A 144179-nucleotide genomic window follows, 5' to 3' on the forward strand; every position below is an offset into this window, starting at 1 on the left:
ATGTCACTAATAAGGTTGTTTCTGCTGAGGTGGTTGACGACTTCTTTATTTAATATGGATTCTAACAACTTACTCACAACACACAGGAGACATATTGGTCTGTATGAGAGGAAGATGACTTTTCACCTGAATTCATAAATACAGGGTATACTGATGAGGTTTACCACGGTGTTGGAAAGCACCTCCTTAAGGCAACGCTTAAATAGTTTTGTAAGTATGGGGGCAAATTCTGGTTGGAGCTTTTTCAGCACTATAACTTAAATGCGTCAGGACCAGTTGCTTTACTGGAATCAAGATGCTTGATTAGTTTGGCGACCTCACGCACAGATATTTGTATGTTGCATAGCGTGTTGTCTGTTATAGGAGGACATACTGGGATTTGGTGGCCTTCGTCTCATAGGGTATAATTAGCTGCAAAGTTCTTGGCAAATAGTTTGGTCTTGCCTGATGCTGACGAGCTGACCTCAGATCCATTGATGATGGTTGGCATAGAACGCACGCTTTTGTTCAGGATCCTGTTTGCTATTTGCTAAAACTGGTGGGAACCAAGCCGCTGCTCAGGTACTCTGAATTTAACGGACGGAGCATTTTTTATTACACATTTACTGTAGTTGCTGGCAGTCCTGAAAGCAGCTTTAGTCTCAGTACATCTATTACCTTGGTAGCTATGGAAGAAGTGATTTCTGTGCGCGATGGCAGCAGCACATTCTGGGGAGAACCATGGCTGGCTATTAGTTTTTTGTTGGGACATTTTGGATAATATGCATCGGACTATACACAATTAACCATTCGGTAAGGCCTGATACTATAGAGGGCACATCCTTTTTAAACATGGAATCCAGATGTAGATAAGATATGAATTTACGGAAGCTATCCCAGTCAGCCGTAGAGTAATATGTAAAAATATATGTATGTAAAATATATATTTTCTTATAATGTATATCAATTCTTATTTAAGAAGCCCAATGTAATTACAGAGGAATATAGAGAATAAATGGAAAAAAATTATATTCCAAAATTCTTGATGTTGACCATCAACCAACTGAATTAAAAGAATAAATTATAAGATGGTCAACATCATGAATTTTGTGAATATAATATTTGTCATTTATTCTCTCTCTCTCTTTCTCGCTCTGTGTATATATATATATATATATATATATATATATATATATATATATATATATATATATATATATATATATTTCTTTATTTCTATAGTAAAATAACGCCCTAGCTTACACGATCTATGAACGTCAAAATCGAATGTCCGTTCGGGTTTATAATATGAACACATCCGAACTTTTTTATGTGAGGCGAATGCACCGACACGTGATATATCACGCTACCAAAACACACAGGAAAGTATATGAGCTAACGCAGATCAAATAAACCGCAGCCTAATCCGACCATGAAATGTACTTATTTCATGTAAAATAAGGTTTGTAATAACTCAACAATCGAGAACTCCAGCCGATATCCAACAAGTTGTTTTTTTTTCACTTTCGCAAGAAAATGCCATGGAACAAACTAACCTAGAGAGCAAACTAATATTATAATTTTTAGCATGTGTATAATTATTTCCACTGTCAAATTCTATTTAAATACCAAGAAAATACTCTAGACATATATATTCATTTATAATAAAGTAACAGCGATGCCTCTCTGTTTAATTTGCTATTATAGTTTTAAAGCCAAAAGTATACATCTTGTCTTCCGCTAGTCACAACGCCAATTTCCGCATGCGTGTTTCCAGGAGATAGACATATTTTGTTTATAAAAAAAAACACTTTAACATTTATTTGACAAAGAGGACAAATTCCCATTTAATTTTTTTTACAGGGGATTCGAAACCATTTATAATATCTCCGTAATATCTACTCCCTCTACCTCAACATTGATTGTGAACTTTATTCAACATTATGGAAATCGTTTCATCGTTTACTTCGTATCAATGTTAATATTCAATACGATATTTTAATATTAAATTGAGACGTACGTATAAAGCTACTTTACGCATAATTGACATTGACGAGGATTTAAAGATGTGTTTTATATGGTCTAATTCAATACTCTCAAGTAATAAAAATTAGCAAATGCATTTTAAATGCATTGTGTTTAAAAATAATTGCAGGTTTATTATCGTAATATATATATATATATGTATATATATGTGTGTGTGCGTGTGTGTGTCTGTGTGTGTGTGGCATATGTTACTATTTGCTGTAGTAAAAGCAGTTCATTAAAGAAAGTAAAACTCACAAAAAACTGAGCTCCCCCTTTGATTATAGACACTTATAAAAGGATTGTTACTGCCAACAGTTCAAAGTTAATGAAGAAGGTAGACCTTCGGGCTTAGTAAATTATATAACGTGTCTGTGTGTATGTCTGTGCATATTTTCCTATGTAATTACTCTGTCAATTTCAGTTATCAGACCCGAAACTTGATATACAGGGTACTGAGATTTGGGAAATTTTTTTTGATCTGTTTTGGGCCAGAAATTTGGCTGTAAAGGGATCAAAGTTAAACGATTTGACATTTGAGAACTCTACCAACTCCTCCTTCAATTTTGAATCTAAACACTTAAAATTTTAGATATAGGTTCCTTTGACATGGATCTAACTTAATAACTTAATATGAGCCTAAAAACATAAATATTAAGGGGTCATAATAGGAGTTTAACTTAAAAAAATTGACAGTTTTTTTGGGGGAGGGGGTCAACATAGACCTCCAAACACCCGGGCAACGAAATGTTAGTATATATATATATATATATATATATATATATATATATATATATATGTGTGTGTGTGTGGGTGTGTGTGTGTGTGTTTGTGTGTGTGTGTGTGTGTGTGTGTGTGTGTGTCGTGCAGCATTTATTATACATCTATAAGTCCCATACTCGGATAATTATAGAACAACGTATATTCTATGTCTGTATATGTAATGTTTATTTTTTAGTTTCCAGCAATGGAAACTTAAAAATATATGCTTCAGTATGAAGGAAACACATTTTAAAAAGCAAACTAATATAAAACAAGAAAATATAACATTGCAAATCTTCTGAATATACAAAAAATCTGTACAACTCGTTATCAGAATTCACATTGAAGATTTCTCGCCAATTTATGTTTTTCGTTTGGTTTAGCTGGTGCATTTGAATTTTTTGCATTATCTTTCTCTCTCTCTCTCTCTCTCTCTCTCTCTCTATATATATATATATATATATATATATATATATATATATATATATATATATATGTGCGTGTGTGTGGGGGTATACATATACATATAGATACACTTATATATATATATATATATATATATATTTATATATACATATATATATATACATTTGTAAATATAATTACCAATCTTGAGAGAAGTTTTCCATATCTGTAGTTATGTGTCGTTCGACTGTGCGCGTATGATACTTTTTAATCCAGCTGTATCTCTACATCAAAGTACACAATTGTTACATTAAACTTTCATTTTGTAAAGATGATCGCGTGGTAATAATGTGAATCTCGGAATGTCATGTTATGTCATTTTTAACTTTGTAGATTATACCACAAATATTACAATGTAGCGTTGCCGAACGTGCTGTAAAAGACTCCCTATAAGACTATCGTTCCGATCTTTTTTTGTGTGATGACAGATTATTTAATAAACTAGCTTTTGAAAAATATATCTGCCCTATAAAGTGCACTTCTGTTCCTGTTGTAATTTTTCTAGCATTATATTTTCGCTCTACTTTCTTAAAACAGATTTTAAGACTACAAGATCTACACTCTGTCCTTCAGAAATATTACAACTTTCTTCGGTGGTTTTTCTCCACAGTGATCGATCTTTCGCTTAGGCTGTCAAGTTATGTACATCTATCCTAAGTATTTTCAGTTTCTATTTAAAGTAATTCTTAAACCTTTTCATGGGTTGTATAATGGTATTTAAACCCCATCTATCTGACTATAAAACAGATTTTATCAAAGTCTTTTGTCTTCCATTCTAACTAAGTGCTTAGCCCGTCGCAACTAATATTGAATGATTTTCATTTCTCTACTTGTACTATTTGATTGTTCAAGAACTACAGTGTCAGACGTTAAACACCTCCAGTAAATATTAAGTACTCTCTGAAGTCAAATTAAATCTTTTCAATAATTGAGATGCTTTCTATTTGTTGTCTAATTCTCTGATCCATATTTCAGTGCAGTTATAATGTATATTTCGTAATCACTTTGCTTTGTTTTTGATGTGAATCCCCAGACCTGATCACACACGTGTCTCTAGTTTCCAAAACGCAAGACTGGCTTTGCCTTTTCTGTGTTTTATCTTAGCATCAGGGGTACAGTCTCAGTGTACTTCCCGGATATACAAAATTCTCTGTGGCATTTAACTTCTTACTATAAATCAAGAGGTTCGCTTCAGACAATGAATAACTATATCATTTACTTCAGACGGATTATGAAAAAGATCTTGTGAATGTTTTCTCCATCGTTCACTGATCCCTCAACATTGTCGAAAAGGGCAGAACCATCGTGTAATTTACCAGGTACTAATGTTCGAGACTTGCTTGAATGATTTTGTAATACATATCTTTTAACTTTTTGCGGTTATAATCTGTCTGTATATTTGCTTAACATTTGGCGCATCACGTGTTCTTCATTCGAGAGTCTCACGTTTTACATAGTTCATATATATATATATATATATATATATGCGTGTGTGTGTTGTGTCAACCAGAGGTCAAATAGGTCTTTGTCCGATAAATGCATGTTCATTGGCTGATAGGAAGGGCGAGGTGGATATTAGAAAGCTGATTGGCTAACAAAAATCTCAATAGTAGATGCGCATATAAAAACGACAAACAACCACAGAATTCGCGCATAAGCCTGAAGAATCCTTGAGTGGGTGAAACGCGGAATATTCAGTGTAGCTTAATCGTCATATAATTTTTTTTTAATTTACTATATATATATATATATATATATATATATATATATATATATATATATATATATATAATCTATTCATGATAGTGTACAATTGTATTTCAGATGAATATGTCGATGTCTTTATATATTTTTCAAAAATAAATTGGACATTAGTTTGTTCAATAGAGGCCACTTTGGTATCAGTCAATAATCCTCGCAACCTACAACAGTGTTACTAGGTTCGTAATTATAGGGGTTGGTGTGGGTCGTCTCTCTTAGTTACGCAATGCCTTTATGTTTTCAATCATTTTATGTGAGTCACATTGTACAAATTTTGTGTTATCAACTAAAAATGGTCTTAATTGTGCAGAAGGGCAGTTATTTATATGTAAATGTACCTATTTACTATGCCTCCCCACGGGACAGAGTTAGACACCAGGGTCGTTTTTTAACGTGGAGAAAAGGTACAAAAATAAAAATTGTCTCAGTCGTGAAGGATTTCTCCTCCACCGAAAGAGAACAAGAAATGGAAGTGCAGCATCTGAAGAACAGATGGTGTTTATTTGCTCCCCCACCGAGCAAATTAGGCACAAGGCCGATTTTTAATGTGAGGAGTGAAGGGAGGGGGAAGGGAAAAAGGGGACCAGCTCCCGAGAGGTGGGAAATGGGAGCTGGTTAAAGGTCAGGCATGTGGGGTTGCCCCCACATCTGGTCTTTGCTAGTCATAGCTAGTCATAGCTAGTCATAGCTTGCAGCATCTGAAGAACAGATACTACACTTTGATCTTGACCAAAAGGCCAAGTAGAGTCCAAAAGATACAATGTAATTCGTCGGTAACATTTGATAGTTGTGCCACCAATGTAACAGCTACGTTTTTTTCTTGTTCCTATTTAGTTGCCTCCGCTGACGAGAAAGTTCCATACAAGGTGAGTGTTTTATGTGATGAACATCTCGCTCTGCAAAACCGCGCAGTCTACACTTTACGTTTAATAAAAGTAATTCTTCTAGAAGTGCCTTATCTTAATTTACTGAAACAGACTAAGTGTAGTTTCGGAACAGATAAGATCTCCCATGCATTTAACGGAAAGGATATGGAAGCATTTTTGAAATACATGCTACTGGTATTGTGTAGAAGCAAATAATAAAAATGTATAAATGATTTATAATTACTTACTAAATATTATGAGAAACCTCAGTCCGCATCCATCAACCCTGACTAATCCAGATATATAGCTGAAAGATTATGATTAAATGAGTAAAGAAAACAGAAAGAAAAATGCTGAACAAGTGAACCATGCATGGTTCCCCGAGAGTGCACAGTAAACGAGACAAAATGACTAAATTCAGCAACCCCTCCGTTAAACTCCAAAAGTACACAGGGGGCGTCAAATCCTAGTGAAAATGAACAAACAGTGCAGTTTTAGGCCTTAACGTATGTAAATTTGAGTTCTTTGCCATGCAAAAGAACAAATGACTGTCCATCATTTGACCCCCTTTTAGCCCCAAACTCCCCAAGGCCTTAACATATTTTAATTTGAGTTCAGCACCATGCAAAACTGCTAAATAGACATACACAGGTGATTTTGGGCAAATATGGTAAAATAATTCCAAGAATGGTGTGGTTTTTAAGTCCTAAAAATCCCTGGGAAACACTCAAGAGTTATCGCGAAGTATAGAAAAACAAAATTTATATAGAAATCACTTAGTTACAACTTTTCAGAAAGTTTTATAATAATTCAAGACATGATTTTTAAATAAGCACAAAAGTGTCAATTTTAGCCATTTTAACACGAAAAGCACCCCTAGAGGGGCAACCAGAGTTTTCCTGAAAAATCAGTTCCGTTACTTATTACTCATATCATGTGTATTGTTTTTGACAATTTTCAACAAATTCCAAGGTGCTGTTATTGAGAGAATTACAGGCAGAATAGACATGAGTGGATTTACAGGTTCACCCTCCTTTTTCTGGGGACCAAAACCCACATTGAAAAGATTAAGTAGATAAAATCCAAGATAATGATTTTACTCATGTTATCTACTTACAAATGAAAGCTGTAGATCTTTATCATAATGAACACACATCTATTTTACATGTGAGAGATAGGTTTATATCGAAATTTTTCGATCATATATTTCCAATAATCGAAAAAACTACTATTAAATTCTGACAGTCCGATTTTTGCCAATATTAGCACAATTAAAATGTCTGGCATTATAAGTGCCTTAGAGAAGTTCCATCATCGCACGCGGAATTCCTGAGTCAGAGACGCCTGTGAAATTAATCTTTCTGTATAGAAAACAATTAAACCATTATACTACTTATTTGTATTTTTTAAAAATTTAGTCAAGTTATCCCGTTAAAAAATTTTGTTACACAAACAGTATGTCTGTTAGAGTAAAATTCAGACTGCAATATCTTTGTCTGTAGGCAGGTGAATCTTTCTATTTGTGCACAGCAGAAGATCCCAACTAGAGCAGGCAATCGATAGTTTTCGTTAAAAATTAGTAATTCCACGAGTTTCGATGACAATACAAGTATTGGAATTATAGAACTTTCGATGATTCTCATTAAATCCTGGGTAAGGTCGGGACTTTTGTAGCTCTGAATAAAAGATATTACTTGATTTTGAGTGTAGAAATATTTACATTTAAGGTTTCAACATCAGAGTCATGAAGATTAAAATTCTCCCTTGCCTGGACATAGTATTCAGGTTGACACTAGACTCAAGCAGAGCTTAATAAGGACCAAGGAAGCCTGTTTAAAAATTCAGCGCTTGTCATCTATCATTCTTCAGGGTTACTCTAGTATGCTCGGATTTTGTTGTAGTATTGTGTCGTGTTGACGGAATTATTTACAACGAGCCGGTGATCTTGACGGATTTGTTCGAAACGACGCAAGTGTTTACTGCCGTGTCGGGTCACATCGACAGTATTGTTTGTGTTAAGTCATATAGACAGAAGTGTTATGTTTACGTTGTTTTTTCAGTTGACTTTACGTTGGTCGCAGTCGTAATGCTGCGTGTGATAATATATATATATATATATATATATGTATACTAGCATTGACCCCTATTATGACGCCTTACAATTTATTGTTTTGGGCTCAAATCAAGTTATTACGTTAGATAAATGTACAAGGAAACAATATCTAAAATTTCAAGTGTTTAGACACCAAATTGTCGGAGGAGTTTGGTAGAGTTCTCAAAGGTTAAATCGTTGAATTTGTACCCCTTAATCGCTAAATTTCTGGCTGAAAACCAATCACATCGATTTTTCCAAATCTCAGTACCCTACATGTCAAATTTCGAGTTTGTAGACTTAAAATTGACAGAGTTATTGCGAAGAGAAATGAACACACACACACACACGGTCAAGTTTATAGATATACTAGCATTTCAGCCCGGCTTGCCCGGTTATTTCGTGGTGTATGTTTAGCAAAAAAAAAGCGGTCAATTTTTTAAACTTTGACCTCTATTATGACCCTTTAACATTTATTGCTTTGCGCTCTAATAAAGTTATTAAGTTAGATCCATGTCTAAAGAACCTATATATCAAATTTCAAGTGTTTAGACCAAACATTGTCGGAGGAGTTTGGTAGAGTTATCTAAAGTCAAATCGTTGAACCTTGCCCCCTTAATCGCCAAATTTCTGGTCTAAATCCGGACACATCGATTTTTCTAAATCTCAGTAAGCTGTACATCAAATTTTGAGTCTGTAGCGTTAAAATGACAGAGTTATTACGTATGGAAATTTACACACACACACAGACAGACAACACTTTCACTTATATATATATATATATATATATATAGAGAGAGAGAGAGAGAGAGAGAGTGAGAGAAGGAGAGAGAGAATTGGGTATATTCCTCTCATCTCGTGAATCACATAATATTTTGGCACTATTATCTATCTGAAATCATTTCCATCAACACTGGTATAAGTTTTAGATCGATGAACAATGTGGGCGCTATATATATATATATATATATATATATATATATATATATATATATATGTGTGTGTGTGTGTGTGTATATATATATGCATATATGTATGTATGTATATATATGTATATATGTATGTATATATATGTATATATGTATGTATATATATGTATATATGTATGCATATATATATATATATAACATATAGGTTAAATTTTGAAACAGTAATTAAAAAAGTGTAAACGTAATGTAGTAGTGGTCTTCCCTATTTGGTTTCCTCCATACACTATATGTAGAATACATGAAGAAATTTACACACCAACTCAGTTTCTTTTTTAATAGCAGAAAATCGTGGAAGATCCGCTCTCGACAATCAATCAAGCAGAAAAAAAAGATAATTTCGGTGACCTTATAGCTGTCGTGAATTTTTCCGGGTTAGTGCTTGGACATCAGCCTTCCTATATCTGGTTTCCCATCTTTACAGAACATGAAGCCTTTTAACTAACTACCTGGTGCGCCTAATCAGGAAATATACAAGGAGCTGCGCGGGCACATTTTTAATAAGCCACAATGCATCTAGTTTAGAAACACTACCCTTATTCTACCAACATTCTGATATTTTACCACAAGTTTATGTGGAAAGTAAACAAAAACGAGTGTCTGTGATATACGATTCTGTACTAGAGACATCAAGAGGAATGAGAAAGTATTTTCTGTTGTCGTAGCTAAATGAGTAGTCATTACTATAAATGATAAGGATGAATAAAAGCGCGAAGTTCAGTCGTGTGCATTTTATTGAAATAATTTTAATGTAGCGAAAATTAGCAATCTAGAGAAAAAAGCGTCTCAATCTGTAAACTATTCTTGTAGAACTTCAAAACTTTTTCGTTTATTGCAGTTTTTAAACTTCCTGAGAGTTTCAGCACTTTATACCAAATTAGAAGTGCTGTTGTTCTTCGTGAGCAGATTCTATGACAAAGAATCCTGGCGATTTTCCAAATGTTTTTTTCTATAAATTAGACAAAGCCAGGTAAACCATTTTTCCTAATGAACTTCATTATTCAAACAAATATACAGTAAAACAGTTGCTGTCGCCACTTATTGTTACGACGAAAATATCCTTGTATACAAAAGTACAACACGCAGGCATTTATTTACTCACAGAATAAAAGATCTTGTGTTTTTGATAGTTTTGATACATTTTATGTTTGGTGATATTGTTAATGCTCACATTGGTAAAACTACAGATTTGAAGTTTCCTGTTGTCTTGAGAAGTTTTTCATTCGTCCTCTGTAATATTGCGTTAAAATTAGATCGATTACCAAGAAAAGAAATTCGTGATGCCTTCACACATAAGACGAACATTGCATACACACGTTCTCACAATCATACATATAAACATATAAACAAATACAAACGCACGGACACATACACATGTATATACATATACTCATAGATGTGTGCATATTGTCTACATAGTTATATAGATAGATTTATGTGTACTGTTTCGTTAGTTGCTTACATAAGCAGTGAAAAACCATATTTATTGTTGCTATGTCATGATTAACCGCTTGTTTACTTACTTATTTTGAATGGATTTTGTAATCAGGTTACATAATGTTATATAATGTACTATACGAAGGCATATATTATCCATTCTTCTTTTATTTTGTCGTCTATTTTGCTTTTGTTTAAAATTTGAATTTCTTCTTGGTTAGTAAGCAGATATACCTTTATCAAAAACTTATATAAAAAAAAACGAATGTAATACCTTGTTAAAATAGGAACTATAGCTCTACATCTGCATATTTACATCTATTTAAAGGAACCCATACATCAAAAATAATGACAATATGCTAAAATAAATATCCTATGATTTAGCGGTTGGGATATCCAGGCAAATTCAAAAAATTATTAAAATATACATATCTATTTATTAAAATTAATTTAATTATTTTTTTTAATTTCCGAAAAATGATTCTGTCAAGAAATACGGACAGCTTCCATTCATTTTTCTGTCAGGACATTTTTTTTTTTTTTTTTTTACACAGAGATCACCCGGAAGGCCACTCAGGGATAAGGGTTATTGCACGTACATTACGTTAGTGAGGAGATTTGATGAAGTGTTTAATTAGGGGTGGCGGTTCATTAGGAATTTGTTAACATTAGACTTGAAGACATCCAAGTTGTAGTCCGGGGGGAAGCAGGCAGACGGAACAGAGTTCCACAGCTGTGCAGTTCTAGGAAAGAAGCTTTGTTCATGGAATCCACGTTTTGATTTAGGCACAGATATAGAGTGGGGGAAATTTTTCACAGTGGATTCAGCTAGACGGGTGTTTTTCGTGAAAGATTGGCGAGGGGGGACCAGGGATTGGAGTTCAGACGAGCACCTGCCATGAAAATAACGATAAAACAAGGATAGGCTCGCAACGTCTCTTCTGTTGGAGAGGGGTTGCAGGGTAGAGAAAAGGGCATCCCCCACTAAACCACGAAGTCTATTTTGTACTCTGTCAAGGCATGATAGGCTGTTTTTGGCAGCTCCTGCCCAGATATGGCAACAGTATTCCATCCTTGGCCGTACTTGGCTTTTATATAGATAGAGAATTGCATCAGTAGTGAGATATCTTCTGGAGTGGTAGAAGGATCCCACCATCTTTCCAGCGACCTTGGCAACAGACTTGATGTACGTGTTCCATTTCAGATCAGGAGTAAAGGTAAAACCCAGAAGCTTGTCAAAACACGGGGCCTCACCCAGACGAGAGCCATCCATCACAATTGATGCCAGCTGGGGATCAGAGCGTTGATGATGTAAGGATAGGAGTTTGGTTTTGGATGCATTAAAGGTAACTAGCCACATCTTCCCCCACTGAACCACGCGCTCGAGATCAGAGAAGAGAGAATCCGAGAGAACTTTGTCATTTACAGCCTTTGATGTGTTGCCGTAGATGGTCGTGTCATCAGCATAGACATGATAGACGTACGCCTGCCATGCCAACAGAGGTTTGGAACTGAATTTGAATAATGTTTAAAATGTCTGATAACAGTCGTCCGAATGGGTTAAATACTAATAAGAGATCTACTATCAAAGAAAATCTTGACGATTGACTCCTAATGTTAACAGTCAAAAACACTAGGCAAATCCAAGGTGTGGTGTGTGTGTCTGTGTGAGTGTGTGTCCGTGTGTGTGTGTGTGTTTGGTCACAAATAGACTCCTATATGGTTGAGTATTTAAAAAAAAAAAACTGATTACATTATAATGATAGAAGATGTATCGAGGATCAGGAATGGGTATGTTTGATCTGGCAGAACGGCCTGGCCCCCAAACTATGGAAATAAAAAATGAAAACAAAAAAAAACGTTTACAAGGGTTTTGGATATAGATATACATGAGAATACTTTGATAACTATGTTTTAACTTAACTAGGTATGGTACATTAAAAGTGTGGGGTCTGCGTTCGCGCCTGTACTCCATGGAAATATGGCACAAACTTTAACCAAGACTTTTCATATCTAGTTGCGTAAGTATATTTTGATAATTATGTTTCAGTTTGAAGAAATATGGTATAATAAAATTATTGGGTGTTCGTTCGAACTCCATAGAATATAAATATGTCACAAAGTTTAACAATTTTTTAAAAGGGGGTAGGATCCACAATAATACCTTAACTTTAATCTTAATTCACGTTAGCTTTTATTTATTTTTGGAGTTGAATCATATTGTTTCGAATAAATTCACCTCATAAATTCACGTTCTTATTAAAGTGAAAGCCAAAAAAAAGTCAGAACTTTAGACAATTTTCGACACAAATTTTATATAACTCTGTTTATTTCCTTTTCCACTTGCACGTGACCCTCTTTCGAAAATAGATGAATAGATAAATGATGAAAAAATAAGGACGTTACTTGTTATCATGTCAAACGAAGGAAAAATCCTGCTCACGTGATTACGTGTCTTTTTAAAAACATTTACATAACCATTTTATTTTTATTTATATATCTGTTTAAGCTGTTTTTGTCAGTGTACTAGAAGGAATTCAGTTGATTACCACCCTTTCTATGTGTTCTTTACATAGTTCAACCCTGAATCCGACGGTGCAACACTACAATGTCCAATACTGTAAAACTGAAACGAAGCTGTTCTGCTTGAAAAGGGCGCCATTTTTTCTTCTTCATATTTATATCGATTCTTTGCTTTAAAAAGCTAAATTAATTACGTGTTTACTTTTTAATATCCTTTGTTGCTGTTTCGGATTATTTCACTAACGTAAGTAAAGCTTCATTATTTTTCAAAACTGTTTTTATTTCTTTGTTTTGTGATATTTCGTCGATATTATTTAGTAATAGTGTTTAGCAGAAAAGCCAATAAACGACTACCCGAAAAAATAAATATACAAGAAATAAATGTTACAATAGTCAATAAAAGTTCAGTTCATGTTTTTTTTGTTTTTAAATAGTTTGTAATGCTCTTTACTTGAAATAATTTCAGCCAACCGAAATTAAAACGAAATTTGAGGCGATAACTAATAAAATGAATGTTTAATAAACTACACATGCCATAATCGAGTATTCCTCAAGCACAGAATAACGGACAACATTAAATATTCCTTACGTTGACGGAACTCTCTTAAATTATTCCCACAGAATGCTCAGGTGCCCCTCCTTCAAATTGAAAACGGGGCTCTGCATTTCAAAGTCACTGAGATTTTTTTTAAACCGGTTCGTGCATAAAAAAATACAAACTTGAAAATACAAACCAATGAACTTTTCTACCATAAAAGTAACTTTCATTGACTATGGAAGTATTTATTTCTGGTATATATATATATATATATATATATATATATATATATATATATATATATATATATACGATTGGAAACAAATTGATATAAAAAATATATTTTCGTAAAAATTATCTTTACTTTACTCATATTTTGCTTAGGGTAAAACTTTTGAATATCAATACCTTTCTCTTTACAACCCCCTCCTTTTCATAACCTATCATATTTCATCAAACAATGTCCATTTTCTTTAGGCTGACTTTGAACCCAGTCCACGACGGGTAATTCTAGTATTTTAATGAAAATATATATCTATTTTAAAAAAATCTATATTTTTTCGAATACTACAAGATTCTATCTCACGAAATATAAAAGGTTTATGCTTTCTTTCGTTGCATGATGGCAGTTAACTCCTGGCATACCTACAGAAGTATGAAATTGAATATATATATATATATATATATATATATATATATATGTGTGTGTGTGTGTGTGTGTGTGTGGGGGTGTGTGTGTGTGTGTGCGCGTGTGTGTGCACATATATATACATATATACATCATGCATATATATAAATACATATATATATACTGCGTACAAACGCATACATATATATACACGTACACATATATACATATATATATGCATACATATATACATACACATATATATACACACGTATATACACATACATGTATATGAATTAATATATATATACATATATATATATATATATATATATATATATATATATATATATATATATATATATATATATATATATATATATATATATGGTTTCCTTCAGTCTTGACAGAGTATGGATAACCACTGAGAGGGTGCCTGCGCGTAGAATTTTTGTGTCAAGTATTACGCAATATTCCACCACACCGCTCCTAAGTCGACATTGTTAAATACCAGAAACAATACCGATATAAGCGGAAAGTACATACAGCGCATACAATTCTCAAATAGTAACCCATCTGGTACTAACCAGGTTCGACGTTGGTTTACTTCGATGATCTGACGGGAACCAGTGTGCTAACATCATTATGCCGTATATATACATCATCTCTATACATACATATATTTACATACATATATATACATATGTATGCACATATATATACATACATATTTATATACATACATATATATAATGATTTATATGCATACATATATATATAATTATAATATATGCTGATTTTACATATACCAGTCAATAGTTAAAAATAATCCGCCCCTTAACCTCCTGCACCCATCTTAACCAATACAAAAAAAACTATTAATACACTTAGCCTCAAAAGAAAGGGAAAAAAGAAAACAACAAGAAAACAACCGCTTTTGATAAACATCGGTTGCACCGATAGAAGGCGCTTGAGTAGAATATGGGTGAAAAAAACTTTTGGGCGCCAATCCATACAACATGCCGGTTGAAAAAAAAACGATCGGATCTATCTATCTATATATCTATCTATCTCTCTCCCTCTCTCTCTCTCTCTCTCTCTATATATATATATATATATAGAGAGAGAGAGAGAGAGAAAGACAGAGAGAGATACATAGGTATATGTTGTGTATATACATATGTATAATGAGATATAATATATATATATATATATATTCAAAACTTGAGTAATAAATATTTATACATGACTTTATTGTATTATCAGATCAATAAGGAAAACAAAAGAGATTAAATAGTCATTGATAAGCCATGCCATTTCGAAGCCAAAGTTCTCTTAATAAGATAAAAGACAGACAGGAACTTTACAACATGCAAAATACAGATAAAAACTGGCTTAAAAACCGTTACATAAAAATGAAAGTAAAAGAAATATAGGTTAACATCATTTAAAAACAAAAATATTAAAATATATCCAGAAGTAAAGAGTGTAGTATAAGTGAATAAGAATGAAAAAAGGCGGCTTAAAACAAGAATTGATAAGTAACAGTAAAAAATGGCGACTTCTTTAAAAAAGCCTATCATTGAAAATAAGCAACTGATAAAAGAAGAAAAAGGGGAAAAGATGAATTAGAATGGAGAACAGTTCTTTTTTCTAGTTTTATAACTTTTCTTTGTTTGAGATATATACTTTTGATAATATAATTGTTCACACACACACACACACACACACACACACATAGTGGAGAGATAACGAAACTTAAGAAAACTCTATGTTTGCGCATATATGTTCTTTTTCTCCATAGATTCTTATCTTCAGCGTAAAACCCCGATGATTGATAATACATAAAAGTAGAACATACATAAGAAAGCAGCAAAAATATACAATATTAGGCTATATTCTGTGGCAAAAATTTTAATGATTATGTTATTGGTTTATTTCCCATGTAAATCCAGCATAGAGTTTTCAGTTCGATATGACATTTTTATTCTTAAAACAGAAAATGACGGCTCTACAAATCATGCAATGTCTCTTATTGAAAGTTTATATGCATTGAAATGTAAGATTGGAGTTTTATTGATGTGTTTGTTATTTTAATTGAAACTCTACTTCACATTGTTGTTAATTTGTATTTTTACTAGAAACTTGCATAACAATCTGCCATGTCATATGAGCGGTGTTTATCAACATTATGTTATTGTACAGTGGCGCAAAAAAAGTCCGCACTTTTCACTTTTTCAAATACCGTAATTGTAAGAAAAATGAATGTAAATGTTTCAACGGCCTTTAACTCATTTGATCTGCCTTTTATTTTACCATAATATTCCCATGTTCATGTTAGACTTTTAATTGAATTATCTTACTGTTCACCTCAATTTAAGAAAAATAACTCAAATCCCAGAGCCCAAAAAGAAACTCCGCACAATGGAAAATTGTTATTTAAATGTAACTTTAGAACAACAATACAACACAAATACAACAGAAACACAATGAACTAGTTAATGTTTAGTAGCATAGCCATTCTGCAATTTGACAAGTTGCAATCTTTTGGGTATTTTTGATTTAATCTGCGGCAATACTCCGGTGAAAGGGCATCCATATGGAGGGCAATTCAAATACGGAATATCATGCTCTTCAATGAACATCTTGACATTGCCAGTGACATGTAAATGGAAACATAATTCTGCATGAAAATGGTATTATCATCCAAATTCCGGCCAAAGTAGGGGAGAAAATACTCATTAAATATATTAATTTACTTGTTCGAATTTATGCGACCTCGCAAGCGAATGTTAAGCCCTAAATAATTGGTACAAATGACGACCGACACCAAAACTGAACCCTACTTACCTTGCAGCGTTGAAATCATGCACATATAATTAAATCCCTCACGCTTTCTTCGACGGACATAATGCCTACCATTACAGCCTGACATATTGACCTTGCTTTCGTCGCTCAAAATCACTTTCTACTAATATGAGGAGTCATTATTTTGATAGCATCTAACCAAGTCCCGACGGCACTTTCTGTTCTTTACAGAAATCACCGGCTTGCGTCTTGTAATACAGCCTCGGAAATGTAATCCTTTCAATCTGTTCTAAACTGTAGAAAGTAAGATCTTTTTTACAAGATTACACTGTTGATGGGTTTGAAGAGCCGTTTCAAGTTTATTTCTGAGGCTGCGGATCTTAATAGCATTTTTCCCTTGTAAGAAGTTACCTATGGACGATCAGATTTAAAGTATCGGTGTTTTGGTACTTTTACGGTCAATCGTACAGTTTTCTCATTACACTTCCATCTGCCACCGATTTCTCGATTAGATACACCAGAATTGTGAAGATCAATTAATTCCTGGCGATTACTAAGTATATGGACTAAATGTTGTGTTATATAATGTGAAACCACAATTACAATGAGAGGTGTTTAGTAGCCAAATAGGCGGATATTTTCAACTGATTTAAAGCTCATTTGTTGCTGCGAAGTTTCCTTTTTCCTTCTCGATTTCATTTTAATTTTTTTTAAATTAACGTGATCATTAGCATATATTAGTTGAAAATAAAATATGACTAAGTAAAATTATAGAAGAATAACAGGCAAATTAAATAGGATATAGGTTGTGCAAACAGTTACATTCAATTTAGCTAAAATATGACGTTTTGGAAGAATGACAAGTGCGGATTTTCTTTTTGACGCCACTGTATCTGACAAACTGAACACTGCCTTGTAACAGATATAACAATTATCCTATCCACGTGTATGATCTTTTTGGAACATGATTTTAAAATAATTACAATTGCCAACCAGAAAGTATATATATATATATATATATATATATATATATATATATATATATATATATATATATTAGCATGGGTACCCGGAGTTGCAGGGTCGACATATAGTTCCGTTTTGATCACACCTACTATACTAAGGATATTAATCATTTCCATCAAGGGTAACGTCGATACCCACACACACCCACACACACATACACAACAATTTAAAAATAATTAAAAAAAAAAAAACAGATAAAACATGTAAATGTAATCGCCCCCAAAAAGAAGTACGTGATACCCTCTTCACTAGGAGATATTCTTACAATAGTAAAAATAATTTATTTCTGGGCGTCCGGAATGGCTACCCTTAAAAATATGCGAAGGGAATACGGTATTATATCGGAGCACTCTTCCATGTTTCCTTTACCCTATCTCCTTCCTCTTTGCCGTCGATGGTCGTTCAAATGTCGACCGAAGTAAAACATTCATAAGGAAATATTCTTATCTCGAGAAACATCTTCCACCAGCAATGAGCAGACGTAAGAAAATAAAATAAAATAAACATATTAAGTTTTCTTGAAAAATAATGTTTTTTCTGTACCTTCATCTTACAATTTAAGCTTTTCGTAAACATATTTTTACGTATTTTCTTTAATATATATATATATATATATATATATATATATATATATATGTGTGTGTGTGTGTGTGTATATATATATGGGTGTGTGTGTGCGTGTGTGTAAAATTTCTGTGCCCCCTCCAAAAAAATAATGACTGAACAAAATGTCTTTAAAAAACATGTGTACTTACACTAAGAATTTATGATGAAAAAGTGTAAATCTTGTCTCTTTACTGAAGTAAAATAAAAAATTTTGTTGATAAATATTTTGCAAAAAAAAATATATATAAAATAAAATAATTAAAATATTTTCAGTCTTTTAATGGTAGGTTTTTTGTTATTTTTGATTATTTACATTTGTATTTTTTTCGGATTCTTTGTTTTGAAGTGTTTGTTACAACGCTCGGCTTAAAGCGATGATTGCCGGACTCGCCCTATCCATGCTTGATGGGAATTCCCGAGAATCCGGGTCAAATTATGCAAGAGTATCTATTATTTACAAATAAAGCAAAACATCTTTCTGTCTACAGGGAATTAGTTTTCCATGCTAGACAGGTCTGGCGATTACCAAATTGATTTATTTGGGAAGAGGTTTCCCCCCTTTTTAACTTCGGAACATATACAAAAACTAACCAGGGGAAATAACTCTACACGTTTCATAAAAAATCCATGTCGGGGGTAATAATTCCAAATAAATTTGATTAAATATATTATCAATATAAGTGTTATTTAGAGTTGATACTTGGCGTTTGTATGCATGTGCATTTGTGTGCGAATGTGCGTTATGTCATAGCAACATGGTGGTTGCATGGGCGTATATGTGCGTGAGGTTTGTTGCTATAGAAACCAGACGTAAGATTTGGATGTAAAAGGTAATTTTCATATATACAATGTCATTTGGGGGTACTTTCGTATAATTTTACTTTTGTAAATATTCACTTAGAAAACACTTAACAGCCCCCCAAGATTAACAATAAATTGTTGTCTTTCATTTGATGCTGAGATTAAGACGATTGGAATCATCGCTTATTAGGAGTTTTGATTATTAGATTAGGCAATCAAAACTGTTTCTAGTCTCCACACTCACTTTTGCTTTATATATATATATATATATATATACATATGTGTGTGTGTGTGTGTTTATGCGTGTATATGTGTAGGTATATGTGTGTATATATATGTGAGTGTTTGTTGGATGATATGCATTTTTAATTATATTTCACTTTTTGTTATCCAATTTTTAAATTTTTTTGAAATCTATGTAAATGAAGAGCATATTCGAATAAATGAAAAATGTTTCTATTCCATATTTCAAGATGCCCATTTAACCGTATTTCGATTCTTGACAGCATTTTTTCGTAGCAGGAAATCATTCATATAATTATGTCAATTTTTAAAAATGCATTTCACCCTGAACTAATGAGAAAAAGGAACTGAACTTGAAATTTATATATTTAATATTTATATAATAAAATATTTATTGATATCTTTTACTTTATATTTATATAGTTTACTTTATATATATATATATATATATATATATATATGTGTGTGTGTGTGTGTGTGTTGTGTGCTGTGTACACTCATGTACATTCGTTGAATACGTGTGTTTAAATAAAGTATTGTTATTCAATTTTACTATTCTCTAGATCTTGTTTGTATCAAACGTTATGCTATTTTATTTGTTTTCTTAAATGAAACTACAAATGATGGGTTCCATTTTATGATATCCTTTCCTGTTCGAAGCAATTGTGAATGGTTTAGAATCTAGCCTTTTTTACGAGATTAACTAGCGAGTTGTTTACAGTATGTGCTTCTTCAAAAAGGTGATTCAAAGAAATCAGTCTCAAATAGAACATTAACCTTTTAACTGGTACGTTTAAAGACCATTTGGGTTCGAGAGTGATATTTAACTTGTAGAATTTAAAGTGCATCGAACTGATTCGTATTTTACTATTGTATTAATTCTAACCAAGTTGGCTCCTTAAACTTTGGAAAACTGCATTACAAATGAATCACTCCTATCTCAATAAAATAACAAAGAAAGCAAGAGCTTCAATATAAAATAAGTCTTCCTTTAGCGTTTTTCTACAGTATATCTGTATGAAACTGATAGTATAAAATTTTACCTAAAAAACAAAGCTGAAAGGAATTATATACTAAACTAACAGTACGTGTATATCTTAATGAATGTAATGAATGCCAATCAATTTACTATACGTTTCTTTAGTAAAAAAAGGTTATTTTGTATGCAAGAGGTTTGGTCAGATAAAGCCTGTCTCTTCTAATTTGTGTTTATCAATTAAATTTTCAAAGACTGTTAAAATGATTACATGTTGTGTCACGTTGAGATATGGTTAGATTAGATTAAAGTTTGTTTATAAAGCTAGTTTTATATTGAAGACTAAAATAAACAAAATCATTTTTTTATTCTCATTTCTTTTCTTTGTGTATTTTATACACCATTTACATGTGCCGCAATGCTATTCTTTTTAAGATGAACTATTCTAATAAGTTTAGTCCGTTTTCTTCATTATCATCGTCGGCTAATAAACTAATCGAGGTAGAAGCATGAAAGGGAGAAAAATTAAAGCAATATACAGTAAGTTTCACTTTTAATACTAACATAATGGTTTTTGTCGATGTCCTCCAATCCGTATAGTATCAATGCTGGACTGACTGAACTTGCTTCAAATAGTTTTAAGCACTTCATTATAACTTTATTTATGACATGTTTCCTTTCTATAGACTTTTTCATCGGTTTCCTTGAATGTGTTTCTCTACGTTTTTTTTTCGTCTGAAACCAGACAGTAATGTGCTTTTTTTTCAGAATTGTATTTTCATTTAGGCATTTGACAAGCTGTTTCTCCTCGACAAAATGTAAATATTTCAAACTTTTTTTTATATTTGGAGAATAGAAGTTAGTATCATTTTTTTGTTTTGAGTTATCCGCCATCACGTTATATGATAAGTTTTCTTTTCGTATTTTTTTAGTTATATATCTATGTCTGGTTTTAGCCGTGCACCACACACATCCGTGCACCTACAATAATACACGCAAAAAATTATTTTCTGGTTTGTAAATTTTTACACTGCTTTTCATATATGTTTACACGCTAGAATATTCCGTGCTGGTCTGTGAACCGCACACGTCCATGCGCCTATAATAATACACGAAAATCTTATTTTCTGGTTTGTAAATCTTTACTCTGCCTTTCATATATATACGTTCCCTGTTGTTTGTGGAGGATAATATAAGATGTTTTCAACATCTGGCGTAAAAGTCACAAAAAATAGCTTTATTGTTTATAATTCAGGAGGCTTATATAAGATTTAACAAGCATCCATGTTCACAAATATCGGCTGTATTTTATATATATTTTATATGTAGATTTATTTTGAAAGTATCTATACTATTAATAAAATTCTAAATGTGTATTTATTTATTTATGTGTATGTCTATACCAATAAAACTTTCTAACGGACGCACGGAATTGAAAAAATATGTTTCCCTGAAAAGTGTGAGTCTATAAATGATCTTTATTTATATATGGTTCGTAACGAACATCGGCGAGTCACACAAAACTCCGAAATAAGGGTGTTGGGGACGTTTCGTGCAATTGTCGAAAAAGTTACCTGCGCATGTCAACGGAATTTAGCACTGTCTGCATAGGGTCGCTGTAACATCTTCCGGCATATACACAGGGCTTGTGGCGCATTGGATTACGGGTCTGACTACGGATCAGAAGATTCCAGGTTCGAATGCTGGGAAGTACGTAATAATTTTAGCCATTATTTTATCAGACCGTTATTCATTATCCTTACCCGCAGTTAGTTTTTTCCGGTGATTTTGTTTTGTGCATATAGAAATTTCGCATATTCCAAGTTCACAGGGTAAGCCTTGATGGTAAGAGGACGTTGAATGTACTCGATTTGTTGTTCGACTCGGCGTTGTATGTGCGGACGCGCCGCATTGCATGCATTAAATAAATGTATTAAAAATAAAAAGAGAGCTTCACTTTCAGCTACATCACTACTGTATATTCCTTTTTAGTATTAGCTGAAGACGTTAAGATTTAAGTTGAAAATATGATAAATGTAATTTTTTCAGGGTTTTAGAAAAATCAGGAAAAAGCTAAATGTCAAAAGCAGCCGGACTTATCTCTAATATATAGTGTTAATCGTTCTTACTAGCAACGTGTTGATAGTGGTATAAAATATATACACCATGTGTTAGTATTTTGTTGAGAAGTTAAACACATTTTTGTTCAAATTGCAAAAGAAAAAGAATGTTTTATTACTCCACTTATTACACGAAAAATAGATTAAAATATTAAGTCGATTACGTGTGATTACCTTGAAAAATTGCTGTAAAAAGAACACGTTATTATTTCAGACTTTAAAGTTTGGAATCAATTGGGTATAAAGATTTCATGTAAATTGGTCCTCCATTTCCGAGTCTGTCACGCGCTCTAAAGGAGTTAAAAGCAAAGTCCACTCCGTTTTATCTTTGGATTGATATACATTTTTGCTGCTTACGAAAGGTGTTGCGGCCTTGCAACGGTAAATTAGCGTTCGTGGCAAAAAATGTGGTTGACTGCACTAAAAAGAATTGTTTGAAAATCGTAAAGATTTCATTTTAAATATATACAAAGATTAATTGCTCAAAGGCTTAATGCAATAACAAATGTTTGACTTTTTTCAGTTTACACGCTTTTCATGAATAAAATCTTATTTGGATGGAGATAATTATTAATCTTCAAACTTGTCCACATTGTTTTATATTATTATTTTGTACATATACGCCTCTTTTCATTTTAACTTGACATAATTATTCTGTTCAGTATCCAGAGAGAAGCAGCTGCGAGATCACTGGTAGCCAAGTAGATCGCAGGTTTTTCATCACAGATTTCCTTTTGGCATTACATGCCTGGAGAACTGTTAAGGATACAAAAAAAATCTGGCATATACAGAAAGTTTTTAATCTCAAGTTTTTCAGGAAATGTTTAAGGATGTTCATTGGGAGCACTATTGGTCACACGACACACATTAAACCGAATGTCCAATTCTTGACAAACGCGTCCCAGCATCGTGTTGTCAATGGTTGCAACGGTTTCTGTTATTCGGGTCTTCAGCTCATCCCCGTCTGTTAGAATAGAAGGCACATAGATCAGTCGTTTCACAAATTTTGTTACAATTACAAAATAGCTTCCTTAAAATAACTAATGGCTTTTTAAAAACCAAAATAAAATAATGAACATTAGAATATAATTGTTATTAAAACAACTAGAGCATACTTGTCTTACTAAGGACAATTAAGAACATATACACAATTAAATCCTTTAGACTGATGTAATAAGCAATTTGAATAGATAAAGTCTGTTTTTGTTTGTTTTAAAGAATATTTAAAAAATATTCTTATCCGGCGAAACAAGAAAACGGTGGAAGCGATGAAAAATAATGAACATGTTTTGGTTTATAGTTAGGAAAAAAATTGAAAAACAGAAATGATACCCTGTGAAAAAAATCTTCAAGACTAAAACGATGTTTACGTTTTCTCTTTTAATTAATTAAGGTTTTATATAGTTAGACTTGTGTGCCGTGAACCACGTAAAAATATAGGTTGTTGAGGATTTGAGAAAGAGATAAATATTATAAAACGAAAAAATACTTAGTATAAAAGACGCAGTAGAAAAGAATTGGCGTACTAGACAATTCCTTTTTAAATGGAACTCTTAATCTCGGGATTAAAATTGAGGTAAAATGTACAATCAACGGAACAACAATTTCTTTTATTCCGTAAATGCAGTAAGGGCGACTATTAAAATGGATGCGTGTTGAAGGAGCGTTTATGATTTGTATTTTGAATGAAATAAAGAGAAAAATATTAGGTGCCTAAATCTTATGTAAATCATTAAGAAAAAAACACGATGATGACGAAGCACGTAGGAGGAATAAATGACAGTAGAGTTGCTGTTTGTCTAAAAAATTGTCAATTATGGACTTCTCGCCAAAGTTGCTTGGAAATCTATAATTGAAAAATGTACACTTTAAAACAAATACACTATATATTTATGATATGGAATATATGTATAGTTTTGCTAGTAGTAGTAATAGGTTTTTATATAAGTTTACAACTGGCAGAATTTGATCGAATTTGATAGAAACTCTACGCATCTTCTTGCTCATAACATAGCTATCAGCATTGGCATAGTAATAATGTCGAAAACAATTAAAGGAAATGTTATAATCATGCCTCGTAAAAATAGGTCGGTATTTTCATAATTTTATTTAGGGATACAATTAGTTTCAAGTACTGTATTCTATATAATTTGGCAAACGCATTTATTAAACGTAGATTTTCAAAAGAGCCTTAAGTGTGCACTTCAAATGCAAGAACTTGTCCGAAATGAACTCAATTTTCTGCAAAAGTTGATTATGTCAGATCAAGTCCAATTTCATTTAAATGGATTGGTTAACAAACAAAACTACAGATTTTAGTTCTCTGAAAATCCAAGTGTAATTCATCAAAAACAGTTTTATCACATAAATTGCACTGTATAGTGTGTAGTAACTAAGAATATTATTGGACCATATGTTTGTAGAATATCAAGAGTAAAGTGCTGTCATTAGTACTGGAGAAAGATACCGGACTATGATTACAGACTTCCTACGTCCACAAAATCAGAATAGGCCCGGATTATGATTCAAACAAAATTAGGCAATGATAGAAGCGGCGGGTGACACCATGGAGCTTCTCTTAAATGCTTTGGCGACAACATTATGTCTCGCTATGGCATTATCCCATGGCCACAAAGTTTCTCAGACTTGACTACCCCCGAGTTTTTCTTGTTGGTCTATCTTAGAAAAAGAGTCTATGTTAACAAACCAAAAACACTGCATGATTTAATCGAAAAGGTCAGGAACGAAATAAGAGAGATAAAGGAGTTAAATCGCAATCCAGAGATTTTGCAATCTGTTATGAATAATGTTTTCGAAAGAGCAAAATATGCGGAGTTGACAATAGGAAACATTTAAGACATTACTGTACATGAATAGTGTTTGATCTATGCATTTCTTTTTAAATTTCTCGAATTTCTTAATAAGATTGTGCAAAAATCACAGGAAGATATTATCAAAATAAAGATTTTATGTGGATTCAAAGCCATACAGTTAATTTTTGGAGGCCGTGTATATAAACACTGTGTATCGCTTCATTCCAGGTCAATATTTTTCAAAATGTGAAATTGATATGAAACGTACATAAATTTGATACACTGGAAGCGATGAGAAAGTGCTTTATTTCCCTGATTTTTGTGGAATTTGAGCAAATATTATGAAGCTAATTTTTCTATTTTCTAGTAATTTTAAGTATATATCATTTCATTGTAAATGTATAAAAATGTATGTTTTCGGTAATAAAACAATATTCTTACTTCATATGTCTTATGCTATGAAATAAAGAGTATATCAAGTAACAATATAAACTAAACAATGGGAACGAATTTCACATTATTTTGTTTAAGGAAATATTTAATTATTAACATAACTCCCATGCTTAAAAATCACTTTGAATAACCTCTTATTAACTGATGATGTAAGTCGGTGGAATTCAGATTATGTGATGCTATCAGCATCTTCCTCCAAATTTCATCGTTCGACGAAAAGTGAAAACCTTCTTCGTAACTCTCATTTTTATTATGTACCATAGCCGCTCAATTCGATTTATATCTGGAGAACAAGGTGGCCATGTCATCAAATGTTCTACACTAATGCCAAATGACTTACGGTAGGGTGTTGTAGCCTTGGCAGATTGGGATGGCGCATTGTCGTGCATAAAAAGCAATTTGCAGTGACGTGCCAATGGAAGATCATCAAGCCATCATGACAAATACTCATTTAAAAAATAAAATCTAAGACTGGCTTGTCACTTTGACAACTTCTGGCACTATAAATAGTCCAATTAGTTAATTGCAGATAATTCCAGCCCAAAACATGACACTTCCACCTCCCTGTTGATGACAGAATCGATGAGGGGTCGGTAATCTAAAAAGACTCCAAACTTTGGCCCATCAATCTGGTCCATTAACGATTGCTCTCGCCTCATAGGTGAAAACATTTTCAAAGCTGGTTTTCATGTATTTCTTTTTTTTTTTTTTTACACAAAGTGATCACCACTTATCAAGGCCCGGAAGCCACTCAGGGATAAGGGTTATTGCAAGTACATTACGTTAGTGTGGAGATTTGATGAATTGTTTACTTAAGGGGGCGGTTCATTGGGAATTTGTTAACGTTGGACTTGAACACATCCAAGTTGTAGTCAGCTGGGAAGCAGGCAGACGGAACAGGGTTCCACAGGCGTGCAGTGCTAAGAAAGAAGCTTTGTTCATGGAATCCACGTTCCTGAGACCAAATTAAACGTTCTTTCTGATGAGTTTTGTTTAAAACAAGTCTTGCTATGAGCGTAATGTGTCTTGCAATTTCCTTAAGGCATTGCAGCGTGTCTTTCTGGACAAGGAAGTTCTTCCAGCCTTGTCAAATATAACAGCACTGATGCTGCCCAGCTGCTTTATAAGTTGATGGTGAATGTTTCTAACATCACGAGGAGAAATTGACTTCCTTGTGTTTTTGTACTTCATTGGTTCAATGCTTGTATTTTCAACGACTGAAGACAATGTTCTTCGATCTCTTGCAAGCACCTTGGCTACATCTGCGAAAGATTAATTTTCTGCAAACCCTGCTATAACACGTCCCTTTTCACTAGCTTTCAATCGAGACTTTCTAGGCAGTTGGGTAGATACGCACTTGAAATTACCAGTAAATATAAGAATTAGCTTAAATTTCACAATATTACTTCAAATTCCACAAAAATCATGGAAATAAAGCACTTTATTATATTTATGTACTAAATTTCATTTCTCTGCGTTTAATAGCTATTTCAAAATTAAAAATAGTATTGACCTGTAATAAAGTCATACAGAGGGTTTATATATATATATATATATATATATATATATATATATATATATATATATATATATATATATACTAGCAAAAGTACCCGTCGCTGACTGGGGTCAAACACAGCCTACAGAAAATGACCTCTGATTTATGAAAGTATGATAGCTTATGAAAAGGAATGGTTATAAAGAGATAGCTTCGAATTCGGGGGTATCAAAACCGAAGCAAAATATGATGAAAGTAAAAATAAAATAGATAAACCCCGTAATTTATTATACCATACATGTTCACATTGAAACACTTATCACAATATTCTGTGGATCTATATTGAAAACCTTCTTAAACTTTGTGACATATTTCCAGTCTATGCAGGTCAGGCGCGAGCGAACACCCCATAATATTATTATACAATATTTCTTCAAACTGAAACATAATTATCAAAGTATACTTACGCAGATAGATATGAAAAATCTTTATTAAATTTTGTGCCTATTTCCATTCTATGGAGGCCAGTGCGAACGCAGACCCCACAATTGTATTATACCATCCCTATTTTAGTTAAAACATGCTTATCAAAGTATTATTATGTATATCTATATCAAAAACACTTGTACACGGTTTTTTTATTATTTTTTTTATTTCCATACTTTGTGGACCAGCCGCGAACGCAGACCCCCACGATTTTAATGAACCACTGTTCTGCCAGATCGAACATACCCATTCGTGTGTCTCGATAAATCTTCTAGCATTATATGTGATCAGTTTTTCAACCATATAGGAGCCACACATACACACACAGACATTCAGCTTTATATATATATATATATATATATATATATATATATATTACTTGTCTTAGTAAGTTTTTTTGTTGGAAATAATAACATTTATGTGGACAGGATAAGTAAGGGGCTACGACAGTATAATCTATATACTGATGTGGCTGTATATACTTTTCATAGATTCAAGAAAGATTCCTGTTAGTTGATGATTTGGTATGATAACTTAAACAGAATATATCTCTAACTTTACTTGGATCATAGTTTGTGGAAGACTGCAGGCGTTACCAAAGCCGACAAAGCTTATGATGGCTAAACTGATATAAAGCTCAAGCTTAATCTTCAATCTTTCGTTGAAATACGTCCTCACTTTATAGGGATAAATATATCGAAGTCCTTGAGGAAAGAAATCTTTAGATAAGATGCTCACACTATCATATACAAAAAAAACAATTAATATCATATTTTCTCTTTGTAGTTTGACTTACGTGTTATAGCAGGGTTTGCAGAAAATTAATCTTTCGCAGATGTAGCCAAGTGTAACAGGCAAATTGTTTATTTAATTCGATAATATGACCTTTCATGTGATTTTATTTCTCAGTTTGCGCATGTTTTATATATGTCTAGAAAAATGTGTTTTATTTGTTTGTATAGACCAGAAAAATGCATCGTATAACAAAACGTAACCGTATATGTATTGTCACTAATCAAAAGAAAACCATTTAACTTGATAACGCATTTCCGAATTACTTTGCAAACGATTCCATTTGCCTATGTCGAAATAATACAGAAACGTATTCTAATTCACTAAAATAGAACACATATACTTTAAATAACTACTTAGAATGTCACAGTAGAGGTAAGAGTACTACTTAAGCTGATCACTAGGGGTGTCCAAGTTCGAACCAAATCGACGAAACAACCTTAACTATAAACACTTGACAACCTCCATGCGATACCTTTTACAAGAAGTAGATTTCCAAAATATTAAATACACCAATACTAACATATTAGTAAAGCCCGTTGCAAGGAATATCACGTTGATGCATACCAATTATATTTTATCGGGGTATTTACACCGAACAAATTACATGTTGACAGAGACTTCTAGGATTTCATAATGTAATAAAGACGTATTTTCTTGAGATCTATTATAGAACACGGCCACTCACATTAGATTACGTGTAAAAGTTTGAGAAATAAAGATTTTCTATTGATGAAAACAACAACTATATTGAAAATGATTTATATACCATCCCCAACAGTGGCAGATTTCAATTCTTGCATTGTGAAAAGATCCCAACACAATACTTCAAGCTATTCTCTTTATTAAGTATCATTTATCGACTATTAAAGTCAATTTTATTGGTTTCTGGGAGTGTCTAAATGCAAGTGGACTTCGACGTCTGATCTTTGTAACAGACTCAGACGCTCAAGAATGTGTGTAGGGTTTCTTTGCAGTTCATAATCCGGAAACGTGGGTAATGCTAGTACCAAGTGTGTATAAAATGAAACAATGGGAGAAAATTACAAATATAGCATATGCAGATTATAAATTCATAATAAAGCTTTTAAAATACGTTTACAAATAAAACATTGGAAAAATCTGCATACCGTTTTCCTATTAAAATATATACATTATTTTCAAATACGTTGTTATATCATCGACTTTGATAAGCTAGAGCTGTATTTTGTATAAAAACAAATTAAAAAACACTTTTAATGTTATCCATTTGGATAAACATCATGTAATTCCATAAGGGAGATTCGAAAATTTGTATAATTAATAAAATAGAGTCGATATTTCTAGTATACGAAAACATTATAACAACAAATATACAGCCCCACATATTAATTTATTATAGTCACACTTTTTGCTAATAACTGATGCAGGTTTTTCTTATATTATTAGTCGATTTTGTTTAATATTGTACATTTCTATAATTCTTTGGAGAACAGAAACGCTCACGAAATTTTCTATTTAATGGAAGTAGATCATACTTCGTCATCATTTTGAACGTTCAATCCCCCAGACAAAACTGGTTACTTTAATATAGTTGGTCTATTTTCCACAAAGTTTTAACTTTTTATTAAGTAAATTTTAGATTCTTTCGCTATAGCTACTCTACATTAATACGAACCATTTTCTTTCAGAATAAATTATAAATTCAGATCAAATGGATTGGTTGTTCAAATAAGTTTATCGGATTTAGTGAATATCGGATTAAGAGAATTTCGAACGGTTACAAACAAGTATCAAAGAACTAAACAAGTTGGCAATATCAACAAAACAACAACAATTCGACTCTAAAAGAAAAAGACACACTATCTAATTTCCTACAATTACTTTTGCCTCAATGAAGGAATCGGAGAGCATAATTAACATTTGAAAAAAAACTGTTATCAATAGTGGCTGCCACTGGATGACATTTCTCGACATTTGTAGACTACGAATTCTATTATATAGCAGTGCAATTTAGGCACGCACTGGTAATGATCGACAGTGACCGACAATGATAAGTAGTTGCATAGAAAGCCAATGCCCTCCAGTAAACAGACGGATGATCCTTGTCAGTTAGTGCTGTTTTCAAGTGATTACTTGTGTAATCTACTAGAGTTACAATCAACAGATGGCAGTAGATGCCAGTATCTAACCATGCCTGACAGTCGAAGAGAGGCGCTTTGTTTGGAGAAATCATATGGCGGCCGAAATTGGTCAAGGCTGCCACTGACTTTAGATTTCAAAAGATGAACGGTTCTACTCATAAATGTCAGTACATGGAAGTGACCACTAGTAAATGCTAATACGTCAAGTCTACGTGAAATGCCGGAAAGTGCCTTATGAAATGTTACTTATTTTTCTTGTAAACACGCTGGTCTATTTTTTCAATAAAAAATATAACTTTTTTTCTTTTATTGCAACATAATTAAAAAAATAATTGAATTATAAAACAAATACAATATAGTGTTTGCTGTTACGAAACTAACATTACGAATTATTATTGGACGACGTTTACAAACTTAATTAAGTTTAAATTAAACAATGAAATATTTATTTTTACGTAAAAAGAATCACTCAGTATTTATTCGTTGAATTGAACGCTATTCATGGCAACCATTTTTTTAAATGTTTTTCACCTTTTATTGCTGTCTTGTTTAACTCCAATCAATGTATATATATATATATATATATATATATATATATATATATATATATATATATATATTTATATATATAATAAACTAATGGTAGCAAGAAAATGTTTTCCGCAATGACGTTGACCTATGCATTTATATTGGCCCAGCGTTATGTCACTTTTCTGCGTTTTATGTAAACTATCCTAAAAATGTTTACGATTAGAGAATCTATATACTGCATTACAGCCAGTTTAATTCAATCTATTTTCATGTAACTTTATCTACATACTTTTTCATCATACATACATCCTCAAAGCTCATTCTTAGTATTGACTATTTAAAGGTGCACTTAAATGAGTAAACCTGAAGCATAGTGTAATGTCAATCATAGGAAAACCTCCGTTTTCATTATTGTCCCAGACAATGATAGTTGATCAAACACGTTTGCTTCGAGTATAAACGAATTCATGATGCGGGACTTTACCCGCATGCGAAACATTTTTTTTCTCGACTCGCGACGAGAGAAACACTAGTTTGTAATGAAACGTAAAATGGTATTGGCCTTTACATCTTATTCATGTATATTGGCAGCAAAAAATATTGCTTAAAGATAAAACAAATAGTCAAGGAAATGGAAAGAATGTGTTTTTATCGAAAATCAAAATCAGCTGCAATATCCCTTAAATATAAATCACTCGCTAAAATGACTTCTAAAACCAAAATAGAAATAAAACTAGTAAATCGAAACTTCTGTAAACGAAGGCAGTTTCAATAAATAAAGAGAATTGCTTTCTTGAAGGCAAAGCTGTCAGACTCATCCTTTTTTTTAAATTTACATTCTATTATGTTTTGTGCCGTGCTTTAAGTTTGCATTACTGAAAGGAAATATTGAAAACAAAACGAAACAAAGTATTTCAATGAAGTGCATATATTTTTGCTAGTTTTCCTTTGTTTTAGATATATTTATTATTTTAATTTGCCATTGATAAAACTGTGTTTAATTCCTAGACAACGCTATTTCAATGATAAATGAGAATAAAACCCATTTTTATCTGTCAATGTAAAATCTTAAACACTAATATTCGCACTACTTACTATCATAAACATAAATTTCGATGATTTCATGTGTTGTGTTTATTTTGTTTTACTGCAAATCAATAACGTTGAAACGCTGAAACCTAAAATCTGTTAAAATTATCCATTGTACTTCTTTTTCTATACACAAGTTTCTGCGTCTTAATAACATTTATACAATACTGACTTCTATATAATAATATTCCAAGTTAATTTATTATACTATATTTTCACAGATTATTTTGCAAAATGTTTGGATCGCTCGATCTACAAGAATTTTTGATTGGGACTAATATAATGCCGCTACTTCTGACGTTTACTATTTTAAGGTTAATCGTTCCAAAATCAATGTAAATTTAGAATGTCTTAAGTGCCGATAAAAAGAACTGGATTATTTATATATATATATATATATATATATATATATATATATATATATATATATATATATATATATTGTTTATTCAATTAGTTTACAAAATATTAAGCGATCCAATCCCGACGGCTGCTCTTAGTTCTGCTACGTGTTTAATTTATATGTGAATGTTCCTTTTAAAGAATTGACGTGGTCTAATCATTGACTGATATTTGTACTTATTTTCAGCTTAGTCTTCCAAGTATTGCGTATTAGTTGCTTGATAGATTTTGATAAAGGTTAATTTATACTACCACATTTGATATAATGTGATTTTCAAATTTTTTTTCTTTTCTTTATTCTTTACGCTTTTTTTCGTAAGTGGTTCGGTGGGTTCTGATCTGTTTATTTCATAGTCATTTGAAACCATTGCATTAACAATGAAAAAGTCTTTTGGGTTTGTGTCAGGAAACGATATCGTGTTTAATTACCTTTCCCTTCTAACACACAGGATTCAGATGCTGTAGACTCAGTCTACGTCGCAAAGTAGTCAAAGGCTAAGAGTAACTCGATTCCATTGTTTGTGTTGTAACAGCACCATTTAGTTCCTCATTCTCGTTACAGCTATGACGTCTCCTAAAATATTGTTCTCTCTAAACCACACTTTCTTTTTTACGATATTTTCCTTTACAATGACGCCATTTCTGACCTCCTATGCATTTGTATTCGCGTACGAGGTTTCCTATATCTTTACTATGTATGCTTGTCCGTGTTTCTTTTTCGTATGGGTGGAGGGTCCTCTAATTTTTGGGAAAACAATGAATATAATGAAAACCGCTAAGAAGAAAAGACTAATCAAATCCAAATGAATTTTGTATGAATACGTGAACAGATTAACCTCCTAGTATTTTACTTTAAAGTTTACAAAATTGTAATACTCTGAAGTGCATCGCTTTAATAACTACCTTCTAGTTGTCTTCCAATTTTCTACACTGCTTGCTGAGAAAAAGATAACAGTTATGTCCTACTCCAGGGTCTATTTTGTCAAATGTTTGATTCAATTGTCACCCAATATAGGTTCCGAGTCTTCTTTTCTGGCAGGAAACGTCACACAGTTCTCCACTTCAAATTTTAATATTGCGCCTGCCAAGTAAAATCGGAAACATCTCCCACGTTTATTGCTCTCTAGATAAAATCAATGAATGAGTTGAGACATAAAAGCTGACGATTTGAAATTAGCCAATACGTAGGTTTAGAAATTAAAGACGGACACTACTGACAACTGACATATATGAAATTAAATTCAAACTTTCGGACGATAACAACGACACGTAGAGATTCGCAGAGAACTTTTCAGAGAAACAGATTAAAAATGATTGGAAAGAGCAATACATCGGGTAATATATGGCCATCTTCTAAACAGAATGTCAAACACGTTATAAGATTTCCAAATTTAAGCAATGAAGTTTAAAGGTACTTAATAATTACAAGACTGTACTTGACAATGTCTATGAGTGATTTTCGGACTCTGCCTATAGTGTAGCATTCGCTTAAAATGCCAGAATTATGTAGTTATATCGTTTTGATAGCTATGTAACATAGTGTGGATGCGCTTGTGTAAATAAATGCCATATGATGTCAGCGGTAAGGAGGAGAAGATAATAAAAAAGGGGAAGAAAGCGATCATGTGATAGGCGCTGATTACGTTTGCAATCACGCTCGAGGGGTGAATGCCGCCCGAGAGGATGATCCGGTAAGGGGTCGTCACAACTGTAATGAGAGAATTAGGAAATAATTGTCGTTGTACAATAGAAAAAGCGATTGAGTTTATTTCCTATTCTTGCTCTCTGTCGTGATTGAAGCTGCACAAAACGTGTGTTGATTCTCGAGCCACGTTACAGCTATGGAGTCTTATATATGGTTTTTGATTAATTTTCTTTGTATATTAATATTGTTATTTAATATTTTGTCATATTTTTTATTTAGATAATGACTTGTTATAGAAGTTATGAGAGCAGTAGATTATTTATTATTGGTTTATTTGTAATGATTCTTAAAATTTAAATTCATTATTTAATGAGAATTATTTTTAAAAAAGTCACCCACAACAATAACATGGAAAATATAAAGAACATGGATATATATATATATATATGTGTGTGTGTGTGTGTGTGTGTGTGTGTGTGTGTGTGTGTGTGTGTGTGTGTGTGTGTGTGCGTGCATGTGAAAAGGTGCTTTTTAGAGGCGGTTTGATTTAAATTACTATAAATATGAAAAGAACAATGTTTATTATTCAAACTATTTTAATTGTATAAATATGAGGTTTATTCGGAATATTGATATACAAGCTTTACAATTAATAGTTTCTAAATGTGGAATCATAGAAAATAGAGTTTTCAATTTAATGTTCGCTCTCTGTAAAAGAGAAAAACACTATTTTTGAGGAATTTATTTTTGGAACTTGGTTAAACATGGGTATCTGACTGTTTTCTTTTGCTAACAATCAGAAATATCTGATCAATTTTCAACATTTTTTTTTACCGCTGCAATTCGGATGTTTATAAGATATAGTGCATCTGTGATGATGCTGATAGGATAGATAAAAGATTGCTTCAATCGTTATTGTTTTCTGTTTTACGATAAAATGTTGCTGCTACTGCAGATTGTGTGACCGGAAACTGGATTCCACCATATTCACCCTTTCACGTTAACCTCAGCCAAGTGTATGATTTGATTTGACACGGTATTACACGTGGTTCTTATTCTAGCACCGTTATTATTTGTTTTTGTAACGAACCGAGTTAACAACGACAACCTTTTCTTACGCTAATGTGCAGGGAAGATTTATCTCAGTTCTATAAAAGTTGATGGATAGCATTTCCTTCATTTTCTTTTTCTTTGTTCTTATCAATATCATAGCTGAGATATTTACAGGTAACTGAATAAGATTATTTTTGTACGTGGAGCAATTATATCAAACATAATTCTGATTTGTGAAAACCCTTTTGCCATGTAGGCCTTCAATTCATAACAAGCGAATATTTTATAGGTAATCCTGATATAATATCGGATTAATGGGTCCTATGAAGTACATATCTGTTTCGAATCAAATTTTATTTTAAAGGCAATTTTCTCTGGAATATCCAATACTGGATACGCGATTATAATGATACGTGATTTGGAATATATTCGAAACTAGTTTTTTAATACAGACTGCTTGGTTTTCGCTCTTAATACTAAACTAAATATACCTCACTTGACTCTAATTTCGACGAAAACAATTTGAATAAACAATGGTTCGTTTTATTTTGTCTTCTTTATCGATTTACGATGATAAAAGAGAAATCAACAAAAATAGGAAAATAAAATAATATAATGGATTTTTGGGGCTTTCATAAGGTGACGAATAAGACTAAGTTCGCAGCTATTTGGCAAACAAACTGATTTAATATAATCGATAATTTCTGCATATGTAGTAAACTTTTTAAGCAAATGCAGAGAATGTTATGCTTTTTTTTACTCCGGATTTCATACTCTACTATTCGTGTTCTACAAAAAAAGAGTTGCCAACCAAAAAGCTCTAAAAAAGGTGTTGCCAACTAAATAGGTCCTGAACTATCAACTAACCCCAACCTCTGTCCCATCGACGACACGTGGCACCTTCTGCTTTTTTACAAGTATTTCATGGCACATGCTCTGAGGAACTCCGAGTGTTAGTATCCCCTCGACGATAATACTCTTGACAAATCCGACAAGCAGCAAAATCACACCCCTACACTGTAAAGATCCCAAAAATGATTACCGTATTCGAAATAGTATATAACCATATACCGTTTTCTCATGCAATAATACATCACATATTAAGAACAACATCTTTAGAACCATAAGAGTTTTCATTATAATTTAAACATTTTTCTTACGAGCCATATATAATAAATATTGACTTCTCACTGGAGAATAAGTAAAATTATTATCGTTTTCAGAAAAATAAATGAAACTACTTGACAAAAGAAATCTACATTTAAAGTAAAGTTCATAGTACATTATGTATAAAAGGTTATGTATTCATTATTAGTAATAATAATTGAGAATTAAAATGACCACAAAACACGTAAGCATCATTAGGATAAGAAGTTATACCTATCAAGTCACAGAGGTGATGCGATGATATGTAGCAATGAGATTGCTTTGGGGATGAGGAAGAAAACGATGACATAGGACATGACAGATTGAATGGCCAGGTTTAATTATTTTAAACAGGGGGATCAGTATTTGTTTCCATAGGACATAAAAAACAACCATGCTAAAACGTGCGAGGAAAATACTTTATTTTTAAAAGATTAAAAGTTATCGTACAATAACTTTGTTCATCGACGATCAATTTTGGGGTGAGTTTACGAATGTAAGACTAAAATTATTTTAAACAGTTGTTATTAAATGAATTCTGGTGACGCTTTTGCAGGAGGGAACTATAGATTGCCAATCAGCCGAGTACCTGCCAGAAAAATAGCAATAGCTTCGAGAAGGCCTAACAGCGTTACTTCTATTAGATATAAATTATAATGAATTTCATCCATCAGTCGTTTGCTGAGTCGATCTTTCTATGCCATAAAATTTCACCCCCTTAAAATGTAATCAACTAATTATTTACTAAATATTTGCTAAATTACAGAATTTATCAAATATCTTTTATTAATTACGATTAATACCGGCAAAATATCCGATTTTTTTATGATTGAAATTACCATATATTCTAATGTAAAATTTGCATTGTCAGACATTTTCAATAAACAAGTCAACTTTGGATTTCCTTTTCTTGCAATTTTTCTTGAAAGATTATTTTCCCATATTCTAAGTTGACGATTTTTTAAACGCGTGAATTATCTTATTTTTATGTTGATAACAATTTGATAACCGTTTATTATTTAATTGGAAACGAGAATATTTTCGACTGAAGGTATTTGATTTCAATAAAAATATAAATAACCCGATATTGAGCACGAAAATTGCAATAAACAAATGAAATATACTGGGTATATCACTTTTTTTCCGAACGGATTATTCTAGTTGAGCAGAATGACACAATACGGCTTTTTCTCTTCTGAAATGAATATTTTGTAGAATCTTTCTGCATGTATCTAGTCTTCTCTAAAAATAATAGGAAACACATTTTGTATCGATAAGTATATTAAAAACAGAAAATATTTCGTTCAATTTTAACGTCTAGGAACTTTATTTATTTAATTATTTAGCATTGTTCATTGATGTATGTGTCTTTTTCTGACATTTCAAAAATATCAGATATATCTCAGTATTCACAAAGGCTGTCACCTCCGCCGTTTTGCATCCTTTACGAAAAACTTAATTACATTAAATGAAGCGCAAATTAGCCACTAGTAAGTCAGCTACATTTGCTCGCAAATTTATGTAAGTAAAGTATACGGGTGAATAAAGCATATTTTCGTTGTAAGGAAAGAAATCATTTTTAACGCTTACGTTAAAAATATAAAGTATTCATTTTGTTAAATTATAATTCAAATGTGTTTATATGCTAGTTGTTTAAATTTGGCTAATTATTTCCAAAATAAAGTAGCGAAGACTGAATTGCTGTAGTTTTAATTAGCTGGGCAAGGTAAAAATGGAAATTATCTAGGCTGAAGTAAAAAGTTGATCTGTAAGCTTAAATACTACACTCGGACTCCACTTGTATTTTAAGATCTATCATCTTGCTTCATATTATATGCTTACACAAGACTCGAATACTATATATATATATATATATATATATATATATATATACAGAGATGGAGTGTGAAAGAGAGAGAGAGAGGCAGACAGAGAACAAATAATTAGAAAGAGAACAAGAAAGAAAGAAAACGGGAGATAGGTATGTGTGAAAATGCAAGACTTTGTACCGCATTGGATAGCATAGAGCTTTTCGTCATTGACCTTAACTAATTCAGGTAAGTCTTGAAGATGTGACATTTATAATCAGCATGGTTGTCTGTTTACAAGAGTGTATTTACAGAAGTACATTAAAGTATGTTACACAATGTCTTCATCCAGTGCTATCATCAATGTCTGCATCGATAATTGAGAATGCTTCCTCGTTACTCCGTTGATATTTTCCGCTAGGGGATTAATATTAGGAAACTCCTACCTTGATTAAAGTTTAAATAGGTTTTCCAATAGTTTTAATAATACAACGTTTAGAATTTAAATATGTTTTTGTTTTATGTTTATACTCTGCAGCATGTACATTTGAGACCCACAAAATACTTAAAGCACTTTTTCATTTTATATGGTCAATATTTGTACAAGGGAAATTGTCAGCAAATAAAATACGGTTAGGAGGTCGTTTATCTTTCTTTATTATAAAATTTTATGAGTAAATCCATTTTGTTTTGCTACGGATGTTCTTAATAAATTATGCAATTTGTCCAATGCTGTTTGACTGGTAGCGGACTACTAAAATATTAATAGTTTTCAGTGATATACTGAAACTTATCAACTCGAATTAGCCACATTTTACGGGGTCTTTGATTTTTTTTAACGATTCTTTGTATATTGATGAACTAAAACTATGATTGGTTCTAAAGATATGCCTAAAAACAACTTGCTGTAGGATATATGAAATTAAGATAATACAATGGTTCAATAAAAACTGAAGGATGCAGTTATATTCTTTCCGTGGGATTTATCATTTGAAAATTGTATACAATTACTGTAGGTCATTAATGAGTGCCCATGCATATAGGTCATGTCGCGCAACACGTGCATTAACTCGATAAGTAATGTTAGACGTTTCGTAAAATTCAGAGTCACAATAATTCATGAATGAAATGTCTGGTTTTACTTTTCCTGGGAAATCATTTTTGATGGTCTATAAGTAGTTACCTATTACTGTTTACAGCAGTCTCTGCCTCTACAACAACAACAAAAAACACATTATCGAGATGGCGATTAATTGTACGTCATTACACCTGAACCTAACTTGGTAAATACGCTAAAAATGTCTACCAAATTGTGTAGGACTTCGTAGTCTGATCAATTAACTTAAGGAATGCCCTACATCCAAATAGTTTTTGAATAATAGAAGAAAAATTGTGCTAATGTCCGGCATTTGGTTTTTACAATCGTACAAGCGGATCCTTGCTTCACCACTTGTGTGTGTACTGGCACAGCCAACCAGCAATACGTTAAGAGTACAATCCTATTGAAATCTTCTAGAACAACAGCAGACTCCACCATTAAAATGATGACAGTTTTACTAGTGTGGGTTATACATATGTAGATGAGGTGTACATTATTAGTGCTTACTGATCTGGGGAATATTAATAAGCGTGTTTTTTTCTCTAAATTAAAAAAATACGTTTGATTCTTTTTCCCTATTGATCTAACGTGTATTGCAAAACATAATCTCCAATTTTCTACACACATTGCAGTTCCGGGTTAGGTACATTTTTCTAGTGCGACAGGATAAGAAACATTTCCAGTTATTGCCAGCTAATTACCAATGTAAATACAATATTTATTTTACCTCCGGTAGTTTTTTAAATTTATTTTTCATTAGGGTAATTACGTTTACTCAAATTGAATGCATATTTATATTTTTTCTTTACACTAGCTGTATATACCCGGCGTTGCCAGGTAAGAAATATATTGTGAGGAGAAAGGTTTAGTCACATCCTATTTAAAATACGCCAACTATCTTAAGTTGTTAAGATTTTTGTGAAAAATTACCAGATTATTAATTTTTTATAGCATAAAACATGGTCCTCTTGATCTATGAAACTTAAACAAGGAAATAACCTCTCATAGCTTAAAATTAAATATGCCATAGGTTATATTAAACCTTATAGTGTGTTTTAAATGTAACTTATGTTGGTTATGCCAATAATTTAAAATAAATTAAATTAAATGTAAAGTAAATGAAAAATAAATTGAATTAACCAATTTTGAGTAATATTTCCACATAGAATCAGTAAAACAATTATATTGCTAATTTCCATTATAAAATTAAAACTCATTATTAAAACAGATTTTGTGTAATATAATATGCATATGAATACGTCTAAATGTTGACTCCTTTTGAATGATTAGAATATAGAGATTAATCAGGGACAACAGAATATTAGAATCTGTTTTCACCAAAAAAATATATTCAGGAAGGAGTGTACCTTTTGTATATATTAACTAAATTGAGAAAAAAAAACAAACAAACAGAACTACTACCTTACAAGCGGGACTATGAACATCCCACAGCGGACTCCTTCACATGTAACATATTCATGCTGGCACTCGGTGGATTTTTAGCGTAAATGGAGACGCACTGATATTATTGTAGCTCTTTTGTTAAAACTGCAACAGGATTTATATAAGCGAACAGAGCCGCTCCACGTAGCTCGGTCGTAAAATACGCTTAAATATGATATTTTAAGGCATGCGGATTTCGCATATATAGTCAAAATATAGATTAAATTTTCCGTCGATTATGGGGTACAATAAAGCAGTAGTTTCGATATATATATATATATATATATATATATATATATATATATATATATATGCATATGATTTGAATGCATGAGCTTGAATCGGAACCAATATGAAGAAAGTATAAATATACGCGTGTGTGTATGTATCTCTCTCTCTCTCTCTCTCTCTCTATATATATATATATATATATATATATACATACATATACATATGTGTGTATGTGTGTGTATATAACTTGAGCTCCTTCAGCTATAATCGGGAGCTAAACAAAAACTAATGAAGAATTCTTCATAAAATTATTTATAACCAAATGGATGGCTTGAGTCCTATCGGCTATAATCGAACACGAAACCAAAACTTATGAAGAATTCTTGGTAAAATCGTTTATTACAAGAAATATAAGCACATAGAAATCAACCGACTCGGATATGAGTTCGACACAGAAATAACACACACGCTTTCTGTATTAATATATGAATTAAAATACGGCATCAATTTATTGTATTTTATATACATTAGTCTTTCTGTCCCTCTCTTTATTTTTTCGCACTTTCATCCCAAGCAAGGCAGATCGCCACTTGGACGTAAGGGGCTACTATTCGACACTATACCTAGTTATAAATAGCGTGCAAGCGGATCTAATATTTCCTGCAAGGGTTTTAACTTATATATAGTATTTACATACTTACAATGTTGATTTCATAGCCATGTACTCATATAATCTGTTCTGTTATTGAATTATGTATCTAACAATTAATTGCCTTATTTAGAATAACATAAAATAATCAGAGCTATATCACACTCACGTACAGATTTTTAATGCCAAATCCTTCTAAACGAAATATTCATTTGTCAGTAAACTTTCAGAAACAGCGTTAAATGATACGCATTTCATAGCAAAAGAATCTTATCTGTTGGTTTTGTAATGGCTTTAAGATCGTAACCAGAAAAAAGTGGATAGAGGAAAATCAAATTGGAACTTTAAGTATTTTAGTCAAAGTAACCACAATTTTAAACTATTAATTAATTGATAAGTTTTATAGGAATCGAAATAATTATAAAAAATAAAATGAAAAAAAGATGAATTCACTATTTCGCTGATAGCCAATGTTATGTCGAGATAAGGATGTCAAAAATGCTGTACAAATATGGCAGGAAAAGATAAATTAGTGCTTAACAAATGAAGACTATTCATATGTAAGGATTCAATCGTAAACAAAGGGAAGTATAAGAAAACAAAGAAGGTACTATTCGGAGGAAATGTTGAGGAAAAGAAAACCGAAACTCGAAACTAAAGTCATATAAGAGGAGAATAGCAATAAAAGGAAAAGCTATGTGGAGGAAGAGGAGAAATGAGTAAGAAAAGAGGAAAGATAATGAAACAAAAAAAGATAAATAACAATATCAAGGGAAATGTGGGAAAGAGAATAGAAACAACAAAAACCTGGAGGCCAGATTATTACATAGAACTACGAACCGCTTTTGAATTCTATACTCTTATAGAATTTGCACTTTTGGAGGAAAGCGTTTCAACCCGAACAGGGTCAGTGCAACTCTACTGCAGTAGAGTAAAATATAAAAAGAAAAATTATAAACAATAAAGTCCAGAGGGGGAGGACGTGGTGGAAGAGAAGAAGAAGAAGAAGAAGAAGAAGAAGAAGAAGAAGAAGAAGAAGAAGAAAGAAAAGAAAGGAAGAAAGAAAAAACAATTACTTTAAAGAATTGGAGTAAAACCAGAGGAAGAAAAGTTAAGAGGGAAGTGGGAAAGTCGAGGAATGAGAGGAATAAGAGGATAACAGAGAAAAAGAAGATGAAGAGGAAAGAGGACAGCTAGGGTGATTTGACGTAAAATAAAGTATTAAGAATAAAACCGCTTATAAAGTACAAAAGAAGAACAAAATCAAAAAAGGGACTAAGGTGAGGAAAAACCCTAGTAAAACTGGTCGGAAAAGGGGAAGAAAATGTCTACAACCTTGAAGCAGTTGAAATAAGAGTAAAGGATGGCCAAGATATAGGCGCGGAAAATACTGAGAAAAAGAAAAAGTAAATAAGAAAAGGGAGAGGATTAGAATAGATGAAGAAGAAGAACAGCATCATAATTATAAGAAAAACGGATGAGATTGAAGAAGTTTACCAAATAATTTATATGGGGATAAGTAGAATAATGATAACATAAAAGAAAGTAAAGAAAGAATAGATTGACTGAAGTAGAAAAATAAGTTAGCAATATTAAATAGAAGAGACATTGTATGAGAATATTAATTCGAACTGTTAAGAACAAAAAAGTTGGTATTTGCCATTTTGACGAGGTACAAAATGTAGTATCTGATCTGATACTACGCTTCACCTTTGCTATCCTCAGTCAGTGGAGGAAATCCTTCGTGATTAAGACAAGTTTTAATGTTTGTTCCTATCTAGAGTACCAATTTTGGGAGAGCTGGGGTTTCTCTACATGAAAAACGGATCTTGTATCTAACTCTGCCCTTATAGGAAGGCAAGCAAATAGGGGCATAAAATGCAACAACAATAGCAAGACATGCCAGAATTGTTAGAGGATAAATCGAAATAGAAGAAACTATAATGCAAGACAAAAGAAAATACAAAACAAAACTCATACGGTTCATTGTTATTATACCATTAACGAGACTATGTTGGCATTAATTATGATAATACAGGCCATTTTGTATTGTTCGTTTTTGGCCAATCAAGCTTAGGTTGTTTGACTCTAAAAGCTTGATTATAACATATTAGATAAACTGTAATATGTTTTTTCCATCAATACACATTCTTGGAAGTGCGTTCACATCATGTGCATATTTGCAAATGTCTATGTGCTTTGTTATAGAGATGAGGGTAAATAACGATGTTTATAATAGTGCATTATACAAAGCATTATAATAATAGCTTCGATGACAGGCCTACCTCGGCAATTTTAAATCAAACAGAAGCTGGAATTAACTGTCTTTGTCTTGTACAATAAAAAAAGTCAAACATTACTGATTCGAAGCAACACAATATGAATAAATGTCCACATGAACTAGCACTGCTACCTGTGTTCTTGACTAGACAAATAAGTGTTAGGTGTCTATATATCTCTGTTTGGTCGGGTCTTACCTTCCTTTAATTCTGTAATATACTAGCAAAGATACCAGTGCTTCACGCAGAACTTTGCTGTACGCTCGGGTAACCGCCTCGCGCGCACCCTCACAGTGTGTGTTAAGAGCAACGGTTGCATTAGGTGTTTAAACAAATTAATTACCCTGTGAGGTGACTAAAATCCAACAATGAACTTAAAAGCAGATGGGTTATAACAAAGTTGACACTTATATTTTTACATAGAGAAGTTGGAATAAATACAAATAATCACAATGATTAACATCTTTCTTTTTCAGTTTCGTTAGTATTTTGTTTGAATGACATCTTAGTACGTAACTGACAGGGAAAGTATTATCCTCAATTTTGCCAAAGAATTACATGCATCTCCAGAAAAAAAAACAGCCGTAATGATCCGGCACATGGTTTTAGGCAGCGTTATACAGTGCAATAAATATTAGCCTATGTTAGAGAACACTTTCATGCAATTTTCATCTAGATTAGGTAGAAGATGGAGGTGAAGGAGAATGGTTCTATTCAACTTCACAAACAAGTTGTCCGGTACAATGGTGGTTTCCGCCACGATGGTTGATAACCCTACGTTGATGTGTATCGTCCTTAGGTGAGGCGGCTAATGACGAGCAGCACTAAATATGACCTTAACTTTAATATTGATTTTTAAAAAGGGTGTGCACTTTCCATAGATCAGAGACCATGATCATGTCAAGTTTTGCCATGATCGGTCTCGCGGAGTGGCCTGAAGAAGAGTATATATATATATATATATATATATATATATATATACATATATATATATATATATATAATTATTATAGTAAAAAAATAATTATGACAGCCCCTTTAAGAAATTCGTTTCTTATCGTTGAGCACTTTCCGTTGAATTAAAAGTCGGTCAATTTAGCTCTTATGCGTAGATCATCGTATAACGATTTGATCACTGTCTGTCTGACGTAATGAACATTTAAATTAAAATGTTTAAAATTCAACGCTACTTCACACGGTTAATAGTAGCCGAATGGATACGGCCTCCGCTAATCGAGCCAGAGATGTCTCGTGTCGCGGGGTTCGAATCGATCGACTGGTAGTAATCGTGACACCCTGCACTGAAGAATCCCGAAAGGATGAAACACTAATGTATGTAGGTAGTTAATTATTATAGTAAAAAAATAATTATATATATATATATATATATATATATATATATATATATATATATATAACACGGAAATTACATAATTGTTTTCCGTGTTATATTTTTATGTTATTGCTCTGTTTACCACATTGAGCTCTCATACCCGGATTTCCTCCTGGAATTATTCCATTATAACACTATATATATATATATATATATATATATATATATATATATATATATATATATAATATCAAATAGTTAATAAAACATGTTAAAAACACTTTGGAAAAGAGTTAAAAAAAACATATTTAATTTGAAAAGAAAACACTTAATAAGTGGATAGTCCTTAATCCGCGGAGTTTCGAAGAAATGCATTCCTTCTCATCAGAGGGTAGGAATTAGAAAATGCGTGATCGGATTTGGCATACAAAGAATATTACCTCTGCTTCACTTTTTGTTATCAAGTAAAATCTGTGACTTACTTGCAGTTAAATCAAATACTATTGTATGCAAAATACGATCCCGCATTTTACTAATTCCTTCCCTCTGATGAGAAGGAAAGTATTTCTTCGAAACTCCGCGGATTAAGGACTATCCACTTATTAAGTGTTTCTTTTTCAGATTAAATGTGTTTTTAACTCTTTTGCAAAGTGATTTTAAACATGTTTTCTTAACTATTTGCGCTTATTGTAAGCTCTATCTTTGGTTTTATCGAGCTTTTACATCTGTTCGAGATTACTTAATAAATATTAATTCTTTAATATTTATAATATACTTTATTTTGCAACCTTGGATCATTTTGGTAAATGTAATTGTAATTATTATTTTATTTTTATATATATATATATATATATATATATATATATATATATATATATATATATATATATACATATATATATACATATATATATATACATATATATACATATATATATACATATATATATATATACATATATATATACATATATATATGCATATATATATATATATATATATATATATATATATAGGCTATGACTTTGACCTTAATATTGGAAAATGATGTGCACCATCCCTAACTGAGGGGGTCACAATCATAACATGTTTGGTCATGATTGGTCCGGTGGTCTAGGATTTTGTACACACGGGCGCATTCACATGAACGCTACTACTTTGTATATATATATATATATATATATATATATATATATATATATATATAGATAGATTTCTTACAAAGTCCTAATATCCTAACAGCTACAAATTTCCATCTACGCAATCAGTTTCATACAAAACTCTAGAAGAAACTGGCGTTCAAAAACATAACAATATGAGACTTCTTCGTCTTCTTTGCTTACATATTCAGTCATTAATAAATCTAGCGATATCCAGGCATCTCAAGATGGTGCACCTCTATCTGACTATGAGTAAAGATGTATAAAATACCTATATTCTCCACATGTTTATACAATTCACTAGATAAGGCAGGTAAGGCATTTAATATGTCCTAAACATTTTCAATAATATTTCATGAAGATCTTCTCAATCAACATGTGGTATCACTACGAATATCTGCAATATATAACCAGGTCATCCCTAACTTAAAATAGAGCCAGATCGTGTCGATAGTTGTACGTGTAAACAAACAAAACATAACGAGTGCTGTTCCCCATGTATACTTCTCGAATATTATTTATACGTATTTTCATAGCCAACCTCGCCTTGCAATCGTGTCTTATATAGGTGTTTTATACAATTATTCTACATATTAGTCTAGCGATGGAATCTAATCAAATAAAACTCATGCATGTCAGTAACTATTCATAGAAAACAAACTTAAGTCCGTAGGAAAACAGACAAATATCACATGATCATATTTAATGTTCTCCTGATTAGTTCCTCTCCATAAACAGTCATAAAATATGGCTGTCATTGATTGTTATGGTCGATAGCGTCTTTTGTGAGCCTTCGTTCAAATTACTTAAGCCCTCATTTCACAAGCAACATGAGCTGTAAAAATAGTTTAATTCTACGTACAAGATAACTATATATATATTGGCCAGCACTCTATACGTCAATACAGCCTTTATTCCTGCGAACATAGAGTATTGTTTTAAATCTTGGTCGGCGAACCAAACACTAGCCCCTCCAATTTTAGACATGGTAAAAATAAATCTGAAAACCAAAATGTTAGCCGTAATTATGTGTCTATTTTACAAGTACTTTCATGAAACGTGACCCGATGAACTTTCTGCACTTGCATCAAACTATCGTAAATACTACCAACACACAGGACTCGCAAAAAACGCCTTTCAGCGTAGAGGTCACGAGGTGCTCTAATGTAAGGGATTATTACATAGGATTGCTTTCCTTTGGAAGTACCTCCTGCCTTTCGTCTCCCTGGCCATGAAACATGCAGAAATTTGAACGTAATACGTCTGCGTATATAGCTACCATGCTCGGTATTACGGCTTGTCCACTCAAAAGCTGAGATTAATCACAATAGCTCCTCATTATGCTTCAGTATCAATATTTATTTTATGGGTATACAGAATTAAATAAAACATTACAAATTCTATCATATAAATCTGACCTGTCTGTTTAAATGTATGTATTTATGTTTGCCTATAACTTTCGGTATAGTTGATGGATTTTCTACGAGATCCGTATCGTGTTAAAGCTCGACTCTTTGGACAACGAATATCGAAAAAATAGCCAAAAACATTAATGCGCTCATCCTCAACTAGCCACTTTTCTACAAGGAAAAGTCGATTTTCTCGCCGATATTTTGGAAAGTCATTCCCTTTCTTCGATTGACTACCCTTAATAAAAATCCTTGCCATTTCCGGTTTGGTGATGGACGCAATGGCAAATATGTCTTGTTTTTTTCACGTTCTTTTCCTCATTTGCGGTACGGGTTCGAGCTTGCCTGCCTACTACCACTTTTTTTTCTTCTGAACACACACCTCCAAATACCCGGGCAACGCCAGTCACTCAGGCTAGTATTACATATAGCCCTGGTAAACGGTGCGTTTCTAGCATTTACATTTTAGAATGGCTGGTTAATTTTATCTTATTTTATATCTATATGTCTTTATACTACGAAATACGTGGCTTACCTTGTTTCCGTGCATTAGTTTTACGTAAAATAACAATTTCTAAACCAGAAACTTTATTTAGTAAATGACGACAATGATAAATAAATAAGGTATTAATATATACAATAACACGTTGTAAGTCGTTTAAATTTAATAACTTATTTGTTTCTATTGCCTATTTACTTACTTCTTTTATTTCCGTGCGCGAAAAGGATAATGACAATGTTGGTTTACCATTTTTTTAAAACGTAACACCTGCCTTCTGTTTACATAGGTTGTGATTCATTTCTTCGAGACATGAAATATTCAAAGGTTAGCAAGAATATGAACCATCGCTTACGATCAAAGGATCTACATCTCTCTATTTTTATCAAATCAATAGATCAAAGGATCTAAATCTCTCTATTTTTATACTTACATGAAAAGCGGACAGCCCGTATCATGTAACATCCCTCCCTTCCATATTTCACACAAAAAAATGTATGCATTTTTAAATTTAGTACATTTTTCTACATCTACACAACCACACGGCTAGGAAAGATCAGGCTAAAAAAAAACAAATATCTTTCAGTCAGCCCTCCTTTGCCGACTTCACAATTATTATATTTTTATGACTTGTGTAAAAATGTGTCTCGATATTTATTATATACAAGCAGGGCTACCCGGCGTTACTCGGGACCGTATAAACAATGAAAATATTGAAGTTTATTTTGAATATAATTGTTATTCTTAAGAGAGAGGAATTTTAATGGATATGTATCATTTGCTATTTGGAGCAAAAGAATATGTTAACTACCCTAGGACGGGTCTTACACATTTATGAAATAATTGTACCTTCCATAGGGCAGGTAAGTTACAGAATGTATATGAACTAATTTTTTGGGACGGGTAATTTACAACACATATTTAAAATATGTTTACCTACAATAAGACGGTATATAAATATATGAAACAATGTAACATACTCTCGACAGGTATTGTGCAAAATATAAAAAATAATTTCTCTTCCCATCAAAGCTACCATAATTTGAAGAAATCGAAATCATTTTTAGAAGATGGATCATTAGGATTTCCAAGTTAATACATAAATACATTGTGTTGGTTAATGAGCTCGCAACCCTTGCTTCACCATAAAGTTCAACATTACTACGTTTCTTTCCTTACTCACTATAGGTACTAGTATTGTAAGATAAATTATGTCATATTTTGGAAGATGTCTCAGAGGATATTAAAATTAATGCATAAATTCATTGACACAGTTAAATAGCCTTTGCTTCATTATCAACTTCTACTTTATTTTGTTGCTATATAAAGTGGTTGTTCATTATTATTTTTCTTATTGTTATTATTCTTTTTGTTGTTATTGTTTATTGTTATTATTGTTATTAGGAAGTCTTATTAAGTGAGTCTTAGAGTGTTAGAGTCTTATTAAAGAGATGTTGTTGCGTTCTGTGTTCGTGTTATGAAGAGATTTATATATATACAATGTTCATACTTAGAAGTGTTAGTGAGGAGGTAGTGTTGAGACAGTTTTAGTATTCACATTGTAGATATAAGATGCCGAGACATTGTGTATGTAAAGAGATTTTAAAACACATGATATAGAAGACATATAATTACAATTTCAATTTACCTTTTTGGTAGATTTACAACACAAATACGTTTATAAAAACATATGATGGGTTTATTTCTTCTTCGACCGGTCGTGGTTTTCTTAGTCAAGAATTCAAAGTTTTACATTCTATGTTTCAAAGGCGACCGTCTCGCTTCCAGACGTTCGACTGTCCATGTCTGGACTCCAGACTGTCGTCTCTCTTCTTCAAGTTCTCTCTCATACTCTCTCTTACTCTCTCTCTCTAAAGTTTCTAACTATATCGACAACTTCCCATTTTCCATGACGTCATACACATGTAAAAACATGTGTCTTCTTTCACGTGTTCTAGGAATGCGTGTCCAAAACTTTTTCTTTTGTTTTCAAAAGAGATTTGCACCTATATTCCCAGTAACCTATATTTTCAACATGTTAAAAACATGTTTGTTGAATTATCCTATAGTTGCATTCCTTTTCTTAAAACTATTTTATCTCTAAGCTAAACAATGGTTTGTTTTCACATTCCATTTGTCTAATTCTCTCTCGTAATCTATTTCTAAACCAAAATTACGAGGTTCGAATTTCGTCTATTCTATTTCATTTTCATTTTAACTAAATCTCTCTATCTTTATATTTCATGAAAAGGGGACAGCCCTTATCATGTAACATCCCTCCCTTCCATATTTCACACAAAAAAATGTATGCATTTTAAAATTTAGTACATCTTTTCTACATCTACACAACCACACAGCTAGGAAAGATCAGGATAAAAACATAATTTCCCTCAGTCAGCCCTCCTCGGCCGACTTCACAATTATTATATTTTTATAAGATCAGAACCTTTCTGATCTTCTTGGCATTTACTTTTTTGAGGGGGTGTAGGGGTTTTTCCTATGAATCATATCAGCTACTTTCCAGCAACCCATATGCCGCAGACTAGATGTTTCCACCTCTCTCGAAATGGACGACTCCCTTCGTCCCAAAAGTGTCCTGATCGTCTCTTTCCGCATGGTTAGTCTTATCAAGTATGGCTTTGTTTTTTTTCTATAACTATTTTATACGGGACATGCCAAATGCTCATAACTAATCTTCTTTGTTGGCTTTAACTATAAAGATACACCTTTTTCACACTGATTCCCTTGGATTTCCTTGCTTGGACTCTTGGAATTTGATGAAGACCTAGAAAATATCAGCCTTAACTAACTAACACGTTTTGCGCCAGAATACCTTAATTGCGCACTAAATTCTATCTAATAGCCCGATTTTTTGTGATTTTTCTTTTCTCTCACCAGAGCTTCCAAGATCAAGCAGATATATCCCACATTTATGCCTCTCTAAAAAATACAAGTTTGTATATTTCTTACGTAATCTACGGTATATTTTTGCCTGTCTCTCACTTTATTAAGCTATATGTGATTGCCTCGGGACTACCTATCATCGGTTTACTGGTCCCCTTAAGAATTTTCGTATTCTTTCCAACGCCTGTTTATTAATTAAGCCAAGTCTTACCACTTGCTTGGAGTCGTTACGTGCGACCAGCTTATTTTAAGCACTTTATTAACACAGGTTCCCAAATTTTTCGAATAGGGGCACATCTTGTGCTTATCAATCCCTACCAAGTCACTTTTCTTGGTAAAAATTATAGGATCTCTAAAAAACAAAAACAAAAACCAAATGCTAAAAAAACATCTTTCTTCCGGCTTATCACATCTAAAACTCTCTAAATACCCGTTTACTTAATTTTAATTCTTGCCCCCCTCTAAAATTCTAACTTAATCTGTAAGCCAACCATACGTCTTAACTAGTTTGTTTTCTCCTAGACTGTTTAAATCTAATGTATATTTATTGGTGACTTTGAATCCCTGCTGTGAAAACAATAACATTTACATTAAGTACAAATTTACAATATGGTTCAACATCAACACATTTTCAAAAGAAAATACTTGAATACATTTAAACATTTTGAAACAAAACAAAAAAAATAAAATAAAAATTCGTTATATTATACATTTCAAAAGTCCGTTAACACAAAACAAAAAATTGTCCCTTTTGCGAAGACCAAAACAATTAAAACAAACTAAAAAGCCGAATATATTCACAATGCATAAATTTGATTTTCATTTCTGCATCCTTCTTTTCTCTATAGTGTATTTTATTTTATTTATTTATTTATTCATTCTTCCTTTTAATATTTGAGAATTTTAAATGTACTTTCGACTTTTGACACTAAATTGTTATTTTTTATGATTGACAGTTTCACTCTAAACAATTCAGACATTAACACACATTCTTATGAATGACACACTGTCCTATTTTCTATTTCTGTGCGGCCGTATATTTCAAAACATATTATCCGAATACAACAATTTTTCTCTTGTTTTTATTTTATTTATGAATGAAATATTCGTGGGTTGTTTTTTGAACTGACCGTATCTCTTTTATCATTCATTACGGCATATCGGCCTTTTTTTCTTTTTTTCTTAATATTTTCTTGTAAACTTTAGTTTTCTGTGTGCGTGTGTGTTCAATTATTTTTCCTTTTGGTCACATTTCTGTGATCGTGTAATTTTTTTCCGTGGTATTATTTATTTATTTTTTATTTAATTATCTTGGACCCTTTTGAAACGTTGTGTGTGTGTTTTTTTTTATTTTTCCGTGGTACCCAAAGTTCTTTTTTTTTAACCCACCCTTGCTGGATGGTCTGGTCGCTTGCGGCTCAAAATTGTATTTGTTATATAAAGTTGTTGTTCATTATTATTTTTGTTATTGTGATTATTCTTTTTGCTGTTATTGTTCGTTGTTATTATTGTTATTAGGAAGTCTTATTAAGTGAGTCTTAGAGTCTTATTAAAGAGATGTTGTTGCGTACTGTGTTCGTGTTATGAAGAGATTTATATATATAAAATGTTCATACTTAGAAGTGTTAGTGAGAAGGTAGTGTTGAGACGGTCTTAGTGTTCACATTGTAGATATGAGATGTCGAGACATTGTGTATGTAAAGACATTTTAAAACACATGATATATAATACATATAATTACAATTTCACTTTACCTTTTTGGTAGAATTACAACACAAAGACAACGTTTAAAAAAACACATGATGGGTTTATTTCTTCTTCGACCGGTCGTGGTTTTCTTAGTCAAGAATTCAAAGTTTTACATTCTATGTTTCCAAGGTGACCGTCTCGCTTCCAGACGTTCGACTGTCCATGTCTGGACTCCAGACTGTCGTCACTCGTCCTCAGGTTCTCTCTCAGACTCTCTCTAAAGTTTCTAACTATATCGAGAACTTCCCATTTTCCATGACGTCATACACATGTTATCGCATGTGTCTTCTTTCACGTGTTCTAGGAATGCGTGTCCAAAACTTTTTCTTTTGTTTACAAAAGGAATTTGAACCTATATTCCCAGTAACTTATATTTCCAACATGTTAAAAACATGTTTGTTGAATTATCCTATAGTTGCATTCCTTTTCTTAAAATTATTTTATCTCTAAGCTAAACAATGGTTTGTTTTCATATTCCATTTGCTAATTTTCTCTGGTAATCTATTTCTTAACCTTAATTACGAAGTTCGAATTTCGTCTATTCTATTTCATTTTCATTTTAACTAAATCTCTCTATTGTTATACTTACATGAAAAGGGGACATCCCTTATCATGTAACATTGTTTCATTCCCCCCCCCACTACTGGCAACACATTCTTTTGGAAAAAGGACGTCATATTAGGAAGATAACTCAGCAGGTTTTACAAACAAATATTTGAGAAGCTTTGTGATAAGGCAACCCTTGCTTCACAATAAAATTCTGTATTACTGTGTTCTTTCCCTCCCTACTATTTATACCATCATGTTAAGTTTCTTGACCATAATTCAGCAGGTTTTCCAAATTATTACATAAATGCATTGACGCGAATTATGGTTAGGCAACTTTTACCTTACATATTCAATATTAATGCAGTTCTACCCTTCCCAATCACAACCAAAAACAACATATCAGTAAGAGAAACGATGTCATTTCCGGAATATGATTCTATAGTTATTCCACATTTTTGGAATATGACATTGTGAGGGATAGCATAGACAGTACTCCCTCCAGCCCCACCTCAAAAGAGAAAGTCATAGAGAACTCAATAGCATGTTAAAAAGCAACATAACCATGTGACTTTCTACCCATCATTAACAACTGTAATGCCATTTCCCGAAGTTACCATTGAGAATTCAGAAGAATATTACTAACTACCTACAGAAACTAATGTATTGCCTGGGCTGTTTATTTCATTACAAACACGCTAATCGAATAAGTCATATTTCATCATTTTTTATAATTCTTGGATATGTTACTAATTTCGACAATAATTTTTAATTATTAAAAACAAATTTTCGCCCCCTCCCCCTTGTGAAAATAATTACCTTGATATATTGTCTGGGCTGATTATTTTATTCCAAACACACCAATTGATTAAATTACATTCATCACTTTTCATAATTCTTGAATGTGTTACTAATTTCGACAATCATTTTTCATAATTTTTACCCACATTATGGGCCCTCACTTACGAAAATAATAATTTGATGTATTGTCTGAGCTGATCCGTCCATTACAAACACGCTAATCGATTAGCTCACATTTAATAATTTTCATAATTCTTGGATATGTTACTAATTTCGACGAAAATTTTTCCTAATTCAACCCCACATTATCGTATCTATTACGTATTTGATTATTGATGTAAACATTTTGTTATATTCGAAATGCTTTTTTTTACACAGTGATCACCACTTATCAAGGCCCGGATGCCACTCAGGGATAAGGGTTATTGCAAGTACATTACGTTAGTGGTGAAATTTGATGAAGTGTTTACTTAAGGGGGCGGTTCATTAGGAATTTGTTACATTGGACTTGAAGACATCTTAGTTGTAGTCCGGTGGGGAGCAGGCAGACGGAACAGAGTTCCACAGGCGTGCAGTTCTAAGGAAGAAGCTTTGTTCATGGAATCCACGTTTTGCTTTAGGCTCCATCTACTAATAGATCAACCACTATATTTCCTAATCGATAATATATCAAAGCAAGTACAATACATTTTAAAATGTCCTGCGTTGTCAGAAAAAGAATATTACTTATGTGTATTATATTCGCCGTTCAAATTAGAATGAAATGCATCATAAATGTATATCTAAAAATTCAGCAGATCTTCTAATATGAAAACGTCAGCAGGCACAGTTATATGATCAAAACCTGGTTCTTACCTATGAAATGAACCGTAAAAGGATGTTATACACCAATATATTACAGGAGCACCATATTCAAATTTATCTTAAATTTTGGCCTACTGAGATAAGATAAAAATAGTCCTCTACAGTGGATGAGATAGGACTAGTGGGAAAGTGTGTTACACATAGAAAAAGCTTACGACGAAGCTGTGTAATAAGTATTGTCTCTGGTTAATCTTAATCAAACAAAAAGCCCTTATATCAGTCAATACCATTCCACTAAATCTGGAAACGAAATTCTTAACCTTCTACGGAGGTAACCCTATTCTCCGGATGTGAAGATCGTCATTATTCTCATTTCGTTTTTTCTAAACAATCAGTTTTAATTTTGGTTATCCTTCTTAGGTGATAACAATTATTCATGTCTGAAATGTGTTTTTGCATACATTCAGATGTTTGGCACTGTCTTAGAGACTCATTAGTGCGGTTAATCCTAACAGATTTCGAAATAGGGGCTCAGACATTGAGAGCGGCGGTCTATTAATCTAAGCATTCCTAGCAGCAGATAAGTGATTGTTTTGCTTCACCATCTATGTTATTTATCTATGTTTTACGACACTGATAGTTTTTGAAGAGGTTCACCTATACACAATATATGAACTAACCTCACTGTATAGCTATGCTGGGAAATACCACTCTAGAGGGTCATTCATCATATTTGTACTATAACTATCATTCTCTATTTTCTGTCTTGTCAAAATAACTTTTCTAAAGTATATGCTTTTCGAGTCTTTCTTAATAAACTGTCTGACCCATAACACTAGTTCACACGTATTTAATTATTTTTAAGACGGAGGGTTGCCTTAATATTAATGTAATCATTATTTTGTTCACCAGACGGCTTTATTGATATATTAAATGTTCGATTCATCTAGTGTATTCTTTGTTAAGGTCGTATTTACTTAACATTAATTGTCTATGTATTTTGTATACAATGAGGAACAACAATCCCAGACTATTAATTTAAAAAAGGAAAGAGAGTTTAAATGCTTGACCTCTTAATAGAGACATCCAGACGAGGTTGCATTAGGATGCAAATGATATGTATCTGTGTGTATATCTGTTCGTACGCAAATACATACACGTGATTGATTTGGAAAAATATATAGGTAGTAAATTCGACAATGTAAAATCATGGCACCACTGGAAATAAAATACAAGTTATTTGTTTACACTGGCATAGCCGAGTTCGAACTTTACATGCGTCTGAAAAAATATTATAAAACAGGACCACGTTGCGTATAAATATTATTTCTGTTTCTGATAATATGCAAAATACGAAAACAGTGTTGTCATTTTTTAATCTACTTATTGTTGGGCTCAGATATAATTGCTAATTTATTTGTCAATAAAAGCCATACTATAAATATACCTATCCTAATTACTTATTATTCGGTGTGCATATTAAGTAGCATATATTTCTCGAAATGTCACAAATTACTTTTTTCTTACTAGTAGTAAATCAGCGGGAGTTACATAAAGATGGAACATTATAAACACGTGCATTATACTAATAGCACGGAATATAGAATAAACTAGTTTTATATAAAGAAACAATTTCTGAGTGCCCAAAATAACTGGCATATCGGTGTAAATAATGTCGACAAAATCTAAAGAACTTCAGTTTATTAATACACATTTACGTTTTGCCAGAATATCTAAGTGAATAAAATTTCAGTATTGGCGCCATTTAAAAAGAATTAAAAAACAGAACAAATTGTTTTCTATATTGAGCAAAATAGCAGGTATCTAACAATACATTCCACTCAATATATTTTCATATTAGCTGAAAGGCATTCTATAGAACATAAATGTGCTTCTCTTCCATTATTTTAAGTGTATATTTTGGTTATTCCTGACACAATAAATAAAAAGACAAATCTCATCTGCCTCAGGCTTTACCGTGCATTTCCGCCGGCTCTGGACATTTATTACTTATCAGTATAGGTTTAAAATGAAACTGGTTGGCTTTTTGTTATACATACCTTTACTGTTATGATATATCTTCCGGGGTGATTTTACAATGGCGAGCAACTTTATTTCGTACGCTTTTAGATATTTCAAGAATACATTAATTTGTTTTCGTTTATTATATTGCTAACTGCATGTATTTCTATATAAAATTAGGTATGTATGAATAATAATCTGCAATTGTTTCATTTTCATCTAAACTCAAAAAAAAATATAAAAGTGATTAGTAACAACACGTTATAGTTGTAGTAAATAGTACACTGCTTAATTACAAATAAATAAACAGAGTTACATACATAAAAACAAAGAAAATTTATTTTACGAACGATTTATAATAAAATAAAAGCTGGTTGCAATTGTTACACACTAATTTTATTGTGTATATATGATATATTCATAGTAATATCACCCTCCCTCTGTCATTCTGTCTCTCTTTCTCTCTCTCTCTTTCTATATATATATATATATATATTCATTCTCCCAAATACGACTCACTTAGATGTGGTAACAGTACAACTTACTCACTAATTATGTTTTACTTCCACTCCATCAATGAGCACCGGAACATATATTTCATAGTATATTTTTTTTCATAAATAACCGTCTCTTTCTCTTTCTTTCTCTCCCTCTTTCTCTCTGTCTATCGGTCTGTCTGTCTCTCTCTCTTTCTTCCTCTCTCTCTCTCTATATATATATATATACATATATATATATATATATATATAGTGATTACGCTACACTGAATATTCCACGTTGCATCCACCCTAGGACTCTTCAGGCTTATTACTTATCAGTATAGGTTTAAAATGAAACTGGTTGGCTTTTTTGTTATGCATACCATTACTATTATGATATATCTTCCGGGGTGATTTTACAATGGCGAGCAACTTTATTTCGTACGCTTTTAGATATTTCAAGAATACATTAATTTGTTTTCGTTTATGATATTGCTAACTGCATGTATTTCTATATAAAGTTAGGTATGTTTGAATAATAATCTGCAATTGTTTCATTTTTCACTAAACTCCAGCCATAAGCCTGAAGAGTCCTAGAGTGGATGAAACGCGGAAAATTTAAAAAGCTTAATCGCCATATTTATTTTATAACTAACTAAATAGCTCTACCTACGTGTTGAGCTCTTTTGTAAATAAATACTTAAGGTTTACGCATAAATTTATACTTTCGTATATTAATTTGATGTAAGTAAATGAAGTAGTTATATATATATATATATATATATATATAGAGAGAGAGAGAGAGAGAGAGAGAGAGAGAGAGCGAGAGAGAGAGTTAGATAGATAGATAGATAGATGTTATTTTATTTGTTTTGGTTTTTTTTGCGATTCGCTTGGAATAAATTCAATTATTTATACGAAAGTGCATTTTTACCTAAATACGAGTTAAGAATAATTTTCCCTGTGACCAATTGGGGAACGGCATGTATGATATTTATTATTAAATATTTGCATTACGTGATTTTCCGTTTCAAAAACAACTGATTTCCTCGGAATATAATCAACACACCTCTTTTTTTTAGATGTAGGTGTTTATTAATCAGAGAAAGACTGCATGTGTGTATTCGTGTGTTGATCTACGCTCTTCTTACTATTTTCTGTATACTAATCATATTGTGTTGTTGGCTCCAATACTATTGATATACTATAAACGTTATTCTTGCTACTACCACTATGATTAAAACTAAGTACTGCAGTAATTAATACAACAAATAATAAATGATAACTACATGATAGAAATTTCGTTTCATTTCTTTATGAAAGGATTTCATGTTTTCGTTCTTTTATAAATTTCTGCTTCTTAATAAAACTTTGAGACAAACTATTTTTAGTCGCGGAGGCCGGTAAGTAGACAGAATTTTTCAAACTCTCTCCACCCGGGCTGCCTACTGCGTCTATTTTTCCTTCTGGCTGCTATTTTTTAATTATTTTTTTTTATGGCTGAGGGTTGCTCATTACCCTTACTACACAACTTCCCACCAGCCCTTCTTGACCTTCCAAAACCGTTCATACCATGGTGAGCTTGGTGGGTTTATACCGAAAGCCGGTCGTAACATACGGAGATTGCATGTTGGGCAGTAGCAACAAAAATAGCAACAACAACAACAACAACAATCGTACTTTAATTTTTTAGAGGAGGGGACGCTTTCACCGGGCAGCACCGGTTAGCGGGTACTGCTAGTATAGAATAATAAGAGATAAAAAACGATAAAATAAAAATATATAATAATGCATATAGATTCAGTAGTTTATTTAATATGGCAATTATTAAGTTAATCAAATATAAAAGCATAGCGTTCCAGACGACTGTTCCCAATTCAATTTACAGTCATACTTAGATACGTTCTTTATTCAATCTTATAATAATAATAATAATAATAATAATAATAATAATAATAATAATAATAAATCAACATAATAATAAGTAGTAGTAATTATAGTAGTAGTAGTAGTAGTAGTTTTTTATTATTTTTATAAATTGCACTCAAAAAGAATTCTCACACAAGTCGTCATAAGATATTTTTTCACAGAAAAAAAAATCGGTTGCGTTCCCTTGCGTCCTTATGACAACAAATCTTTTCAGATTTCCAATGCTCTCCCTCTCTTTCGGTAACGGTTACAAATAGGTTTTCATCATAGCAGCAGCCGTTTGTCATTGACTTCTCGCTGGCAATGACAATTGGTCGTCATAGAAATTATATTCCACTTGGCTTTATAGAGGGCGCAAGATTCCGAATTAAACGAGCAGTGGCAATAGATATAGATCGAACTCATCTTCATTTCCAAACATATTACTAGGTGCCATGCGTTCGTCGGATTTTGTTCTATATAAAAGAAAACACTGTAAATATATGTGTATCGTCGTCTGTGTTAAAATATCTAACCGTTCTATTAAACGCTAAGAAACGCTTCATGTATTGCTTTCAATTTTTCCTGATACTACAAAAATCAATTATATTAACTTTAGAAATAACTACAATATAACATGCAATGGAGAATTCGCTCTGTAATAATGAACCCGAAATCTGCACGAATTACAATATATTTAAGTGTATTTTACGACCGGGGAAGTCGCACCCTTTGTTAATATTTGTATAAATGAAATAAAATTTGAATTACAAGTGTCAAAATATCTAGTAATTTTGAACATAGAAACGAACATTTTCTAAATATATGCAGGTAATTTGTCTTTATAACTTGTTGAGTTTACTGTTACGATGCAACAATATTTCAGGTCTATCAGTTCAAGTTACAAAATATTGTTTGCTAACCTAGACCTTATCAGGAAACGCAGAAGGAAAAATATCAAAGGAATCCTTAAGAATTTCATATATACATATATAACGGCTTAATAGATACAGTGATTGATATAATAATCGATAGATTTTGCTACTGTCAAGAATTGTAAAACGCAACTGAATTAAAGGAATAAGTTATAAGATGGTGAACACCATGAATTTTGGAACATAGCTTTATTGTCATTTATTTATCTCTCTCTTTCTCTCTCTGTATAAATAAATAAACACACACACACACACACACATATATATATATATATATATATATATATATATATATATATATATATATATATATATAAGCATTTCAGCCCAGCGTTGCCCGGGTGTTTGTTGAGCAAAAAAAGTGGTAGTAGGAAGGCAGGCTCGAACCGTACCGCGAATGAGGAAAAGAACGGGGAAAAACGTGACATTTTTGCTGTTACAACCACCGGAAAACAAGAAGGAGCGTACGTTTAAATTAAGGCTAGACAATCGAAAAGAAGGGGTGATGTTCGACAATATCGGCGGAAAAAGCGACCCCTGTTGAAAAGTGCCCAGTTGAGGGTAAGGAAATTAATGTTTTTAGACAATTTTTCGGTATTCGTCGTCTGAAGGGTCGAGCTTCAAATCGATACTGATCTTATGAAAATCCGTCGGCTCTGTCAAAAGTTTTTGGCAGACATGCAAACATACATACATTTATATATTGGTGTCTGAAATTTTCAACCCAAACCGATTAAAAAGTTTGCCCTAACTCTGAATACCCTTTATGTACAATTTCAAATGTTTAGACCAGAGGTTGATTTTTTTTTTAACTTTTACCCCTATTCAGACCCCTAAACATTAATTATTTTAGGATCAATTGAAGTTAGTACGTTAGACTCATGACCAAAGAAACCTATATATAAAATTTAAATTGTTTATACCCAAAATTGACGGAGGTATTTGGTAGAGTTCTCTGAGATGAAATCTGAGAAAAATGTCTGTCCGAAAACGGATTGAAAAGATTTTCCCAAATCTAAGTACCCTGTATATAAAATTATGTATCTGTGGACTGAAACTTGACAGAATTATTGCGTAGGGAGATGTACACAGAAAGACACACAGACTGACAGACACACATACATGTTTACTTTTATATAAATACTAGCACTCCAGCCCGGCGTCGCCCGGGGGGTTTGGATGTGTTTGGATGTGTCAGTTGTGCAAAAAAAAAAAAAAAAAAGTGGTAGTATGAAGGCAGGCTCGAACCCGTACTGCGAAGGAGGAAAAGAACGGGGCAAAAACATGACGGCTTTGCTGTTACGACCACCGCTAAAACCGGAAGTTGTGTAATTTTTAATTAAGGCTAGACAATGAAAGGATGACTTTAAAAACATCGGCGAATAAAGCAACCCCCCTGTAGAAGACTGCGCAGATAAAGGTGAAGAAAGTAATGTTTTTAGACAATTGTTAGTTATTTGCCGTGTTAAAATAGGTCGAACTTTAAAACGATACTGATCTTGTTAAAATATAATATAATATAATATAATATAATATATATATATATATATATATATATATATATATATATATATATATATATATATATATATATATATATATATATTAGAAAAGTACCCGTCGTTGACTGGGTTCAAAAACAGCCAATAGAAAATGGACTCTGATTTATAAAAGTAGGTTATGAAAAGGAACGGTTGTAAATTTAGGTTGAATATGGGGTATCAAATCCATAGCACAATATGATGAAAGTAAAAAGAAAATAGATAAACCCAATAATTTATTATACCATACCTGTTCACACTAAAACACTTACCACAATATTCTGTGGATCTATTTTAAAAAACCTTGTTAAACTTTGTGACATATTTCCATTCTATGGACGTCAGGTGTGAACGAACACTCTATAATTTTATTATACCATATTTCTTCAAACTGAAACATAATTATCAGAGTATACTAACGCAGATAGATATGAAAAGCATTTATTAAAGTTTGTGCCTGTTTCCATTCTATGGAGGCCAGGCGCAAACTCAGACCTCACAATTTGAATATACCATCCCTATGTAAGTTAAAACATACCTATCAAAGTATTCTTATATACATCCATATCAAAAACACTTGTAAACATTTTTTTTATTCCCATACTTTGTGGAGCAGGCGTGAACGCAGACTCCACAATGTTAATGAATCACCGTTCTGCTAGATAAAATATACCCATTCGTGTGCCTTGATACATCTTCTATCATTATATGCAATCAGTTTTTTAAAGTAGTCAACAATATAGGAGCCTATTCGTGACCAGACACACACACAGTATTTATTTGCTCCTCCACCGAGCAAATTAGGCACAACGCCGATTTTTAATGTGAGGAGTGAAGGGGAAATGGGGACCAACTCCGCGGGGAGTAGGGGAGCTGGATAGTGACAATTGGTATGAAGGGTTGCCCCTACAGTAACCAAGGTCTTATCTGTGCGGTCCCCCCACATAGGACCTTTGCTTGCAGTATCTGTCTGAACAGATACTACACTTTGAGATATTAAATATTTTATTCATGTTAAAAATACAGTCAAAATCAATGATGAACAAAAAACTTAGGCACATGGCCAACTCAAAAGGGGGGATTTTGGGGGTCGTTGGTCATCCTTGTCACTTCAGAACTAAACAAAATCTAAAGTTTCTCCCAACTAGTATCTTCTTTCACCATAATACCGCATTCACTCTTTCATATTGGGGGACGTCCTACTTAACTCCCAGTTTTTGAAACATTTTTTATTGACGTGTAAAAACAAAAAAGATCCCAATAAAATGGTACAATAATTCATTTGTTGTGGAGGGAGGGGGAAGAAAAACAAAAGGTGATTAGTAGGACCCTCCCAACCCCGTCTAGTTGATAGACTGCCCGTTCCACTAGGTTTGTAAAAGGAACCTGGCTTCTGCGGGTCAGTCCCTTGGTGGGGATGCCCTTTAGATGGGGTTGAATGAAGAAAAGAAAATTTTGTGGGTAAGGGTGGGATTTAGTTTGTATTTCTTTCCCTCAAAGATGGGTAAAATTTAGAGGAAGGGGTTAAAACAAAAATTGCAGGTAAGAGAGGATGGGATGTAACACACATTCAGCAAGCTGAGAGGCTACTTGTTTAATTTTACTTTACAGAACTGCGGGTTCCACACCTAGGCGAGGAAGACGTATTCAAATTTGGCTCCTCTTCGTAAACACAGACTTGCCACATGTATCCATCTTCTGTCAAATGCCGCGCGATGCAGCCTTCTTCTATCACATCTGATCTTCACCCGTAGTTGGTGTTTAAAAAAAGCGATCAGATCTTGATCAGAAAAAGACAACACCCCCCCGGTAACCTTGCAGACGCGACGTCCAAATCCCCATTCTCGCCACGGCCAGCATCGTAACGTAGACCATTTGTCTTTCCCGGTCCCACGGCTGCCTCACGTTGTCAACAACATTGGATACGGTAATTGGGCGAGGATGCTCAGGATCGATGCGAGCCGTCACTCCGCTGACATACGACCAGTAGTGGCGGAGTTCGCGGCAATCGAAAAAAGCGTGATCAGTAGTTTCTACGTCCGTTGTCCCACAACGGGGAACAATCAGGCGACTCCAAAAACCCGGAATTGCATTATATGTTGTTGAGTGGAAGTGCATTTCGGGCCAATCGCCAGGTCAGAGAGAACTCCGAATTGTTCAGATGACTCGAATCTGGCGCCCAGCTCCACAGGGAGCGGATCTCACCCTGCTGTCAACCCAAACGCACGCATAGCGGGCCGTCGGCGGCCCCCTTCACTAGATCCCTGTGAAGTTCCCTACGGGTAGCAGTCACAAGGTCACTGGACCTTGGTAGTCGTTTTAGCGCGGCTCGGCACTCTTTCATGTAAGCAGATTCTCCCCGCGGCTTGCGACGGCTCTCGATGGAAGGGTCGAGAACGAGGTCGGGGAAGGCGGCAGTAATCACGGGGTGCCACGGTTGGTCATCTTGCATATAGTGGCTCAAGTCCGGCATTCCCAAGCCTCCCTCACACGGACGTTGAATACAGACCTGTCTGCTCACCCAGTGTCTTCCTCTGTCCCAAAGAAGCGAGGACAAGAGTTCGACAAGAACTTTTAGGTGTTGTGCAGGCAGGGGAAGTACGGCCAGTCGGTAAAGGATGAGAGGAAAGACATAAGTGGCGCACGCCTCAGCTCTACCCTTTAAGGAAAGTTTCCTAGGAAGCCACGAATTGACTGCAGCCTCCACCTTTGACCGTACCTCCAACCAATTAGTGTCAAGCTGGAGACCCGGTCCGAACCACACGCCGAGGATCCGGACAAGGCCATCTGTCCAGTTGAAGGGCGCCGGGAGGTTTGCGTTGCCACTCCAGGCGCCCAACTGCAATCCTACCGACTTGCTGCGGTGTATCTTGGCCCCCATTATTCTTTCGTACTGTGCGAGTGCCTCCGACACGACCTCAATGTCTCTGAAGCCCGACACGAAGACCGAGACATCATCGGCGAACGCGGATACCTTGGCAGCTGAGCCGCCAGGCAGAGCCATTCTGCACAGGGCCGAATTTGCCTACCCATGCCTCAGCTTGCGGAGCAGAGGCTCCAAAGCAAGGACATAAAACAGGGGCGACAGCGGACAACCCTGACGAACCGACCGAGATATAACAAAGGGTTTCGAGCGCTTTCTGTTGACTTGCACGACAGCCATGGTCTGTCAATACATTACGGAGATCCACTTGCAAAAGTCAGGTTTAAAACCGGCGGCCTCTAAGACAGATGCAAGGAAACGATGGTCGACCCTATCGAAAGCTTTGGACTGATCTAAGTTGATCAGCGCGGCTTCCGTGTCGTCAACTATTTCCCCCTCGTGATCGTGCGGATCAGGTGCAAGTTTTTTTCTGAATTGATCTCCCCTTCACAGCGTAGTTCTGTTCCGGTTCAAACAACTCGTCGATAACAAACTGCAGCCGATTCCACAGGACCTTGGCCAAAATCTTCAAAGATGCGTTTAGCAGTTATGGGCCTGTAGTCGTCTAACTCTTCCCCTCCATGCCCGTCACCTTTCTTCAGCAATGTGATCACTCCCTTGGTTACCTGCCCTGGGATGGATCCCTGAGCAAAACAATGGTTGATCATATCCGTCAGAAGAGGCAGAAACATGGGCGACAGCCTCAAGTACAGTTCGTATGGCAGACAATCAAGTCCTGGCGATCTGTCACAGCTGACCTGCTTCAGCGCAGTAAAGACCTCCCGCTCCGTCACCCGGCCCTCGCAACTAGCCGCTCTAGCCGCCTCAAGGCGGGGAGAGTCGGCCAAAATGTCGCTAAAATCAAGGACCAGAAGATCGGAATGCTGCGTAAAATTCTCCTCGAAATGTTCTCGAAATCCCTCGCAGATCTCCCGAGTCGATTCCAGGGTGCGTCCATCCGGATGTCTGACTTTCGCAATGTATTTGTCCGAGCCACACCTAGAAACGCCACGGCGCACGTCTGCATCAGAATTGACTGCTTCGTTACCTATCTTTCTAAGCCTTGCTCTATCTACTTGGCCTTCGTAACGCTCGCTAGTCTCACGTAGAAGGTCCTGCTTAGTTAGTCCCTGACTCACCCTATCACCCTCCCTCGTAGCTCGGGCTAGTTTCTGCTCTAGCTGCTTCTTCGTCTTGGCCTTATCTAGTGCGAGGCGCTGGGCATACTTGACGGAGAAGTTTCTGATCTTGGCTTTGAGACCTCACCACCACTTACTTCCGGTAACCGCCCCCACTAGTGCTTTTTTAATCAATTCTCTTAATTGATCTCGGAAGTCTTGCATCTCCATAAGGGAGGTGTTTTACCTCCGGTACCCCGCTTACTTAGGCCTATTTCCTAGCTTCAGCCGGTATATAACTAATTTATGATCCGTCTGGCCTAGCCAAGTGAACGTGGGACAGGATAGGAAGTCTACTTCGCCTCTCCTAACTAACATCCTGTCCAAATAGGTATTTGGATAGGAGGAAATGCTATTGGTCCACGTCCACATGTCCCGCCCTGGATGCTCGACCCGAAACCTGTCGACCAATCAACATCTAGCCATTACATCAGCCAGGCTGGACTCGCACCCTCTAGCTCCGCCTCCTACCTTATCTATGTCGGGGGTCTAATATGGCATTCCAATCCCCCATTAGCACTACCCGCTTCCGAAAATCTACAAACGCGTCAAGCTGACTGAAGAATGAGACCCTCTCACGAGCGGTGCTGAGCGGTGTCCGTCTCAATTGGTGTGGGGACCGCTAGTTGTTGCTGCTTCTCTAATTGCTGTTTTTCTGGTTGATGCTGTTGCTGTTCTGGTTGCTGCGGCCGTTTTTGTTGCTGCTGCTCCTGTTCTGGATGTTGCTGCTGCTGCTTTGGTAGCTGCTGTTTTTGTTGTTGCCGCTGTGTTCGTGACATTGGTTGTGGAATTGGCCGCGGCAGCTGATGTTGTTGCTGCGGCTGGTTCAACGGCTGGTTCGTCTGCTACTGCTGTGACTGCTGCTGTGGCTGTTGCTGCGGCTATTGTGGAGGCTGCTGTTGTTGTTGTTGCTGCCTCGGTTGTTGGGTTTGTGGTGGGACGGTGGCAGATGGGATTGTGGGCTTCAATTTCTTCCTCATTACCGTGCTCCATTCCTCCCCCTTGGCCTCCTGCGTGGTATTTGGTTTCCTCGGTGCTGGGGTTGGTGCTCCGGTTGCAGGAGTTGTGACAATCTGTTTGGACACTGGTGCTGTCTCAGAGGTTTGGACCGCCTTTAGTGTCACTCGAGTAGGAGTTGACCTTTGAGGGCAGCTCTTGGCTATGTGACCCTGCTTTTAGAAGAACCATAATGTGGAGACGACGCCCCTCCACCACCACCGTCATAGTTGCCTCCTTAAATGTCAGCTGTGCTGGTATCGCCTGGAAGTCTTCTTTCTTTAGCCTCATGGCCACAGTGTAGCTGCCCAAGTGCATGCCGGTTTTCGACCGCACTGGGGTTATTTTTTCCACGTCGCCGAACTGTGTTAAGAAGGATCCCAGGATTTCTGCTGATACTCGCATAGTTACATTTAATACCTGCACCCGGGTCCTTGTCATGCCCTGGTATTTGGGCTTTAGTTTTATTCTCCCATGCTTAATTTCTTGTACGGAGAGTCTCTCCGCATCTTCCTTGGTGGGTAGGAGGATGTCCCACATGGCGTAGCTCCTCTAGTACAGGTATAGTACTGTGGTGTTTAGCTTGTGTAGGAGTCCCGCCATGTCTTCCTTTTTCATCTCTAGCAGGCGGTTTTCCGGCATATCGAGATGATGAGGGAGAGGGCTCTTTCTTCGATTGCCTCCCAAGCGCATGGTACTGGTTTAATTTCTGCCCCCTCTATGCATTGTGTGTACTTGGTCAAGTACACGTATCTATACTCTTGAGGAGGCAGTTGCTTCTCTACAGTCTTCCCCCATGCCGACCCTCTTGTTGGTGTTGGATCTTTGGTGAGCTTGGACTGTTTTTGCTGTTCCTTTGCGGAAGGGTTGCTATTTTGAGGGGCATTCTCCTTTCCGCTTTCCTTTGGGACCGACTCTCCTTGCTCTATGCTTCTTCCAGGAAATGCCTCCCTTTTTGGGGAGTCGGCCTCCTGGGGAGCATTGTCCCCTTTATTGTCCTTGGGAGCTTTTGCCCCTTTTGTTTTGGGGAGGTCTAGGCTGTATGCCCCCTCGTTTTCTTGATTTGATCCCCTTTTGGGGCAGTAGCCCTCCTAAGGACCACTGTCCCCTTATCCTCCTTTGGGGCTATTGCCTCTTGATTTTTGTTGTCAGAGCGGGATGCCCCATCCAACAGTTTTTCTCCTCTTTGTGGAGAATCGCCCTCTTGGGGAGCTGCTGGTGAGTTTTCTCCCTTCTCGAGGGTGTCCTTCGGTTTAGTGTCCGGGCGGTATGCCCCGTTGCTCTTTGCTCCCCCTGTTTAGGAGTCGTCCTCTTGAGGAGCAGTTTTTCTTGTGGTAGCCCCCTGGCCGGGGGTATCTGTTTTGGTGGTCCCCGGGCTGGGGGTGTCCATTTTTTAAAAAAGCTCTCTCTTCCCTATTAAAATTCACCAAATTGAGTGACGTGGAGTCGGCGTCCAAAGTGGGGAGCCGACTTTGGTGCCAAAAAGAAGTGGCGCCAAAGGCAGCAAGAGGAGAGATAGAACTGAGAGAGGGAGTGGGAAGGTAGTGGGGGGGAAGAGAGAACGTGTTTCCGACCCTCCCTCGCGGGAAGGTCGTAAATTATCAGCTCGGATCCCCCCGTGAGGCGGGAGAGCAGAGAAATACAGACCAAGGGGGTGCGGACAGAACGCTACCTAACAAGCTCATAAGGTGTTCCGGGCACCAGAGTGTGTCGCCAGAACAGCACTGCCTAGCGCTGTGTATGTATCAGAGACAGATGCTACACTTTGATCTGTCACGTTCGTGACCACACACACATACATTCAGCATTATATTATAGATTTGTAGGAAGAGGATGCGCGCCGAAAACGACTAACAAATTATTATGTATTTTTTTACGCGCATATGTTTATTTAATTGGATGCATATGAAAAGGTCTAAAGTAAATAACATAACATCATGAATTTTCTGCATGTTTACACGTTTATATATTATACTAGCTGTACCCAGCTTCGCGTTGCTGTGGCTCAGTTTGTTAAAATGGAACACATGTGAAAGTAGAGAAAAGTTTGATTCTTTTTTTCAAGAGAATGTACAAATTATTTATTTTTTTAACAGATGTTAAGAAAATAAACAGAAAAATACTTCCATCGTTAATTATGCCAAAAAATAAATAAAATGTTGATTTAGTGTTTCAATATGCTTATAAATTACGATAAAACTTGCTGAGTATGCACTGTTTTACGGTTGTTGTAAAAATGGAACGGAAACTTAAATTTCGCTTCATTTTAATCTTTCTTAATTTTTTAATTGTCCCCCCCAACGAATATAATCAAAACAGTAACATTCAACAATTGTACTTTATGTATATAAAACACAAAATGGGTGTTTGTATTACTGTACACATAGATTCGAAAAAGTTGTGAAAAAGAAAACAAATATATAACAAATAAATGTTTTCAAAGCCAAGATAAGTTACTTTTCTGCCAAACTGGATATATATATATATATATTTTTCGTGTATTCAATGTAACATATTTATTCAGCTCGAAAACCATACAGTGTTTACCGATGTATTCGAAAATTCAAGATGGCGTCTCACACCCTCTTTGATCACCTGTAAGTAAGTTTGGTGCGTTTCACGTAAATGTCAAATCAGGTTTTCATTAAAACCTAACCACGCTGGTTATAACGAAATCGAAGTAATGTAATTGTGAATTCAATTCCAGGTAACGGATTGTGTTCTGTTTGAATCTAATTTTATTATAATAAATGGTTTATAAATTGTGTTTGTGTTTTATCCTAACCAATGGCAAAGTAAGCGTGGTTCGTTTCAGCGTAAGTCCAGTCCAGTCCAGTTTTTAGATAAATTCTAACGGCTGGTCGGTTTAAAATGTCTCCTGACTTCAATTCCAGGTAACGGATTGTGTTCTGTTTGAATCTAATTTTATTATAATAAATGCTTTATAAAATGTGTTTATGTTTTATGCTAACCAATGGCAAAGTAAGCGTGGTTCATTTCAGCGTAAGTCCAGTCCAGTTTTTAGATAAATTCTAACCGGTGGTCGGTTTTAAATGTCTCCTGTGAACGGTCTGGAACGGTGTAAGTGAGTGGCGGTGGTAGGATGAATTTGTAAGAACGAGTTTACTTTACTACTTCCATTAAATGTAACCGATTTTTACAGTGGACTCTCACCAGACAGAATATAGGAAACTCTGATCAGCGAGATCCTGGATATGTAATAACCCTATAACATACGGCAGATGTCGTGATTCAGTTTGTGAATGATACGGCTGCACCAAATGTATACAGGTGCAGTCCTATAAACGTCAAAGTCGGAGGGGAAAAAATGAGTTCATTTTATTTATATAGATAGATATACTACCTGTACCCGGCCACGCGTTGCTGTGGCTCAGTTTGTTAAAATGGAACACATGTGAAAGTAGAGAAAAGTTTGATTCTTTTTTTCAAGAGAATGTACAAATTATTTATTTTTTTAACAGATGTTAAGAAAATAAACAGAAAAATACTTCCATCATTAATTATGCCAAAAAATAAATAAAATGTTGATTTAGTGTTTCAATATGCTTATAAATTACGATAAAACTTGCTGAGTATGCACTGTTTTACGGTTGTTGTAAAAATGGAACGGAAACTTAAATTTCGCTTCATTTTAATCTTTCTTAATTTTTTAATTGCCCCCCAACGAATATAATCAAAACAGTAACATTCAACAATTGTACTTTATGTATATAAAACACAAAATGGGTGTTTGTATTACTGTACACATAGATTCGAAAAAGTTGTCCAAAAAAAACAAATATATAACAAATAAATGTTATCAAAGCCAAGATAAGTTACTTTTCTGCCAAACTGGATATATATATTTTTCGTGTTGTTATTCAATGTAACATATTTATTCAGCTCGAAAACCATACAGTGTTTACCGATGTATTCGAAAATTCAAGATGGCGTCTCACACCCTCTTTGATCACCTGTAAGTAAGTTTGGTGCGTTTCACGTAAATGTCAATTCAGGTTTTCATTAAAACCTAACCACGCTGGTTATAACGAAATCGAAGTAATGTAATTGTGAATTCAATTCCAGGTAACGGATTGTGTTCTGTTTGAATCTAATTTTATTATAATAAATGGTTTATAAATTGTGTTTGTGTTTTATCCTAACCAATGGCAAAGTAAGCGTGGTTCGTTTCAGCGTAAGTCCAGTCCAGTTTTTAGATAAATTCTAACGGCTGGTCGGTTTAAAATGTCTCCTGAATTCAATTCCAGGTAACGGATTGTGTTCTGTTTGAATCTAATTTTATTATAATAAATGCTTTATAAAATGTGTTTATGTTTTATGCTAACCAATGGCAAAGTAAGCGTGGTTCGTTTCAGCGTAAGTCCAGTCCAGTTTTTAGATAAATTCTAACCGGTGGTCGGTTTTAAATGTCTCCTGTGAACGGTCTGGAACGGTGTAAGTGAGTGACGGTGGTAGGATGAATTTGTTAGAGAGAGTTTACTTTACTACTTCCATTAAATGTAACCGATTTTTACAGTGGACTCTCACCAGACAGAATATAGGAAACTCTGATCAGCGAGATCCTGGATATGTAATAACCCTATAACATACGGCAGATGTCGTGATTCAGTTTGTGAATGATACGGCTGCACCAAATGTATACAGGTGCAGTCCTATAAACGTCAAAGTCGGAGGGGAAAAAATGAGTTCATTTTATTTATATAGATAGATATACTAGCTGTACCCGGCCACGCGTTGCTGTGGCTCAGTTTGTTAAAATGGAACACATGTGAAAGTAGAGAAAAGTTTGATTCTTTTTTTCAAGAGAATGTACAAATTATTTATTTTTTTAACAGATGTTAAGAAAATAAACAGAAAAATACTTCCATCATTAATTATGCCAAAAAATAAATAAAATGTTGATTTAGTGTTTCAATATGCTTATAAATTACGATAAAACTTGCTGAGTATGCACTGTTTTACGGTTGTTGTAAAAATGGAACGGAAACTTAAATTTCGCTTCATTTTAATCTTTCTTAATTTTTTAATTGCCCCCCAACGAATATAATCAAAACAGTAACATTCAACAATTGTACTTTATGTATATAAAACACAAAATGGGTGTTTGTATTACTGTACACATAGATTCGAAAAAGTTGTCCAAAAAAAAACAAATATATAACAAATAAATGTTATCAAAGCCAAGATAAGTTACTTTTCTGCCAAACTGGATATATATATTTTTCGTGTTGTTATTCAATGTAACATATTTATTCAGCTCGAAAACCATACAGTGTTTACCGATGTATTCGAAAATTCAAGATGGTGTCTCACACCCTCTTTGATCACCTGTAAGTAAGTTTGGTGCGTTTCACGTAAATGTCAATTCAGGTTTTCATTAAAACCTAACCACGCTGGTTATAACGAAATCGAAGTAATGTAATTGTGAATTCAATTCCAGGTAACGGATTGTGTTCTGTTTGAATCTAATTTTATTATAATAAATGCTTTATAAAATGTGTTTATGTTTTATGCTAACCAATGGCAAAGTAAGCGTGGTTCGTTTCAGCGTAGGTCCAGTCCAGTTTTTAGATAAATTCTAAGCGGTGGTCGGTTTTAAATGTCTCCTGTGAACGGTCTGGAACGGTGTAAGTGAGTGGCGATGGTAGGATGAATTTGTTAGAGAGAGTTTACTTTACTACTTCCATTAAATGTAACCGATTTTTACAGTGGACTCTCACCAGACAGAATATAGGAAACTCTGATCAGCGAGATCCTGGATATGTAATAACCCTATAACATACGGCAGATGTCGTGATTCAGTTTGTGAATGATACGGCTGCACCAAATGTATACAGGTGCAGTCCTATAAACGTCAAAGTCGGAGGGGAAAAATGAGTTCATTTTATTTATATAGAAGAAAGAAAGAATAGAAGATAGATAGATAGAAGAAGAAGAAGAAGAAGAGATAGAAGAAGATAGATAGATAGAAGATAGATAGATAGATAGAAGATAGATAGATAGAAGAAGATAGATAGAAGTTAGATAGAAGAGAAGAAGAGAAGAGAAGAAGAGAAGAGAAGAGAAGAGAAGAGAAGAGAAGAGATATCGTGTCTTCACGAATAAGCCGATCATCAGGAAGTTTGTATGTGTACAATTTTATATATTTGAAGGGCGAACTTCTACTGATTAGTTGATAATCATGAAATTTGTGTAACTGTATTTGTTTGTATATTTCTATGGATAAGATTCGCGTCTCAATTTATTGACGAACATTATGAATATTTTCTGTGTATATATTGTTATATGGTTGTATGGATATGATTCGCGTCTAAACAAATTGGCCGATTAGTATGAGTTTTGTATATATATATATATATATATATATATATATATATATATATATATATATATATATGTGTGTGTGTGTGTGTGTGGAATGATTTATGCTTAAACTAATTAACCGATAATTACAACTTTATTGTATGTGTATATGTTTATATATTGATATAGATAGGATTTAATAAAGCGATCGTTTTAGAACGTATACGTGTGTATAATTTTAGATATTTGTATGAATACGTGTCGTTCTAGAACTAATTAACGGATCATTATTTATTTTTGTATTAATATATGTTTATAAATTTATATGGATACGAATAATATGCAAACTGATAAACTGACAATATACATTTGTATATGGTTATTTATTTGTACGGATAAGAGGTGTACTTTACCTAAATAAACAATAATTATATATTTGTTTCTATATGTACATGTTATATATTTGTCGTATTTAATCCTTGCACTATATAATACACCGAACATTATACATATATTGTATGTGTAATTTTGCAGATATTTGAAAAAGTATTATCTAGTCTTTGATAATAATTTTTTGTATTCATATACTTTGATACAGTGTGGAACGATAAAATCGTCATCCACGATAAGAGGATAATGTTTCATTCATATTTTGATGGAAAGCAGTTTTCTCTTTGGCTGCAATCTACAATTTACACAGTTGTGTTTAACTCCTAAGAATGATAGGAGCCTTCTAGCTTGTCTGAAAGTGTCACAATGTTCGACGAGCAAGATTAGAGATGCGCTACTATACAACTCATACTTTTTACCAAAGTTATGACAACAGGACCATTGGCAGTACCCTCAAAATATATCACTTGATTCCAACGAATAACAGGGACGTGCCTATGGTGATAAAAACGAAAGTTTTTAGTCAGGATTATGGTCTTTTCTTGCTTGAAAGTGATAACCACATCGTGCCACCTCACATCCTTGAAGTCATCTTGAAAGTCAACACCAAAGTGGATATGCTGAAAAGTATGGCGATTAATCAGGTGGCCGCTGGCAGACCCTGGGTATGCCAGCAAGATTTGGCGCCGGCCACAAGTCCAAAGACACCCAACCTTGGCTTCAGTAGGAATGATATGACTTTGAACAATACTCTCACTCCTCCCCTTCTTCCCCCAATTCGAACCCGTTGGATTTCTTATTTTGATCATACGCCTAGAACACCAGGAACATGATCTCCCACAACACGAAAGTCAGTGTAATGGCCGCTATCAGCCAGGTATTCGTCGAGTCTACGTTGGCGCTTATGGAAAAAAGTATGCACCCAACTCCGGACTCGTATCGAGGCAGTGATTTAGGCTGAAGCGACTACTTAATATATACCAGCTGTACTATATAATCAACATACCTGAAATGATTTCTGCAATAAAAGGTTGTTTTTTTTAAAGCTGTAATATTTTTTTAGAACCACATCATCGTTCCTCTTTGTATATTTGTATGGAATCCCGCCTTAAATAATTGACCAACCATTACGGTTTTTGTATGTGTATATGTTTATGTATTTGTATGGACAATATTTGCGTTTAAACTAATTAACTGCTCCTTATTAATTTCATGTATTTTACATGTTTACCTGCGTAAATCTATCTATTTATATTCATTCTACAACTCTGAATTTTCTTGTCAAGATGTCACCGTATCAAATTATAATCTCATTACGTTATATTTAAATGAGCCTAAAACATCTTTATAAAGACGATATAAGCTACATGCGTACGCTATATGAGGACATGTTTAAATATTTTATAAAACAAGTAAGATTAAAGGTTAGGAATGATTTTAATGCTCTAAAGAGATTTTTACTGTCGCATGATTATAGATCACATTTAATGCAACTTGGCAAACATTCACTTCTTTTAATCAACTTAATAATAGAATAAACCCAGATAAAAAAATAAACACCATCTATTGTCTATGCATAATTGAATAGATATGAGTTTGAAATAAATAAGAGAGAGAGAGATTTTATTTAATGATACAGCAACATTTTTCACTCAGAACAAAAATTATTCTTACTGGAAGAAAGTTTTTCTTTCTTAACGGTCTCGAAGCTAAACGACATTATGAGTTCAAAAAACTATTATTAACAGATAGTTATACAGATTAGTGTTGCAAGTTCTGTGGAATATCGTGTGCCTTACTAGTATGTATGCATGCATGCATGTATGTAGGTATGTATTATGTATGTATGTATGCATGCATGTATGTATGTATGTATGTGGGGATATATGTATGTGGGTATATATGTATGTCAGGTCATGTCATGTGCTACTGGCACCATGTAACCCAGTACTACCTGCCTCATGGTCGGGTCACCGGCGACTAAACTGGTTCCCCCACCAGACTTGTTTGGTAAGGAGGGCGGCTAGTCTCCCTGAAGGATTAAAAACAAGACCTTCCAAAGGGCCAATAAACTCTTTTTCTGGGTCAACGGCCAACTAGCACCGTGTATATTTGTGTGTGTGTGTATATGTTTATTGGGGCGGAGAGGGCTCCCGTAAGCCGTGGTGAAGGCCGCCTTTCTAGGAGAAGCACATCTCTGATTTAAAAAAACATAAAGCGGAAGACCATTACCCGCATTAAGCTGGTCTGCAGTTTAATTTATTGCTGGCTATCTTGCTCTTGCTTGTTGCTGGATCTCAATATTTTGAACCGAGAGAGAGACTTAGCTGTCGTACAGAGCTAAGACTCTGTAACATCATACTTGTATAGATACTCCCTCAGGCATTTGGGCTCATGGATTTTAAATGTCTGAGGGAGTGGAACTCGTCTGACAAGACGTTGCAATCATCATATATGTATGTATGTATGTATTATGTATGTATTATGTATATATGAGTGGGTGTGTTTCTGTGTGTGTGCGTCTGTGTACATATATGTAAATGTGCGTACATAGTAAAATAAAGATGGAGAATGCCAAATATTCCCAGACGATTCTTGTTTTCCGATTCTCAAGCATGATACTAATTGACCAACGTGTCTTAACTATAATTTATTAGATGACTTTTGAAACAAGAATCCTTGCTGAAAACTAAGTAGTCAATGCGACACACAAAACTGTAGCTGAGAGTTGATTTGACTCGTTCAAGTAATTGCTGTCACATGCGACTTACATTCTGCAAATTAACAAAGACTTGAAAACACATAGCACAAATAAAAGATGTGGTGACATCACGCCTAGTAGTCTGTCGTGTTTGTTCCAATCCTTCATCTACATCTAAGTGATTGATGAATAAACTCACAAACACACACATATCAATTACATAATTATATGATGAACACACGAACATATATCTATAAATCTATACCTATATCTATATCTATCTATCTATATCTATCTATCTATCAATCTCTCCCTATCTCTCTCTCTCTCTCTCTCTATATATATATATATATATATTCCTTTCCTTTCATATTATATATACATATAATGAATATATATGAATATATACTTTCATTATATCTATATATATCTATATATATATATATATATATATATATATATATATATATATATATATATATATATATAATGAAAGGAAAATATCTACTGGTATGACATCCAGTAATATCCAGCCTTAAAAAATATTATTAGATATAATACTTAATATAAGAAAATCCCAGCTATATTATATTTCTTAATATAGCAGATAGATCAAAGGTATTTAATTTTTAATAATTTGAAAAAGTTAATTTTCAAATATAGGTATTTTTTATTTTTTGAAAACAAATAAAACAACTGAAAAAATACGTTTTCGATGTTTATTCATCTCCCCAGAGGAAAACTATTAGCTAATGTTTTTTATTGTTGTGCACCTTATTTGCTAAAAGCAATAAACATAGAAAAGTATTTAAAAAAAAACATTTTAGACACATAGAATAAAAAAACATTTTAGACATATAGAATAAGGAAAATGGATATTGAGGCAGAAAAAGGATACATTAAAATCCAAAATGAATGCAAAATCTTTGAATGGAAAATCCTGGTAGTAAAGAGGTAAAGACATACAACGCGTCGTGTAATTCTCCCAAGATACTAGGTCACAATCATACGCCGCCAGATTTACTTCGTTTGACCGATAGTTGCATAAGAAATCCGGCACATATTTATTTATTTATATCCGGTAAAGATTTGTTTATATAATATTCAAAAATTAAATCCTAGTGGTAGATCCGAGGGTTAAATAAAAATTAAAATTAAAATAAATCCGAAGGCAAAATAAAAAAAAAATATGGTTTATGAAATCAATAAAAGTAGACATTAAAAAATCAGGTGCAGCTTTTGTGAGTATATTTATGAACGAGTACCTGTGAAAATGTTTATACTTACTATCCTCAGATTGAAGATTAACCTTTTCGAATCATAAAAAATCATAAAATGTAAATGCCTATATATATATATATATATATATATATATATATATATTTGCATAGTGTGTTTAATCATATATATATATATATATATATATATATATATATATATATATATATATATATATATACATGTGTGTGTATTTTATCCTTTCGGGGATCATCAGTGAGAGTGTCATGATTAATGCCGGTAGATGGATTCGAACCCAACAACAAAGCAATTTCTGGCTCCATTAGCAATGACCAAATCAATTCGGCCACCGTTTACCGCGTGAAATGTTCTAGATTTAAATCTTTTAGCGTCTGTCAGAGTGATCTAATCATTATATGATTATCTGCACATGCGAGCTAAAGTAGCCGACTTTATTTTAAGTGTAAAGTGCTCAACGAAAAAAAAAACGAATTTCTAAAATGGGCTGACAAAATTATTCACTATAATAATTATTAAATACCGACAGACACTAGTGTTTCATCCTTTCGGAGATCATCAGTGACGGGTGTCACGATTGACGCCGGTCGATAGATTTGAACCCGGCAAGAAGTCATCTCTGACTCGATCTATAATCTCACCTGTCTGTTAAAATGTATGTATGTATGTATGTATGTATTAATGAATGAATGAATGTATATATGTGTGTATGTCTCGCAAAACCTTTCGAGAGAGGCCACAGATTTTCACTAGATTAGTATCACTTTGAAGTACGTCATTTCGGACGATAACTTTCGAACAATTAGCCAAAAACATCAATTTCTTCACCCTCAACTGGGCACTTTTTTGCAAGGAAGTGGTAGCAAAAAATCATTCCTTCATGACAATTTAGCAAAAACGCATGCGCAACAAAGTTCTTTCTTAAATTATTTTAAATATAAAAAACGATCTAACATCGCTCACGCGATCATTAATCAGTTGGTATAGTGCCAGCATCCCTATCTTTACATTGAATATTCGAGCCGAGATTTCAGATTCATTGTGGGGGGGGGTAAGCTTTAATATTGAAACAGGGCTATTTATCCAATATTTTTGTTCGTTTTCTTTTGTATTTTTCCATCACGTGTTTTGCTTTTTGTTTTTTTTCATTGTTTTTAGGACGTTTTAACAGTAAAACAGGGTTATTTCTTTTCTATTCGACTATTCTTCATTTTACATCACGTTTGCTGTTTCTATTTTTGTTTGTCTTTGTTTTTTCTCTGAAATAAAACGGTTTAATATTTAAATAGGGTTTTTACGGGAGTTTATTCCTTATTATCCATGTTGTTTTGATTTACCCCCCCCACATCAAAACACACGGGCAACGCCGGGTACCCGTTATTATATATATATATATATATATATATATATATATATATATATATACATAATATCACGTGGTATTGAGGACTATATATACATGTACATGTATATGCATATATATATGTGTATATATATATATATATATATATATATATATATATATATATATATATATATATATATATATATCCAACGAGTGTTCCAGAATAATGTCTATTTTCTATTCAGCCAGAGAGCATGGCAAACTGCAACGTTTTGATAACTGAACTCATGCATTTATAACCTGAAAGTGTCATTTCTCCGTTGCAGATATTTACGATGTACAGCTCCAAGAGAGAAAACATTGTCATGGACGTTCGTTCGAAACAAAAGTATCATGAAATTCATGGAAAATGTTCATTAATAATAATGGTGACTATGTATAAAGTATTCATAAGACGCTAATTTTAATTCTACGACTTCACTTTTAGAAGCTCTCCAACATATTTAGTTAAAAATAGAGCGTTTATTTTGCAACGATCCCTGTTGAAGAATGTGCGTTCCGGATACTCATGCACAGCCATCATTAATCGCTTACGTATGTGCATTTAAAAATGTGGTGATTATGTACAAAATAAAATATGAATGACAAAAAATCGCCTGTTATCTTGGCTCTTGAACTTTTCGGATTTGTAAGAATAGGATGCTTTTCTTTTGGAACACATACACACACACAATCACACACACACGCACACACACGCATACACACACACACACATATATATATATATATATATATATATATATATATATATATATATATATATATATATATATACTGGTAATAATCGTGTCAACTTGCGCTGATGATTCCCGAAACGATGAAATACTAGTATCCGTAGGTATTAAAAATTAATTATTATAATTCTGTCAACCCCTTTAAGAAACTCGGTTCTTACTGTTGACCAATTTAAAGTTCAAATAGAAAGTCGGCCACCTAAGCCCGCATGCATAGATTATGATGTTATAAGCATTAGATCACTATGGCTGGATTTTACGACATTTAAAAAAAATAAATATTTAAATTGCAACGATATTCATCGCGGTTGAGATTGGCCGTGAGATTTGTTCTTTGTAAATGGAGTCAGAAATGGTTCGTGGCCGGGTTCGAATTTCCCGACCGGTACAAATTATGTTCCTATACACTGATAATTCCCGAAAGGATGAAAGGCTAGTGTCTAGTAGAAAAGATCTGACGTTGTCCGGCATTGAGTAATTGTTAAAAATGTTTCACACTCTCATATTTTTGCTGTCATTTAAATCTGTGAAATCGCAAATTTTAAATTTGAACAGATTGATTGCATGCTCATTGAGGTCCACCGAGCAGAAGCTTCACGTGTTTCTCACGGTGACTTAGTTCACAATTCATTGCAGTCTATATTACTATGTAAGGAGCATACTATTGATTTTATAAAATTGTTTTTTATCTATAACAGCTTCAATTAAATTTTTAAGTGTGAAAGTCAATTTTGATGCATCAATTGAGTTTTAAACAGAATCATTCATTTAGAATGACCTGAAGTTTATTGTATGTGTGTGACTTTATGGGATGTTCGGTGATAATGGTTAAAGTTAAGTTTAAAATGAAAAAGTCAAATATTACATTTCAATTTAAACAAACATTCATTTTGGCTTTGGTAATAAAACTCCTCGATTGGCCGAGTATTATAATGGTTACAATCGCCTGCTCCTTCTTCCATCAGATTATTTCAAATATCTTAGCTATACTCATGGAAAACATTCCGATACAAAGCCTATCTGAGAATACTGCAAGGCACATAATATACCCTGTCGTAAAATTTTATCAAAATAGGCCCGGCTGTTTTTTAGTCTACAGGGAACGAACTCATACCTACAGAAACAATTTTTTTATGAGACACGGCGCGTTCAAAATGAATATTTCTGTTTAGATAATGATTTGCTCATGATAATTGACTTTTGTATTTTTAGAATTTTTAATTTTTTACTTTTAATGATTTTCTCAATTATAATATAACATAATTTTTATAAAACTTACACTAGGTTATTTAATAAGACAGATGCACGTAAAAGTGAATGTTTCTGTTTAGTGAAAACTATAACCTGTATACGAAACTTTTTAGTTGTAAACTTAAATTCAAGCCATAATATAAAACATTCTTTATGAATTCAACTGTAGGTTTTCTACAGTGAAATGTAGACTATATTGTTTTATGGACCAAGTTACTACGGGAATGCAGGCCAAGTGCTTCTTCTGGTGCAACGAAAGGTTAAAAAAATTGAGCAGGCAATCAATCGATTTAATTAAAAATGAGCGATTTCTCATATTTAGATAACAATAAAAGTATGGTGTGGAACATTCGTTGATCCTCGTTCAACTCCCGGCAACGTCTTGTCTCTCAGCTAGTATATGTTAAAAAAATGAAACAAAAAGTAAAAAAGTAATAATTTATAATAAATAACAAAGTGAAAGTAATAATTTATAATAAATAACAACAACAATAATAATAATAATAATAATAATAATAATAATAATAATAATAATAATAATAATAATAATAACAACAAAAATAAAGTAATGCTCATGTTATGCTAATGTTCACATCAAATTTCCAATCTAAAAGTTTTAATGGTTGTAATAAATCGTCTCTTCTTAAAATCAGGGGTTGGTTGAAAGTATTCATTAGAAAAATATATTACGGATTCTAGAACTTACGCTCTATATTTAATAGCATTTATAATTTTTAAATGTTCTACCCGGCCAATTGACTATTTGTTAAATTATACCATATTTGTGGCATGCACAAGAGCGCGTATTTTACTGAAATGATTTGCATAAAAATCAGTAACAAGGAATATCAGATCAAATGTGTTTTAAATAGCTAAATCATATTAGATCATCTCGCACACGGGTTACGAAATGGTAACTAAACAATATTATGATAACATATAAGGTACTTATTATTAGCTTATTTGTAACACATTGGCGTATCATTATGCGGTAAATATTACAGTAATATATATATATATATATATATATATATATATATATATATATATTTGTGTAGGTATATATAGTGTGTATACATGTTAACAATTGTTGATTATGAATCAGTTTCAAAAGGATGAACAAAAAATCTTTGGATTTTCACTTTATTTGTTATTCCTTTGGAAACTGATTTATAACTTACAATTATTAATCTTTATACTTAATATGAATATCGTTCTAGCATGAATATACCTATTGGGCTTATCATATATCTACAGTACTATTAGCACTGTTTTTTTTTTATATTCATCCATTAAAATAAATTTTGCTCTTTAGATTCCAGGTCTAATTCCTTTTATAATATAATAATAATAATAATAATAATAATAATAATAATAATAATAATAATAATAATAATAATAATAATATATGATATATAATATATAATATATATATTTATATATCTATATATATATATGTATATTTTTATATATATGTGTATGAATATATATGTTTATGAATATACGAATGTGTGTGTATGTGTGTGAATTGTTGTTGTAGTTATAAACATATATGTATATCAACACATATATCGCAATGTCATCTTGCTTTCGATCGGTTCTTCAATTTATATACAAACCTCTTTCTATAAAGACAAAAATATCTTACGGCCATCTTTGATTTTTTTTGTTTTACTAGGATGCCTTGAGCACTCCAATTATTCTTTTTTTTTATTTCCCAGCCATTGCTCCCAACTTTTACGTGTCAATTTAATTTTCTCAATTCTCTCAATATACTTTACAAGCTTAATTAAAATATATTGGATTTATTGAAATAGGTTTTTATGGAAGACGTGTTACGTAAATATAGAACTAAAGAGTTTTATCCGTTAAAAATGGCTAATATTTATATCCTTTTAAAAATTTATCAGTATGTATTGTATTTAAAAATTCTGTTGATCTCTCATCTCCCTCTCTAAACAGACCAATCAGTTGCCTGTGCGTCATGGGTAAGTTGCTAGAATATGTGTTAAATTGAGAAGTAGTCAACCACCTCAGCAATAATAACCTACTCACTTCCGTTCAACAGCAGATGTACTAACAGTAATATATCATAGAGTCAACAGTCTATGAAACATTCATAGGATTAGCAACTCTCTCGACGGAGACTTTCTTTCTATGGCAATTGCAGACCTTTACTACGGTATGGTATAAAGGTCTAAACCATCAACTATCCAGCTATAGTATAGCTAAAAATGTCTTATCAGTTAATAAATCATTTCCCTCTGATAGTTTCACATGAGTAGTGATTGATGGCCAGAAATCAGAGGCTCACAGTATGAATGTTGGAGTCCTTACGGGGTCGATCCTGGGCCCAATTCATTTCATGATCTAAATCAATGATCTCCCAAATCACATCCTTAGATCATTTGTAGACATTTATTCTGACAGCATTACCACCTATAGCAACACTTCGAAGGCAGTAAACGACCAAGTTATCTCCGCTTCTCTCGCCTCTAATTTTGATCACGTGATGTAATAGGAAAAGATGTGGCTGGTTAATTTTTATCCTATATCTCTCCACCATCAACGCTCGGATCCCCGTCTGGCATCAATCGAAATGCATGGTTCTAGTCTTTAGGAGACTCCACGTTTTGACAAATTTTCAGGTCTAACCTTTACTCCTGATCTGAGATGGAAGACGTACATCAAATCCGTTATCAGGCTGCTGGATAAATTGTGGAATCGTTCTATCGTTCCAGTAGATATTTCATTTCTAGTGCAGTTCTCTACCTGCATAAGAGACAAGTACGACAAAATATGGAATATTGTTTCCACATCTGGACAGGAGCTGCTAGAAGCAGCTTTTTTCTGCTTTGACAGAATTCAAAATAGACTTTGAAACCTAGTTTGGGGTTCACTTTTCTTTTCCTGTAACCTCTTCCCCACATAAGAGACGTTGTTTGTCTCTTCATTATCATTATTTTATGGCAAGTCTTCGGCTGGGCTTCATTTAATCATGAAAAATGATTGTCTAGCTGAAATAAATAATTTCCCCCCTTTCTTCTCTGTGCCCAAGACTAAACGTAGATTCTATGAACAAAGCTTCTTTCTTAGAACTGAACGCATGTGGACCTCTGTTCCGTTGTTCTGTTTCCAACTGACTAGAATATGGTACTTTCCAAGTCCAACATGATCAAATTTTTGATGTACAATTCCTTTAAGTCATCCAATTTACCAATTTTCCATTACTTACGCTGACTATGACACGTTCCCTTCGATCATTGTACACTCATTAACGTGTATCCTCGAGTGGCTCCCGTACCTTGATAAGTCATGATTTCTTTTGTTAAAAAAATAATAATGAGTCCCTAAGGTCGAACTAATGTCTGAATGTGGTTGAATTCGTGATGAGTTTAGCATTAAATAGAAATATATATTAATCACTAACTGTGCTTCAGTTCGATATGTTATTTTTTTTATAAATGTTCAGCAGATCGCTCAGTAGTTTCTAGAGTAAATATGAAAATATGCTTACTAATACCTAGTAATATCTTTTATCCCTAACTTTGCACTGAACGGATACTAACATACATTGTTTTCTGCGTGTTAGGACAACAAAGTTCCTTACATAATTTCAGCCGTATACACCTAGTACTTTTCTCGAGAAAAAGTGGCACCGGGACCGAGACAAACAAATAGAAGGCATACCTAAGAATAAACCTTCTGAAATGTGATTAGTATTAATACACAAAACAGTAACAGTATTCGGAAATTGTGTTAGGTTCAAATAATTTATTTTTGGTATGTGATACATTATTTATAGAATAGTTGAGTATTTATTAAAGCAGCGCATTCACGACTTAATATTTACAGTATTCTTACCAAATTATAACCAAATAATTACCAAATTATAATCAGACTTATAAAATAAACCTTATCGTATATGCGTCAGATACACAACACATGAAACGAACATTTTTTTTTTTACTATTGGCAATAAAAAATAGTATTTTATTTTATTTGAATTAACTTTCCGACATAAACACTACGATTATGTATATAGAATGAAATCATGAAACATAGGAAAATGCACGTAAACTAAAATTTGTCCAAGTTATACATATCGTTAGAGAGGAAAGGGTTAGTTTACTTGATTATTTAAGCCTAACTGTAATTTGGAGAAAATGTAGAAGATTATGACCTGCAGTGAAAATCAGGTTTCGAAATGTTGACGTCCACGTGTTTTTGGAAGCTGGCCACAGATATAAAGTGAGAAAGTTGACGTTACCTGCGTTAGCCAGCTGATCGCATATGTTGATGTAAGAGATCCTTGAAACGAGTTTAGGGCAAATCTCATTATCATCATGACCCGACTAACGACCGAAATAAATTGCTCCTTTTAACCACTTGCTACATATCAAGGAGTAGAACATATAAATCTCACAGGCTTCTGATAGCCTATTCATTTTGCACCCATTACTTGATAAATATGGCCTCGAGCCAAAGCGATATTGTCCAACACATGACTATTTATCAACTGTATATATTATAACGGGATGCTTAAACCAAAATTACAATATTGTTATAGTACAAAATATCTATTTTTATATTTAATGCCATATCAACGTTTTTTTTTTCTGATTGATTCAAAATAAATCTATTATGTATCAAAACATTAAACGGTTGTGTTTTCGTTCGTACTTCTTCATAGTATAGGCGTATATGTTGTTTGCCAGCTGCGGTTTCATGGTATACACAGAACTGATAAAATTTTACCCATGGTTTGGAAAAATTCACATTATTTCTGGTCAAAATTTACCATAATCAAGAGATTCTCGCAATCGTACGCAAAAGCATGTGCAATTTCGACGTTGCTTAACTCTGGAAAAAAAGTATATTATATCTCACGCTCTGAATATCACACACACACACACACACACACACACACACACACACACACACACACACACATATATATATAGATAGATAGATAGATAGATAGATAGAAATAATGAAAATAATTGTTAGTATTATATATATATATATATATATATATATATATATATATATATATATATATACGTATGTGTGTGTGTTTGTGTGCGCGCAATTATTTGTGCATAACTATGCGAGATTATGTGGCGTTTAACGACACTGGTTTCTGATATTTTATATTAAGACGTTCTGTCTGGAGAGAGGGATTGTCGTAGTGTAGCTAATATAAGTACTCATTTTTAGAGTTTTATTAGAAAAACATTCTACACACACAAACAGACACACACAAATATATATTATGATAATATTATTATATTATATATATATATATAGTATTATATATTATATAATATATATTACAAATCTTTACTGTTATAATTACCTACCATTTAATAATATTTATTTCAATTAAATCATTATTAATATAATTATTATTATTATTATTATTATTATTATTATTAGTAGTAGTAGTAGTAGTAGTAGTAGTAGTAGTAGTAGTAGTATTTTACTCACTGGTTGGAATCACACAAGCCATCATCAACGATTTCCCTTGGAGAATAACTTGCGGCGTTCTCTGGAGTCTGAGTAACAACGATTTCCAGTATCCTCAACCTGTTTTGATAACCATTGCAGATAAATTTGTGTAATCGTAACAGCCGCTTTACATAGATTCCTCGTTGGCCGCTAGCATCGGTCTTCACTGGAATTTGAGTGGCAAAATGACTCCCTAAAATTCCAGTCTTCTTTGCACTCACGGAACGGAAGTCTGACATCCTTTTTCTACTTAGTCTTTCTATCCTCCTTAACCTTCCCTACTTATTTGGTGTAGCATCGGTTTTTGGTTGCATACACACCCAAAAAAGTTGGGAAGAAGGTAGGTGAGCAGTAAAGAGTATGGTTTACTTACATGCAGTTTTAGTTTTCATGATGATTATTATTGGCTCACAAGGAGATTTCACACAGGTCATCGAAGATCTCGCCTTGAAAATAGCCTGTCGTGTTCCCTGAAAGCAGGGTGACAACGATTCTCCTCAGATTTCTATTAATCTCTACCTCTTTCGACAGAATTAGCAAATAAATTTGCATTATCCAAACGGCTGCTTGGCATTGTTTTTTTTTTTTTTCGTTGGCTGCCGCTATTGTTCCTCACTGGAATTTTAGTGGCAATACACTTCCTCAATGCCCCAGTTTTCTTCGCACTTATCCGGCGGAGGTCTGGTCACTTTCTTGGTCTTTCTTTTCTCCTTGACTCGACTTGCTTATTTGGTTTCACGCTTTGAGGGGGGTGCAATGATGTGGTAATGGGCGGATAGGGTGGAGTTAGCGAACTTATAGATATGCGGCTTCAGTGTTCTTGTTTTTATGTAGCGCTTAATTTTGTGCCTTGCTAGCAGTGTGTTTTGTCCGCGCTTGCGATTTCTGTGTGGTAGTTTCCACATTCAAGGTTTTTTTTCCTTAATATGTCAGTTGTTTTCATTATTATTGTTCCTTGTATTTTTCCAGCCATTCGTTTAATTCCAATTTACCCCTTCTTTTTTTCAAGGTTTTTCGGGATTGTTTCTAGTGCAGGTACTATTTTGATTTTCTTCATCTTCCATATACCTTTCAGCTCCCTGGCTGGCTGTGTGTATTTGCTCTGTTTCTCCGTTTCTTTGATAATCATCCCGTATATTTTTGTTATATGTTGTACATTGTCAATTCCAGTCTCCGTGTTCTCATTGCATTTTTAATATCGGTGATGATTCTGCTTGGCATGTTATGCCTTTTTAAGAATTCTATTGAACATATTTGGAGGAGCCTGCCGTACGCTTTTTGTAGTCGCTCCATGCCATGGCTAAAGTTTTTCTTATTCTTTTTATCTTCTTCAGGATTTGTTTGTCTATATAAATTATGTGTTTCTCATTTTCATTTCTGGCATCCTTTCTTTTCCCCGGGGAGAAATCCACGATTATTCAGGGAGTGGAAGATTAATTATTATTAGCTCACATGGAGCTTTCACACAAGTCAACAAAAAATCTGATTGGAGACCTGTGGTGTTCTCTGAAAGCTGAGTGACAACAAGTCTCCCCATACATCCAGCTCTCTTCACCTGCTTCCATAGCATTTGCAAATAAATTTGCGTCACCGCAATAGTCTATTATCATTGATTTCTTGCTGGCAGTGGCCATTGGTCTATACTGGAATTTGAGTGGCACTAAGCCTCCCCAAGGTCCCAGTTCTCTTCGGGCTTGCCCAGCGGAGGTCTATTCAGCACCCTCTCCCCGGTCTTTCCATCCTACTTGACACTTCTCGGCTCTTTGTTAACCTTTTTCTTTTGGGGGGAACGGTGACGAGACAATGAGAGGGGATGCGTGATGGGGGTGTAGAACTTGTAGATATGCAGCTTCGGTGTTCTTCATTCCTTGTAAAGCTTCTTTATTATATTGTATTCTTGTAATATTCTGCGCATTCAAGGGTTTTCCTTAATATTTCAGCCGTTTTCATTATTATTATTTTGATTTTCTTCATCATCGAAATCCCTTTTAACTCTCTGTCTAGCTCTGTGTATTTCCTGCGCTTCTCCTTTTTCTTTCATACTCACCCTGTTGTAAGTTGGGACAGAGTAGTCTACGATTTTAAAGGATTTTTATTTTTGTTAATTATAACAATACCTGGTCTACTTGCTTGGAGAGGTTTGTCCGTTTGTATGTCCCAAAGGATTTTGTGGTTCTCGTTTCCGAGTGCTATTGCGGGTTCATGTTTGCACCATTTGTCTGTACGTTCAAGATGCACTCATTTGCACAATTTCCAGTGTACCGCCCTTCCTACTTGGTCATGCGTGTTTTTGTATTCCTTTGGGGCCAGTTTGCTGCAATTCACTTACTATATAGTTTATCGTTTCGTCACTTTGTCAACAGAGTCTGTATTTGCTGTTTTTTTGTGTTTTATCGATATTTACTTTGATATGGTTGGTTCTTATCGAGTTATCTTGTGCTGCAGTTATTAGAGATTCAATTTCTCGGTTTATATGGCCTTTTTACATCCATGTACAGGTGTTTTCGATATTCTCATATTCTTTCATTCTTATGAATCTTCCGTGGAGTTGTTTCTCTTCCCATTTTTCTTTTGCCGTTTTGTCATTTGTCTCTCTGTTTTCTGTTTTTTTTAGTTTTTTTAGTGCCCGTCGCTGCCATTATTATCCTTTCAGTATTTTGCATTATGTATTTTTTCTAGTTCTTTTTTGTGCCATTTACACAGTCTTCTATACAGATCATTCCTTTCCCGTCATCTTTCATTTCACGTAGAGTCTGTCAATATCGCCCTTGGGTGTAGTTCATTATTCATGCTGATAAGTTTCCTGGTCTTCTGATCGAGATGCCTCAGTTCTTTTGTCCACTCTATAAACAGTCAAGAGTATGATACTACCCATGCATGTATACCTCTTATTAGGTTTCTGCTATATAATCTCGTTTCCAGGAGTTTTCTTGTTCTTCTGAGGTATTCCTATTCAATTATCTCTTTCATTTCTGCTGCTTTGATGGTGTCCGCTTCCAGAATTTCAAAGTATTTATAGTCGTCTTGTTTGCCTTCACTTCTGTTTGGTTGGGTAGTTTCATGCCTTCTGTCGTTTTCAGTTTTGCCTTTCTTATAACTAGTAGTGTGCATTTTTCCATCCCAAATTTCACGTGGATATCTTGGCTGAAGATCTTGGTAGTGTTAATAAGTGTTTCTAGCTCGTTTTCGGTCCTTGCTAAACGTTTCAAATCGCGCATGTACATCAGGTGGTTCATTTTTTTCCTCTGTCTGGGAGAACTTGTATCCGGCTTTACACTTTCTCAGAATACTATTCAGAGGAATCATGACTATGATAAACAGTAATGGTGATAATGAGTCTCCTTGGAAGATACCACTTTGTATGCTAATTTCTGTTATGTGTTGTCTATCAGCTGTCAATTTCAGTCTCCATGTTTTCATTGCCTTTTCTATTACGTTGGCGATCCCGCTTGTATTTTATACATTTTAGGCATTCTATTACCCATGCTTGAGGGATTCTGTCGTACACTTTTTTGTAGTCGATCCATGCCATGGCTAAACTCTTTCTCCTCCTTTTTACTTCCTTTAGGATCTTTTGATCTATATATAGCAGATCATGTGTTCCTCTTTTCCTTTTTGGCATCCTTTCTGTTCCTTAGGGATATGTCCGCGACTATTCAGGGAGTGGTAGATTTGTTCCTTCAGTTGTGCTGTCAGTATCTTCCACATAGTGGATAAGCATGTAATCGGCCTATAGTTGCTAGGAACGGTATCTTTCTCTGTGTCCTTTTGTAGCAGTTTGGTTATACTTTTTGCCATCCAGTCTGGCACGCTTGCTTCCTATATATACATCTTCTCAGATTTTGGGCTAGCCTTTCGGGAAAGGTTGTGAATTTTTTGAACCAGCATGCATGTATCCCGTCATGCCCTGGTTCTTTCCAGTTTGCCATTTTCTTATGGTTTGCTTTAGGGTGTCCTTGCTGATTTCATTCACTGTTCCTTCTTTTATTTGTTGTAACTCTTCTTTCATGTCTTTCAGCCACTCGGCATTTCTATTGTGATCTCGTCGTTCTTCCCATAGTTTACTCCAGTAGAGTTTTGTTTCTGTAGGATTTGGTTGTTCTGTTTTTGTTTTTCCTCCGTTCACATTTTGGTAGAATTGACTTTCATGATTTTCAAATGTCCTGTTTTGTTTGCATTGTTCAGATTTATATCTATATCGTCTCAATCTCGCTTATTTTGCATTTATCTTTTAATCTAGTTCTTCACGTTTCATGTTTAGCCTCTCCATGCCAGTCATATTTTCAAATATTCCGTTTTCTCTACATTGATTTCTTCCTGTTGATCATATTGACTTCATTTTTTGTGTGTTTGCGTATTTGAGATTCTAGTCTCATATACCATCCAGTTTTTTTTTCGGTCCGCTCGTCCGCGGTTGTTTTTCTGATTTGAGATTCATACTTACAATTTTGGTGCCTGCGTAAATTAGGTTGTTTAAGTGTGTGATTGTATTTGTTGAGATGTGGGGTAGGAGCTTGTTTACCTTTGTTTCTGTTTTTAATTCTTCTGCTCTAAGTTCCTTAACGATAGTAGCTTTATTTTTTTTCTCGTTCATGAACTGTATTATTTTATTTATTTCATTTGCTTCATACTCTGTTAGGTCTGTTTCTTTGTTCTCTGTTTCCTCGTTTGTAGAGTTCAGTCTTCGTAGGTCCTCGGCCTTTGCGTATTTTACTTGTGAGGCTTCAACTTGTGGGATTTCTCTACGTGCAGATCCGTTGGAGATGCTTCTTGTTCAATTTCATCATTTATTTTTCGCTGTATTTCTGTAAGTTCTAGTTTCGAGAGCCAGCCTTTCTTGAGTATCAGTCTTGCTTGGTCCGCAATTCTTATTTCTGTAGCATGATAGTCACAGGACAGGTCCCATAGTTCTTTCATTCGTTATCGATAACCTTCATATCTACATTTAGGATGACTTCTATAATATATTATTATTATATTTTTAACAACTCATTCGATATTATTTCTTTCAGTTTTGTTTTCATTTATGTAAAGTTACTATTAAATAGGTTACCCGAACCATGGTAATTCTTTTAGCTATTATTAATCTATTATTGCTATATGTCTTCTTCATCTGCGTAATTATGTATAGTTGCTCATGAGCACATTCAGTAGCATACATGTAGGGTAATGCCCGCTTTTTATGTTTTATTTCTCGGATTGGTACATCTATTCTCGATAGAGAAAATAGACAACGTTTATTTCTCTTTTATATTAAACGATGTGTTGCTTGGTAGGAGCATGGTAGTTGCTAAACATAACCGTTAAAGAACCCCTCACGATAAAAAATTGTGTTGGTGCTTATTACCGTCACTTGAAAATAGCGGACACCGGCCTTAATTAAATAATCTGTCTTCTATCGGGCATTATTTGCTATTGGCAGCTAGTGGAAGCCACTCTCTATGATTGTCAGCCCTGTTGGTTTTGAGCGATAATCTGCGGGTAATATAAAGAAATCATTTATTAACACTTCAGGTAAAGCGGAAATACAAGTAGGTGATAGTATCTTTTAAATCGGCCATCGATTTTTCTAATCGGTATACACCTCGCATCTTTTCTAAAAGTAGCTATAGCCACTTTTCTAAGTAATAAAACACTACAAAAAATGACAATGGGGTAAAAAAGAACACATATATTACAAACCTACATGCATACTATTTTTGTGTTTTAACTTATTTGAAAGCGTAAAATCAGTTTAGAAAAAGTCGATACGAAAAGTCACAACTTTAAAACCTAGATAATCAACCAAGAATATAAATTTAATGTAATCCTTACCAGGAATAAAAAAATGATGAAAATAAAAACGAATATAGCATCGCAAATGTCTTGATAATCGCGGAAAAATTGCAAATTAAATATGGTACGCGGAAATATTTTTGGGGTCGTTTTGGGATGGTGAGTAGTGTTTGCATTTTGTTAGTGCTCCGTCCGAGCACGGAAAGAGCAGTATGTGTATGATTCCATTTTTAGTTAATTTTAATAATTTTCAGCGATTAACACGCCACCAAAGAAGTTACATGTTTCAGCAGACTTGTCTCATGTGGTTAATTGATTTAACTGTGTGTCCTTGTCGAATGTTAACGCACATTATGAATGTTTTTACGTGTGCATGTATTTTAACATGCTGAATTGTTAAAAATCAGTTGACAATATTTATGAAACATTAGGATTATTTTTTATGATACCAGTAGTTATATTATATATTTTTGAGCGATTATTAAGTTTGTATTTGTGTTTAGATTTACTGCGCTCTGTAGAGAAGTGCTATCTGTTATTAATTTGTTAGGTGAAAGTATGCAATCCTTCACCACACGTTTGTAATGGGTGTCTACATAATCATTTCAGTGCGTTTCAGTGAATGCATAAGCCCAAAAGAATATACTGAATGTCCAAAGAGAAAAAGTATTAATATATAAATTAAAAAATAAGTGAACATTAATAATAAACCCCCGGCATATCTGTTTTGTGCAAACATTGTCTTCCGCTTGTAATTGATCAGAATGAGAAAAGATAGTTTCGTCCTAATAAATTAATTGATGTATACTTCTGCATTTTAATCCCGTTTTTCCGTGAGTCGCGCTTGACAAAACCTTACGAACGACAACACTGCCGGAGTATACCTGGTGAGCAAAAAGAGACGCGAGCGAGCAAACAAGCAACATTTGAAAAAGAAAAAAAAAAGAAAATAAGAGGGTATTTTTACGACTTTACCCAACGTAGTATAAACATTGGCAACCTCCTTATGTTAAGAACGGTTTTCGTAAAAAAACGGACGCCGATATTTATTCCGAAAACTGTTTCTTTACATTAGGAGGTTGAGAGTGTTTATATTACGCTTAGGTTAAATTAAGGCGTATGGTTGCCATTTTCAAGGTCGGATAAACGTATTAGGCAAAAATAAAATAAATAAAATAAATTATCAATTTGTCTAGGAGTTAAACGATGCTGGGGTACGTTGTAAAAATATCAAACTAGCTTCCCATGCACAAACATAACAAAGTATATATCTGTTCACTAATTCCAAGAAAGAGAACTTTTATAACGACCCCTCAAAAAATAATAAAATATTTAAAAAAAAAAATACATAACAACAGAAAAAAATAATGAATTTATTACGGTAGTTTTTGATGAACACAGCGTTAGAAAAAAAAGAAGAAAAAGAATGTAGAAAATATATTTACTGCATACTGTACGTATTTTTGTGCATGGTTTAGCCTTAGTAGAAAAGCTAAGCACTAATCAGTTACGTAAAACGGGTGAAACATTCGTTCGCTCTTATTATGTGTTAGAAATTAATTATCTATTAACTGAAAGTGTTGCCCTGCGAACCGATATTTGTCACATCGACATCATATTGCCTGAAGTGTTCGTTTAAAATAATCTAATTTGGGAAAAGAGAATTAGCGAGCAACCAAGCAGAGGCAGCGGATTTTCCGAGGAAGACTTTATTATTTTTTATTCTACCACAGCAAAGTTATGATATATCTGTGTATGTATGAGACAGTTACAGTTGGTGTAAGCGTGAATCTGTGAAACGTGTAGCCTTTTCTTCGGTTTCTACTTGTGGTGGTCGTAGGACTTAATTTTAGAGAAAAATGGCACAATTTCCTCTAGCGATCTTGCGATTGTGATAGTGTTGCTCCTAGGATGCAATGTAGTAGTTTATTATCACGAATGAATGTGTCTACAAAGGTGTTCGAAAGTGGCTATTTAGCCTTGCTGTATTGAATTTGTATGTGGCATCTGTTGTTCCAAACCTAAACTACATTGGTCCAAAGAAGAATTTAAGTGGTCATTTTATTATATATGGAGCAGAGGAAAAATGCACAGATTCAGGAGATATATCCTATTCTGAGAACAGTTTTATTTAAAACAGATGACTTAAAATATTTCTAAGATAACCTCAACTAATCGAAACAGTCACCTGGACAATGTTTTGTGTATCGATCGAATGTTTTACAGTCTTTTCTCTCTATTTTTATGGCGTCATCATTTTATTCTATTCAGATAACTGCAGTTAAAAACAAAATAATATTTTCTAGTTCTCTTTTAATCAATTTCCATATAAAACTATGTTAAAATTTCCCTTTAAAATTATACTTACATGACTGTGTATTATTATTATCTTACTTACTTGTCAAATACACGCTCAAATATTAATCGGGATTGTTTATTACAAACATATATATACAAAAAATACTATTAGATGTAATATGCATGTTAACATAAAAGTCGCAAACAATGCTTATATGGTTTTGATCGATAAATTCCCTAGTTGAATTAATTCGTGTTTTCTCGCCGATTCCTCGGCCGACGTGACAATTTCTATGCAATCATAATACAATAGAATTCTTAAAGGACCCAAACAGCAAATGCACTTCTTTTAGCAGCTTGTAGCAGCATTAAGTGTATATTTTTCGTGTATTAAATATTTTTATTGCAAATGAACTGTCAATTCCTTGTTTCAATGCGTGTATAAATTCATATAGTTATACACATACACACACACATATACATATATGTGTGTGTGGGTGTGTATATATATGTATATATACATATATAAAGGTTAAAAATTTATATATGTATAAAAGTTATACATTTATATATAATATTTATATATATATATATATATATACGTAAATAATTTACTTGAAACGTTAATCGATTGCTATATACCAATCGTAATGAATATAAAAATATGTTGTTGTTTTTTTTAAATATTTATGATAGTAACTGGCCTATGCTAAATACATATCTTTGTGAATCAAGAGCATATATAATGTAATAGAATAGTTTGCAAAATTTTAAATGTCAAGTTTTTTGCTCGTAGTTTACTGTTTTCAGAAAGTTCAAATTACAATACGTTTTCGTTCGCGACTACTAATCAGCGAAATCATGTCTTTGCCGCATTTTTAGTTTCTTATTTTTCAGACGTAAAACCATTATTTAAACAGCTTTAGATAACTTTATAAACGACAATCTTATTTCAATTTATTCGCTGAGAAAGTGACCCTCATGTGGTATTCATCTCAATTAAATTCAATTATTCTCTGTATTTTATATAATAAAATTAATATTTTCATTTTTCTATTATTAATTATTTTATTTTAATATTTTTATATTTATTTTATTTAATTTTTTTTTATTTTTACATCTTATTGTCATATTTTTTAGTTATATTAGTTTCCATATTATATTTATTTTCCAGTGAGATACGTTTAACAAGGTCAAGTTATTTAAACCAAATTCTAAACTCCATGTTGTTTGCTTAGTTTTATTAAGGATTAGTTTATAGTTAAAACTAATTGATGCAATCAATTTTGTTAAGACAGTCACTGATTATACAATGATTTTTTATATGTTTATATATTTCTATTTTTTATTTTTATATCACCTATTTTTTCACTATATTTTTTAAAAATTATTTAAGAAAATGTATTCGCTTTATATTTGAAGTTTATTAATAGTCAAAGAGAAATAAACTATGTTAAATCGATATTTCAAAATCATCTCTAATTTATTTTAATTGGCTGAATCGAAATTTATTCATTAGATTATTTCTATTTAGCTTACACGTTCTAATTACTTGTACATTTTCAAGATGTTTTAATGTTTGGAATCTATATTGGATTCATATATATAATTGCCTTTTCATTTTAATACCTGGATTTGCCTCATTTCTATAAAAAAATATTTCAAATTTATAAATATTTTATTTCACTAATCTAATTAAAATTCATAAGGATTTTTGAGCGTGTTAATCATATTTTTTTTCTACTACAAGTATTAGTATATTTTTAATCTAAACTAGAAATATTTTAAATATATTTTGTAACATATTATCAATTAATATTTACCTACACCGTATAAAAGCCATTAACATTCTTTGGATCACTTTAAAGCTATAACATATTATAGCATCTATAATAATTTAATGAGACTAATACTGTAAATGAGTTGGATATATTTATCCACATTTGTTAATATTTTTGTCTGTAAATCAATTTATTCATAATATCATACTTCGTCGTTAATAATTAATAATTGTGAATTTTATACCATCTCCTTACCTACATTTTACTAGCGTTCAGGTTACTGCTTATAAAATCCAAATACGAATGAGCTTTTGAAACTTAACTCGTACTTACTTCTATTTTCCTTATGATTGATATGGTAAATTGTAACGTGTGACCTTTATTAATTATCATTTATTCTTTTTGTTAGTGTAAGAATTTTAGGTAGAAATTATATTCAAAATATAACCTTTGAAAATACATCATTTATGTATACTACAAATATTTAATTCTTATTTTTCAGTTAACATATGCTTAAGGTAATTGTGTTTTCATAAAATACGTAGTCATTATTATAATCTCACGGTATCCCGATTTTAAATTTCCGGTAAAGAATGTTAAGCTTGAATTCAATTAAATTAATTTGTTTGTCTAATTGCAATACCAATAAATAAATTACTATTGTACGACTGAAAATCTATAGCGTAAACAGCAGTATTAGTATATGGGTCTTACCTAAATTTTATATAATTACGATTTTCCGATTAAAATGTTCATCTTACCCTTGAATTACCTTAGATGAATTTTCCTATTTCTAAACCTATATACTGTATACCAGTACACTCCAATTCATATCTATGTAAACAACCCTTCTGATAATTTCAATTGTCTAACTTCTGTGACGTTCATGGAATCCTATGCTTCCATAGCAGTTATATACTCTTATATATTTATAGTATGTTGTACTTCACATTATATATTTGAGGTAAGGATTCAAATACTAATGTTTTATGTAATTGTTAAGTTTAAATTAAAATCTAAGTTTAATCTAATCCCCTCACCTTACCTAATATATATATATATATATATATATATATATATATATATATATATATATATATATATATATATATGTATAAATTATAGTGTTTAGTCAGGTTTAATGCGGACTAGCAGATATCTGTTCCAATGCAAGCATTTTTGAATTAAATCTTGGCGCTTACTTTTTAAATGTTCCTCATATATTAACATGGGGTATTCCGTCAGGAACGCAATAGATGCACCGTTTTAACTTACTCAATGTATTCTTGCTGGCAGTCCTTATTATAGACAATTTAAATTTATATTCAAGCAAGGAAGTTTTAACAACAATTATAAAAGGTACAAGGAAACAAAATCTTTCAAAAACAGAAAACGACAATAAAAATTCTACAACCGCCATGAAAGACAGATCTTTGAAAAGAGCATTCCTTGCAGATAGGAAGAAAAGTTCTTCAGAGCTTGCTGCTGAACTAAAAGCAATTGTGTTGTTAACTTTTTTTAATTATTTTAATTAATACAATCATCGCTGTTGTTATCCCAATTATTGTTGTTTTCATCATTAATAACCCTTCTTCCATTCTCAGTAAATAACTTGAAAGGCTGTAAAGTGATGAGGTACATTTCTTGAAATCGATATTCTAGTTATGTTTTAGTAATATCAACCGTTATAAATTCATATTTGTATTTAACATTAGAGACTAACCAATTTCCATCAAGTAGCCATTTATTAGGTTCCTACACTTACAAATTTTACTCATTGGTTTTTTTCTGTATTCCATTATCTTTATGATCCACGATTTTATTTAATTTTATATTGTTGAGGGTAAGTATAACGGTGATCTTATTTATTCTGTTACTGTATTAGCATAGACACGCAGATGACATTTTTGTCCAAATATAAAATAAGACTACGCTATGTCACTGATCTGTCATTTAACTTATTTGTAAATGTTATGTTATATTATACCGAGGCAACATCGGGTTGTCTTGCTGATAATCTAGTTAGAAAATCGATCATTATTAGTATTAAAAAAGTAAAATGTTAAATAATAAACATCATTATTGTTTAGTTTAGTTATGTGTTTAGTTTTCTTTAATGTAGAAAAATGTATGCAGAGAGGATGTTTGAATCAAAAAAATGTTTAGTAAAATATTAAACTTAGAACACACAGATACCGGAATTTGGAATTGATAGGAATGTAAGTTTTCAAACAGCAGACTCAACATGGAATCATTCAACGTGAGTAAATCAGGTATCGGAACACGTGTTTAGAGGTCTGGTCATGGAAGTAAGTTACGTAATAGGATCTGTGTCTTTAGATACAAAGTCTAAGAAGTTCGGGACGGAAATCAAGGGGAAGAGTCGAGAAAGACAGTCCGAACCTGTAGGACAATTGAGTACTTATCGACAGGCCTTTGGATTTGTACCCAAGGAGAGTAAAATAGAAAAGTGTCCAGTTTTTTTGTTTTTTTTAATATGGAGAGCATTCGTCGAATAAAGGTATTTGGAAATACAACGGACGTTTCTAGATCCTTGAAATTGTCTTCAAATTCAGCCTGGCCAATTTACCGAACAAGATACGGACGGATATGCTTATAGTTGGTAAGATAATAACCCTTAAACTGTGATCCGCGGCCATTTGTGTATTAAATGTTATATGTAGTTCTGTATTGTATGTTACAGACACACTCAGTCAAAGAACATATCCAAAGAACAATTGGGGACCTCTAGACGACAGCGAGAAACAGCAAGAAATATACACACTTGATTGTATGCATTCGATGACGTGAACATTTTATATACAATATCACCATGCCCCCCTATGTAACACAAGTGTATTGTATATTTTGAAATTAATGTTTTCCTATTGAAGTTAAATTGGCTTTTAAATCTGATCCCTATAGAAAGCTATCTGAATTATATAATCTTTTATATTATCACCTACACATCCACACACAAACGCATATATATATATATATATATATATATATATATGCCGTGAGAGAAAGAGAGAGAGAGAGAGAGAGAGAAAGAGAGAGAGAAGGAGAGAGAGACATATTTCCTTGCTGATTTTAAAACGATAATACTGGTTAATCAGCGTCTTATACTTGAATATTATTTTTTCTCATAAAATTACCCATATATTTTTGGGCATAAACAAATAATATTTCATTTATTTACTAGCTATTCAGCCCAGCTTTGCTTGCTCGGGGCCCTATGTACTGTTCATAACTTGTCCTACGTGTGAATATACTTTATGTAAGATTTCAACTATATAGACCACAAATTGTCTGAGTAATTTCGTAGAGACCACGGGGACAATTTTTGTTATAAATTGGACGCTCATTTTGACTCCTGAACATTAATTATTTTGGTCTCGAATCGAAATATGAAGTTTTACCCATGTCCAATTTTCCTAATCTAAAATTTCAAGTCTTTAGACCCTAAATTGGCGGATAAATTTCGTAGAATCGGCAAAGGTCAACTCTTTCAACTTTGACCTTTTTGCAGCCAAGTTTTCGCCCCCAAACTGATTAAAATGCTTGTCGCCTGTCTGAATACTCGTTACATGTAAATTTTAGATGGTTAGACCCCAAATCGGTGAGTAGTTTGCTAGACACCGCAAAAGTCAAATATTTTGTAAAGTTAACCCCTTGGAAGCTTAAATTTTCGACCCAAACCGATTAAAAAGCTTGACTTATCTCTGAATACCCTTTATGTAACATTTCAAATGTTTGGACCAGAAACTTGGTAGAGACCGCAGATGTCAATTTTTTAAAACTTTGACTCCTACTTTGACCCCTTAACATTTAAGGCTTACGGGACAAATGAAATTATTAAGTTATATCCGTGTCCAAGGACCTTATATCTAAAATTTCAAGTGTTTAGCCCCAAAATTGTCGGAGGAGTTTGGTAGAATTCTCATAGTCAAATCGATGAACTATGACCCCTTAACAGCCAAATTTTTTTTTTCTGAGAACGGATTACAAAGATTTTCCCAAAGCTCAATAACTTGTATATCAAATTTTAAGTCTGTATTCTGAAAATTGACAGAATTATTGCGTAGGGAAATGTACAAACACAGACACACATACACACAGACACAGACGCGTTCACTTTTATAGATATACTATCATTTCAGCCCAGCGTTGCCCGGGTTTTGAGGTGTATGTTGAGCAAAAAAAGGGGGCAAATTCTTTTAAATTTTACTCCTTAACATTTATTGTTTTGGGGTCAAATCAATTTATTAAAGTAGATCCATGTTTAAAAATTTCAGATGTTTAGAGCCAAAATTGTCGGAGGAGTTTGGTAGGGCTCTCAAAAATCAAATCGTTTAACTTTGACCGCTTAACAGCCAAATTTATGGCCGAAAACGGATTACAAAAATTTTCCCAAATCTCGGTATCCCGTATATCAGATTTCGAATCTCTAAACTTTAAATTGACAGAGTTATTGTGTTGGAAAATGTACACAAACATACACTCACAGACACACACACAGACACGTTCACTTATATATACATATATATATATATATATATATTATTTATATATACATAATTAATATTATTTATATATACATAAAATGTATATATATTTTATTCATATACATATATATATACATAACTACTTAATTTACTCACATAAAATTAATATACGAAAGTATAAATTTATGCGTAACCTTTAGGTATTTACTTCAAAAGTGTTCAATACGTAGGTAGAGCTAGGTAGTAAGTTATAAATATATATGGCGATTAAGCTACACTGAATAAGCCTGAACAGTCTTAGAGTGGATGAAACGTTGAATATTCAGTGTGGCTTACTTGCCATATATATTTTATAATTTACTATATATACATACATATATATATACATTATCATTATTTATATATACATAATTTATATTATTTATATATACATACAATGTATATATATTTTATTCATATACATCTATATATATATATACATAACTACTTAATTTACTCACATAAAATTAATATAAGAAAGTATAAATTTATGCGTAAACTTTAAGTATTTACTTCAAAACTGCTCAATACGTAGGTAGAGCTAGTTAGTAAGTTATAAAATAACGATTAAGCTACACTGAATAAGCCTGAAGAGTCCTAGAGTGGATGAAACGCGGAATATTCAGCGTAGCCTTATCGCCATATATATTTTATAATTTACTATATATGTATGTATATGTATATATATATGTATATATATATATATATATATATATATATATATATATATATATATGTAGGAATGCCGACTGTCATCACGACGGTTCTAGGTTCGATCCTCGGCTTGGGATGGGTGTTAGTCTAGCGGCACTGATGAGTTGTGAAACAACGAAACAGGTCTGTATGTCGATGACTAAAATATATTTTATAAAGCCCCCCTCTTGGGTAGAGCACTATCGTAAATTATCTTACTCGCTACTTAATTTAGCTGAAAAAATGCGAAGCTCGCGGTTTGTTTACAAACAAACGTTTGAGCCCTCTACGAGTGGCGGACGGATGTTTATTTAAATAGACATTCGGACAGATCAACTTCGGCCACCAATTCCGTAGTCAGGGGGTAGGACTGCCGACTGTCATCACGACGGTTCTAGGTTCGATCCTCGGCTTGGGATGGGTGTTAGTCTAGCGGCACTGATGAGTTGTGAAACAACGAAACAGGTATGTATGTCGATGACTAAAATATACTTTATATATATATATATATATATATATATATATATATATATATATATATATATAAATCAAAATTGGACTCGATGTGTTCGTCTCTTATAAACCCTGAACAGATTTTCTTTAAAATTTACAGAACCTGAATGTATAAGTCTGGAAGTGATCTTAATTAATTTTTGTCTTCGAATAACACCGATAATTACCGATAATCGATAATCATAACCGTTATTGTAATTTAACTATCACCCGTAAATTTATTTTTCCAAGTTATCGCTTAGATTCAATGATAGAACAGCGGCCCGTGAAAATTCTGCTGTTGGTGAGTTGATAGCGTATTTTGGATTTTTTCTTTGTTTGTTTTGTTGCACGAGGTGGTCTGTAGGTTTAATATCTGCATGTAAATTTCTTTTTTAATATCTGCATGTAAATTTCTTTTTTTTTTCATTAACTGTAAAGAATTTTATACGACTTGCACATTTGCGCTCTTTTTTTTTTGCCTTTTTTGTGCATAAAGTGGTCTGTCGGTTCAAAGACCATAAAACATGTGTTAATGTTTTTTTCGTTAACTGGGAAGCAGTTTATTTATAAGATTGGAAAATTTACGTGTGTGTATATTTTTAAAATATGTATTATTTTAGTAATATAAAACTGTAATATTAAAGAAATTGAATTAAACTTTATAATCGACAAGCAACTGATCCCGAAGAAATTGATAAAACAGTCTGCACACATATTTAGTGAAAATGTGATTCAGAAGTTTCTTATATGTCAGGTTAACAAAACGTATAACCCTACGACAAAGCACAAGCAGTATACCCGGAAACTTATGTTAAGGGAGTTTTGAACACAATAGACTAATCGTAGAACAATACAGCGACAACCACACAAATACTTACATCAAATAGATAGTCGATGTTGATCCTGTAGATTTTTTTTCGGATGCCGTTCAAGAAACCATGCCCCGCCCCAAACCATGATAATAAATACAGTCGTGATAATAAATAAACCCTGATAATAACTGACAAAATTAGTTGGTTTTGAGCTGGAAGAATAGCTGCTAATGGGACAAATTAGATAAATTGAATTATTTCTGGCATGTTGCATCGACTGTCTGGTGGATACGTTGATCAGTAAGATGTCAATATAACCGAAATTTATCAAAATAATTTTAGGATTACAACCCCCCCCCCCGAAAATATTGAAATTACCAAAGATAAAGATAAAAATAAGCATAATAAAGCTATCAAAGCAGCCCCCCGAACAAGGCCGAGTAATGCTGCTAATAGTATATATATATATATATATATATATATATATATATATATATATATATATAGAGAGAGAGAGAGAGAGAGAGAGAGAGAGAAAGAGAACATAGGTAGAGATGAGAATGAAAGCGAAAATAGAACTAATGTATGCCATTCCAGTGAATAACTTTATGCTGTGATTAGCCAAATACCTAAGTTGTTTATCACAATGTTAAAATTGTCTGATAATTTATAAATACCAGATCTAATCCACAGAAGAGTAATAAAAAACATAATTAATTGTTTTCTCTCAAACTTAGTTCAGGCCTTGAAGTCAATATTGAATTTCAAATTATGCGAAATATGAAAGAGAATTTGCAACGCCGGAGATTTAAATTATATGATGCCAGAACTATAAGCAAACGAAAAACTTGTTTTAAACAGTGATGAGAAATGGCGATGACTTCTTAGATTATTACAGTTAATATTAGTTTATGTTTGCAAATGATAGCATTTATATGGTTATTCGCTATAACAATTATTAAGTAGTCGTTTACAGAGAAGCCGTATCGCAGTAGCATTGCTCATCAGAGTGTCTAGACTCATGTGGTTCAAATCGGGATCAACGTCTCGCTAGGGATTGCTCAAATTAACAGATTTGAATATCGCCGGACAAATTGCTCTGAACATGACTTTGAAAATAACATGACTTCGTGGGCTTTTCACAGATAACGCTAATACAATATAATTCATGCACAGTTATTGCATTCTGCTAAAGAAGTCAAAGTTCAACTTGAAGACCATCCTTCAATTTTGTCAGTTTTAGATTAACAAACACAATCGGAATAAATTATTTCACGAGGTGAAGGTTTATACATCTTATCTTCAAGATATTTTAGCCCACTTCCATTAGGTTGTAATTGAAAAAGGAAAATATAACACATATTTCAAACAATGTAAATAATGCATATTTTAAAAGAAATAAATAAAAAGATTTCCAAAATAAAGAAACGGAAAATAAACGAACCTCTGCCCCATCACATCACAAACCAAGGAATCAATTTTGACCAAACATAACAATTATTATGAAAGCATGCGAAAACTTGGATTGTTTTAAGTCTTATATCGTGTTACTGTAAACATTGCGAGAAGTCTATGATTATATAATTAATTTCAAATACATTTTCTTTCCGTTTCTATGGAATATTATTCTTTAGCATAAATTTTTTCTTCGAACGACGTGTTTTCAGCATACTTCAGATGTTTACCAAATATGATTTGTTTTCCCGTAAGTAGCAATTACTTTTGGTTATTTGTGTATTTTTTCACTTACTAATCTCCGAGGAACCAAACATTTTAAGAGTGATTTTAAAGTAAGATGGTGTTTTGTTGCGGATAACATATTTTATCGTAAGAATATTAACAAAAAAACACAGTATAAGGTATATTATCTATTTCGACTCTAAGGCAGCGTAAGAGTGCTAATTTCTAATATGAGAGTCAGGTATATAGATAGTCAATCATGAACCTGTTTTTAGTTGCGGGTCAGTTCAATTTTCAGTCTCATACTATTCTTGCAAACAACGTAATTATGAGAGACCTGTGCTTTCAGTTTACAACTGAACAAATTATCACACAGGGTGGCATAACTTTCCCTGCGTTTGCAGCTGTATCTTTATATTCAGTTTTCATTTTAACCTTATTTAAATAAACCCTGCATACTATATATATAGTGTGTTTTTACAGCATTTTACTCGCGACTTACTTGTACATAGTAATGTCATTATAAATTAACGATTTTGATTCGTACATATTATTGACTCTTCCGTCGATTTCGACGTATGAGGTTCCGCCACGAAAAACTACGTTGTTCTGAAATCAACACAGATGATTTGTTTATAGTGGTAAAGGCTTTGTGTAGAACCAACCATTCAGTTTGCTATTATTGCTAATCGTTGTCGGCGCAGATGACTGCCACAACACTAAGCACACAGTTCATGCAGTTTTAACATCAGCGTAACCTTCTCCTAGATTCATGTCTTAACTAAGTCTGGGAGTATATCGCTCCCAGTGAATTAATGCGCCTCCAGATATCAACCTGGAAATTCCTACAAGTCGGCTCAGTGATCTGGCGAGAACCGAGGTTTAAATTCTAGCTGAAACCACTGTCAATAACTTTCCCACTCTTTATCCGTGCCTAAATCAAAACGTAGATTCCATGAAGAAAGCTTCTTTCTTAGAATTGCACGCCTGTGGAACTCTCTGCTGCTTGCCTGTTTTCCCCCGGCTTCAACTTGGATGTCTTCAAGTCCAACACAATAAAATTCCTGATGAACCGCCCCCTTAAGTAAGGACACCTTATCAAATCTCCAATACTCACTATTACTACGATACTATCCCATTGATTACTGTACACACAATAGCCCTTATCCTCGAGGACTCCTGGGCCCTGATACGCGGTGACTACCATGTAAAAAACAAAAAAAAACGTGATTGCGGCATATATACATATATATATATATATATATATATATATATATATATATATATATATATATATATATATATATACACGTGATTGTGGCATATATATATATATATATATATATATATATATATATATATATATATATATATATATATATATATATGCCACAATCACGTTTTTTTGCTATTTTAGGGTACAGGGGGCTCTGGTTAGAGGAAGTAACTTTGAGTCTCTGGCTGCTGCACCCAATAGGGAGGACAGAGATCACTGGTCCTACCCCCTTCTCTTAAATCTCTCACTTGCTAGCTCCAAGAGCTATACCCTGGGTACTGATCTCAGCAGGTCTCCCAAACCTTGTGAGGGGACGGTATTGGTACAGCATCGCTAAGCAATGTGTCCACTAGACTAAACTAACCGTTAGAGTCAAGGACCAAGAACTAGCTGGTATGGTATCCAGCTGCACAGAAAGATTAACAGGGTGGATCAGGCCCTTTAGTGTTGGCTCACAACTGATCTAGGAGATGGAACACTCTTCCAAGAAAATCCTGCAATCGTTTTATCATCTGACGTGTGGCACATGTGTGCACCTGTACAGACCATGTGAATCTGATGGAGAGAGCGTGTTTTGTTCAGCACAAGCAATGACCACTTAAAACAAATCAAAGTGCCGGTTGTTCAGTGAAGAATTTTCACTCATTAAAGCCTAAGGTTTGGTACATCAATATGTGCTTTCTTTTTTTTTAACTAATAACCAATTAATAAAACCCTGTGGCGATGATGGGATTGTGACGGGAACAGATGAAGGATGTCACTGGTAGTTCCTAGCATGAACATTGCACATAGGTGGTGGAAGGTAGATGGTCGTTTTTCACAACACCCACAAGTAATTGTGTGACTCGTGTCCTCATTTCATAACAAAGCAGCCCTTTATAGGATGACACTGCTTTCCTCTTCATGGGGAGGGGTCTATAAAAGGTGACCTAAAAATTGTTTACTTGCTCATGTCCCTGTCATCAGGTGCAGATGTCTGGGCATCCAATATTTGAACCCAAATCAAGAATAGAAACAAAATACATGGAACGAATATGTTCATTGCGACTTGGAATGTAAGAACACTCCAGGATAACAAAAGAACCCTAAACGAAAAACCGCGATTATAGTACGTGTGTTAATGCATCATAGAATTTCTGTTGCAGCTCTTTCTGAAACTCGGTTTGCTGATACAGGACAGCTAGAGGAAGTTGAAGGTGGATACACCTTTTATTGGATTTGAAAACCAAGTTCTGAGAAACGTGAATCCGGTGCTGGTTTTGCAATCAAGACTGATATTGCCAAAAATCTTGAGTCCCTGCCCGTTGGTATAAATGACAGACTTATGTCCTTGCGCATTGCAGTAGGAAAGGACAAATATGCCACATTTTTGAGTTGCTATGCACCTACACTTAATTCATCTGATAGGCTAAAGGAGAGGTTTTACTTCTCTTTACGCGAACAAATCAACAAGGTCTGTATACAGGATAAGCTGTTTGTCTTGGGTGACTTCAATGCTCGTGTCGGTAGTGATACACAATTCTGGAGAAATGTCATTGGTTTACATGGAATTTGTAAAGTCAACTCAAATGGTGTTCTCTTATTTTCTCTTTGCAGTGAATTCGATCTTTTGCTCACTAATACAGTGTTTCAGCTGCCTAATTGCAAGAAAGCCAGTTGGAAACATCCCCGGTCTAATCATTATCATCTCATTGATTATGTCATTGTACGTCGTTCTGATAGACAAGATATAAATCTTACACGTTCTTACAGCATCGGGGAATGTTGGTCAGACCATAAATTTATCTGCTCCATAGTCAGGATGAAAACCAAGCGCCCTGTTCGAAACCAACGTAACTCTTCCATCAAGAGAACTGATGTAGGCAAGTTGAAAGTTAAGCAGATAATGCACTTATTTCAAAAGGCTACTGATGAAAAGCTGTCCTCCGTTGTATGTGGGAATGATATTGAGGCATCTTGGTGAGAGTTTAAAACTGCAGTGTATGACTCTGCTAAAGAGTCATTAGGATATGTTCGAATGAAAAACCAAGATTGGTTTGATGAAAATGATCCAACTATCGTCCCACTGCTCAATAACATGCATCAAACCCATCAAGTATGGATTACTGACAAACATTCCTCAGTGAAACACAAGGCTTTCAGAATGGCCAAAAGGTTGGCACAATCTCGGCACCGGAAAATGAAACAAAACTGGTGGGAGCAAAAAGCTGAGGCCTTACAAGATGCGGATTTTAAATGATTCTACCAAAACCTCAAGGGGGTTTTTGGTCCCATTTTAAGGGGGACATCTCCAATATTTTCGTCGGATGGCATTCTCCTTACTGATAAGAAAGAAATCACTAAGCGCTTAGAAAAGTTTTAAACAAAGAATTGACAGTGGATCCAGGAGTGATTGATGATATTCCTCATAGGCCAACTATCGAGGCGCTTGTCGGGGATTGAATGCGCTGTGAAGCAACTTTCAAATGATAAGGCTCCAGGTGATGACAGCATACCTGCAGAAATATACAAATGTGGAAGCCAACTGTTAATCAGGAAACTAAGTGCCCTGTTTCCAGTAATATGGGAACTTTGTACCGTGCCACAACAGTTCAAGGACGCATTAATTATTCACTTGTTTAAGCACAAAGGAAATAAGTGTGAGTCTGATAACCATAGAGGAATTTCTCTTTTGTCTGTTGCTGGTAAGATTCTAGCTCGTGTAATCCTAAAAAGGCTCAATGGTTCAATCTGTAAAACTGTGCTCCCAGAAACCCAGTGTGGTTTTAGGATAGGAAGAGGTACTGTGGACATGATCTTCAGCCTTCGACAACTACAGGAGAAAGCGAGGGAGCAGAATAAGGACTTGTTTGTCACATTCGTTGACCTCACAAAGGCATTTTATACCGTCTGTAGGGATGCCCTTTGGCCTGTTTTGAGGAGGCTTGGTATTCCGGACAAGATGTTGAATGTGATTGTCTCCTTTCACTGGGGAATGGTGGCGACAGTACGATCTGGCTGTGAACAAAGTGAACCATTTGAAGTGTCAAATGGAACTAAGCAAGGATGTGTCCTAGCTCCGATACTATTTGCTCTTTTCTTTTCGGTGATGCTTGAGACAGCTTTCAGAAACACCTCAGGAAGCATAGGTGTTGAGTATCGATCAAGTGGAGGATTATTTAACCAGCAACGGTTCAAGGCCAAAATGAATACTTTTGTGCAGACTGTTCTTGACCTCCTTTATGATGATGGCTGTGCTCTTGTCACCCATAGTCTTGATGACATGCAGAACATCCTCAACAGCTTTTCTGGTGCATATAAGGTCTTCGGTCTTACAATTAGCATAAAAAAGACTGAACCTATTCACCAGCCAAAACCAAACACTACGTCCTCTTCACAACCAGTGGTATATATTGATGGTAAAGCTTTGAAAACAGTATCTTCTTTTACATACCTCGGCTCTATTGTATCTGATGATGCTAAATTTGAAAAAGACATCCAATGTAGAATTAATAAAGCTAGTGAGACATTTGGTAGGTTGCAACACAGACTCTGGAACAGCCACGATGTGTCTCTAAAAGTAAAGGTGGCAGTCTACAAATCTGTTGTTCTGCCTACTCTTCTGTATGGTGTCGAAACGTGGACCTTGTACCGCAAGCATATAAATCAGCTTGACTCCTTCCATATGAGATGTCTGCGTTTTATCTGCAATGTTGGATGGCAGGATTGTGTTCCGAATAGTGAATTACTGGAGAGATGTGAAATCACTGGTATTGAATAATTTTTGATCAGGATACAAATGCGGTGGTTGGGTCATCTTGTAAGAATGGATGACTCAAGAGTTCCTAAGCAACCTTTTTTATGGGCAACTGACAAATTCTGTCCGTCCAATAGGGCGTCCCCTGCGTCGTTACAAAGATAAACTAAAAGACAACCTGAAACGTTGTGGACTTTCTTTGAGTTCCTGGGAGAGTGCAGCAGGAGATCGCAGAAAATGGAGGAATATGTGTTTCCTGGGGACCAAAGAATTGGAACATAACCGCCTTTGTCATAGGGACACCCTTCGTTCAAATATGAAGGCAAAACATAAGCAACATCCACCTAAAAATGAATATGTATGCCATTGTGGTTTCAGAGCACGCAGCAAATCAGGGTTATCTGTTCATTCGAGAAGGCATCTTTGACCTACGAGCATATAAAAGTTCACCATCTGCGGAGGAGTGTACCGGACGTCTACAGGATTGCAATTACGCATGTGGTGTCACAGATCTTGGGAGCTGCTGAAGATTGCATACTGAACCCTCATTCACCGTCTTCGATGAGAGAATCCACCATATATTGTGTCGTATATATATATATATATATATATATATATATATATATGTGTGTGTGTGTGTGTGTGTGTGTGTGTGTGTGTGTGTGTGTGCATGTATGTGTATGGTGTTTCGGGAGCTCACTTACACTGCAAATTTTAAGGTGACATTGAAACAGAATTCGAATCTTTTGATCGGTATTATTTATGATTTCCGATACTGAATATTTTGTTTGCATGAAACACTTGTGTCTGTAGGTAAATAAATATATTTAAATAGACATTTCCATTGTTCATTTTCGATAAGGATTTAATCTGCCAAAATTTCTCTGTAAAATATATATAAAGCGATTTTGTTTAACACTAAGTTATCATACGTTTACTGAATCTGGATGCTTATTTGACATGATAAAAACTTTAAATCCGAGTCAACCCCGTGTATAATTATTGGGTTTAATACTAGATTGTGGAATTATAGGTCAATTTGAAATCGGTCTTGATCTTTCGACCGACCGTATTCATCATTACCTACTCTAAACATCGTCTTCATTTTAATTCGTTTGAAAGTAAAACTTGATGTTGCAATACGCAGACATATTACTATTGGAAGTTCATTCATTCAGTTGTGTATCCTGTTATAATAGGCAACTTTTGCAACCTAAACGCCCAAATTAAATTTATGTCTATGTTTTTGGTCTAGTAGTTTAACAAAATTCATAACAATATATTTAAAACGATTCCTTTCCTAAAAGAATGGCTGGAGTGTTATGAATTTAAACCGTAAATCAGGGAAGTTGTCCTTATTTGAAGACGGACATGCAGTAGTCAGGTCAATTTTATGTAGAAGAATCCCAACTCCCAGAAAAGTAGCACCGTAGTTGGAGAACATTTTCTCTAAGAAAAGGTCTTCGTAAAGTGGCGTACGTCGTTTAGCCTACATAAAATAATTAAACAGTGACATCGTCGTTCCACGGTAAAGGGCGCCGCAGCCTATAGGAAATAAACTAGCTTTTCTCTTAAGGAGAAACGTACCTGTTAAAACGTACCTCTTAAAATTGCAGGGAACTATACTTCAACCCGACAAAGACATATATATCATTTATTTTAAAAATACGCACATTTTGCTGAATTATTTGTCGAAAATATAACCATCGATTGGAATGAACCAAATCTACTCAGGCTGCCACAAAAACTCCAGTAAGACATCAGAATAGATACTATATTTTACTTCTAGTAAGACGTGTATACCAATTGCATAAAGGTTTGCATATTTCTTTAACTATCTATTAACACAACAGTACGACATAAACAAGGAACCAATCAAATCGAATGGGTATGTATATTAGTTCCTGTTTTACTCATATTTTTATAACTAGATTATATGATTTTATTCTTTATTATATTGCATTAGAGGTTGCAGACTGTGGGATAACTAACGGGGTTATGTGTAATATGCCACTGCCCAAAATAGATTCGTTACAAGAGGGGTATTGATCTGCTATTTGCCGTATTATTAAACTGAATTTAATTCAATTCTCACCAAAGCAGAGTTACGCACGTGCACCATGAATGTGTCGTCATTGATTGATCGATTAATTGGAAATGGTGGTATAATTTTGATAGTTTGATATATCATTTTCTGGAGAAATAGTAAACTCTGCATAGCATTATTATTTTAAGTGGTTATGTTATATTATCTAAAACCATACGTTGAATGCGCTGAAATGTATTTATCAATATTCTTTTGACTGGAATATTATTTTTAAATGTTCTTCTCATATTCTTATGGGGCACACCGCTAAATATTAATGAAAATATCCGGAAATGTTTAATATTTTTAAGGATTTATGGCGATAAATAGTTCTTAAAAAGAATTTATATATATATATATATATATATATATATATATATATATATATATATATATCCTGATTCTAATAAAATTACCGATTCCGATTCCGATTCTTTATAAATCTCTGAATATTTCACTGTATTTTGTCCCGATTCCTGTAAAACCATATCTTCGATGTGCATGTATTTTCTCAAACGTAAAAAAACCCTTGTGAGCGTGTCATCTAGAGATTTAGCCTAACTGGAAGTTAAATTCAATAGATATTTTTTATTTTATTATTACTACAAGCAATGGAAGATATTTTATAAAAACAAAATGAAATAAAATAGAAAATTAAAGGACTCGGTTTTGGCATCGGAAAATAGGCTCGAACTTTCCAATTCCGATTAGGATACTCCAAAGAGCTCCGATGCTTCCGATTCCCGATTCCGATAAATCGTCCCAACACACACACACACACACACACACACACACATATATATATATATATATATATATATATATATAGGAGAAAATAGTTAATAAAACATGTTAAAAAAACTTTGAAAAAGAGTTAAGAACATATTTAATCTGAAAAGGAAACAATAAGTGGATAGTCCTTAATCCACAGAGTTTCGAAAAATACTTTCCTTCTCATCAGAGGGTAGGAATTAGTAAAATACGGGATCGGATTTTGCATACAAAAGTATTTGATGAAACTGCAAGTAAGTCATATATATATATATATGTGTGTGTGTGTGTGTGTGTGTGCGTGTGTGTATGTAAATACAGTACAGTTTAGCATTTTCTTATTTTTCTAGCTGACGATGGGGAATCCTACAAGAGTTCAGCCTTTACCCGCTATCTCATACAATCGAACTGAGAGATAATTTTAAGATTCCCACCACCCTTCTAATTTACATTATATCTTCTTGCACTTAATTCACAGTTTATTTGCCAAGGCCATTTTTTATTATGTTCATTAATTAGTTTGCCCCTATACATCTATATATCTATAAAGTAAAAATGTGTGTGTGTCTGTGTGTGTGTCTGCCTGTGTACATTTCCCTTCCAAATAACTCTGTCAATTTTCGGTCTACAGACTCCGGGTGTGACATAGATGTATTGAGCTTTGGGAAAATCGTTTTAATCCGTTTTCGGCCAAGAATTTGGCTGCCAAGCGGTCAAGGCCCGACGATTTGACCTTTGAAACCCCTACTAAACTCCTCCGTCAAGTTTCGGTCTACACACTCGAAATTTAAAATGTAGGTTACTTGGCCACGGATCTAACTTTATAACTAGATTTGAGCCCAAAAAAATAAATGTAAACAGTTCCAAATTAGGGTAAAAGTTTTTAAAAAATTGACTTTTGCGGTGTCTACCAAATTACTCAGTAAATTTCTGGTCTAAACATTTGAATTTTTACATAAAAGTTATTCCGAGATAGGGCAAGCTTTTCAATTGGTGGCAATCGAAAATTTGAGCTGCCAAGGTGTCAAAGTTCAAAAGATTTAATCTTTGCAGTCTCTAGCAAACTACTCAGCAATTTTTTGGTCTAAACGTTTGAAATTGTATATAACGGGTATTCAGACATGCGGCAAGAATGTTAATATGTTTTGTGGCAAGGATTTGGCTGCCAAAAGGTCAGAGTTGTAAGAGTTGACCTTTGCAGATTCTACCAAACTCCTCCGTTAATTTTGAGTCTAAACACTTGAAATGTTAAATGTAGGTAACTGGCACATTGGTCAAACATTTTATTTTTTATTTGAAACTAACACAATAAATGTTAGGGGTCAAAATTGCCGTGAAATTTTTAAAAAAATTACGTCTGCTGTCTCTACCAAATTAATCAGAATTTTTTTGTCTAAGCATTTGAAATATTACGTAAAGATATATTCACACATTGGGCAAGGTATGAACAATACAAAGGACTCGAGCAAAGCTGGGCAGAAATGCAAGTAGTAAATACAGTTGGTTTTGAGAGTAATAGAAAATTAATAGGAAATAATTTGGGGGTTGAGATTAATAGTGAATAAAGAGTAACTAAGTTCAGAGTTTAGATTAATAGTAAATAAGTAGCAAATAATTTTGGATTTAAGATTACTGGTGAATTATAAGTAAATAAGATTACAGTTAAGAAAAAATAATTGATAGCAGATATTTTGTGGTTTGGGATTAATAGTGAATTAATAGTAAATAAGTTTGGATTTGAGAACAATAGTAAATTAATATCAAATAATTTTGGGTTTGAGATTAATTGGTAATTAATAACAACAACTAAGTTTGGAATTGAAAAATACTAACTTAATAGCAAATACTTTTGGTTTGAGATTAATAGTGAATTAAGCGTAAATAAGTAAGAATTGAGAAAATAGTAAATAAAGAGCAAATAATTTTAGGTTTAAGATTAATAGTGAATTAATAGTACATGAGTTTGGATTGAGAGGAATAGTAAATTAATAGCAAATAATTTTGGGTTTGAGATTAATAGTAAATTAATTTATTTATCTATCTTTTGAAATAAAAAGGCCTGTATGTCTGTGTCTGTGTCTGTGTGCATTCCCTACCAAATAACTCTGTCAATTATCGGTCTAGAGACTCGAGATTTGGCATAAGGGATATTTGGGAAAATCTTTTTAATCGGTTTTCATCCAGAAATTTGGCTGTCTAGTGATCAACGTTCAACGATTTTATCTTTGAAAACTCTACCAAACTCCTTCGCAAATGTTGGGTCTTAACACTTGAAATTTTAAATGTAGGTTACTTTGATATGGATAAAACCTTTTTTATGTGATTAGAGCCCCCCCCCCCAAAAAAAAAATGTAAAAAAATTTATCCGTGCGGTTTCTACCAAATTACTGAACCAATTTCTGGTCTAAACATTTAAAATTTTACATAAAGAGTATTCAGAGATATGGCACGCTTTTTAATCGGTTTGGGTCGAAAATTGGAGCTACCAAGGGGTCAAAGTTCAAAAGATTTTACCTTTGCGGTGTCTAGCAAACTACTCAGCTTATCTTGTGGCTAAGCACTTGAAATTTATATATAACAAGTATTAAGGCATATGGCAAGCGTTTTAATTAGTTTTGATGCGAGAATTTTGCTGTCATAAGTCAAAGTTGAAATAGTTGACCATTGCAGATTCTACAAAAATCCTCTGCCAATTTTGGATCTAAAGACTTAAAACTTAAAATGTAGGTTACTTGGATATGGGTAAAACTTTGTGTTTGAGTGTATACCATAATAATACATTTTAAGGGTCAAAATAGGGGTCAAATGTGAAATAAATTGACTTCCGCGGTCTCTACGAAATTACTCAGACTAATTTTGGTCTAATATTTGAAATCTTACGTGAAGTATATTCACACATAGGGCAAGTTAGGAACAGTACATAGGGCCCGAGCAAAGTCGGGCAGAAATGTACGTAGTAAATAAACTTGGTGTTGAGAGTAATACTAAATAAATAGTAAATAAATTTGGGTCTGAGATTAATTAGTGTATTAATAATAAATGGGTTTTGAGTTGAGAGTAATAGTAATTTAATAGCAAACAATTTTGGCTTTAAGATAATTAGTGAATTATTCGTAAAAGGTTCGGAGTTAAGAACAATAGTAAATTAATAGCAAATTCTTTATGGGTTTGAGATTAATAGTGAATCAATATTTAATAAGTGTGGGATTGAGTACAATAGTAAATTAATAGCAAATAATTTTGGGTTTTAGATTAAGAGCAAATTAATAGTAAATAGGTTTGGAGTTGAGAGCAATAGTAAATTAATAGCCAAGAATTTTGGTTTGACAATGTTAATTAGTCAACAACATCATCACTATCGCAATTACCATTTGAAGAAGTACTTCCTATTTTCTCTCTTATTTATTCCTGCTCTCACTGCTCCAACTCTACACCGCGTAAAATTACACACAGTTGTCTTATGTTGCCTTTTCACCCTTATAAATTCTTTCATAACCTCATAGTCATATCAATCACTTCCAATTTGCAGATTCATCATATGATACTTTCTCCCGTCGCAAATTCCACACTTTCTCATAAGCTGCCAACTGTTATTCGCTTATTCCAGAATTAAAACCTTCCACAAAAAAGGAACGTACACGTGTGTGTAACAACATGGCTCTGCAAGACAAGCTTTACACCAAATAGCTACACCAATATGCACACTAGATTGACCGCTGGCATATATTTTAACAAAACCACCATTAAAACTTACCGATTGGTTACAGTTTAGTTTGCATTTAGTTTGTCATCAATTATCTCTTCCTCTAACTTTGTCTAAAAAACAGCACGCATCCTTCCATTCAGCACTATCATCTCTCTTTAAAATAAAAGTGACGAAATATTCCTTATATTCGTTCTCATATTCCACCGTAAATCTTGTATTTTTCATACTATTTTATTATACAAGATGAGGCGTTTGGTTTTTCGCCAACTGCTATAAAAACAAAACAAACACGACGACATCTATCTACTATCTATCTATCTATTTATCTATCCGTTTATCTATCTATCTATCTCTCTGAAAAATAAAACTTGACAAAATATTATTTTTATTTATTCTCATATTAAACCATAACTTTTGTATTTTTTTATTATTATTATTATTTTTTTCTTATTATACAGAGTGGGGCGTTTGATTTTTCGTGAGAACGACATACTGTTCCCTTCTCTCATTCTTTATCACTCCCTCTCTCTCTCTCTCCCGCTCTCTTCCGCCATCTCCCTCTCTTTTAACACAATTGACAAAATACTCTTTTTATAGCTTAATCAAGACATGAAAAAATGATATGGTCGAATAAAAGTTTTATTGTACTTATCTGTTTTGTAATAAAGTTCTCCGAAACAAATGCACTTAATTTGATCAAGTAGTTTTCTATTTTTTATATCGAAAAAACAATTTGTTATGATACCGGGATCAAATTTAGCAAACTTTTCTCTCGGAAAACTTCATTCAACAACGGGCACGTACAATATATTTTTCCACAATATTTACATTTTTATATGTAATGCTTAAAATTTATACGTATTTTTTCATACTGACGGTTACTATCAACTAGATACATACACAAATCGTTTTTTCTATGTTTTTTATTTTGTATTTTAGTCGGTAGTGTAGTTACATTACACTCACCTTTTGGTCTCGGTTAATCAAGGAGAAATCCTTCATGACTGATACATTTTTTTATTTTTGTAACTAACCACGATGCACCTTTTGGGGAAACTGGTTTACTCCGCATCAAAAACCTACATCATGTCTAACTCTACTCTCGTAGTAAGGCAAATAAACAAAAAAAATAACAATGCGACTTTTAACTCTCTCCCTCCTTCTCTCTGAACAATGAAAAAGTGTGTTCCCTTATGGACTTTGAAAGTAACAAACATAGACCACTACCAAGGAAGAAGGTAAAAGAACACTATTTTCACGCAATTCGTTTTAGAGGAGGGGTAATTTCTATACCTTCCTTAAGGGAGAGGGGGCAAATAATGCTTGGTTAAGATTAAAGAAACCTATTTTGGGGAGGGGAGGGGGCTACGTTTATTTTTCCCCCATTTTCCGCTTTTACGACTTTTTACACTTTTCAGCTTCTACAACGGTTTTTTAATTTTTGTTTTGGCAGGACAATGGAATTTTTACATTAGATCCAACTCTTCAATTTCCTTAAGAATGACGAGTTTTATAAGTAATCCAGTATACTCATTAAAACAAGGTTGTTTATATTTGGCGTAGTCGGGTACTTTTCAAGATATAAATTTCCCCATTCTGCACTGTAATCCACTTGCGTATGCTGGGGTGTCTATTCCGAAAACCTTTCTTTACATGGAAGGATTGAAGAAGGGGGGGGTAACCAACAACAACTGCACAGTACTTTTTATGCGAGAATTGGTATGCTTTTACCGGGCAACGCCGGTTAACGGATCCTGCTAGTTTTATATGAACTTCCTTTCAGTTTACGAAAAAAAAAACATTAAGAAGTGTACGTGTGGCGTTAAACCTACAGCCCACGTCATGCCAAACAATTTTTTTTAAACAAAAAAAAAAACGCGTAAATTTTCAAGTTTTACAAAATTCGTGGCAGTTAATGAAAAAAAAAGAAAAGAAATGTACGTTTTAACCTAGAGACAAGGTGATGCAAAAATATTGTAAAACGCACGTTATCAACTTACCTAGAGTAGAATTTTCACGCCCCGCTGTTATTATTGTTGCTAAGCGGCGGCATAAACATGACTTTACCGATGATAGACTAATTTAAATAATGGTTTCGATTATCGATTGTCGGTAATAGCGAGGGTATTCTGAGACAAAACTAAACTAACATCACTCCCAGACTTATATACCAATGTTCTGTAAAGTTTAAAGAAAATCTGTTCAGCAGTTTCGGAGTCTATAAAGAACGTACTCACATACATATATACAAAGTTGCATTTCCATAATCGTATAGATATATATCTAATTTTACGAATGTGAGATCCACAGCCAAACTGCGTCGTAGCTCACAAGAGCAATGAGAGCCAACAAACCGGAAATCCAAGACCCGAGTTGCGCCCTAATTTGGGCTTATCAGTAAGACTTATTCGGACTCGGGATTCGGGATTCGAAAACTTCTTGATCTGTGTTAGTTAATAGAATTGCATGTGTGTGGCGCATGTGTTCATGTGGCAGAGTACTAGCCTCACATACAAGGAGCTCGGGTTTCGAATCCCGTATTCGGATATGTCTAAATGATGAACTCAAATGAGGACAACACTTGAGTCTTAGACTTTCGATTTGTTGGCTGTCATAGTTCTTGTGAGCTGCGCCCTTATTTGATGTGAGAAATTATATATATATATATATATATATATATATGTATGTATATATATATATATATATATATATATATATATATATATATATATAATATTACCAGTAGAGCAATTCAGTTCGTTAAAGAAAGAAATAAGTCTAGATTTTTATGTAAAAATGGGCAGAGATTGTCATTGTTTGATGGCTCCGCAGACTGACGTGTTGCATTTTACTTAAAACGCCGACTCGTATTTCCACGTGAAATAATGTTAACGGATCAGTGTCCGGATATCGTCATTTGGCTCGTTAATTTGAAAGAAAACTTTTTTGAAATTAGAAAAATTAATCTAGCCGTTTCTGAGTCCGTAGCAACTAAAATATTATTCAAACACAATTCCTTTAGTATGATAGTAAGGATGCACAAAAAACAATTTAGCTAAGGAAATGTTGAAAATAAAACGTCTGTAAAAAATGTCTGTGGTCTGATTTTTTTTTCAAGCAATACGTTTTTTTTTTTTAAGATGTTAGGTCAGCTTACGAAAAGTAAACAGTTATTTGATTGACAACTTTGGGGTCAAAGTTCCTCATATTTCCTGCGTGAGGAAATAATAAAATCTCAATCATCTCCTCATGTTACTTTATTTAGTCAGTTAAAAATGTCAAAAATAAGCTGAAGTTATGTAACATAATCAACTCTTCTTTTATTTTGCCAGTTCACCCTGTCAGTAATAACGACCTCACCGCAAAAAGTTTCAATTTCGTTATCAATAATCTGTAATGAAATGCGCTTCTATTATCGTATAAATGTAACAACCTAACGTTTAGCGCTCGAATTTGCTGTCCAGTAGATTATGTATGTCACGTTTAATTTCCGCTGTTTATATTATTGTAGTTGCAATTGAAATTTAACTTAAAAGAAATCTGTGTGAGACGCCCATTTTTTACTGACTTAAACCAAACTTGGGCAGAATGGAAATTAGTGTCACCTGACCCATGATATTATCATACCAGGAATCCTCAATGAAATCGCTCTCTATTAACTGCAGTTATTCTGTGTCATGAAGTTTATCGAGAAAGCGTATGAAACTTACAGCTTGTTTTGGTTTGAATCAGCTAGAGTTTGGGACCAGTGAGAACTTGTCTACAGATTACTTGTTTTACATTTCTATTTAGTCGGAATAATTTCATTTTGTGTGTGCGTTTTTTTTTTTTTTTTTTTTTTTTTTGTGTGCCCACGAGAATTTTTTTTTTTTTTTTTTTTTTTACAAAGGCATCACCACATTATCAAGGCCCAGAGGCCACTCAAGGATAAGGGTTAAAGAGTGTACAGTAGAAATTGGTCAATACAGTAATCATTAGTAATGAAAATTTGGTAAATTTAATAACTTATATGGAACGGCTCATCAATAACTTATTTACTTTAGACTTGAACACAACCATATTGTAGTCAGCCGGAAAGCAGGAAAACGGAAGACATTCCACAGGCGTGCAGTTCTAAGAAAGAAGCTTTGTTCATGGAATCTACGTTTAGGTTTAGGCACAGATAAAGAGTGGGGGGAAATTATTGATAGTGTTTACAGCTAGACGAGTGTTTCTTGTGAAAGTTTGGCGAGGGGGGACCATAGATTGAAACTCAGTTGAACACTTTCCATGAAAATAACGATACATCAGAGACAAACTCGCAACATCTCTTCTGTGAGATAGAGGTTGCAAGGAGGAGAAAAGGACATCTCCTACGAGGCTACGAAGTCTATTTAGAACTCTATCAAGGCAGGACAAGTCCTTTCTCGCAGCTCCTGTCCAGATGTGGCAACAGTATTCCATCCTTGGACGTACCTGGCTCTTATATAGGTAGAGAATAGCATCAGCAGTGAGATATCTACCGGATCGATAGAAAGTTCCCACCATTTTTCCAGCGGCCTTGGCAACAGATTTGATATACGTGTTCCATTTAAGATCAGGAGTAATGGTCAAGCCCAGAAGCTTGTCAAAACTTGAGGCCTCCTGAAGACGAGAGCCATTCATTTCAATTGATGACAAATGTGAATTAGAATGTTGATGATGTAAAGAGAGAAGCTTGGTTTTAGATGCATTAAAAGTAACCAGCCACTCCTTTCCCCATTGTACTACGTGCTCAAGATCAGAGGAGAGAGAATTGGAGAGAACTTGGTCGTTTACCGTCTTAGATGTGGTACCATAAATGGTAGTGTCGTCAGCATAAATGTCTACAAATGATGTAAGGATATGATTTGGAAGATCATTAATGTAGATCAGGAAAAGAGTTGGGCCCAGGATGGATCCCTGAGGGACACCGGCATTAATACTGTGAGCTTCTGATTTTTGCCCCTCAACTACTACTCTTATGAACCTATCAGAAAGAAATGATTTAATAATTGAGAAGACTTTTCCAGCTATACCATAGCTAGCGATCTTATGAAGTAAACCTTTATGCCATACCCTATCAAAGGCTTTAGATATGTCAAGAGCAATTGCCCTAGAAAGATTGCCACCGTCGAGAGATTTGCTAATCCTATGCGATATAACTGTAAGGACATCTGCTGTAGATCTAGCAGAACGGAAACCATATTGAGTGTCACTAAGAAGGTTATTTTTGTTGAGATGTTTGATTACTTCTGTATTTAACACAGATTCTAGCAACTTACTCATGACGCACAGGAGACTTCTTGACATGTACTGAGAGGGGGGTGAGCGATCACCTGAATTCTTAAATACAGGGCATACTGATGAGATTTTCCAGGGAGATGGGAAACTATTCTCTTTAAGACAACGTTTAAACAGTTTTGTAAGTATGGGCGCTAGTTCAGGTTGAAGTTTTTTGAGTACTATAATTGGAATACCATCAGGGCCAGTTGCTTTACTCGAATCAAGGTGTTTGATTAGCTTGGCAACATCACGTACAGATATACGTATATCACATAGCGTGTTTTCTGATAGAGAAGGAAATATTGGGGGTTGGCGGTCTTGGTCGCAAAGGGTAGAATTAGCTGCAAAGTTCTTGACAAAGAGTTTGGCTTTGTCTGATGCTGACGAGATTACCTCAGGTCCATTGATAATAGTTGGGATGGAGCACACGCTTCTGTTCAGGATTCTGTTTGCTATTTGCCAAAACTGGTGGGAACCAAACCGCTGCTCAGCTACTTTGGACTTAACAGATTGAGCATACAACACTCTTGCGTTCCTTATTACTTTCTTACAATGGTTGCTGGCACCTTTTTTTTAACGATGCATAGATACCTGGGTTTGGCTAGCTCAGGCGTTTTGATTTTTTTTTTTTTTGATATTTGAAATGCAGTAAGAAATATATCATATTTTTTAAAATATATTGCATTCGAACATTTATTTTAAAATCATGTTAACCCCTAACAGAAGTAAAGGACTACCATCTAGGACCATGTTAAGGTGAGATGAGCGAAATGACGATTTACATTACATTTATACTTACATTGCATATCAGTAAAGTATGGAAGAAGGTAAAATTCCAATATTTAGCAGTCCGGTGAATAATCTATTACAGTATCTAGGGATCTCCACACGCAAGACATGGGATGTTGTTGCTAAACGGTTTGTCGTGGGCATGTACATCGCTAGTGTGCAAGTACAAAGCGTTAATTAAAGTGCATTTCATTTAAGTACTTGTAAAACAGCGATGCAACAATACGGTGATGGGAGAGGAGTTCGAATTTTATTGACAGTGCGGAAACTATTAGAATTGAGACTTCTCTTACGACCGTCTAAGAGAACGAGACTAGTAATAAACGCAGACACCCCGATATGGCAACAATACTCCATGCATGATTACACCATGGATGTGTAGAAGTAAAAGATATCATCGAGGTAAGAGTAATTATCTAACAGAATAAATGGAACACAGCTTATTCAGAAGCCTTAGAATTGTCCTCAATGTATTTACTTAAATTTATCTTTCTTGTGAATGGTAAGACGAAGAGTTTGGATGGAAAGATTTTCAGTAGAGTATAAGTAGTCATTTATTTCGGCGGTTTAGATGTATTCTTATTATTGTTAAAGGAAAGAAATGTTGTCTTATTAGCATTACACATTAACATCCATTAAAGGCTTCATTCACGTATGGACAGAAGGGTGTGTTCCTAGTACTCTGCTGTAGGCTTAGATATGTGATCATCGGTTTTTTTGTTTTATACCTATTATAAGGCGTTTATTATCGGAATATATGTCCACCAAAATCACAAGATTAACAGTGAGGTCGTTTATGGAATATTAGTAAACCAAGAATAGACTCCTGGTGCAGTGGTGCACTCTCGCTTTAATATTATGCTATTTGGATGTACGTTTGTTTATCAAGGACAACATGGGTTTTGCTGTAGTCTAAAAAGATCAAATTATATTTAGGAATTAACTAGTATACCGTGTTATTTAATTTTCAGTTGAACCTACCAGTTGAACCTACCAAACTTTCTCTAATGCTTTCAATATATCAAGAGCTGAACCACGGAATTCCCTCGCTTTATCCAGTGCATGGTATATAACGTCAGGAATTACCTTTACATAAGCTGCAGTGGAACAGCACTGTCGATATCTAAACTCTCACCCAGAGAGAAAATTAGTTCATGCAGGTAGGGCACTAATGTTGGATTTAATGACTCAAGGATGTTAGCGAGTAAAAGGAAGGAGACTGAATAAGGCGATATTTTCATCTTTTATCTTTTCATTTTCTTGATAAGTGAAAAAGACGTATAGCAGGTTTCTTTCATTTCCAATCCATAGTGCACATTTTCATTAGCTTTGATTTCGGTATTTAAAAAAGCAGCTTTGTGCCAACTCGGTCAACTTGAAGAAAAAAAGTTCTCTGAAGTTAACGACGGATCATATAAATTAGAATCCAGCAATTCTATATTAATCAACGTACATTCCGATGTAATTTATTTGATATTTACTGCACAACTGTTGTTTATTAATATGCCGAAGCAACTCAAATATTAGTGTAAAGTAGATTGATGAATGCACGTTGGTCGGCGAAATAAGACGATTAAAAAGATTGGGGGAAAAGGATTACATTCGTCTACTTGACTTCCAAGGGAGACTTGAAAAATATTTTATTTTTCTAAGACTTGAAGATGGCCATGCTGTATTTTGATGGGAAGCAAATTTATTGTATTAGTTTCATACATTGGGTATTCGGGAACAAACTGTGGAATTTTATATTTTGTCCAACGAAGGAATATAAGAAGAAAAAGTTATATGCTGTTGTTACAGTCATATATTTTATTGCTATGATTTATTTACGTTGAGGCAGGGACTTAGACTAAATTAAAGATGTGACTACAAAAATGCAGTAGAAAAAAATTGTGTATGAGAATATGTGTACAAATATATGAAGTACGCATGAATCCGATGATTCTACTGTTGGCATTGGTTTCCCAGATATATCCATAGTCTTTTTCTTTCTTGAAAGAAAACAGGAAGGCACTGTATGAACGTTTCTAGCGTTCTAAGTTAAAGTGATTTTGTGGTGCGAATCAGATCCAAACTTATGACCCCCATGTCGGCAGTATTTATCTTAACCACTAGAAAACTATCACCTCCCGCAATGTGAAATAAAGTACTATACGCCAGTTATAACCAGGATGATGACAACAGTATATTCTTTTATTGTTTTGACTCTCGAGTATATATGCGACACAGTTAGACACAATTAATCAACCGAGAACTACATCACTCTATATAAAAAAACGTAAAAGATATCAATTGATATATACCTGAGAATTAAAACAGGGAGTAGATTATACTGTTGTCATAGCCCTATTGTTAACATATGTCTAAATGTACTCGGACCGAAACATATTCGTACACTAGCATAATGCACCAGTTCGAGAAATGTTGAAACAACTTGATTTTCACAAGCGGAATGCGGACAAAACGACGGCGTTGATTTTGAGGGCTAAAGAATCGGTATTTACACTGTTGACAACTGTAAGTTAAATTGATCGAAGTATTTCATTTTTCTAGGCGGCTTGAACCATTAGAGTTCATTGGTTTCTTATAGAGCACATTACGATTAGGTGGAACATTTTTCGAACATGACGTAAGCGCCTGCAATGAACTGACTATATACGCAGCAGACCATAAACTCCAATTTAATACCGGAAATTTTCATTCACTTGATTTTCGACCGTATTAAACCTTTCTAACTTAAAGAAAATTGTATTTTACTGGATTTCTCTATTACAGAGCCACATGACCAAAATAACACAGATTTATCTCGAATGAAATCGATAGTTTCATCCAAGTAAACAGCTCTGTTTTGTTAAGCAAATCCGTATGTCCATAAAGTTAGGTGTGTGTATGTTTGTATATTTCTGCGCATAGAAAAATCGAAACCGATAATAAAGAAAATGGAATACAGCTGCTAAGCCAAGTTTAGTATATTATCAGTATCTTCATATTATTCGGATTATTAGGAATGTTAATTTTTAGCGTTATACTCAAAACGATTCGGTCGATGTACCCAGCGACCTTGTACAGATGTATCTTATCGAATTCAGAAATCGTTTTGCCGATCTTGGGAACATGTCTATAATTTCAAACAGAAATGTTTATTTCATCAAGAGTGATAGTATTTCTAGCTTCGACAGCCATGATCAAGTAATTCAAAATTAAATTCGGTAAAGATTGAACTATGGACCTAGGGACGATTGTTATTAGAACTGCATTTTAGTTAGAACTTCGACTGTTCGGATACAATCATTGCTGAAGAATGACAAAGGTTACATCGATCGAAACATTAAAATAAATCACTTAAAATGAGAATTTTAAATTGATTCGGGTAATCCAATTAATCAATTCTAATCCACAAAACTCAGGAAAATACTTCAAATTTTATTTATTGTGGGTTTATTAAAAAGGGGGGAAAAGCGAACAACGGTTTTGTGTAAATTGGCTTCATTTTTTTTAGAATAGTTATTTGTCATCAATAAATTCTATATTCTCGTAACTTCAGTTTTAGTTTAATATTTAAATGGATTGTAGTAAGCAAAATAAAAACAATGTACTCTTTTTGAAAATGGTGTATTCCAGAGACGTATTAAATTGTAATTAAGTAAGAATTAAAAAGATGCCCTCAAATGTATTTATTCTTTTTAAATGCACTTATGTTTCAGCCTTAGATTTTATACTTTTGAGAATCAAAATCATGCAATATATTTGGATGAAATTTGTAACAAAGGTACTTCATGATGTTTTCACTTTAATCTCTTCTAAATAACAATCAAGCTTAAGTTTAAAATGTTAGACATTTTCTAGAATCAAAATAATGTAAAGCATTGTGATGAATAAGTGAGATTGTTTAGTGGAATAATACTATAACAGTGTCTGCTACACTTTGTAAATGTTACACATTAAACAGGAACGTTGAGTGTTTTCTAATTAGTTCACATATTGCTATGTCGTCGAAGATGACAATATACTTTCCCTCATTTTCCCTTAATTACAAACAATTTCACTAATTAATCTTGCGAGACATGAGAACTGTCTTCTTGATAATAAACAAGAATAATGCATAATTTTAGCTGCCATGAATGATTGACATTATCGTTTAGATATAAAACCATAGAAATAAAGACAATAGAAAATTGGGTTCGAAAACAGTATGGATCTTCTATATAGCCTCCGGGTTGCTAATTTGCTTTATTAGGTATAAGATTGTATACTGCACACACACACACACACACACACACACACACACACACACACACACACACATATATATATATATTTATATATATATATATATAGATAGATAGATAGATAGATTTTTTTTGCGGGGTACAAAATTTTATTTTGGTTATGTAAGACTAAATTTAAACTTGTTTGAAAACATTCTTTATTTTAGATTGTGAAACTAAAAAATAAAAATGAATGCGTCAGATTACTAGTAAGTTTTTTTTTTACACGGTGGTCACCAATTATCAAGGCCCGGAAGCAACTCGGGGATAAGGGTTATTGCAAGTACAGTACGTTAGTGTGGACATTTAGTGATTGTGCGGCAAAAAGAGTCCCAACGTGTGTAAAGACCAGTGAACGTAGGTTTACGGTAGATGGAAGTCAAGAAAACGGAAGGTGTTTCACACACCAGTACATCTAGAAAAGGAAGGGAAGAATTACTTTTTTTTTCTATAGTAAATTTTAGAACCGGGTGAATATTATTAAGGGATGCAAAAAAAGGTATCCTCTTCCGTTTCATTGTTGACCAGGCAAAAAGTGCCGTTAACATAACGAAAATAAATATCTGGTTTTTGGAAGCCAGATAAAAGACCCTTTTCATGGAAACCTAGGAAAATGTTTGCTCTAACCGGTCCCAGGGGAGAACCCATCCAAACACCATATATCTGCCTGTACATAATGTTATTAAAACTGAATTCGACAAAAATGGTGGCGAATTCCACAAGTCATACAAAAATATTCTCAGGAATAGGGGGAGTTGGGAGCTGACTGCGATTAAGGGTCTCGGCACATATATCAAAATTCTCTGAGAGTGGAACGCAGGTAAATAGGCTTTAAATATCAAAAGAACACATGAATTTGTCAGTCTGGGTATAATTCTGCATAAATTTAGCAAAAGAAAAAGAATCTTTAATGCAGAAAGAACTATACTCTTCCAAAATTGGTTCTAAAATATTAGTAAGCCATTTAGCTACTTTATGGTGGGCAGAACCTATCATGGATAATATCGGTCTTAAAGATACCCCACTTAGGAGTTTTAGGTAAACCATAGAGACGGGGACGTAGTGAACCAGTCGGTCTGATTAAATCAGAAATGGAGGAAGAAAGAACTCCACTTTCACCCATTTGACCTGACGTATTTGGAATCTAGATTAAATAGATACAGTAGAGTCGTGTGCCTCTACCGGACCTAGCTGTTCAAATTTAGAGGTATCATTGAGAATTGTCATCTTTTTATTGATATAATCCTGGTGGTCAAGTATAACAACACCAGAGCCTTTGTCCGGTTTAGTGATAGTAAGAGATTTTTTTCTGGTGTAGTGTTTTGATAGCACGGAAATATTCATTTCGCTATTTGGATTCACTAAACGAGACTGGTGTACCTGCATATGAATGAGCAATATCATTCAATTTCGCCTTAAGGTCACTAACCTTACTGTCTGAAACAGGGGAAAGTCTTGCTAATTGAGCAAAAAAAACTTCGAATTCAGAATAACTCTCTTCACGTTTGAGGTTAGAAGGGGGAATGCAGAAGTCCAACCCATGTGACAGTATATTCAATTCGAGTTGGGTCAATTACGAGGAAGAGATATTAAGGACGTTTCTAGAAATATCCGGGCTAGTCGAGCAACCAATTTTTTTTAAATATTAAATGTTGCAATTTATTCTGGTGTTTTGACTTCAACCTGGAAAGGCTGCGTTCGTGCATTCTTGCGACATAACGAATAAATCGTATTTTATCAAACAAGGATAAACTGCTGCATAATTTCTCCATAATTCAGAGTACTTTTTTCTCAAGTACGCCAGATCACAAGAAAGTTTAGACAAAAAAATGCAGATAAATGCATTATCAATATTTTGTCCAGGATGTAAATTACCCTTTTTTATTTTAAACAAAATAAAAGAGGGACATACTTTATTGCTCTGGCACATATATAAAAAGGATTGGTTATTCTGCATAATTTATATGTTACTCCTTATTTTCAGCAATGAATTTAATCCATTGATTAATTTAAGTGGGTGCTTAGTCTTAAGATATTTAAATATATTTTGCGGGGTACAAAATTTTATTATGGCTATGTAAGACCAAATTTAAATATGTTCGACAACATTCTTTATGTTAGATTGTTAAATTAAAAAATAAAAATGAATACGACAGCTGACCGGTTTCGAAGCTCGCTCAACCGAGCTAAAATCGAACTTAATTACGTTTTAAAAAGAAAAGGAAGGCGAAAATAAATAGGAGATGAAAAAGTAGGGTGGTGTAAATATATGTATAAAAATAAATGTATCTCCAATTTTTTGTCTTAATAAAATTAAACAGGCATCTGTCGACAAATGCCATATGCTTTATGCTTAATCTAGTTTATATTTAATAATTAATCCCCCCTTTTTATACATATATCCCCCTACTTTTTCATCTCCGATTCATTGTTCCACACTTTTCTTTTTAAAACCTAATTAAGCTCGATTTTAGCTCTGTTGGGCGAGCTTCAAAACCGGTCAGCTGACACATTCATTAATATTTTTTTAATTTCATAATCTAAAATAAAGAATGCTTTCGAACAGGTTTAAATTTGGTCTTTACATAGCCATAATATATATATATACATATATATATATACATATATATATATATATATACTTTATATATACATATATATATACACTTTATATATACATATATACATACATATATATATATATACATACATATATATATATATATATATATATATATATATATATATATATATATATAGGAGAGAATCCAAGAAGTCTATAAGAATTAATTAAATGGAGACTTTCTGAAGTATTAAATTGCTTGACATGAAGGTTAACCTTACATGGTAGAGAAAATATATTTATAATAGGAAGATATACACTTGTGTATATAGATGTATTAATCAATGTGAAACGAGAGAATACAATACCGTGTGTAGGTGGTATGAAAGCTCTTTATGCTAGACATTTGGAAACCAAATGCTACTCCTTAAAGCGGAAGATAGTTGTAAGCAAAGAAACTTACAATCCGTTTTCTAGCAATAGAGATAGAAGAGGATTTTGTACAGGGTAAATATATTAGAGGGGGCAACAGATTTGTCTTGGGAATTATCAGATAATTATAGTACTTCAAATTTTCTAGAAGAGGTGCTAGTATGAGTGGTCGATGATGAATGGCGCAGTGAGTATTTGTCATTGGAGTTAATGAATGAAGGGATTAATTAATCAATTAATTAAAGTCCAATGAAGATGACATGTGTTGATCTATAGAAGAAGAATATAGAAAAAGAGTAAAAAGAAATAAACTGTAAAGGATGAAAATAAATGTGCAAATGAAAATAAAAATAGAGGATAAAAGTAAATAAAATAAGACAACGTGCATAAAAAAGAAAGAATGTGTAGTGAAGAATTGAAAACTGTTGCAGACTAGTGTTTAGGTACGGAGCAATCACATTGACACACCGGCGCTCGCCAGATCACCAAAGTTAAGCAAAGTCGAGCCTGCCCAGTACCAGACTGGTAACCATTTGGGAATGCTAGGCGCTGTATGTACCTTCTGGGAAGTTTGGGCGTGGGGCCAGCATCCTGACCCTGGAAAATATGTACTCGCTACAAAAGCATCTACAAAGTTGTAGAATGCCTATGCCCCTCCAGGGGGCTCTAGGGTTATAGATGGATGAATGTACTAGTGTTAAGACTGTTCTACATGGTAAGGTGATACTCGATCATGTTTGGAGCAGGTAGGATATAGTTAAGTAAAGGCATTTAATATATAGATGGGGGTAGGCAAAAATAATAGAAAAACATAAAGAAATATACTGAGAGAAGAATAAAACACAACAATGAGATTGGTAATAAAGAGTATAGCAATAGTCATAATAACAGTGCTAATATGATTCCTAAAATTAAGAAGTTTTATCATACTACTAGTTATATAAAAACTATAATTAAATTATAATTCTGAAGATAGTGATGATAAGGCTCCTCATAAAGAATCGATAAAAAATAAAATTAAAATAGTAATAAAATAAATTAATAATAAGATTGAAATGGATAACGCGATATAAACTGTGTGTATCATTTTATTGCAGTTCAATATTTTTAATTTAATTTGGAAATTGCTATGAAACGCAGAGAAGTGGAATTTCCTAAACTGGAAGTACTTAACAAGGTGCCTTATTTCCCTGATTTTTTTAGAATTTAACTGACATTTTGAAAATTATGCTAATACTTCTATTTTCTGGTAAATTTCGTGTGTATTACTTTTTTGTATGTCTCCCAAAATGTCTAGAAAGTGTCGGTTGATAACTAGAGAAAAGATACGCGTTGGTGCAGGTCTTGCAGAAGGTCTATCCCACGTAAATCTTGTCAAGGAGCTTGGAAGAGATCGAAAAACAGTGTCATCATTCTTTTAAAATTCAGTCACCAAACCAAGGAAAGACAAAAATACAAGAATGTCAGTTTCTGCTCGGGGGGTTAGAAAACGTCGCCAACTTATGAAGCAGCCGGGTAGTAACGTAGCTGCTATATTTGACAAGGCTGGAATACCTTCTTTGTCCAGAGAGACACGCTGCAATGCCTTAAACGAAATTGCAAAAAGTATTAAGTCCAAAGCAACGTTAAAAACAAACTCATAAGAACAAACGTTTGACCTGGGCTCAGAAATACATATTATTTTCACCGTTAAGGCCAGAGCAACCCTTGATGGACCAGATTTGTGGGCTAAATTTTGGAGTCCTCTTTGATGCCCTACCACTCATCGATTCCGTCGTAAACATCAAGATGGATGTGTCATCTATTGGGCTGCAATAATCTACGATGAACTAATTGGACTATTTCGAGTGCAAGAACGTGTCAAACTGATAAGCCAGTCATATTTTATTTTTAAATGAGAATTTGTAACCATGGCTTGATGATCTTACATTGGTGCGTAGTCACAAATTGATTGTTATGCACAAAAATGCACCATCCTACTCCGCCAAGGCTATGACATCCTACGTTAAGTCATTAGACATTCGTGGAGAAAACATGATTGCATGGCCACCTTGCTCTCTAGATATAAACCCAATTGAGCAGCTCTGGTCGATAATAAAAATTAAAAGTTAAAGAGGGGGTTTTCAATGTTCGTCGAAGGATGAAATTTGGAGGAAGATTTTGGGAGTTTTCTCATAGCATCACATCATCTTAAATCCAGCGATAGACATCATCAGTTGAAAAAGGCTATTCAAAGTGATTTGGAAGAATGGGAGTCATGTTGATAAATAAATATTTCCTTAAACAAAATTACATGGAATTCCTTTTGGTTTTGATTAATATTGTAACAGGATATGTTTTTATTTCATATAAATAGAAATATGAAATTAGAATATTATTTAATTACCGAAAACGTACATTTTTAGACATTTGAAATAAAGTGATAAACACTGAAAATTTCCAGAAAATAGGAAAATAAGCATAACATTACAAATATTTGTTCAAATTTCACAAAAATCAAGGAAATAAGGCACCTTCTTATGCTCTTCCAGTGTTCGAAATTTCACTATTCTGCGTTTCATAGCAATTTCCAAACTTAAAAATTGTACCTGCAATAAAGCGATACACAGAGTTTAGAATAAATATTCTATTTCGATATGGGGATTATCAACTTATTAAACGTGGAGAATGATAGAAAAGTCTTAATTTAAATGAGAATAAAGATAGGTATTATTATACAATACATAATGAAAGAAAATATAGAAAGTTCAAACACGCCAATAACTCTTTGTCAAGAACTTTGCAGCTAATTCTACCCTTTGCGACCAAGACCGCCAACCCCCAATATTTCCTCCTGTATCAGAAAACACGCTATGTGATATACGTATATCTGTACGTGATGTTGCCAAGCTAATCAAAAACCTTGATTCGAGTAAAGCAACTGGCCCTGACGGTATTCCAATTATAGTACTCAAAAAACTTCAACCTGAACTAGCGCCCATACTTACAAAACTGTTTAAACGTTGTCTTAAGGAGAATAGTTTCCCATCTCCCTGGAAAATCTCATCAGTATGCCCTGTATTTAAGAATTCAGGTGATCGCTCATCCCCCTCTCAGTACAGGCCAATAAGTCTCCTGTGCGTCATGAGTAAGTTGCTAGAATCTGTGTTAAATACAGAAGTAATCAATCATCTCAACAAAAATAACCTTCTTAGTGACACTCAATATGGTTTCTGTTCTGCTAGATCTACAGTAGATGTCCTTACAGTTATATCGCATAGGATTAGCAAATCTCTCGACGGTGGCAATCTTTCTAGGGCAATTGCTCTTGAAATATCTAAAGCCTTTGATAGGGTATTGCATAAAGGTTTACTTCATAAGATCGCTAGCTATGGTATAACTGGAAAAGTCTTCACAATTATTAAATCATTTCTTTCTGATAGGTTCATAAGAGTAGTAGTTGAGGGGCAAAAATCAGAAGCTCACAATATTAATGCCGGTGTCCCTCAGGGATCTATCCTGGGCCCAACTCTTTTCCTGATCTACATTAATGATCTTCCAAATCATACCCTTACATCATTTGTAGACATTTATGCTGACGACACTACCATTTATGGTACCACATCTAAGACAGTAAACGACCAAGTTCTCTCCAATTCTCTCTCCTCTGATCTTGAGCATGTAGTACAATGGGGAAAGGAGTGGCTTGTTACTTTTAATGCATCTAAAACCAAGGTTCTCTCTTTATATCATCAACATTCTAATCCACATTTTTCATCAATTGAAATGAATGGCTCTTGTCTTCAGGAGGCCTCAAGTTTTGACAAGCTTCTGGGCTTGACCATTTCTCCTGATCTTAAATGGAACACGTATATCAAATCTGTTGCCAAGGCCGCTGGAAAAATGGTGGGATCTTTCTATCGATCCGGTAGATATCTCACTGCTAATGCTATTCTCTATCTATATGAGAGCCAGGTACGTCCAAGGATGGAATACTGTTGCCACATCTGGGCAGGAGCTGCTAGAAAGGACTTGTCCTGCCTTGATAGAGTTCTAAATAGACTTCGTAGCCTCGTAGGAGATGTCCTTTTCTCCTCCTTGCAACCTCTATCTCACAGAAGAGATGTTGCGAGTTTGTCTCTGATGTATCGTTATTTTCATGGAAAGTGTTCAACTGAGCTTCAATCTATGGTCCCCCCTCGCCAAACTTTCACAAGAAACACTCGTCTAGCTGTAAACATTATCAATAATTCCCCCCACTCTTTATCTGTGCCTAAACCTAAACGTAGATTCCATGAACAAAGCTTCTTTCTTAGAACTGCACGCCTGTGGAATGTCTTCCGTTTTCCTGCTTTCCGGCTGACTACAATATGGTTGTGTTCAAGTCTAAAGTAAATAAGTTCTTGATGAGCCGTTCCATATAAGTTATCAACTTTACCAAATTTTCATTACTAATGATTACTATAATGTCCAATTTCTACTGTACACTCTTTAACCCTTATCCTTGAGTGGCCTCTGGGCCTTGATAATGTGGTGATGCCTATGTAAAAAAAAAAGGTGTAATTAGATATTTGTGTAATATTAAAGGATTAGTGCTGGTATAGTCGTCCCAAGAAGATAGTTTCAGAATCATGCAGATCATTCTCACATATCAATCTGCATATTCAGTGAGCATAAAAGATTTCGAAGTATTGTTAATATAATGTTCAAGTAATTGTAAATATTATCCCTGTAATTTGTAATTTATCAACTCTAAATCACTCTTACTACAAAGGCGATGAAAAACATATCTTGTAAGTTCAAATTCTATATGCAAGCTTTCTTGATGCTGAGAAATTTCTGTGAAATATCCGTAGAGTAACAACCTGCACATAATGCACATGTAAGTATCATTAATATATTATTTCTATGCTACATGGCTACAATGTTTAATAGAAAATCTTATGTTAGAAATTAAAGACCCTGGCACGTGTATAAAGCAAAACTGCCATATTTCATTTTTGCTTTGTGTGGGTAAGTAAGAATCTGCTTGTTATATCAACAATGGATTCAATGACTCTGATTATTGTATACATTAGACTTTGAACATATGATGTTTGAACTGTTTTCTACCGTTGTACATTATGGTCGCAACATTGGAAGCATGCCTACAAATCCGTAATTACTTACAGAAAGTATATTTTGAAAATAGTTTACACTACTTTCTCCGGTGTTTTTATCATGTGTTTCATGTTTAAAGTTTAAACGCTCATGGTTGCCAGTCAATCGTCTTTCCCACGCAATGTGTTTTTGTATTTCTTTTGGCATAGTTTCTCCATTGGTTTATTATATGGTTCGTCATTTATACCTCTATGACAGCAGGGACTTAATTTACACTTTTCTATGAGTTCTCTGTTTTGTTTTTTCTATATAAGGCGTCTTATCTCCTTTGTGTACGGCAGCCAATATCGACGAACACTTATGTTCAAGAATTCTATTCGATAACATGGTCATGTGTTATGTGTGCCTTTTCAATAGTAGTCTTATATTTTTTCTAGGATTTACATTTTCTCATTTTCCTTTCTGGTTATTTGTCCCTAAATCGATTATTATTTACATTGTAGTTTTCCAATGATATTTGCAACGATAATTTATATTGTATTTGTAATTACGTATTTTTAGTACCTTTATCATAAAATATCTTTCTGTACCTGACTTTAATCCTTGCACCTTGTGTTCTTTTTTTTACATAGTCTCAATCAATACAATATGTATGGTATCATTCATTACGCATGGTGATTATTTCTCGAGCTCTTTCGAGCAAATACCGCATCTCTGCTCATCTCAAACATAAACAGTGCAAAATATCTTAAAGGAGTTTGTTAGGTATTCTTTTTCTTATGTTACTAATCCATAATGTGGTTTATAAAAGTGTCCTTTAAAATTTACCCGGTGTTCTCTTATTTCTCTTAATACCGTAACTTATGTTTCTGGAACATGTGATATTTGTAAATAAGACAACTATAGTATTTTCCTTTTTTATCAATTACTGAAGTATAAGATTTTCTATTTTATTATATTCCATAGGTGTTAGTATGTAATTTCTGCCTACGTTCGTCTTATTACAAATAGATCCACCTCTTGGATTAGTAGATAAAGTCGTTTATTGTTATTCTTGTGTCTGTCAATTCGCTGTCATTTGATTGTTTTAGCGGTAAATTATAACACTGATTAACCCCCCCCCCATTGTAGTGGAGGTAGAGAATTTACGTAGACAGTTTCTTTTTGAGATATCTTTGACAAGTTATGTATCGTAGCTGATTGTTTCCATCCTGCTCTCTATAAAGATTTCTTTTATAGTGTCATATTTTCAGTGTACATACATTTTAAATAATCCTTGCATGGGATATTATATGCTTTAACATTTTCTTTTAATTGTTAAGTACTTTTAACTAACTTTCAAATCAGATATGTGTCTATTTTCTGGCATAGACAATTAATGTGTCCCTAGCAAAAATTGTGTGTTAAATTTTCGATTTTTTGCTTTTTTTATTACATTTTCACCCCAAACAAGGCACATTGCCACTTTGGTGTAGGGGGCTACTATCAGGGTAAACAACTACTGGAGTACTATGTAGGGATTTGGGAAGCAAGATGTTGGTTCACGTTGCACTTGAACTTATGCATGTCAGTACAGGTGGGGAAGCAGTGACCTGGAATGGAATTCCAAAGTTTAGCGGTTCTGGGGAAGAAAATACCGGAGTAGAAAGATCTTTTACATCTAGGGATCTCTACAGTGTGAGGGTGGGATTTTGCAGCTTGTCGGGTCTGTCGAGGGTGTTCACGTCGTGGGGGCACGAGTGCTTTCAGTTCATCAGAGCATTCACCATTAAAATACTTGTAGAACAGGCAGAGGGATGCAACGTTTCGTCGATGGGACAGAGGCTGAAGTTTAGATGCCAGTTTAGGGCCTATCATATTTGCGACTCTCTTTTGAACCCTGTCAAGAAGCGAGAGACTAGTATCCGATGCACCAGCCCAAATATGACAGCAATACTCCATACATGGGCGAATGGTTGCCTTATAGAGGTACAGGATACTTTCGGGTGTTAGTAGTTTTCTAGCATGGTAGAGAGAGCCCACCTTTCTTGCAGCAACCCTGGCAATGGTTTCGATGTAATTGTTCCAGCTCATGTTTCCTGTGAACGTTAGGCCAAGGAGTTTGAAAGACGTACTCTCAGATAAGGAGTCGTGAGCCATTGCTATAGGTGGTAGAGAAGGTTTCTTGTAATTATTGAATGAAACTAGTTTAGTCTTGGCGGCATTGAGCGTGACCACCCATTTTTGTCCCCATTCCACTACTGATTGGAGGTCATTCTCTAGTGTTTCTGCCATTACTTTAGATATATGTGCATTTGTTTTCCTGTCGTGCCTGCTATAGAGTGTGGTGTCACCAACATATATACCCATCTCAGAGGCAATTTTGTCAGGGAGGTGATTTATTAATATCAAGAACAGTAGAGGTCCAAGGATAGAACCCTGGGGCACTCCCGCATTTATATCATATTGTTTAGATGTACGACCGTCGAGGACAACCTGGATTTTTCTCTTATCTAAGAAGGATTTAATTATGTTAAGTATTCTACCAGTGATACCGTATGATCTAATCATCCTGGGGAGACCCTCATGCCATACCCTGTCAAAAGCCTTAGATATATCTAGAGCTACCGCTCTGTCCTCTCCCGCTTTGTCCAGTGAATGGTATATGCGTTCAGAGATTACAGTGAGGATGTCTGCTGTGGAACGGGCTTGTCTAAATCCATATTGTTGGTCGGTCAGAAGTTTAGCATCTGTAAGGTGCTGGACTAGAGCATGGTTAATTAAGGTCTCAAATATTTTTACAAAAAGTGGGAGGAGGCTAATAGGGCGATAATTTAATGGGTCAGCTCTTTCGCCAGAATTCTTGAATATTGGTACCACAGAAGCAGTTTTCCAACAGCCCGGAAAGCAAGTTTCATTAAGCATTTGTTGTAGAGTTTGGAGAGAACTGGAGCTACTTCGGCTGAAAACTTTTTAATAGCACAGGTGGGATGAGATCGGGTCCACATGCTTTTGAAGTGTCAAGGTTTTTTTTATGATAGCATGCACCTGAGCAGGGGTGATTTTCAGATCGTCTTGCGTGGCGTCTGTCCGCATAGGAAATTGAGGTAGGGGGTGGTTGGAAGGGTCCAGTGTGGAGTTTGAGGCGAACCGACTGGTAAGCATGTTAGCCTCTTCGGTTGCTGAGCAATCGAAAAAGAAAAAAATCCCGGTTTTCAGTTTCTTGTATGAATTATCTTCCTGTTGCATGTGATATGCCTGTTTTCTGTATCGTTTTCTATACTTGTTGTGTTCTACTAAAAATTTGTGCAGGGTCGAAAATGTTTTAAAAGTAGTATTCTATACTTTCAAGTTTCTTCTTTTCTTGATATCGGTTGAGGCATTTTACTTTTATTTTAGTTACAGTTCCTTCTTAAACTTTCTAAAACCTTTTTGTCCTTCGAGAATATTTTTCATTTCTAATTTGTATGTTGTAATGTTTTCTGTATATCGCCTCAGAATAATTTGATCGACTTTTTTTTTTGGGGGGGGGAAGTGTATTGGTTCTCTCCAGGAATTAAATGCCGAACTTTTAATTCGAACGAGTCTCGTGTATTAAAAAATATGTACAGTTGTTCTATAATGACATTGTTCATTCGAAAACGGTATGAAGAATACGTTCACTTTAAATAAGTTAAGAATATGTCACTAGCAAGTACATTTGAATTAAAAATCTGCATTTATTTTCTTAAAAGAATATTATCTCTTGCCTGGAAGATTTCTGGAACAGTAGATATAAAAATGATCGCTTGTCCAAAAGACCCTAATATAGCTTGAAAATGTAATCGGTGGGATTCCTCAAGGTAAAGGTCGGCTAATGCTTGCCATTATATATATATATATATATATATATATATATATATATATATATATATATGTGTGTGTATGTGTGTGTGTGTGTGAAAAATGTAGTAATGCCAACGAGAGTCAAATTTATAATTAAATCAGTGGGACCACAAACAAATGTTATGTTTTTCTATACTTCTTTTATTATTAGATATTTTTATCTTTTCAAATTATTAAAATATTTTTGGAAATAATTTAGTCTAAATTTATTTGAATAATTTCAAAAATCCAAATAATATGTATAAACTCCTAACAATTTTTGGTGATCCAACTCATTTAACTATCTTTCTTTATATTTCTTTCTCTCTCTTTCTTTCTCTCTGTATGTAACTTGTTTTCTTTACTTTAGCATATTACTTCAGAAAATTCAACCTAAAAAAAAAACAGAAGAACTTTTACTCATGTTATATATAAACAGAAATTCGACCAGTTTAATTTTATTTTCTTGAAAATATGAGGAGTAATTCTTTCAACAAGAACCCAAGTTTGCCCTTTTACTGGAAAAGATGTTTTGCTTTACAAGCAAATGATATTTTTTAACATTAAATATACCCTATATTTCGGCGTATGAGACGAGGTACAATATTGGAGCAAACTTTCATAAATTTATCATATATTGGTTGTATAGCATGACGGCTAAATCACGAAACCATCTTTGTTTAGCCTAGCTAGAGTTTCCTACACACAGTGTTTTATGAAATATTAGTTTTTAAAGATATTTTTAAACACTTAAAGTGTCGTCTCATATGCCGAAATATACGGTAATAATTATCCTGTTTATATTTTGTGACAACATCTAAACAATCAGTTTGGTGTTTCGTTCCAACTGCTTCTGAGAGAACGTGGTTTATACTTATTTCATTTTTTTCTAGTTTTTTTTTTTTTTCATTCTTTCTCGATCACCTCTTTCACATGTTTTATTTTCTATGCAGGTGTATGCACTCTTTTTTATTATGTTATAATTTCTCTCACTTCCCTATGAGGTCCCTTGTCCGTTTACTTTCTTTATTTTTCCTTTTTTATTAGAGACCATGTTGGTCAAATGGCCTACATTTGCCAGGGTGTCAAACCTGATTACGTCACAAAGTGTGACACCACGTGTTCGGCCGTCAGACAAAGATCGCCGATGTGGATTTCTGCTTCTTACTCTTTTGTTCGATTAGTATGTTGTCTTGCATATTGCGGCCGTGGGTGAAATCCAAGCTGAGAATCTGCAAATATCAGCTATATTGTGCGTGTGTAAGACCATCATTGTTTTATAGTTTACATTTCTTGGAATATATTTTGAATGTGTTTTAATTCTAGGGCAAGGATTCATCTGGCCTGGTGGAGTATATCCTTTAGTGCTGTTACTTTATATGGCTTCACAAAGAGCCTGTAAAATGGTTAACGCATAATCTAGGGTGTAGCCATGCACACACATAGGGTTCGAGCAACGTATTATAACCAAGATTTGCTCAAGTTTTATTGTTGGCTGCAATATCCTCATCTAATGATATCAGGAAAATCTCTGAGCTGAGAGACCTAAGACACTCGACGATGATATATATTAGGCTTAAAAACGCTTTACTCCCTTAGAATAAAACGGGTGGAGGTGATTCGACACGTGCTTAACACATTATTAAATGTGTCAACATTGTATCAACTTTAAACACATACAAAAATTCATGACGTTTAAGTTTAAAAGCAATTATATTTTAAAACGAATCTTCAATATATAAAATATTTTAGTTAACTATTTAATTTAATGCATCTTATAGGCTATAATTAGCTGATTCCTCGTAGTAAAAGACTAACATTCTAATAAATTTAGTATTTAAATCTATGGTTACGGTAAGCTTCGATAATGTTTTATGCGCAAAGAATTAATTAAAAAATGCTTAATTTAAAAAAGTAAATATATGTAGATATTAATATATCTGTATGTACGTGATTAACCTCTAATTAGATAGAGATTATGAATTTCGTAGCAAAGCGGCTAGACGTAATATAATGTAATGATTATATAAGTTAAATAATATTCATGAAAACTGAAAAATAGGGTGGTTTAATATTTTCAAGAAACGTCAGATATCTTTTATCTTTGTGACATTGAAACAATATGCCTTATAGTATATTTAATTAATCTTTCGTAAATTTCACTCTCCTTGCAATATATCAAAATATATTTAGTAAGATTATTATGAGGGTAACTTTCGCAATGATAATTAAAATACCTCTGATTTGCATACTATTTGATTCATAGTCATTATATAACAATTAAATATATCTCCTTAACTTTCAAATATCTTTAAAGCACTTTAAGCATTACGTTTCAAACATTATGTCAAATTCACATCATGCAACGAATATTAGTGACCATTTGTATAAAGATTCTACAAGTAAATAAAAGTATATATATATATATATATATATATATATATATATATATATTAGTATACCTATATTACACTTTTATTAACGGATATAAGTATCATTTAAACTGTTCTCTCTCTCACGTTCTCTCTCTCTCTCTCCCTCTCTCTCTCTTAATAGTTTGAAATATTTTTTTTACATGGAGGTCACCACTTATCAAGGCACGAAAGCTACTCAGGGATAAGTGTTATTGCGTGTAATCAATGGGATAGTATCGTAGTAATCGTTAGTATTGGAGAGTTGATAACTGGTCTTACTTAAGGGGGCGATTCATCAGGAATTAATTTATGTTGGGCTTGAAGTTGTAGTTTGGTGGGAAACAGGAAAACAGAAGAGAGTTCCACAGGCGTGCACTTCTAAGTAATAAGCTTTGTTCATGGAATCTACGTTTTGATTTAGGCGCAGATACAGATGGGGAAATTACTGACAGTGCTTTCAGCTTCACGGGTGTTTCTCGTGGGAGATTGGCGAGGGAGGACCAGTGATTGGAGCTCGGACGAGAACTTGCCACGGAAATAACGATAAAACAAACACAGACTCGCAACTTCCCTTCTCTTGGAGGGAGCTTGCAGGGAAGAGAAAAGGACATCCCCCACTAAGCCACAAAATCTATTTTGTATTCTGTCAAGGCAGAATAGATGTTTTAGCACCCCCAGCCCATATGTTGCAGCAGTACTCCATCCTTGGCCGTACTTGGCTTTTATACATATAGTGAATTGCATCAGCAGTGAGATATATCTGGAGCGGTAGAAGGATCCTACCATTTTCCCAGCGACCTGGGTAACAGACTTGATGTACGTGTTCCATTTTAGATCAGTCGTAAAGTCAAAGCCAAAAGCTTCTTAGCCCAGAGACGAATGTTCTCCTAGTTTATTAACTAAGCAAACTTGGTTTATTAATCACGTTTTCTTTCCATAGTATCCCTTTACTTTTACGCCTGACATTCATTCTATCTCATTAATGTTTGCCCTTTATGAACTCTTCGCCTTTATAAATAGTGACACAACATCAGAAATGTGAATTCACTCTTGCAATAATACATCTTCTTAAGTTTTATGAAATTTTTAAATCTTGGAAGTATTTTTAAGGATTTTAATTAATAATATGCACGAAACCTTCGATTTAAAAATTAAAATAATTAAAGTTAGCATCACATTTGTCCGACGTCCATTAAACTTTATATAAACCAGTTTCCCCGAAATTATCCTTAAGCAAAAGCCTTAGCTTTTAAAGATTTTATAAATATCATTCCATGAATATTGATCACATATGTATTAATTTTTTTTTTACATCAGGTTTAGTATTATTATATCTTAATTTTAATATTATTAGGGAGGCCTAACACTGGCGCAATGCTATTCAGTGAAAAAGATTACCCATTCTGGGACGATTCTTAAGTATATGCAGATATTAATATATATGTATGTACGTAAACAGCCTTTAATTAATAATAAAATTTGGTAACACATCTGCTAAAAATAAAACACATATATGACTTAAATCATGTTGATATTATTTTTTAGAAAATCGAAAGAATATCGTTGTATATTTGTGAAAGAAAGTAGAAAATGAATTATCGAAGTGTATAATTCGTTTATTTCCTGGGCACTTGGTCTACACGACACATTTCGACTAAGCAAAAGTATATGCAAAATGCTTCAAGTCATATATAAATACAACAGCGAACGTAAAATAAATATTAAATTATAAGTTTCGTATATATTCTTTGAACGAGAGCTAGCTTCAAAGGATTTACTGGTTTGCTTAGTAATCAACTTACGAGTTTATTTTGTCTTTCTTCCACGAAAATGAACATAGTGAATGTTGGATTTTAAGTTAATTTTGTATTTCGCAGTACTGAGGGATTGAGGAATATATATATATATATATATATATATATATATATATATATATATATATTACACATATGTATGTATGTATATATATATATATATATTACACGTATGTATGTATGTATATATATATATATATATATATATATTACACATATGTATGTATATATGTGGATATATATAAATATATATATTACACATGGATATACATATGCATGTATATCTGTATCTATGTATATATATATATATAAAGTCATCCACATAAACTACTGTTTCGCTGTATCACAGTTCATTAATGCGACTAGACAGAGATCAACCTCAAGCCAGGATCGAAACACAAGCGCCCGTGCGAAAATCAAGGTTTTGAACCATGACACTAAATCAACAGCTGCTGTGTGGGGTAGTGAATTAACGATGTTTTGGCATCGTCTGAATACCTAAGCTGGATTTGATACACAAAGACTCTCGCGTAATGCACTAATGGTATATCGTGTATCACTTCCAAATATGCTCAATTCAAGATAAGTAGCATCGTTTATGTTCTTTGGCGCTTGGTATATATATATATATATATATATATATATATATATATATATATATATATATATATATATATATATATATATATATGTGTGTGTGTGTGTGTGTGTGTGTGTGTGCGTATATATATATATATATATATATATATATATATATATATATTATATAGGCTGACCTTAAAAAGCAAAGGCTAAAGAGAGGCCATCTAGAGCATATGCTGTAGAACAGAGAAAAAAAGGGCAAAGACCCTAGTGTTTAGATATGATGTTTTGAATATAATAAACTAGTTATAACCAGTTTCATTTCATTCAGACAAAACACTAAGAAACGGGGCTTAATTGGAGTTGGCGTCCGTTTTTTGGGGTCACCCTTTATATATATATATATATATATATATATATATATATATATATATATATATATATATATATATATATATATGCAGACACGACCAACCCCTTTGCCAATTTTGGGTCTAAACACTTGAATTTTACA

This window comes from Euprymna scolopes, chromosome 9 (genome assembly GCF_053919585.1).
Source record: "Euprymna scolopes isolate OS-2025 chromosome 9, ASM5391958v1, whole genome shotgun sequence".
NCBI classification, from domain to species: Eukaryota; Metazoa; Mollusca; class Cephalopoda; order Sepiida; family Sepiolidae; genus Euprymna; species Euprymna scolopes.